Source organism: Rhipicephalus sanguineus, unplaced genomic scaffold, assembly GCF_013339695.2.
Source record: "Rhipicephalus sanguineus isolate Rsan-2018 unplaced genomic scaffold, BIME_Rsan_1.4 Seq1071, whole genome shotgun sequence".
In the NCBI taxonomy this organism is placed as follows: Eukaryota; Metazoa; Arthropoda; class Arachnida; order Ixodida; family Ixodidae; genus Rhipicephalus; species Rhipicephalus sanguineus.
In genome coordinates this window covers 5,487-140,001 of record NW_023614272.1, presented here as the reverse complement: position 1 = coordinate 140,001, position 134,515 = coordinate 5,487, and the positions used below count along the sequence as shown (strand labels likewise).

The following is a 134,515-nucleotide window of genomic DNA, read 5'->3' as shown; positions in this document are numbered from 1 at the left end:
GGCTGAAGCCGATCGCCAGAAGACTGCGTTTATTACACCTGATGGCCTATACGAGTTTAACGTCATGCCCTTTGGACTTTGTAACGCGCCTGCTACGTTTGAACGACTTATGGATAATACACTACGTGGTCTAAAGTGGTCTATGTGCCTGTGTTACCTCGACGATGTCGTGGTTTTCTCCCATGATTTCCCTACACACCTCCGTCGCCTCAGGCACGTTTTGACTTGTCTGACCAACGCTGGCCTTCAGCTTAACCTCAAGAAATGCCGCTTCGCTGCCCGGGAGCTCGTCATCTTAGGCCACATCGTGTCCAAACAGGGCGTATTACCTGACCCTGCAAAACTTCGTGCAGTCGCGGAATTCCCTAAGCCCACGACCATGAAGGAACTTCGAAGTTTTGTAGGTCTATGCTCCTATTTCCGGCGCTTTGTTCGCAATTTTGCATCCATCATGTCACCGTTAACCCAGCTTCTTCGCGGCGACGTGAACCTCTCCTCCTGGTCCTCTGCATGTGACGTAGCCTTCGCTACACTGCGCCGCCTGCTCACTTCCCCACCTATTCTTCGTCACTTCGATCCGACGGCTCCTACCGAAGTACACACAGACGCCAGCGGGGTCGGGCTTGGCGCTGTCCTCGCTCAACGAAAGCCCGGCTATTCCGAATACGTCGTCGCCTACGCTAGTCGCACGCTGACGAAAGCCGAAACGAATTACAGCGTGACTGAAAAAGAGTGTTTGGCTCTGGTGTGGGCGCTTGGAAAGTTCCGGCCGTACTTATACGGCCGCCCGTTCGATCTAGTAACCGATCACCACGCGCTTTGCTGGCTCGCCACGTTGAAGGACCCTTCTGGCCGCCTAGCGCGATGGGCACTTCGCATCCAGGAGTACGACATTCGCGTCGTATACCGCTGCGGACGCAAACACTCTGACGCTGACGCCCTCTCCCGCTCACCTTTACCGCCAGATCCAGCGTGCGCAACCACATGCGTCCACCCCTTGTCATCTCTCGATCTCGACTCCATTGCCACCGAACAACGTCGTGACCCGTGGATCGCTTCTCTTCTTGATTATCTATGTGGAACATCCACCATTCCTGTATCTCGATCCCTCCGTCGTCAAGCTTCCCATTTCACCATCCGCGATCAACTGCTTCATCGCCGCAACTACGCTGCCGATGGCCGCCGATGGCTACTGGTCATTCCACGCAGCTTGCGATCACAAGTATGCGCCTCTCTTCACGACGATCCGCAATGTGGCCATGCCGGGGTGTTCAAGACATACGAGCGCCTTCGCCATCGCTATTACTGGCGCGGCATGTACAATTTTGTGCGGAAATTCGTGCAGTGCTGTCCTGACTGCCAACGACGCAAATCGACACCTTTACGTGCGACCGGCGCATTGCAGCCGCTTCCATGCCCTGCCAAGCCATTTGATCGCGTCGGCGTTGACCTCTACGGTCCCCTTCCAATGACCGCAGATGGCAACCGGTGGATTATCGTGGCTGTCGACCACCTGACACGCTACGCCGAAACTGCCGCTTTGCCTAGCGCTACCGCTCGGGATGTCGCCTCTTTCATTTTACGTCACTTTATCCTTCGACATGGCGCCCCTCGAGAGCTCCTTAGTGACAGAGGCCGCGCTTTTCTCTCCGAGGTCGTCGAAGCTCTGCTCTCGGAATGCCACGTCATTCATCGGACAACCACAGCATACCACCCGCAGACTAACGGGCTCACGGAACGGTTTAACCGCACCCTGGGTGATATGCTCTCGATGTACGTCGCATCTGACCATACCAACTGGGACCGTGTTCTCCCTTATGTAACATTCGCATACAACACCGCGATACAAACAACTACCGGATTTTCGCCTTTCTTTCTCCTTTACGGACGCGAGCCTTCACATACTATTGACACCCTACTTCCCTACCGTCCTGATGCTTCCGAGTGTCCACCTGTCTCCGAAGCTGCTCGACAAGCCGAAGAGTGCCGCCAGCTCGCCCGCACGTTTACCTCGCAAGAGCAGCAGCGACAGAAAGAAAACCGCAGCACTTCACTTCCAGACCCTAGCTATGCCCCAGGGTCTCTCGTATGGCTCTCTGTCCCATACCAGACTCCGGGACTCTCCTCGAAGCTCGTTCCAAGGTACGAGGGCCCTTACACCATCTTGGAGAAAACCTCTCCAGTTAATTTTCTTATCGAGCCAGTTTCTCGATCGGATGACATGCGCCGGCGTGGACGTGACATCGTCCATGTTTCCCGCCTCAAGCCGTACCATGAGCCTCTACCTGAAACTTCTTAGGTCGCCAGGATGGCTCCTTTTTCAGCGGGGGCGATTGTGAAGAAGAAGATGCGCCTCCATCCAGCAGCATCGCCAACGCTCGGCTCGCTCGGCTCGTGTTTCGGATCGCCGCTGTGCCTCTGGACGCTTCTTCTCGCTTGCTTGCCGCTGACGACCATTACGTCTTTCAACGACCAATAAACCTCTTCACATTATATATAAATGTGTGTGTGTGTGTGTGTGTGTGTGTGTGTGTGTGTGTGTGTGTGTGTGTGTGTGTGTGTGTGTGTGTGTGCGCGCGCGCGCGTTAGTATTCAGTGTACAGGACATTTATTTCTACGCAATAATGCTGCGCTGACAGAAGCAATTACACAAATAAAACGCAAATTACACAATAAAACACTACTGCCACTAGTAGCTTCCCAGTGATCGTAAATGAATAAAAAACACGAACTGCGTAATGATTTTAGAGAGGAAGAAAATGTTGCAACCTTGAAATACAGAAAGAGGGAAGCATAAACACATTTAACTGCACACATGCATAGATAGGCATCAGACCAGTACAGAAGGTGTACTTGAAACGAAACACGGAAAGGAATATAGAAAACAAGAACCCGCCGTGGTTTTAGTTATAGTGCTCGACTGGTGACCGGAAGGTTGCGGGATCGAATCCCGGCCGCAGCGGCCCCATTTCGGTGGAGGTGAAATGACAGACGTCCGTGTACTCAGATTCAGGTGTACGTTAAAGAATAACAGATGGTCAAAATTTCCGGAGCCTTCCAGTATATACGGCGCCTGTCATAATCATATCGTGGTTTTTGGGACGTAAATTCTCACAAAATTATTATAGGAAAAAAGAAGGATCTCGCCTGCAGACAAACACGCATAATATATTCCATGATACATTTTACATCACAGAAATAGCGAAAGCAAAAATATAATAATAATATCTGGGGTTTAACGTCCCAAAACCACGGTATGATTAGGAGAGACGCCGTAGTGGAGGGCTCCGGAAATTTCGACCACCTGGGGTTCTTTAACGTGCACCTAGATCTAAGTACACGGGCCTCAAACATTTTCGCCTCCATCGAAAATGCAGCCACCGCGGGCCGGGATTCGATCCCGCGACCTTCGGGTCAGCAGTCGAGCGCCATAACCACTAGACCACCGTGGCGGGGCAAAGAAAAATCAAAGGCAGATAAAGGACCAACCAAGTGCAGTAGAGAATGTTTGCAAAATAAAATGCAGGATGCACACGTACACCAAACTATGTTAAGCATGTAGCTGATATGAGTGGGTTCATTTATTACACAAGGTTGACACCGGCAAAAGTTATGCTTGCATGTCCATTCAAAATACCAGCCGGAAACTTACGCTGCAAGTGCAGAACATGTTCTTCGGATGCCGCTTGTCACGTTGCATTTTCCCTGTCCAAAGAAACCTCGTATCATTGAAAACGATACCGCTCTCAGCGTTCCTGGAATGATTGGTGCACTGCGGCACGCAACACCCGGCTATGGTGACGGTAGCGAGCGCATAAAACTTGAGGGAAACGAGCACCGACCTAACAACAGCACGCGCGCCACGCACAAGTGACCGGGCGGGGGATTCAATACGACGGCCACGCTGCCACCAAGGCCGAGGAGGCGGCACCTGCCCTTTCAAAAGCTGACACCACTGTAAGCGGGGGCGCACGCATCGAGGCACTCTAATTCACACTAGAATCACTAGAAAAATTTCCAGTGACTCTAATTCCAGTGACTCTAATTCACACAGACGCGTAGCGCCATCTGTCGGCGTCGTATGAAACACTGGTTTGGCGGCGTTTTCAAATTTAGGATTGTAAAAAGGCCTGCATTACACTGCGATTTTCGCAGGACGTTAGCTCTTGCTTCTTCATTGCATGACTTGCTCACACTAGCAGCCACGTGAACGCGTCCGCGCCGATAAACGTGCTGCGATTGGCGTAGCCGTCTTTAATAAAAAAGTCGTAGTCTTTCTCGAACACTTCTCGTCAGCCAATCGTTTGGCGTTGTATCGTGACGTAAGAGATCGCGCTAGTGACGAATTGAGTTGCTTTCTGGGCTCTCCATTGATCGAACACCTGTCGTACGTTCCAAACAAGCGCAGTGGCAGTTCGAGGAACCTCTACGCGAACTCAAGCGCGAGTTTGCGCGTCGAGCGAATGCCACGGACGACGATCGGCCAAGTGAAGCGAAGCGCACGCGAGAGGCCTCGCCGTCCGAATGCATCCCCAGCTGGTCTTCCCTCTTCGCAAGTAGTTGCAATGGCTCAAAAGCTTTAGATGCGAAGCATCTCTTGCTCGGGGGTATGCGGCGTCGGCCTGGTAGACCGCATTCACACTACGCATGCGCAACTCTCCTCCTGGCATATATTGGGACAACCATACATATACGTGCCATGCATGTAACAGTATTGCAAACAACACTTTGTTATAAATTACCCACGCTACTTTATGCTTGATGAAAACTTCAGGGGAAACCTGGACGGACGCTTGTCTCAACTATTCTTTGTGGTCCGTCGGGTTTGCGCTGAGATTTTGATCTTAAAAGCTATGTCGAGCGCGATTTGAAGGTTATCGCGTGAGCGTCGACCAAGAACGACAACAGCGCCACGGCCCAGAATCCCCTTTCGAGGAGAGGGAGGTATCAGGCATGCTTCACTCACTCTTTTCGTTGTTCCTTAAGCTGCGGTCACTCCCGTCTGAGAAAGACGCATTTTCATTTCTTTTTTTTTTTATGACGACGCGATATATATTGTTTCACTTAGCAAGCCGTTCAAACAAAACAGTGCCAAGCACTGGCTTTACTAGATCTTTGCCAGCAACTTTGTTATCGCCCACGGAGATAAGAGCCAACGAAGAATGCGCGATTGATCGCAACGATTGAAAAGCTGAAAATAGAGAGAATGGGACCAGTGTTCGCCGTAGGGTTGATTGCTTAGGTACAGAAGACTGAGGCGCGAAATACATTTCTTGAAAAAGGGAGAAGCAGAAGAGAAGACAGAGAAGCGCCAACACTACCAACTGTTTAATGACAGACTACGAAAGGTACAGTAAAAAACGAAACATTTCCGCGCATGCGTGAACAGGGGACATCAGATGGGCAGCGACATGGTCAAGCCAACTTAGTATCTAGGTAGCGCATTTCTGTCGAATACAAAGATATCGAAGTGTCCACTGACACAATCAGAGCCTTTCTTTTTTATATAGAAAGCTTCCAGCAGCTCTCTAGCCGTTTGTTGTCTGCTTCTGACAAGAATCAGTATTTGCGCAAAGCATGGTTCACATCCGCAGGAGTTGCAATGCGTAGGAAGGTGCGCCTGATCTCTCTTACCTAAGCTGTTGGCATGCTCCCTCAATCTGTCATTAATGCAACGTCCCGTTTGTCCAACGTAGGACTTGCCGCAGCTCAGGGGTACACCACCTCTGTGCACAGCGCCTAAAAGGTTTTTTGTGCTGCTTCTGACAGCCCCTCAGCTCCTCGCGTGTGATACGCGGGCACAATTGAGCCAACTTGTTGGGAGCTGAGAAAACGACCGGGATGCCGTAACGGGTAGCCACCTTCTTCAGGTTATGGCTCACACGGTGTATATATGGAACTACCTCTGGCTTAACCCGATCCCTTTCTTCCAAGTGCCTGATTGCACCGGCAGCGCTGGCTTTTACCTTCTGCAGCAGGGATTCAACCACGGAACCAATGACAGATCGAGGGAAACCGGCTTTGGAAAGTCTTTGAAGCTGGTTTCCCAAAACTATCCTGCATAACGTGCTCACATGATCTGCACAAGGCCAACTCCAAGCAAACCTGAGCGATTCCACGCTTCACAGTTTTTTGAGTGTGCCGAGTCATACTGCAGCAACTCTTTCTTGCATCGTGGGAGGTACGTACAGCAAACATGATCGCTGAGTTGAGTGTGCCGAGTCATACTGCAGCAACTCTTTTGCATCGTGGGAGGTACGTACAGCAAACATGATCGCTGAGTTGAGTGTGCCGAGTCATACTGCAGCAACTCTTTCTTGCATCGTGGGAGGTACGTACAGCAAACATGATCGCTGAGTTGAGTGTGCCGAGTCATACTGCAGCAACTCTTTCTTGCATCGTGGGAGGTACGTACAGCAAACATGATCGCTGAGTTGAGTGTGCCGAGTCATACTGCAGCAACTCTTTCTTGCATCGTGGGGGTACGTACAGCAAACATGATCGCTGAGTTGAGTGTGCCGAGTCATACTGCAGCAACTCTTTCTTGCATCGTGGGAGGTACGTACAGCAAACATGATCGCTGAGTTGAGTGTGCCGAGTCATACTGCAGCAACTCTTTCTTGCATCGTGGGAGGTACGTACAGCAAACATGATCGCTGAGTTGAGTGTGCCGAGTCATACTGCAGCAACTCTTTCTTGCATCGTGGGAGGTACGTACAGCAAACATGATCGCTGAGTTGAGTGTGCCGAGTCATACTGCAGCAACTCTTTCTTGCATCGTGGGAGGTACGTACAGCAAACATGATCGCTGAGTTGAGTGTGCCGAGTCATACTGCAGCAACTCTTTCTTGCATCGTGGGAGGTACGTACAGCAAACATGATCGCTGAGTTGAGTGTGCCGAGTCATACTGCAGCAACTCTTTCTTGCATCGTGGGAGGTACGTACAGCAAACATGATCGCTGAGTTGAGTGTGCCGAGTCATACTGCAGCAACTCTTTCTTGCATCGTGGGAGGTACGTACAGCAAACATGATCGCTGAGTTGAGTGTGCCGAGTCATACTGCAGACTCTTTCTTGCATCGTGGGAGGTACGTACAGCAAACATGATCGCTGAGTTGAGTGTGCCGAGTCATACTGCAGCAACTCTTTCTTGCATCGTGGGAGGTACGTACAGCAAACATGATCGCTGAGTTGAGTGTGCCGAGTCATACTGCAGCAACTCTTTCTTGCATCGTGGGAGGTACGTACAGCAAACATGATCGCTGAGTTGAGTGTGCCGAGTCATACTGCAGCAACTCTTTCTTGCATCGTGGGAGGTACGTACAGCAAACATGATCGCTGAGTTGAGTGTGCCGAGTCATACTGCAGCAACTCTTTCTTGCATCGTGGGAGGTACGTACAGCAAACATGATCGCTGAGTTGAGTGTGCCGAGTCATACTGCAGCAACTCTTTCTTGCATCGTGGGAGGTACGTACAGCAAACATGATCGCTGAGTTGAGTGTGCCGAGTCATACTGCAGCAACTCTTTCTTGCATCGTGGGAGGTACGTACAGCAAACATGATCGCTGAGTTGAGTGTGCCGAGTCACTGCAGCAACTCTTTCTTGCATCGTGGAGGTACGTACAGCAAACATGATCGCTGAGTTGAGTGTGCCGAGTCATACTGCAGCAACTCTTTCTTGCATCGTGGGAGGTACGTACAGCAAACATGATCGCTGAGTTGAGTGTGCCGAGTCATACTGCAGCAACTCTTTCTTGCGTCGTGGGAGGTACGTACAGCAAACATGATCGCTGAGTTGAGTGTGCCGAGTCATACTGCAGCAACTCTTTCTTGCATCGTGGGAGGTACGTACAGCAAACATGATCGCTGAGTTGAGTGTGCCGAGTCATACTGCAGCAACTCTTTCTTGCATCGTGGGAGGTACGTACAGCAACATGATCGCTGAGTTGAGTGTGCCGAGTCATACTGCAGCAACTCTTTCTTGCATCGTGGGAGGTACGTACAGCAAACATGATCGCTGAGTTGAGTGTGCCGAGTCATACTGCAGCAACTCTTTCTTGCATCGTGGAGGTACGTACAGCAAACATGATCGCTGAGTTGAGTGTGCCGAGTCATACTGCAGCAACTCTTTCTTGCATCGTGGGAGGTACGTACAGCAAACATGATCGCTGAGTTGAGTGTGCCGAGTCATACTGCAGCAACTCTTTCTTGCATCGTGGAGGTACGTACAGCAAACATGATCGCTGAGTTGAGTGTGCCGAGTCATACTGCAGCAACTCTTTCTTGCATCGTGGGAGGTACGTACAGCAAACATGATCGCTGAGTTGAGTGTGCCGAGTCATACTGCAGCAACTCTTTCTTGCATCGTGGGAGGTACGTACAGCAAACATGATCGCTGAGTTGAGTGTGCCGAGTCATACTGCAGCAACTCTTTCTTGCATCGTGGGAGGTACGTACAGCAAACATGATCGCTGAGTTGAGTGTGCCGAGTCATACTGCAGCAACTCTTTCTTGCATCGTGGGAGGTACGTACAGCAAACATGATCGCTGAGTTGAGTGTGCCGAGTCATACTGCAGCAACTCTTTCTTGCATCGTGGGAGGTACGTACAGCAAACATGATCGCTGAGTTGAGTGTGCCGAGTCATACTGCAGCAACTCTTTCTTGCATCGTGGGAGGTACGTACAGCAAACATGATCGCTGAGTTGAGTGTGCCGAGTCATACTGCAGCAACTCTTTCTTGCATCGTGGGAGGTACGTACAGCAAACTGATCGCTGAGTTGAGTGTGCCGAGTCATACTGCAGCAACTCTTTCTTGCATCGTGGGAGGTACGTACAGCAAACATGATCGCTGAGTTGAGTGTGCTGAGTCATACTGCAGCAACTCTTTCTTGCATCGTGGGAGGTACGTACAGCAAACATGATCGCTGAGTTGAGTGTGCCGAGTCATACTGCAGCAACTCTTTCTTGCATCGTGGGAGGTACGTACAGCAAACATGAGCAGAGTTTGCTCTAAAAGAGCAAACTCTGCTGGTCTCACGTTTACTAATGGCTTCCCAAAGACAACTCACTGCAGTTTTTAGACCTCAAACTAACGATTTTGAGCGATCATGTTTGCTGTACGTACCTCCCACGATGCAGAAAGAGTTGCTGCAGTATGACTCGGCACACTCAAAAACTGTGAAGCGTGGAATCGCTCAGGTTTGCTTGGAGTTGGCCTTGCGCAGATCATGTGAGCACGTTATGCAGGATAGTTTTGCGAACCAGCTTCAAAGACTTTCCAAAGCCGGTTTCCCTCGATCTGTCATTGGTTCCGTGGTTGAATCCCTGCTGCAGAAGGTAAAAGCCAGCGCTGCCGGTGCAATCAGGCACTTGGAAGAAAGGGATCGGGTTAAGCCAGAGGTAGTTCCATATATACACCGTGTGAGCCATAACCTGAAGAAGGTGGCTACCCGTTACGGCATCCCGGTCGTTTTCTCAGCTCCCAACAAGTTGGCTCAATTGTGCCCGCGTATCACACGCGAGGAGCTGAGGGGCTGTCAGAAGCAGCACAAAAAACCTTTTAGGCGCTGTGCACAAGAGGTGGTGTATGAAATACCCCTGAGCTGCGGCAAGTCCTACGTTGGACAAACGGACGTTGCATTAATGACAGATTGAGGGAGCATGCCAACAGCTTAGGTAAGAGAGATCAGGCGCACCTTCCTGCGCATTGCAACCCTGCGGATGAACCATGCTTTGCGCCAAAGACTTCTTGTCAGAAGACAGACAACAAACGGCTAGAGAGCTGCTGGAAGCTTTCTATATAAAAAAGAAGGCTCTGATTGTGTCAGTGACACTCGTATCTTTGTATTCGACAGAAATGCGCTACCTAGATACTATGTTGGCTTGACCATGTCGCTGCATGTCTGATGTCCCCTGTTCACGCATGCGCGGAAATGTTTCCTTTTTTACTGTACCTTTCGTAGTCTGTCATTAAACAGATGGTAGTGTTGGCGCTTCTCTGTCTTCTCTTCTGCTTCTCCCTTTTTCAAGAAATGTATTTCGCGCCTCAGTCTTCTGTACCTAAGCAATACATGCACCAACTAGCCCAGAAGCATGTCCTTTTGGAGTAGGGTTGATTGTTTTGGCATTGAACAGCCAACGAAGGCGAGAATAATGCGTAATCTTGAGTTTCATTGTTCCGAAACGTGCCGCTAGGCCCCTGGGACGCTAGGCCGGTCGAGGCTCATGCGATAACCTTCATATCGCACTCGACTGTACCAACCCGGTCCAAAAGAAGTTTTATTGACATTATGAATAAATACAATTATGCTAGTGGCGGCCTCCCCTGTAGCATAGATTTGTATCATTAAATCAAATTTCGTTAACGTTCGTGTAGGTGCTGCTCACTAATATTTGCGTTTTTTTTAATGTAGGCAACAGTCACTGTACATTTCCTTTTCCGTAATTAGTACTACACTTTCTTGCAGATAGTTAGGTTTGCATATCTTATACTTAGCCTTGGTTGCTCCCAGTCTAAATAGTGTTTCTGGCCAACTGTTATGATTATTACTATTGTTATATTACTATTCATGTCAACATGTGAACCACAAGTTCTTCTTAAGTAACAATTTGTGGTAATGGGCGAAGTACATTCTTAATGCTCATCGTATTTCTATTTGCAACATTGCTTGCAGTGTGCGAACTTCGTAGTACAAAACAGCGCAATAATAGAATACAACGAAGACCAAACAGGACTAGCGCTGAACAGCGCTAGTTCTGTTCGGTAATAGTCTTCTTTGTATTGCGCTGTTTTCTACTTTGCTTGGAAGGCCTTCCGGCCCCTCCAAGTAATGAATCCTATGCAAACGGTGTAAGCACAAATTTTCTTTGAAAACAACACGGGTGATTATAACGTAAAAATACCCCCTCCCCCATTTCTTCCTTCCGCATTGGTCGTTAGCGGTTTCTGATCGGTCGAAATTTTCTGGGTCATACACACGGCACCTGCTCATAACGCGACGCAACAAATTACCCCAAAATTTTCCACTGCGTGAGGACCACTTGTGCACAGACATACAGACAATGAACTATAATGTGGTCCTGAGGGGCGACTCGGAAAGCCCCCTCGGGGGAGGAGCCGCCACGGGCAGCTCCCACGTCGGGACGGGCAGGCCATGCCTGACCGCCACGTCGCGGGCCCTCTGGACGGCCCGTAGCTGAACAGCGAGGTCGGAGCTCTTCAGTCAGTCCTTCCACTCTTCTTCCGTGGTGAGACGATCGTGCTGCCGTAACGAGCGACACCGCCAGAGCATGTGGTCAAAGTGCAGAAAGGGTCTCCGCAATCCGGACAATCGGGCTCGAACGAGTCCGCGTACCTGCTGACCCTAGCTAGGCTGGGATATGACCCTGTCTGCAGCATGCGAAAGGTGGTGGAAGGCTGAGGCCTGGATAGCTTGGTGTGCGGCGGGGGATATACCCTCCTGCCGAGCTTACAGTGCTTCGTGACCTCGTTGAACGTGTGGAGCGAGTCCTTGTGTAGCCCCGCGTCCGCACCCGCGAGCAGCGTTCCCCCGGCGAGGTGGGTGAGTTCGCGTGCATGGGCGTGGGTCAGCTCGTTGGAGTTGGGAACGACGTGGGAGACCTGAGGCCCCATGTGGGCCGGGAAACAAGTGATGGCGTGGGGGACAACGCTCCGGCCGCAAAGCAGGGAGGCCGCCTCTCTCGAGACCGAACCCGACGCGAAGGCCCTGACCGCCGCCCGGGAATCCGTGTAAACCTGCGGCCTGCTCCCGTCCCGGAGGGCGAGACCTGCCGCCACGTGTTCTGCCAGTGTCCGGGACGAGCCCCACACCGATGCGGCGTTAAGGAGGTTGCCCCTGTAATCTACCACGGCCATCACGAACCGGTCGGACGAATCGTACTGAGCGGCGTCGACGAACGCGACCGATCGCGGATCGCCGGCGACGGATTTGAGAAGCGCGGCCGCCCTGGCCCTTCGCCTGCCTACATTGTGTTGTGGGTGCACGTTGCGTGGGAACGGCGAGACCGTGATGGCCTCCCGCGTTTGCGCGTCGAGCGCGCACCCCCTCGCTGATGGAAGTGGTATTGCAGCCGAGCGCTTCCAGGACCTGCCTCCCCGCAGGCGAGGAAGAGAGCCTGGCGACCTGGGCTGTCTGCTGTGCCTCGACAACCTCGTCGAGGGTGTTGTGGACTCCCAGCTCCATAAGCTTCTCCGTGCTGGCTCCCACGGGGATGCCGAGCACCTTTTTGATGCTCTTACGCATTAGCGCCCCGAGCTTTGCCCTCTCGTATCTCTGACAGCGATGCGCGGCGGCCACGTAAGTGATATGACTCATTAGGAAGGCGTGCTACAACCTGAGGAGGTTTTCTTCCTCCAGCCCTCCGCGGCTGTTAGAGACCCTAAGCCTGACCATGTTGTCTGTTTTGGTGGCGATACGAGCAAACGTTTGTGCGTTAGAACCATTTGCCTCGATCAGCATACCGAGTACGCGGATGACCTCAACTCTTGGAATCACCTATCCGATGGCTGTGTGAAGGTCTCGGGACCTGTCCCTTGGGGTTGCCCTCCCTCCTCGTCGGGTGATACAAAAGACGTTAGGACTTGGACAGGGAGAGCCGGAGCCCCGTGCCCTTCAAAAATTCCTCCGTGCAGCTCAGGGCCGCCTGTAGGGATTCCTCGACTCTACCTTCACTGCCACCTTCGCACCACACCGTGATGTCATTGGTGTAAAGAGCGTGATTAACGCCGTCCACTTTAGAGTGGTGGGCGGAGAGGTCGCGCATGCCGACGTTGAAGAGGCGAGGTTACCGACCCCTGAGGAGTGCCCCCGCTCCCAGCTCGAAGGGATCAGACGCTACCTCGCGCCCCTTGAGGGTGGCGCGCCTGCCCCGAAAGAACGAAGTGACCAACCCGTGAAACTTCACCCAAGTCCAATGTCCGAAATGGAATCCAGGACGTGCCTATGCGAAATGTTATCGAAGGCCTTTTCGAGATCCAGCAGCCAGGATGCCCCTGACGTCTCTGGTATCCCTATGAATGATGTGGTGCTTAATGAGCTTCATACCATCCTGTGTGGACAGGGACAGGCGAAATCCTATGATGTTGTAAGGGAAGAGTTCGTGTTCCTTGATATACCTAGATATCCGGTTGTGAATGACGTGTTCCGCGACGTTTCCCACGAACGAAGTCGGTCGCAGGTTGTTTAGGCCATGGGTTCGACCTGGCTTTGGAATAAGAATTACTGACCCTAGCTCCCAATCGTCCGGGACGTCACCCGTGTCCCACACGCGATTGATCTCGTCTGTTAAGGTGACAACGGCCTTTTCGGCAGATTGCGAAGCAGCCTGTTCGAAATACCGTCCGGCCCCGGGCCCGATTGGCCATTAAGGTTGAAAAGCGCTTCACAGACCTCGTTTTTAGAGAAGGGAGCGTCGAGGTCCTCCCTCTGGAGGCCCCGGTAGTGGGGGTAGTCCGCGTCGCCCGAGGGACTTCTCGGTGCGTGGTTGATGTCTGGGTTGTGGGTGTGTGGGTGTGTGAATGTGTCGTGTGGTTGCGCTCTAATTAACTTTTGAAAATGATCTACCAACTAGCCCAACAACAAGTTCTTTTAGACTTATCGGTAGGTATTTATGGGCCAATGACCGGAGAATGTCGTCCGCCGTGGAGCCCTCCTGTTTGGCTTCGTGTAAGCCCTATCCAAAGCTAGTCTCTGGTTTGACTTGGAGGCCTACACCTATAGGAGCTGCTTCAGGAGGTTCCACTTGCCTCCCGTGCGCATTTGCCCGTCGACCGAGTTGCAAAGCTCGTCCCACTGCTGCTTAGCAAGCGCGCCACAGTGTTTCTCAATGGTGCGATTGAGTTCAGCTATTCTCTTACAGAGTCTACGATTGAGCCGTTGGCCCTTCCATCTTGCTAGGAGAGCGGCCTTTGCCTCGTTGAGGTAGGCGAGACGACTGTCCACCTTGAGGTCCGTGCGGACTGTCTTGGTGGCGGACTCGAGGTTCCTTCTCAATTGCGACAACCAGTCTTTAATGTCTGAATCTTCCGCTGTCGTTCCTTCCGCGATTTTGCGAAAGAGGTCCCAATCTGTGACCCTAAATTCGCGCGGGGGCCTGCTCGACACCTCGAAGGAGGTGGCCAAGACGAAGTGATGACTACCCAAGTTCTCGTGCAGGTTACGCCACGAGGTTGGCCCCACCCCCTTAACGAAGGTAAGGTCCGGCGTGGAGTCCCTAGTGATCGAAGTGCCCGTTCTTGTGGGGAAAGACGGATGCGTCAAGAGTACGAGCGCGTGATCAGCAGCCGTTTGCCAAAGGTCACTCCCATTCGCGGTCGAGGACGGGTAGCCCCACTCGCGGTGTCGAGCGTTGCAGTCGCCCGCGACCACCAGCGGGTCCCCGCTGCCGCCCGTGAGGCGGAAGATGACCCTAAAGTGCTCCCTCGGCAGGCGGGTGAACCTTAAGGCCGCGGTGAAGCGTTTCTTGACGACGCCGGCGGCGGGCGTGCGGAACCCGCCGCGTTCGCTCACGCGTTGTGTACACTTTTCCCGGCCGTTGACGTAGGGCTCGCTTTGCGACTTGCGCTTGGAAATGGCCGTGGTCCTTCCGGACTCCAGGCACTCCTTGGGGGTGATGTCCTCCCCCTCGACCGTCACCTGCGTGGACATTCTTGGGAGTAGCGAGTGCACGGCGGCGTGCGAGAGCTAGGCCTCGCCGCGCCTAACAACCGTGGGTCGGGATCGGAGTGAAAAAATCGCGAAAATGGCACCACCCACAGGCAAAAACTTGATATCGGCGTGGTCCCCTAGACGAACTGCGTCGAATGGTGTGAAAACTGTCTAAAGATGAGACGTTTTTCCGCCCGAAAACATTTACACAAGCGGGAGGCGATGTTCGCGCGTCCGCACTAGTCGACGCCCCCTGCGTTCCTCCACCCGCTGGTGCACAACTACATAAAAAATAAGAAAGTACGCTATTTTTGATACGACATATTTTTGATTATTGGTTCTTCGCAGTTCATCAAAATTTTCGGTGTGCCCTAAAATCCGTGCTTGTTACACAACATCACAAATTTGTGAAATCTCGTGGCGTTAAAATGACGTGAGCGCACTAAACAGTGCCTTACTATCATGAACAATACCTAAGCATTTTTTGGATACGTTACCTATGTTTTTTCTGCAAATTCAATGGGAATAATCAAAAGCGTTTGGTAGCAGATATTGTAGCAAGAAAAGTGATTGGCAGCATGAGTTCAGTTTTACCAGAGGTCACTATAAGAATAGAGAAGAAAGAGAGCAGAACGCCCTCTTCGCTTTGTGTTTATAGCGCTCTATTGAAATATAAAGCATGCTCTACCAACACACCGAATCGTGAACCCTTCTGGATATGTAGCACCTGTCTTCAGCATAGCGGCACCTTGCCACGGCAAGAGAAATACAGGAAAAAAGCCAAAGTTATTACCTTTGTCATAAATACGCTAACCTATATAAAAATTATAACGAACTCCATGCACCACGTCTACTTTTCGCAATACGTATTAACAGCCGAAAAGAAAAAGCAACTATTTGTCATGGCAGTCTTTCCATATGTCACACCGCTGCTAGTATATACAGGATATATATGTTTTTGTGGCACAGTTTACAGGTAATTTCTTCACATGTAATTGTACGAAAATTCAAACTATCAAGAGGTTTCTGTAAGCACACCATGCCTTGTTTTCTGAGGCAGCCTGCCGCGCTAATGTTCCTTGAACTGTTCGCGGTAGCCGTAGGCTCGCAAAATATCTGCTTTCCCAATTGTCAAGGCAGTGGTATAGTCGGTCTCAAACTTCCACCGCTGGAGCAAATTTCGGACGTCTTTGCCGACCCGGACAAAATGAAAATAGCTGTCCAGCTCATCCCTTCATTTCTCCTGTTCCCGAACGTCGTGCCACTCTTCAATATTGCCGCAGAGACTACCGACAATAAGTTTTCCCTACCAAGAAGCCAGCGGGCCGCTGGGTTAGCGTCCGCAACGTCTCGCGCCTGCTCGTGCTTCATGTGGCCGCGCAACGCATGCCTCTCGCGCACGGTCACGAGACTGTGAGTTGACCAGCGGGCGAGAAGAAGAAGTGCGTTCGTCGAACGGACACTTTTTATGTGTGGCACGCTATAGCGGACTCCTTGATTTTGCACCTAGTTATCTGGGCACAAGTTCGCCTACAATAAACGAGTGTTTGTGTTTCCCCTCTTCAATACGCTACATTCTGGTGGAGGTGCGGGGTATGATTGGAAGTCCCCTGGGTGCAAGAGAGCGGAGCCCTGACCCTCAGCGATTGGAGCCTGGTGAACTGACTCCAGTACACCAGCGTGCAAGCCGCCGCCTCCGAGGAGACCCGCCTGAATTTGGACCGCTCCCTACTGCTCCGGCAACACAGGCATCGTCCACTGCCAACGAAAGAACGATGACCAGCCCGGTGACATCCGAACTCATCGTGTCTCCACCGTGCATGCCTGAGCCCTTCCACGGTGATACGTACGAAGATGTGGAGGACTGGTTGGAACACTTCGAGCGGGTGGCGAACATCAACGGCTGGGACGAGGCAAGAAAACTGAGCCGCGTGTACTTCGCGTTGGAGGATGCAGCGAGACATGGTATGAAAACCACGAAGCGGTGATACCGACCTGGCAAGAGTTTCGACGACATCTGGTCGCTACGTATGCCAGCACCGATCGTCGAGAGAAGGCAGAGAATTCTCTCCAGTCCAGAAACCAGCGCACGAACGAGAGCGTTGGCATGTATATCGAGGATATGTCCCGCCTTTTCAGACGCGCCGATCCGAACATGACCGAAGAGAAAAAACTGCGTCACCTGATGCGAGGAGTCAAACAGGACTTATTCGCAGGGTTGGTTCGCAACCCACCACGCACCGTTGCCGAGTTCCGCAGCGAAGCCACGACCATAGAGCGCGCATTGCAGCAGCGCTCTCGTCACTACAACCGTGATGCCAGTAGTGTACCTGCAGAGGTCCTTTCGACAAGCATGGGCAGCAACAGCGAAGCGCTGAGGGAAATGGTACGATCCATTGTAAAGGAAGAGCTTCGAAAGCTTCTGCACCCACAAGTTACGCCGACAGTCTCAACTCTTGCCACTGTTATTCGGGATGAAGTTCGTCACGCCATTCTGCAAGCGGAACCCGAGGCGCAACCTGTTCGACTCGAACAGCCATTGCAGGAACGTCGAGTACCAACGTACGCCGACGCTTTGCGCCAACCCGTCGTGCACAGTGCTTCGTTTGCAGCCCCCGGTGGCCGTCCATCGGCTTCGAGCGGCTCACCTTTTCAAGGAGATCTGAGGCCACGAAAAAGCGACGTGTGGCGCACACCCGACAGGACGCCGCTTTGTTTTCATTGCGGAGAAGCTGGACACCTTTACAGAATGTGCCCATATCGAAGAGTCGGTCTCCGCGGGTTTTCCGTAAATGCGCCATGCCCCCGAAATGGTGAAAGACCCGTCGAAATCGAGGACTACTTGTCAAGGCATCAATTTCCAGCTGCTAGTTTCCGCACGAGCCAGGCACCACGCCTGATCGTTACGATCGCCAGCCCTCGGCGTCAAGTTCACCAACTTCAACTCAACAAGGCGCCGTCATGAGTCCCCGTCAGGAAACTGAAGCCAGCGACCTGGGGAGGCAAGGCCGCTGATGTCCGACAAGCGAAGATCCTCCGTCAAGGCCCCAGCGCAGCAGCGACGAGCACAATACGAGGACTAAGATAAGTAAAGAAAAAATTTCTTCGGACTTGCGCGTTACCGTAGACGGGTGTGAATTGAACGTTTTAGTCGACACAGGTGCCGATTATTCAGTCGTAAGCTATGCTATCGCAAAGGACTTAAAGAAAGTTTTGACGCCTTGGAGTGGACCACAAATACGTACCGCTGGGGCCATCTCATTACACCTCTGGGAATGTACCGCAAGAATCGGAATTCAAGGTTCTATTTACGTCGCTGATTTCGTCGTACTTCCAGAATGCTCGAGGGACGTAATACTTGGGATGGATTTTCTGTTGGCGAACGGGGCTATAATCAACCTGCAGAATTCTAGCGTTTCTTTCTCGACTAAGCTGGCCATAGACACGAAGGAGCCGGAGTGTCCTGCATTGCGTGTTATCGACGATGACGTAACGTTGCCACCACGATGCAGCGTGCTGGTTGGCGTAAGGAATGACGCATTCGTCGACTATGAAGGCATAGCGGATCCCAACGTCGAGTTGCTGCTTAAGAAAGGCATTTGCATAGCTCGGGGCATTATTCAGTTACGTGGTGGGTGTGCCAATGTATTGCTCACGAATTTCGGAAATGAAATTCAGCATGTTGCAAGAAACACTGCCATTGCCTTTCTACACAGTTTTGCAGCTGTGACAGATTTAAGTAGCCTGGCGTCAGGACCACCTGCCTCAGAAAATGTGCATGATACTCGGAGGGACAGTTGCAATCAGCCAAAATCTGTCGCCAGCCGAGAAGAAACATACAAGACCTGATAAGAGATTTTGCAGGATGTTTCCCCTCGTCAAAAGTTCGGCGCACCCAGATTGTTAAACACAGAATAATAACAGACGAAACAACAATGCCAGTATACCAACATCCGTATCGAGTATCGCCGAAAGAACGAGAGATCATAAAGGGTCAAGTGCAAGAAATGTTGGAGGACGATGTCATTCAGCCGTCCAAAAGCCCATGGGCATCGCCGGTAGTTCTTGTGAGGAAGAAGGACAATACGTTGAGATTCTGTGTCGACTACCGCAAACTGAACAGCGTGACCAAGCGGGATGTATACCCCTTGCCTCGAATCGATGATACATTGGATCGGCTCCGGAACGCAAGATATTTTTCTTCATTGGATTTAAAAAGCGGGTATTGGCAAATTGAAGTGGATGAAAGAGACCGTGAAAAGACTGCTTTCGTAACTCCGGACGGCCTGTATGAATTTAAAGCACTCCCATTCGGCCTCTGTTGTGCGCCAGCGACATTCCAGCGCATGATGGACAGTGTCCTCTCGGGCCTCAAATGGCAGTCTTGTTTAGTCTACCTGGACGACGTAGTGGTTTTTTTCGGCAACGTTTGACCAGCACATAGAGAACTACGTTTAGTACTTCAGGCTATTGAGTCCGCTGGCTTGACGATTAAACCGGAAAAGTGCCAGTTTGGATTTGAGAAGCTTCGATTCCTGGGTCATGTGATCAGCGCTGAAGGTGTTGGCCCGGACCCCGACAAGACTGCGGCCGTCGCACGATTTCCAAAGCCAAGAGACAAGAAAGAGGTGCGTCGATTTTTGGGTTTATGCGCTTACTATAGGCGATTTGTGGAAAATTTCTCAAAAATTGCCGAACCTCTAACAAGACTCACGAAGGAGGAGATACCGTTCGTTTGGCATGCTGAGCAAGAGATGGCTTTTAGTGAATTAAAGCAACGTTTGCAAGCCCCGCCTATCCTCGCCCACTTCGACGAGACCGCTGACACGGAAGTCCATACAGATGCAAGCAATCTCGGCCTCGGCGCGGTCCTCGTTCAGTGGCAAAATGGAGCAGAGAAAGTGATAGCGTATGCGAGCCGCACCCTTTCAAAACCTGAAAGAAATTACTCCGCGACAGAAAAGAATGCTTGGCAGTCATATGGGCTATCAGCAAATTCAGGCCATACCTGTACGGCAGGCCGTTCCGTGCCGTCAGCGACCACCACTCACTTTGTTGGCTGGCAAGCTTAAAAGACCCATCGGGACGACTTGCGAGATGGAGCCTCAGGCTCCAAGAATACGACATTACCGTTGTATATAGGTCTGGCAGAAAACACAACGATGCTGATTGCTTGTCACGCTCGCCACTCGACTCTACTCCTTCAGAAGAAGAGGACTTCCCATTCTTTTGTGTAATGGAAACCTCAGAAATTGCCGAGCATCAACGGGCTGACACAGAACTGCTCCAATTGATAAAGCATCTCGAAGGGTTTGACGTCCAAGTTCCACGCGCATTTAAGAGAGGATTATCCTCATTCTGTCTCCGAGCTAATGCACTCTACAAGAGGAACTTTGAGCGCAACAAGGAGAAGTTCCTACTCGTTGTACCGTCAGCCATGAGGCCTGAAATCTTAGAAGCTTGTCACGATGAACCGTCGGCGGGCCACTTGGGCGTCAGTCGAACATTCGCCAGAATTCACCAAAAATATTACTGGCCCAAGTTGTTTGCGTCTGTGCGGCATTACGTGAAGACATGTCGCGAATGCCAAAGGCGCAAAGCACCACCCCTCAAGATGGCCGGCCTTCTCCAGCCCATAGACCCTCCTAAGACTCCATTTCAACAAGTGGGAATGGACCTTCTCGGACCGTTTCCAATGTCGTCATCAGGGAAAAGGTGGATCGTCGTCGCGACGGACTATTTGACACGGTACGCTGAAACCGGCTGCCTTGAGCGGCAACTGAAGTTGCCAAGTTTTTCGTTCAAAACATAGTTCTTCGACATGGTGCCCCAATGGTCGTCATTACCGATCGAGGAGCAGCCTTCACATCTGCGTTGATGCAGTCCTTGATGACGATGACTAATACCAGTCATAGAAAAAGCACTGCATACCACCCACAAACGAACGGGTTGACGGAACGCCTAAACCGAACCATTGCTGACATGCTATCGATGTATGTGGACATTGAGCATAAGACGTGGGACGAAATCCTGCCATACGCAACTTTCGCCTACAATACGGCCCTACAGGAAACTACCCGCGTCCCCCCATTTCAGCTGGTCTACGGCCGCACTGTCACCACGACACTCGACGCGATGTTACCAGTAGACAACGACAATTACGAGCCATCTGAAGTTGACGACTTTCTACAAAGAGCTGAAGAAGCGCGCCAGCTGGCACGACACCGAATAATTCAACAACAACGCAAGGACGCAAGCCACTACAACCTGCGCCGCCGAGAAGTTCAGTACCATCCAGGCGATAAAGTGTGGATATGGACCCAATAAGACGCCGCGGGCTCTCAGAAAAGCTCCTCCGTCGGTACTTTGGTCCATATAGGTTCTCCGACGACTTAGTGACCTAAACTACCAAGTCATCCCCGATGGACACGAGCGCTCAAAACGGCAAAACACTGCGGAGGTCGTACAGTGCGCATGAAGCCCTATTACGAGAGACAGTGAAAACGCTCCCTTCTTGTCTACTTCCCCCCATCGCGCATCGGGACGATGCGTATTCCGGAGGGGGCTAATGCCGCAGAGACTACCGACAATAAGTTTTCCCTACCAAGAAGCCAGCGGGCCGCTGGGTTAGCGTCCGCAACGTCTCGCGCCTGCTCGTGCTTCATGTGGCCGCGCAACGCATGCCTCTCGCGCACGGTCACGAGACTGTGAGTTGACCAGCGGGCGAGAAGAAGAAGTGCGTTCGTCGAACGGACACTTTTTATGTGTGGCACGCTATAGCGGACTCCTTGATTTTGCACCTAGTTATCTGGGCACAAGTTCGCCTACAATACGCTACAATACGCTACAATATAATCTTCAATACGCTACAATATAATCTATAAAACAACCCTTTGAGGGCTTCTCCTTGGAGGTTTCAGCAGTGTATGTGGATGGATGGATGGATGGATGGATAGATGCTATGAGCGTCCCCTTTATAACGGGGCGGGGACAAGTGTGCCACCAGGCTCGACAAAAAAATCTTTCTCCTTTTTTTATGTTGGCCTAATGCCTCTACTTCGATAAAATCTATCTTACTACAAATATAAACGTAAATTTTAGCCCAGTTCTCTGCCCTTTACGGCAGCTCATTTTTTTAATATTTATTTTTGTCCTTTCTCTCTAATTTTCTGCCACCAATACTCTAGCCGTGTCTTGCTTATTTCAATCGCGGGTGTGTTCAGCTTTCCATTGTTGTCTCTAAAACCGAAGACTTCATGTATGCTCGTGCCCAAACGTACACCTGGGTGGATGTCTCCACATTCAATCAGAACATGCTCCGCCGTTTCCTGATCTTCCCCGCAGCACGTGCATTGTTCTTCTTCTTTACTGAATCTCGCTTTATAACTGCCCGTTCTAAGGCAACCCGATCTCGCTTCAAACAGTAAAGTGCTTCCCCTTGAATTACCGTAAAATGCCTCCCTCATTTCATTTGTGCCGTTTCGGTAGTTACTCAAAGCCGGTTTTTTCTCCATAGCTGCCGTCCGGTAAATCCCTTTCGCCTCTCTGACTTCTCGCTTAGCGCTCTTTGATGACATATTGCCTACACTACCAGCCGTATATTTACTAGTGAGCCTCCTAGTTCTTTTTCTCCACTGTGTGTGGAGAACGGTTACGTTATATTACGCACGGTTTGTACTGCCCTCTTTTTTCCCCGCGTTATAATGGTGTATGCATTGCTAACGATGTTTTACCGGTAGAAGGTGGCGATTGTACTACTCACGTAAGACTGACAAGAGGTAGACTAAGAGATTTTCATCTATTTTTGGGGTTCGTTCCAGTTTGTTAATAAAGGCGCGAATGAGCTTCTCGATGCTTACTCATTGGAAGGATATGGTTCAAGGTAAGGGGATATCACCCGGCACGGAATTTGTAACTGTCTTTTTTCAAGCCAGATATATTTTATGAAGTGAATATACTTTGCCTCACACCTCGTTTAATGAACCCATGCGATTCCTGCACATTCCAACGCTGTTGTGACAGTATCATGTAGCTCTCGCACTAGACGAGTCTGTTAGAAAGGTATCCGACCTTTGAAGTCCACAGGTGTTGAAGACCGGGCGAGTTGGTTCGTCGTACGTGAACTGGTGTAGCGCATTACGGGGAAAGAAGAAACGGCGGAGGAGGCCGACACAAGAGGACAGAGGGCTCTGTCCTCATGTGTCGGTCTGCTCGGTGGGCACCTGCACAATAACGTGGGCGTCGTCACAATAATGTTGTAATCAAAATAAAAGCATAATTTTTCCGATGCGATGCATGCAGCGCAAATCATTATGGATCTTGTGGAGCGCCACATACCGCTAACATGCTCACCGACCGGAAGGATTAAATTGACGAAACGTGCAGCCGCGACTACAGTGTGTTGCCAGATGAACTTCACCTGTACCGTCCAAACGGCGTTGTTCGAGCAATTTTCGCAACGTCGAATTCTTGGAGGTTGCGAAAAGCATGCGTATGCATTCCTTTCAATATTAACGTTTGGAGGTGCTGATCGAACGTGCAACACCCGAGAGAAGTGAACTGCGCACGGCTATAAAGTCCGAGCACGACTGTGACCCATGTTGAATGCTTGTGTTTCGTTGAAGAAGGAACTCCGCCTTCCTGACCGCGCAAGTAATGATGACTGTGCAACAGATTTAGAAACCGTCTTGATAAATATGCTCAGTCCCGTGCAGAAACAATGGCTTACTTGCTAATGGCCTACTGCTGCGGAGAATCCGTCAGACAGGTTCGATGCCTTTCTCGGAGTCCCGTTCATTTCATGCGTCAAATCTAGTTCACGCTGTTTTCTTTCAGTGCACACAGGATTTCGCAACGCATCGTTTATGCACGGTGGCGGGGCTGAACTGTAACCTTTCGTACCGCGGCAAAAAATGCGGCATTGAGTATGGGGCACTGCTCACAACTTGGGCAAGTATTTTGATCTCATACACATTTCAGAGCAGCTCATCACGTGTGCTCCGGTGAAAGCGACACGTGGCGTACGTCATGTCTTTGCCTATGAGGGCTTGTCATTCCTCCGACAGCCATCTTGAATCGCACAGCGCGCCAAATGTAGTTAGTGGGCATTGCGAACACACGCTGGCCCCTGTCTGACGTCAGGCAGCGAGCGCTGACAGCTCCGAAGCAGGTGAGGACGGGCCTCTGTATGAACAGATGGCGCAAGAGGCAACTTCGCGCCCCGCTTGTAAGCTCCCCCTGCCGCGCACGACTGCAAGGTTTAACTGCGACGTTCATAGCAGTGCGTGCTATCGCAGGATGTGTTGTCTCACCAAGCCCGAGACATTGTTCATGTCCCCTCTAGTGCATTGCGACCGAAAGACACATTATTTCCCGAGCAGGTTCTAGAACGTTGAAAGAAAGCTTACACGTACATATCACCACGCGTTCACAGCACAGCAATTCAAGCCTACATTTTGCCAGTGAAATGATATGCACTGAGTCGCTGCCGTCCAGCTGATCAGCACCTGCGCACGTCCTCTCGCAGAGCAGCATCCAGGCTGTCAACAAACTGCGGACTGCGGCAAGCCGTTGCTGGAGTGCGTCGACAGACAGTGCCGCTGCGTGCCACCCAACGTACCACAGACCGATGGCGACTGCGGGCCCCCACAGAGGGATGTTCATGCAGGTGCGTACATTCAAGGTCCACTAATGTCACCCAGTGATGCAAATGCTCGGTTTGTGTTACAGTCATTCTGCAAGCGCTTAGAGATATAAGCATAACATGTACACTATAGTCGGTGACAGCCTAAGAATAAATATAAGCTCCACCTACGAGGCCGCATTGCTCATATTTGCATGCCTCCGCGCTACAAAGGAAGTAGTTCCTAAACAATAGCAATAATTTTCACGCATACAAACATCTTGCAATACTGCATTGATATTGATATAAAGAAAGCAACGCCAGATAAAAAAATTGTGACGGCACGGAGTTCAGCGCCAGCATAACGTTATATCTGTTGTTTAAACCGCACCTCCCGCCGCGGTCATCTCGGAGTCTACGAAGATGTAATGTGCACCTCAAAGTTGATGTTTCTGCGCAGTACCTATTTAGGTATTAAAACAAAGAATGCCAGATTTTACGTGAAATTTAAAAGAAATGAATCGTCTTTTACCATTTCATAAAACAAAACAGCGACATTAATCACATATAATAAGGTCGTTTGTATTTCTTTACCAAACCTTCGCCGCCAGTTTCCTTTCTGTCTGCTGTAACTATGGCAACTCCGACTCAAAGCGAAGCATTCCGAAGTGGTCTGAGATTGCCTTCGTGAATTTCGACTCTTGTGTTGCCGTAAATACCGTATTTGCTGACTCTAGTCGCCGTGCTTGTTATCGTGTTTGAGGAAAGCGCCAAGGCTTCATTTGACGTCTTCTCTCAACGAAATAAAAGCGTGTAGCGCACATGGTGTTTAACTGTCGGAGTCATTGCATGTCTTGTCGTTACGTTCACGCCAATGAGATGTACCCGTGTAAAGTGGCGTTGACTGAAGTCTTTACGTGGGATTGTTTCTCGCTTCGACGACTTGCACTGGCGCTGCCACGACCCCTGCAGCCCTTGAATATTACACATTTTTATTTATTTATTTATTTATTTATTTATTTATTTATTTATTTATTTATTTATTTATTTATTTATTTATTTATTTATTTATTTATTTGTTTATTTATTTATTTATTACATACCTGCATCGCCCCAGTAGGCACTACAGCAGGGAGGCCCCTACCTTCTATGTATGTGTGCGTCTGTGCGAATATATATACATATATAGATTGTGAAGAGATTGGCTTCGGTTGTCGTAAGACAAATAGGAAAGATATATCCGCTTCTTAGAAAACAGTTTATTTGTCAACGTTTCGATCGGAGACCGATCTTTATCAAGGCGAAATTTACGAGGCTTCGATGCGCATTTATAGGATCGTGCTCCGAGGAGGTAGACAGAGTGAGAAAAAATATTACCAAAAATTTTAAGTGTAAAAATGAAAAAGAAAGAATGAGTAGCCAAAACACCACGCGTATACACTCGGGAATACAAAGAACACGTACATACTCGAGGAAATAAAAGAAAAACACATAAATGTATACACTCATAATCCTAGTGGACACAATCAGTAAGTGAATTCCTTTCGTCCATTGTCAGGCCCCACCTCTCCGTCTCCCCCCTCCTCATTTGTTCGTGAAGCATAGTGAGCGGGGTGAGGCTTCAAAGAAGGGATAAGCTTTTAAAAAAAGGGCCTACGAACTATAAGCTTCCCGAGAGTCTACAGTAGTTTGATATAAACAATTATCACTCCGTAATACATGCACACAATACACGCGAAGGAAAAAAAACGCACGTTAGACAAAAGCAAGAATTCCAAATGATATCGTGAGGTATGATACAACGCCATTAACAACAAAGGCTTTTTTTTCACTCAATAGCTTTAGCGGCGTCACTTCAGTTACGATTATGATCCATGCAATCGAAAGTTCCTGCGTCATAAAGCGCATCCTTTCGCGGTTTGTAGACAACGATTACCTCGCACGGTGTTTATTATTGCAAGGCGTTCGTGGCATCGAGCGTGAGACTTACGCGACGGGCACTTCAAGCCAGCACATCATTCTGGGCTGGTGGAACTGAATTCCGTTAAGACGACGCAACTGCGCCAATAGCCACACGTTGCATAATCGCAGACGCACCAAATGACCACAATTATCTTCTTATAATGCACAGACCACTGCATATCATCCACACCTGCTTTGTTTACTTTCGCATTGTGTTGCGCTGATGGGTTATGTTGGTCGCTTTCTTTCTTTCACGCTTCGTCCGTACATACGTCACTTATACAGGCGAACAGCACGGCGCATATCACAATAGATCACCAAGCTACCCACGTTACGAGCTCCAAGTAACACACACACACACACGCACAGGTGACAACGCTAATGTCATGGTTTTTGCTGGCCGTAAATCGTACACATACGCGCACATTCCATCTTCACTTTCACCTCACTGCACACGAATGAACGCGACGACAATCGCCGATTTGGTGACCCTCTGGCGATATGCTTGGTGTATCCGAGCGATGGAGGGAACACACGCCGTGTTGGAAATTCACGCAGCCGAAACGACGGAACGCGCGACAGCGTTGTAAAACAAGGTCATTCTACGCCAACTGTCCCAGTCTGGGCGCTCGAGAAAAATCAATTCCTCTCAAAAAGTCCGAGAAAATTTTACATGTACAGTCATTAGTTCTACAGTATTTTCCCGCAATGATTTGAGCGGCAAAATTTTTTCGGCACGTGAGCGCCATTTGAACTTCACAAGATGTTGGAAAACCAGGTACGAAATAAAAATTCGCCATAAATCGACCGTTCCAGACATTCTTTCAACACTTGCTTTTTTGCGTTTTTCGAGCATTGTTATTTCATTATAGAACAGTTCCTTGTGGCAGCTTTATATTTTTTACTCCCTAGAGCGTAGGTAAAGTTGAGTAAATTCTTGTGTTTTCGGGAATTTTGTTACAAAAGACAATTTTCGATCAAATGCAGAAATTATTTTTATAAAGCTCTCTATAAAACGTACTATCTCCTCAAGTTTTCGTTTTGCCTGTGTACGGTTCATAGGCTCTGAAATAAAATCCTGAACTTGGCAAAAACGTTACATTGGCCTATGTTGAGACGTCTGTACCACCCTAAGGTGGTCCAAGAAAAAATAAGCAGAAAAGCACTCACGTGCCCAAAAACTTTTTGCCGCTCCTATTATTTTGGGAAAATACTGTAGAACCAATGTCTATATGTGTGTAATTTTCTCAGACTTTTTGAGAGAAATTTATTTTTCTCGAGCGCCCCGATGGGACAGTTGGCGTGGAATGACCCAACACTCCGAGCTGCTGCCGCTTCGGTGCTCTTGAAACGCGGCACAGTCACAAGCTTCTGCTGCATCGAATGACGACGGGCGAGGATGATGTTGGGTACGTACGGATAACAGCATGGAAGAGCTTCTTCTGGAAGAAACAAACACCGAAGGAAATACGAATTGACCGATCTCGGTCTCGATGCAGCGGTACCTCGCCTCTCGTCGCGAACGGCACCATGTTGCAATTTTTCATTGGTTCGTCTTAACCATTACGTCATGGTAAAGGGCGGCCTTAGTTGGACGCACATAATACAAAGCGACAGTGGTGCAGTTTGCTTTTTATTCTTAGCTTGTCACCCACTTTTTTTTATAGTTGCAAACAAGCGACAGGATGTGCTGCTTTTCGTTTCCGTCTTTGTGTACTGCTTTGCTCCTTAACTGCCATTTTATTAGGTCATTGTAGGGTCATGAGGAGTAACCATGTCCAGCGACTTGCGCAACTGCACTGTATGTAGAAGGATTGATAGGCGGGCTAGTTGGTATAGAATAATTATGAAATATTTGGCAGTGCAAAGAAGGGGGGCACAGAAGGGGTAGGACACAAAGAAGTGCTTGTTTGTGCCCTGTTCCTTCTGTGTCCTCTTGGTCCGCGCTGCCATAATTTTTCCTAATGCAATTTTTGATAACGCATTGTTTGCGTAATTGTGCTAGATGTTGAGTAGCTTAATTTTTTAATTGTTGCCGACTTTAACTTTCTTACTGAAACGATCGGGAAGGACGTATCTGAAAAAATCTTGGAATAAAAGTTAACGATACAGACATCAGGTCGAAGAAGGGACAGAGAACGCCCTGTTTTTATTAAACTGCTCGATTATCGAGACAAAATGGAAGTGCTGCAGATTTCTTCCAAGCTGAAAGATACGGAAATGTCAATACGGAGCTAACGTCCCGAGCCATAATTCTTCCTTCTGCAAATTGGCGAAGTACTCATTGCGCTTCCGTAATGTGACACGCGCACCTGCGCACATTGTAACGGTTGGACAGCGTTAAACCACTCACTCGTGTAATTCACATGTGTTGACGCCTGGTGCGATTCAACGATTCTGCCACGCAAAAATACGTGCGTTAAGGGGACTCCTCCCACTGCATGATATTCTTGTAGCGTTTTTTCACCAAGGTGTTTCAAGCATTGGCGCGGCTCTGTGGTAGACCACCTCCTTGCGATGCAGAAGGCCTGCGTTCGATTCTAATTCGTAGCGAAGATTTTTATGGTTTGTCTATTCGCATCTATCTCGAATTTTCGCTCCCGGACAACGCCGATCTTTGGCTCACAACAAACGGCCCCACTGCGACGCCGACACCGGAATTTCTGCGCCACGAGCTCTTTAACGCTCTCGCGTTAAAATTGCTAGAATTAAGCCGCTACGCAAATCTAGTGACGAAACAAAAACTCAAAATTATAGATCCGTGTCACAAACCTCGACAGCTCGTAGATTGTTAGAACACATAATTCACAAACACATTGTTAGTTTCCTTGAATAAACACTGTACCAACGAGGACACAGCATGGCTTTCCACGAGGATACTCAGCTGCAGCGCAGAATTATTTGAAAACGTCCACGACTTTGGTATCTCATTAAATTAAGAACCACAAGTAGATGTGATTTATTTGGATTTTCAGAAGGCATTTGATCAAGTTTCACGTAAAAAATTATTTTATAAAGTACACCACAATTCAGAAAATTCGAAATTGCTCTCAGCTATACCAGCCTTTTTTGAAAATCGACAGCAGTGTGGTTGGCTAAATAAAGCCGGTTTTTCCGAATTCCCCGTTTCGTGTGGTGTACCTTAAGGCTTGGGCCTCTTTTGTTCTTATTTTTCAGTAATGACATTGTCACTAACCTTTCTGTTAATGGGAGGTTGTATGCAGATGATTGCATGTTATACACAAAAGTATTTTCAATGGGGGCCAGATTTACTATCATAATCAATCTGGCAAGGTTGTTGATTGGTGCAAATTATAGAAAATTAAAAGAAATTATCACGAAACAGCTTATCTGAAAATACCATAAACGAGTACGGTACTAATGATGTGTCTTCAACAGGAGTTCTGGAAAACAAGTACTTTGGACTATGGATAAGAAATGGTCTAACCTGGGTTGACGCAGGAAAATGTCTCCATAAAATACTTTTTTAAACGTTCGCTAAGGTATTCTACCCCTCCTGTACACTTGATAGTACACAAAGCATTTATACAATTGTTAATGCAGTATGCTAATAGTATGCGATCCTTTTACCGAGCGTAATACATGTATTAACCAAGTACAAAAAAATTGCAAAGGAAAGCATTACGTCTTATCTATTACTCATATCATATGCTGGAGTAATCTTTCTAATGATGTCGTATCACAGAGTACGCTATCATTATTTGAAAATAGCCCCACACAAGCCTCAATATGTTATATTTTTTTGTTTATGATTCTATTTATGTTTTCATGCTTTGTATATATAGCTTTGGTATTCCTGTGGTACTCTACCTTGTGTGTTCATTCAAGCCTGTCTCTCTTGCCATTTGTACCCACCTTGCTATGATCTCTAAAAAACAAGACCGCAGTATTCAGAAATATATAAAAATAAACAAATTAACTGATGCCTGTTCATTGGCTATGGTGACCGCCCACCAAGTACACTCTAAGCATCGCGTCAAAGTGCCCAGCCTTCTCCTCTTAATTAGCTTGCTCAAGACTGTGTTCAGTAGGCGCTCTTTCCTTCGCCGTATTTCGTTACAGCTAACGTCTCGAGCGCAGCAAATGTTTCTGTGACAATAGCTTTCTTTCGCTAATCCCTGCTGAAACGTACCGTGTGTCATTCGAAACGTTTCCGTAAGATTCTTAGGGAAATCCGTGGAAACTACCTGGAGTCCATAACGAAACGTATCCAATTATTCGAATGGCATAATGACGTTTCACTAGGGCTATAGCCGCGTGGTAAAACCTCTGCGGAGGCTTTGCGATCAAAAAGAAGATTTCATCACTGTCAGCGCTGTGCAGGCATGTGTTCTCGCTCACGCAACTAAATGTCTTAAGATTGCTATATCCTGGCTTCTAAAAACTGCTCTTTCCGCGCTTGGTGCTTGTAGAGGTACGCACATCTGCCAGGCCATAGGCGCCTATTCCTGATGCTGCGACTTCGTTGGCTGCGGCTGTGTTCATGGCGGCTGTAAAGAACACAGATAAACACGTCGTTACTGGGTCAACCTCTTTCTCACACTCAAAAACAATTGGCACCCTCATATTTCAATGATTGTTTCTTGGGGTAATTAATGGTGCTATGATGAAGGTCGGTAGTAATGTGAGATCCAAGGTATATGAAGGAAAAGTAAATTCGTAATTGCACGTATTAGTATATCCACTAGTGATGCAGAACTATCGATAGCTGAGTCACTATCGAACGATCGATGGTGAACAATACTATCGACAGCGCTATCGATAGTAAAAAATTTCACCATCTCCCACTAAAGGGAACCATGTGGGGATGCGAAGGAGCGCATGGGTCGACTTAAAGTTCCGTTCATCACGGGCACCTTGCCCGATGTTAACGCCTCCTTGCATGGGGATGACACCATGAATTGACTGTAGTTGATGTTGCTGTTACTCGTCCCGAACTCTTGTTGGAGCACGCCACGCGGGTTCATCGCTATAATCGCGCGTCTGCGAATCTCGTTCCCCGAAGCCATCACATGAATGCTGAGAGAGTGTAAGAGGGAGAGGCCACAGCATCTTACCCAGCCCCTTAAAAAGGCCCGAACGCGCTAGCGCGTGCCAGCACACGTGGTTTTGTCTGCCTTACGCCAAGCTAGGACAGCATACGGCAGCCCGGGCCTCTAAACTGCTCTGCACGTGTCATCATCAAGGCGGTCGAAGAACAAGACGAATAAGACTTCTCCTTCGCGCAAGCGTGCGCTCTGCACGTATCATCATCAAGGCAGTCGAAGAACAAGACGAAGAAGACTTCTTGGCGCGAGCGCGCGCTCAGTATGTTACAGATGGCTACGGTAGGTTTTAGAAAGCGGACGGTCGCCAATGGAACTACGGACAAAGCCCAGCGCAAAAGCTGCTTCGCATCTAAAAATTCGATGGTACTATCGATAGTATAATATCAACAGCGCGGACTCACTACAGAATAAACTTGGTTCCCCGCGCGCGCGGTACATAGTGGAGCCGGAGGAGCAGGCTGGAGGGCAAGACAGTTGACATGATTGTGTTCTTCACCAGAGTACTTTTCTGACACATGATCATAAAGTCAAACTGTTCAGCTGTCACTGAAAGGAAGCCCTCACGTGTGGTGGGACTGCGCGGCTTGAAATGAATATTGCATTTCGTGATTTCAAGAAACAATCAAGTTAATTGTAAGGTGTAACTAGTTGCTTTTGGATACGAATTTATTGATGGATATATTCCGCCATTTTCACTGCGGAAATAATTAATTTCTCTGCCGAAAATTGCTCATAAATTAAGGGAACCTGGTAGTAAGCTATCGCTAATATTCTGGCAATATGGCCGGCCAGCAGCCGCATCATTATTCACACCACTATCGATAGTATTGTCACGTGGTTGTGATGGTGAAGAATGCTGCAGCAAGACTGGGAAATACGGAGCTCTTTATTTGGGCGAACATTTACCCAGAAAATCAAAAGTCAAAATACAAACGATACATGCTGCGCACTGATAGCGGCGAGAGCAGTCGTCAGCCGTTGAGTAATCTGACCATAGGTGGAAAGCGTCGTCTTTTATACATCAGTCGTCGAATTTTCCAGCGTTATCGCTGGTGCTAGCGTAAGCTCTCGAATAAACCTAACTATTCGCGTCCGGCGCGTAATGTTAACAGAATGATCTCAAACAATTGTGAAGCTTTTCAAACATTATGGCGCGGTCGGCGTCAAGCGTTGCTAACAGTCTTTGTGGGTGAAACTCTAATACGTCAAAACAAAGCAATAAACTCGCATGGCAGTAGTATCGCTATAGTAATATTAACGATTGTACTACCGATAGCGCTATTGATAGTTTGTCGATAGTAGCACTATCGATGGTTTCAAAAAAGTCACCGTTTCGCCGCAAGGGCGAAGCAATGAATGCGGTAGCAAGAAACTAATGCTATACGGAGTGAGGCTCGCCAATCGATACTCTCAGTTTAAACAGCGCTCCTGTTGCAAAGGCGGCCGAAGCAGCGAAGGAAACTAGCGTGCTTCAAGTGTCGAGCTGTGACATTTGATAGTTCGCGCTCATCTGTTTAGCGGCGTCTAGCGGCGTCCCTTGAGCTCGATTGCTTTCGTACGCTCTGTAACATGAGCGCGACTCACGGTGACAGCTCGAAACATCCCTCTTCCCCACACCACGAGAAAACCGCGCGAGCAGACAGCGTAAGGGCAAGGTTCTCCCTGCGCAAAATATAAAGCGAGCGAGTTCGCCGACGACTTTCAAATGCGCCCGTCGCGCTCCTCGCGCCATCTCGCTGGTATGAAGAAACGCTTATAAGCGCCTGCCGTGTCTGAGTCCGTTCAGCGGTAAAGGGTGTGTATATAGGCTAGCGCCGTTAGCTACGTGGAGGATCTGCGTTTCGTGGCGTAGTGGTTAGCGCCACTCGCTGTGGAGCAAGTGGTGCCTGGTTCGATTCCGCGCTTCGGAAGCATTTTTCTGAATAATTTTTCTTAGGGGCGATTCCATACTTATACATATACGGTGCATGACGCCAACGGCGACGGCAAAATCCAGCCGAGACTGTCCATATAATTGCTATCGCAATAAAAACTATCGACACTATCGATTGTCAATTGACCGATAGTTCTGCATCACTACTATCCACAGACACTTGGATGAGGCCACTGGGAAAGATGTCGGTTGCATTCGTGGAAACGCTCGTCTCAATTCGATGATACTGGGGCACACTGGTAGGCGCAGGAAAAACTCGTATTTTCCCTGCAATTCGCAGGCGCATAATGTAGCCGGTACTGTTTCCGATAATGCCGCAGTGCCTCCAGTAATATGCGCGGTGGTCCTAAAGGTCTCTAGCATGGCCGAATATCTAATGTTTGATTCTTTGCTACCAGTGCATTCTTCCCTAAATGGTCTCAAATAGCGGTCACGATTTCTAGCCAACGGAGCCCGCGTCCTCGACCTTCGCAGTCGACACTGGCCGCCAAGCTACCGCGGCCAGCAATATTTCAGGACTAGAGTAGTAAAGCTTCGAGGACAAATTTCGCACTAAAGAAGCTTGCACTAGTGGTAAAAAGTAATATTGGAACCAGCCTCTCGACCTTGTGCAAGATCATGTCTGATAAAGGGATCCTGAGCCACATTTACGAATAGTTATTGATTGACCTCAGCATCGCAGTCTGTTACCTCACGATTCCATCGCGGTAAATACTTTTGGAATTCTTCAAGTACTAGTGTAGTTGAAGGGCTTTGTCGCGCGCTTTAAGCGCATTCTCTGCTTTTTCGCCTCGACGAACGCCCTGGAACCTACACAGGGAGGGATTACTCGAGGAGAATAAGATACGTCAGGCGCGCGTAGTGACCTTGAGCGCGCGTATTGAAACTCGATCGCTCGACCCTGGTGTGATTACCCTGCGCACTAGTGCTGCTACTTAGTATGCGTAATCTTAGCATACTACAAGAGCATGGCTCCCGGCACGTGGCGGCACCCCGTGGCAAGAAGCGCGTGTTATTCCAACGCTGTTCTTGGTTTACATTAACTAACGGCCAATAGCAGGAATATGTTGTAATATAGCGAAAAACCTGCTGTATGGCATGCCCTCTCGAAGAGCATGAGTGCAGGCCTTTGTATGAAGAGAGGGCACTTCAAAAAGTGGCAACTTCGCACTCCGCTTGTGAACTCTCCTTGGCACGCACGATTGGAAGATTGGACCGAGATGTTCGCGGAAGCGTCTGAGTTCGGGTGTTCTTTCCGCTGTGTTTGCGGTGTGTTTGTTCAGCAAGCACAAGAAGTGGTTCAAGACTCATTCAAGGTAATGACTAGCAGGAGAGGTTTCTCATGAAGAGGAAACTTGCTGAAGAATAATGGTTGTCAGGAGCATATGCTGCCTCCTGCTCCAAATCATGGCCGACAGCTTACCGCTTTCCTGGAAGTGAAAAGGTGGTCATTGCATTTGCCCACACTATACGGGCGCAGCAACTTAAACGTAAAGAATCAAAAGTCACAGCGTCGCCGGAAGGGCGAAACAATCAATGTGACAGCGACAAAATGGAATGATGTGTGAAATAAGGCTAGCAGCTAACTCTTCTGAATCCGATCTCGCGTAAGTCTACATGGCGCTGGAGCAAGGGAATACGGCCGCTTCAGGGAGCGAATCACTTTTTGTGCTGTCTGTCGTCACAACGCGAAGTAAGCGGTGAGATCACAGCACATACTGCTAGGGTATACGGGCAGTCTACTGATGCCTGTCGAGATAGAACACGCGCCAGTGCGCGCCCTTCTGATCGCAGTAACTGCTCGAGCGACGCAACCCAGCCCAACGGTAGCCCTTCATGTTCTTTCGCCCTACCAAAGACGGGCGGAGCTTTTCCTCTCTCTTTGAAGAGCCATTGACGGCAGGCCTCGCACGAGGAGGAATTTTATCGCCTGCGCCCTCCGTGCGATGGAGATGGCCGGCTTGTTTCATGTCTGCATCAGCCGCGTTCGTCCCCAGCGCTCGTGCGCTTTCACTCGAGCGTAGAACACAGAATGTGCGTGCCGATGTTATTGATTTAGACTTTATAAGGAACATGGCGGTGATGGCGCCGGCAATAACCCGCAGAGAGTGCCGTTATATAGCTATCGCTATAAAAAAGAACTCCAGAAGTTTATATCGAGGCAGTGCGATGTAGTAAAAAGTGATAGGCGTAGTACTCAAAGAAAAGAAAGGCACACAGTGCAACATGTCGAAAATATGGATAGCCGATGTTCTAATTAGCACTAAGAAAAAAAATGGATCTGCGCACGCCACGCATAGCGCAGGACTTAACGACACACATAACAGCATGACACAATGTAAACTGTGGCGCTGAAAATAAAAAGAAATGTAGGCCTGAAATGGAATGAACTCGCGCATTACATGCCATGTTCAACATCGTTAGGAGAGACGTTTGTCCAAAATAGACATGAAAAATGGCGAGAGGATGAAGAACTGATCACAAAAATACGAGCACAGAACGTTCGCGCGCTATGTAATGCCCAACAAGAAAGGCTATATTTGGTGACCGTTTTCTGTGACAATTTTGAGGGGAGCTTTACGCGCTAGGTACTGGCTGCAACTGCTAGTGTCCACAGGTTGGGCAGCAATGAGTCGCGTGGACAAAATTGAATCCGAGTTCGAGAGTCGAGACATGGACGAGAGACGAGGCGATAGCAGGCCACGTGGGATGAGCACCGAAGTGGTCACGTATTTTTGGTGTGGCTCCATTCTTGCAGCGAATTACGCGGGCATCATGAGTTGAGGAGCAAGACGAAAGAGGAGAGGTTGTCGGATTCTTTCGCGTGAAAGCCCGCAAATGACCAACTGGTCACGTGTTTGTGGCGTATAAGTGGCCACGTGTTTTTCCGCGAATAACGCGCGCGTTTGCGGGGCTGTTTCTCGTTCCGACGTTGTGATGTCCATTGAACGGCAGTGGTACGCCCGAAGGACAAGGAGCTTACGAGGACAGACGCGCACGAGACGCCGGCGACGATACTGCCGGTGGTTTCGCCGGTGGCAACGCAATGTTTCGGGGGGTAGTCTTCAGCATTGAGGGGTGTGCGTATAATGATGGTGCGAAGCTTTTTGTATGTGTCGGTGCAAAACTCGCAGCTTTGCTGGTCACCCACCTTCACGGAGCGGAAAGGTTCTGGATATTTTAGAGCGCAGCTCTTAGGCGCCCGTTCCTGCGTTGAGCGGCGTCGGCGTCGTCGTAACCGGCAGAGCGTACGAGGACGAGAGAGAGCGAACGCGTAGCGCAGCGGAGGTTGAAAGACGGCGATAGCGAGGAGAGGACGAGGGAACGAGACTGGCGAGAAAGACAGGTTCCGCGGCGGCCACCAGCGGTGGCACAATAGTGCGCGCCGTCGTGCGGTCGCCGATGACGTCATCACTAGGATATGCGGCGAGGGCGTCACCGATACCACATATGGAAATAAAGCGCTGCATAAACGGAGGCCTGTCTGCGGCGGCTGTTGTGGAATGCGCCCACGTCCTGCCTTCGCGGTCTCCCGGATAGCAAGCCAGTCTGCGGTGCTTGATGAGAAATAGGCTTCCTTCATTAAAATCAAAGACTGACAGAAGAGCGTTTCTTAAAGAAAGAGTTGCGGAAAATAAATAGTGGTATGCAACTGTACATACACACATCTCTCTCAAATCGTTTGCCTCAACATCTCGCAAAATCAAAACACCTTAATAGCAGCGCTCAGAATTCGTATTAGGCAGTATCGTCATCGTCCGTGAATTTTTTTATCAGCTCATTCAAGTGCCTCTGTGATGATAATATTTATTCACATCCTTGGTGAAATATCAACATATACTAGCCTACTACGAACAGCAAACGCTTCTGTGCACAGTTCAGCCAAATTTGCATTCGTGCGCGGCAGTTAGCGGAGCGTGAAATAGCTACTTTCTCAAGTGTCATCACTTCATGCAAAGGTGCCGTCCTCAGTCACTTCGGTTGGCGCAGCACCAGCTGTGTGTAATAAACAACAGGTTGCTGCTATTGGCATAAACTGACATAAATCAGGAGCGGCTTTTCGTGTCGCCACGTGCCGGCAAAGCTCTCTATAGTCGGCTAAAATTACACAGTAGCAACATTAGCACGCACAGGAATCGCAACGGAAGAGCGATTGCGTTTCGTGACGCGCGCTGACGTAGCTTGGCTTCCCCATCTCACCCCTCTTGTGTAACTTCCAGCGCGCTTTCAGTTGATTGTTTCGGAAAGTGGTTCCCAAGCTCATTAAAGCCTTACATCAATCGTGAAATGCTAAAAGTGACCGTTGGCGTCGGCGTCAACGCGAACTGTCCAAAAAGTATCGCGTTATTACAGATGGTGTCATATAGCGCCGATATTTGTGACGTTATCATGAGGGCGTTATGACGTCGCGCCCGATGTCACCACATTACTTCCTCGCTTGTCCAAAGCTGGGCCGGAACTGGAAATCGCGCAACACCATGTCAGGTGCACAAAGCTTCACGGGGAGGGACTAAAATTGCAATCGACGGAGCAAGTCAACCTTATCGACTGAGAACGCCAATCGTATCGGAAGATCCTAAAAAAATAGAGATGGTTCCCACTTCCCAGATATTCCGACGTGCTTTACCCAAAGCAACGGTTGCACGTTCGACGGGCCGTAAGGAAAAAGAAGAGCGTGTGGCAATATACAGGGTGTCCCAGCTATTACGCAGCACTATTTAAAAAAATAGGAACGGCGTTACGCGAAGCAAACGTACAGCATATTGCTCCTATAGTACAGTGGAGTAGCCACTGCTATTTTTTTCGTTAATGAGGTTTAATTAATTAGTCATAACTGTATTTGTAACTCCACAAGTACTCACCTAATTGTCACAATGTAATGAGGCGTATGTAGGCATGTTCAAATGGCATCTAACTGCGGAATTTTTAACAATCTACTAACTACGTGCTCATTTTTTCCGGCTGATAAAGAAAGCCCGCGAAATGTGAAAAATAACACGTGACTACGCTCCCACCCGCATAGGAAACCAGCGACCTCAAATAAGCTTACTGCAAACAACAGCTTTACCTGTTGTCTGTTGCGAGAGACAGCGTTCCGCATTTTGGCAAGGGTACAGGTCGGGTGCCAACGACATGTGCGCAATTTCGCTGGGATTCATTCCGTTCGATAGTACGCCGCCATCATCCATATCTCACGGCCGACTGTTCTCATTGATAACGCGGCAGATGTTCTGATTACGGCCTGACTCTGTAAACCAAGCGGTGCGTTTCTTAGGCCGGGGAGTGGCAGATAGGGCGATGCGTTTGTTTTTTTCTTTCTGCATTTGTTTCCTTGATACTGTCTACCTCATAGGGAGCCTGTTTGAGGGCGCTGGTTCCCGACGCGCGCAACAGTCTAGTCACGTGTCGCATTTCATATTTCGCGGGCTTTCTTAATCAAGCGGGAAAAATGAGCGCGCAATTAGCACGTTGTTGAAAGTAGCGCAGTTAGATGGCATGACTGGGCGTCATTTTTTTCTTGTTAGAACTGATGTACTCGCAGCACGCAAGCAATGTACACTTCAAGGCACATGTGTTAGCATACAAACAACGTTGCATAGTATGTTGCTGCTTACATCCGCAAGATGTAACGAACGCGGAATAAAAGTTCCAAGGATAACATTTACTTGTATCCTAGTCAGACAAAGAAAACAATTTCCCTTCTTTCGTACCAGTAAAACCAAGGCGAATCAAACAACTGTGTGCTTGAACAGCATTCTTTAGTTATGAGCCTATATTAGTACAGCTGGCGGTGACTTGCAGCGCGCTCGACAAGGACTCGGCGACTCTGCTTGGATGGCAATGACGCAAGTCCTTAGCGATCAGGGGTCTACAAAAACTACATTTATGTCAAATTTAGCAAATGCCGTAACTTTTTTTGCCTGGTATTGCGTCTCGTCTCGTTTAAATGTGGTTTCGCCGGAAGCGTTGCCTCCTCGTGCAGATGGCGCTAGACCCCATGAGTAGCTGATGAGCCGCCATTTTCGCAACGTAGTGGCTTCTATGGAAGCTTCGCTGCCGGTTACATTTACCATGGATGTCGGAGAAAGCAGCTAACGAAGTGGAGAGGCATCGCGAATACAGCAGCAGCAGTGCAAACAGAGACAGCCAAAGTGGGGCAGTGCAAAAGCGGAGAAAACGGCGAATGAATGCGAGTCCGAGCAGGAACGCCACAGTAACCCGACACGGCAGTTATGGTGCTTGGCTGTTGACCCGAAGGTCATGGGATCGAATCCCGGCCGCGGCAGCCACATTTCGATAGAGACGAAACGCTACAGACCCGTGTACTTAGGTTTAGGTGCAGGGTAAAGAACCGCAGGTGGTCGGAATTTCCGGAGCCGTCCACTACTGCATTCCTCCTCCTCATATCCTGGTTGTGGGACGTAAAACCCCAGCAAAGAAAAAAAAACATGGCTGATCCCTCCGTCATAGGAATCCGTATAACACGAAAGTGAAACGTGTCTTCACCGAAATAGTGCTTATTGTGCAGTGATATGTGAGAACTTGTACAATGTCTGTTCGTGTTTGGCAGCTATAGCACCGTTTGACGTGGATGCACCCACGTTGACGCCTAGTGGCATGTATTCGTCGCGATGACTAACGCCCATGATCATCATTAAACTGCTGTGGTAACTGAAGTTGTGAACATATATTTGGACAAAGCGAATCGTGAATCCCGCGTAAAGATATTATCAACAAGCTCATAATCAAGACTGATACCCGGTAGGCACTTCAAAACGTCGTCATTTACGGAAAGAAACGCCACGGTGTGCGCTAACAGACGTTTGTGCTCATGCATACACTACCACACTGCGCTTCAGCGACACGGGAGGCAGAGGTTCGTAGCTTGAGCCGCAAACGCGTGCGTCCCGCTGGCCTCTATCTCGCTCCACCAAGGCACGAAATTCGCCCCTCGAAATCGTGCCCTTCCTGCAACGCGTATTGCAGCAGTTTTGTTAGTCGATTCTCTCGCAATCGAAGCAGTCGGCGGCGGAGAAATCCCGTTGGTGGATGTGGGAGCTGCGCTAATCCGATGGGCCGGCGCACGCTCTAAACACGAAGCGAAAGGCAAAGAACGTAACTGCGCCTAGGGTGCCTCGGCGACGCCAGCGCGGCCAGTGTCCGTCGCTGGTATCGAGACGCTTTAACCATGACCTCCGATATCACGCGCAATTTCGGAGTAAGCGCCAGTAAGTGTCGATCGTGGCGCATTACGTCTTTTCACCTCTCACAGACGGCGGCACCGCCCCGCCTACCTACACCGCCGACAGAGAGCACCGTTCGAGAGAGAATGTGTGAAAGATATAAGGCGCGATCGTGAAGTGTCCAGCATCTGCCGGGGCAGCTTATTCGGTTGAACGTCGGGCGCGTGTCGTCGCGGCCGCAATATCATGGGTTCGATTCCCAGCCGGTGACCTTTTTCCTGGTTTTTAGATGCGAAGCATCTTATAGCGGAGTTGAAACCGGTGGTGGTAGTGGTGCGCGACGTGACCACCCTTACTGCGCATGCGCATACCCTCTCCCCTCCGCCTCTCCACTTGCCCCTCTCCACTCTTCCTCTGAAACGCGGGCTAGACATGCCGAAATTCTCACCTGCGCAACACCGTGATGAGCGCCAGCGCATGCGCGTCCCCTCCCTCTCTCCTCTCCTATATTGCCCCCTCTCGCGCGCCTGTCGACCGCGTTCCCCGCTCGCCCTGTGAGAATTAACGGCAAGGATACAGGGAAGACATGACGCGCGTAGCGTTCCTCTTCGCGTTCCACGACGCGAGGTCGGTAACACGTCCGAGGTCGTTAGCATGCCCAACCAGCGCCTCCTCTATTTTTCTGTGCCTGGGCGAAGGAGCGGAGAGCAATGGGAAGCGGCCGTCGGTGGTAGTGCGCCTTTTAGCCGCCACGCGCCGCCACCGAAGTAGAGCTGCGGTCGCACCGTCGCTCACAGAAACGCATGTTCGCAGCTGTTACATTGTTGAGTTTTCGGCTGTATTCGCGTTGTTTCAAGTGTAATCAAAACGTTTGTAAACAGAAATGGTGAAGCACTTGTCGCTCTTGGCAACAAGAATTTTTTTGAAGGCATGTGTCTTTTGCGGCTGTTGCTGATAGAGCCGCTCGCGCGTCGTCTGCTGAGCCGACATGAGCGCGGGCAAGTGACGCGCGGAAAATTGTTCTTTCACCACTATGTTCGCTTGTCTGCAAGTCGGTTTTTCAGTGTCTGAGAGTCGAGTTTTGAAAGCAGTGTTTGCCAGTAGCTAATACTGAAAGCTTCGGCGCTTCAAGAGCCCCGATGCATGCTAACGTCTACTGGTGTAGCAGACTACACGCAAGCCTTAAGTGCATGCGCTAACTAGCACGAAATGTCGCTAGACTGCTTCCATGAAGGTCCGTGATCTCACGTTCCCTTCGTAAATCTTTTGACAAGTACATTTGTTGCCACTGAGAGGAAGCAACAGCTGGTGCCAAAAAATTAGGAAGTATGTCGAGTGATTCCATCATTTCAGATCTTGAAGCAGTTTTAGCGTGATAGTACGAAAAACAAACAAAAACAGCTCCTTCATCCACGCGCTTCTTGCAACACTGCCCGATGTTTGTGAACAGACGGTGTTCAAGTGTAAAGTCGTAGTGTTGGCATTTAACTTGAGCTGTGACAATGTACAGAGTAATTGTCCGTTGTTTCACCGGCAGCACTTGCAGTGTCCATTGGCTCCGATTCCTTAGCTTCAGGACCTAATGTCAGCGTTGCACATGGCGGCTATCACGAGGCAGCGTTGCTACTGGTGCATGTTGACTGTTCGGTCACAACGCGGTCACGTTTAGTGATACTTGCTATGCTTCGTCCAGTCATTACCTTGGCTGCGAATGTGAGGGGTAGTCTGCAAAGACTGATGGTACTGCATCTTTCTTGAGCCGCCATCTTTTCCTTCTATGAAGTCCTCTGGTTGAAAATGGTGGCTACATACTGTTGTGTAGTTGGAAGTTGTACTAAGCGACCAATTATCCCGCCTAATCGCTGCAAGCCACCGCTCCCGTACACCAGCGGCAGCTGGTATTTCATCGAACGAAAGCGCACCAGTGTTTTTCTTTCCGCTCGATTTGCACAATGGTACGCAACAATACGACATACCGAGGCATGCGGAGCACGTGGTTGCAAAGTCCTGAAATATAAAATAAAACACGAATACAATCAAATTCGAATCCAATTTTCGCACCGGCATCACGGCCACACCGATTGCATGCGGCATACGTGCCTGGGAAAGCCTGTGAGAAGTGCGAATTCAATTAAATTCGAATGTAAACACGCATTCTGGAGCTTCGTAATACACGCGGCCGTTCAGCGCCAGCTTCCCGTAGTCTACTTGCACAGCGCCGCCACGCGGCAGCGGCGAGCGGCGGCGGAGCGCGCGCTCGACGGCCTGAGGAGAGCGTTCGCCAAGGCACTGAAAAATACAGGAGGCGCTGGCCCAACCAACGCCAACGGAACGCGATCATGCAAGTGCTCCGGCTTCGCATCGCCTCATGGTCCCCTTTAGCTGGAAATCGTGTAATGTTTTGTTTCTCCCCCGTTGGTGTCCATTTTATCAACGTCATATCCGTAACGGATCTACTTGGTGGACCCCGGCATAAAACACTTTCCTGTTAAAAAATAGTAGAAACAGTCTGCAGCCGCTCACGCTAGAGCAGTGTTGGTGGTAACGCGTTATAAGTAACGGCATTACCGGTAACGCGTCACTTTTTTCGGTAACTTAGTAACGTACTCGTTACAATTTAGAAACTGTAACGGGTAGCGTGCTTACGTTAACATTTTTCGGTATCGTGTGGTGTCACGTTACTCGTTACTTTTTTATCCTGTGGGTGCCATTTTCTCAGAGCTCGCCCCGACAAATTCTTTTGTCGCAGCGTCCGACTGCTGTCGGCCTGCCAGGCATTCACCAAGAAAGCGTGGGAGGAATCGCTTTTTTCTGTGGAAATTGTGGGAACCAATTTCTTAAGACGCGCCGACTCCTTGTGTGGAGGTTTGGGTCATCGCCACACAAAGCTTGATAAAAGCCGCATATTTCGCCATGAGGAACTGTACGGACATGCTTCTCGTGGAAGTGGATGTAGCAGATGGATTGCTGGCACGTGCGCCTTTTTGTGCCCAAAAGACAGGCCGTCCGAAAAGAAAGCGCAAGGCCTGGTTTACTCCATACCACGTGCTGATCGTAAAATTTTTTTTTACGTTGGGGAAACGAAGAACTCCCCCGAGAGGCTGCGACAACATAAAAACGATGTCCGCAAGTTCGCGTGACAAAGGAGTACTCTCACTGAGCATAGCCTGGTAAACGATGTCCGCAAGTTCGCGTGACAAAGGAGTACACTCGCTGAGCATAGCATGGTAAATGACCACCGCATCGAATTCGACAACTCCCACATCGTCGACTTAAGCGGTTTGTGTGGACTTCTGGCCCATCCAAGCGACAGCCGGTAACGTCAACCGGTCTACAGGTGCGCTGCCGATCGAGAGTCTGCCTTATTGTGGAGAATAGGCGTGACCCCCGGCTGGAAGAAACCCTGAAAAAGAATGCGAGCGGGACGCGAAATGTAGAATTTTTTCTTGTAAAGCAAAAAAAATTTTTTTTACTCACTACCTCAATACCGCTGTCACAAGAACAGCCTTAACCGCAGTTAAGCTAATAATAATATCTCGGGTTTAACGTCCCAAAACCAAGATATGATTATGAGAGACGCCGTAGTGGAGGGCTCCGCAAATTTCGACCACCTGGGGTTCTTTAACGTGCACCTAAATCTAAGTACACGGGCCTCAAACATTTTCGCCTCCATCGAAAATGCAGCCGCCGCGGCCGGGATTCGATCCCGCGACCCTCGGGTCAGCAGTCGAGCGCCATAACCACTAGACCACCGTGGCGGGGCAACCGCGGTTAAGCTAACTACGGTTACGGCTAACCAGGGATACAGGTAGCTACACGGCAGCCATTACCTCAGTTAGTCTACTAATCGTGGTTATTGCAAACGGGTGATTCCACGAGAGATCGACACGGATCCGAAAATAGATATTTTATATTTTATTGAGTATTTTATATTTTATGCATGTCCCATGCCAGTAGCCCAAAAAGGAACTTAATTTCCTTATTAACTGCATAATTTACGAGGGAAAAAATATCAAACATATTCAATCCGGAGGGACCAAATTCATTACCTCTCGTTCTCGAAAGTTCAAGACGCTGTAAAACACAAATGTTATCGTTACAAAGAAGATATTTTGTGTATGAAATGTATGCGCAACAAAGAGTAAAGTAACAATTTTGAAACTTGTAGAGCCAAGGAAACTGTTTTTGAAAAATGTCTAAATATGCGACATTTTATAGTAGCTACAAAGTTGATAAGCCTTATCAACTTTGTTTTAAAAATAAATTTTGCTTTTTCTATCTGCAACCGCCCCGAAGTTTCTCGTTATCGAACTCCTGAGCGAGTGAGGCTGATCTTGAACACCCTCACATAAACGCTCGCAATTTTTGCGGTAATTATACAGACTAAAGTGAACAAAAAGTGTTTATGCACAGATATTTTTTTACGTGACTAGCCCATTTAAGCGTTTCTTTACTTCTAAAATTCGCGCATCCATTTTGCTAGCAGAAGCACACCATCAGAATTATTGTAAATTTCTTGAGATTTCATTGATGCTTTCTTTGCGAATAGCGTTGATGATTTAATCTCATATTCTGTATAATGTGACATTGAGAAATACGAATTCACCATGTGTCAGTCAGAAGCAATCACACGTAACTCTAAAGGCAACCTTAAGCCACTGTACCATTGCTAACGTCCGGTACATTTGTGCAAGTAATACTCGTTAGATCGGCATCTTGGGTGTATTCGTTGTTTAGGTTAGATGTGTTATGCGAAACGTAAATTTCAGATTTAAATTATTGTTGTTGTGGGTTCCTGCAGCAAAGACACATCGAATGAAATTTATGATTGCGGAGTAACAGCAGAGGTAACGTCCGTTACTTTTTTTCGGTAACGGTAAGGGTAACGCGTTACATTTTTTTGTAGGTAACGTAGAGCGGTAACGCGTTCCTTTTTTTATAGTGTAACGAGTAGCGTATTAAGTTACTTTTTTTTCAGTAACTCCTAGAACACTGCGCTATAGAAACAATCGGACAGGCATGCACAGCAGAAATGCGAATACAACTTTGCCGGTAATGCGTCCCCATGTGAATGCTGCGGCTCCACAAATTTTTTTCTCTAACTTTTTAGAATGCGCAGCTAACTTTAAAGTAATACCATTTGTCTATGCCACACATTTTAAAGTGAACTACGCTTTAAGCACGTACTTGTGTATTCGTAGCTTGTGGATGCAAGATTTTGAGCAAAAAAGCGGGGATGCTAAACTAATAATGTAACGTGGTTGCAACGGTGAAGTAGGCAAAACACAAGCCGGTATGGATTGACCTCTTTATTGTTGATTCCCAACAAAAGAGGTAGCACTCACAGTGCATCGATAGCGGCAAAGGCAATCGTCGGTCGTCGATTAATAATCGTCTCTAAAGATCGTCGGCTTTTCTACATGGCTGATATAACCTTCCAGCGTTATCGATGGTGCCCGCGATAGATCTAATTCGACTACTAGCGTCCTGAACAATCCTGGTGTTCCTCAGATATCGCGGCGAGGCCCTTGCGCCGCGGTACGAACAGTTTCTTGGTGGGTAAAGCTTGATCACAAAGAACAAAGAAATAAGCGCGTGTGGTAATATTGTGGTTTCTTATATGGGATAATGCTGTAAGATACGGTCGCAGTAAATTAATTCAGAGGCAAAAAAAGGTCACTGTAGTTGGGCGCCTTTTCTTGATACCTAATATTCCTCCTTGATAGCGAATACTCCTTGGTGAACCGTTTTTGTACTAACGAACGCAATTATTTGTTTACTTGATTGCCTGCCCACCCATTCGCTTACATGCCTAATGCTTGTGCTCCTGATGATACAGAGCCACCACCATCTAAGTCCACGTGGCTATCGCCCCTGGCCTTTCTTTTCTCCATCCTGCTTCTTATGACATGCACAGTCTTCGTTACCAGGTAAGCCAACCACTGCTCCAACACTTGACACTATAAACGGCTGCCACTACATTTAAGAAATCAGTTTTCTCTGAGGTGCATCGCACCTACCTATATGCATGGCATACCATTGCGGAAATCTTGGAAGCTGAACCATGGTTCATCGAGTCGACACGATTCGCTGCCTAATCTCGCATACCCAAGGTTGCATGCCAGCTCGTGGTGTGTCAAATCGACAGGTAGCGCGATGCGCTTTCTGTCTTGTGCTTGCTATCGCGCGTGCGTACGCCGCTCTTCTTTGTAGGTTCTCGAATCGGAAGCCTTTCGAATCGTTGGTATTGCCGGCGTTCGCAGTACTTCGCGTGTGTCCGGTTCCCATCAGAGTGCGTGCGTGACGCCAGTAGCAATGTAGTTTGTGAAGCCGCAAGCGCCAGTCCTGGAATGCCGATCCATTGCTTGTTTAAGTCTGGTTTCTCCGGCATACGACTAGGCTTGAGGTTTGCCTTTGCGATACACTTGTGTTTGTACAAAAAAACGAGTTTGCTTTATAATGAGTTTCACAAGAGCTGTGGCGTTGCACTATACACCATCTATACAACGTGACAACATAGCGCCGATGAATCTAGAACCATACTTTGTATAAATCTGTAGTGTATTGAGAAAAGGGAGATAGACACTAGTAGTGTATTGCTATTGTCATTATGCGGTCGAAGCTGCCTTTAGTCGTGTGTAATATATGAGCGCAACTTAACACGAATTCCGTTTTGGCACTGTTAAGGTCCTTACAAGACGATGGTGATCGCGTGTTAAGACACCTTTCGTATGCTTTAAACGCCATTCATTAACACACTCTAGGTGTGCTCAGCAATGTTGCTCGTGTTTTTTGCCTGCGTGAGCTGCGTCTCTGTTGCGGATCGAGTGGCGCAGGTACCGCAAGGACGAAGATGCTCTGGACGAGGACGAGATGTCCGAGGCAGGCGCAGGTGGCGCCAGAGTCGCGTCCTGGTCTGCCGCCAAGGCCGCCGCCTCGTCATCGGTCGCCAGAGTGCAACAGAGGGCTTCGCCGCCGGGTAGCGCAGCGAGCCAACAAGGTTCGTTCGAGCCGAAGTCGCCTGAACCAGACACTGGTACGTCATGGATTGTAACGCAGTTCATAATCACGCTACAGCGCAACACGACAGGGACCGAGAATAAGACACATACATTGCGCTAACTTTCAACTAACCGTTTGCTTGCGATCGCACGTATCATTTATGCAGTGTCTGTGGACCGATAATAAGACGAACGAGACAGCATGTAATGATACAGTTCTCACTGTAAACAAAGCGCACCTGGCCATGTCGGGGCGATTACTCTAGAAATCTCTGTATCCTAACTTATCTCTTTCAGTTTCTTTATTTCATTTTCTTCAATACTTCTCGCGACACTCTGCATGGGGCCCATTTCGAATGTTCGTGTTTTGTGTCACACCTATGACACAACCGCGCCTATCGCAGTGGATGCTTAAATGGCCTGACGTGGTTAACCGTGCTTAAATCTATATCATAAAAATGTTTATCGGGTGTCATATAGGCAGTTTTTTGTCAAAGGCATGTTTTTTAATAAAGCAGTTTGTGCCTATTTTAGCGTCCTCCGATACAGAAACCGTACGGTGAAAATTGTTCGGGCTCTGTCAGCAAACAACCCCGTCCCAATACAAAAAATCGTTCCTAAAGCGATTCAAGGTTCCCAACATTGTAAACAATTCACCGATAGTTACGATAATACCTATTGCAAAATTTTACAGCAGCCATTTTGGTGTTGAAGTGACCATATGTGTCACCTCGGCGACTACGCTTGCTTGGCTTGTTTCGGTGGCACGCACCTTTGTATTAGCCGTTAGAAAGAATTTCTTACAAAGGACACGAGTTATCATGGAAGGAGATGCTCCAACAGTTCCATAATATTGTGTACCGCGATTCCTACATTATTTCTCCTCACCTTGCTTTCCCGCAAAATCGAAACACGCTCCTTCTTTTTTTTAGCCTACACATCTTTATAAAGTGCATGCAGCAGCGTCGGGTCTTATGAACGCGAATCGTTGGTTATTGAACCTGGTGACATACAAATGGCACCGGTATAATTAGTGCTAACTGAAATCGCCGAGCTACTTGTACTCATCACGAATTTGAGCATTTCAAGCCGTGTTCTTCCTGGAAAAATGAAGAGTGTAAAAGTAAGAGCGTTGCGCAAGAAAGGCAACAAGCAGCACATAATTATTGGCCCATATCTGTCCTTCCAAGGCTCTATTGACAATAACACTCAAAGGGTCCCACGCTGCAGTGGAAAGCCACAGGCAAGTTAGGATTATTGCTCTTTAAGGACGCACAGTGTTCTCTTAACCTCGTGTTGAAACGCATCTTTACGTTCGTCCGGTGTACATGTTCTCACACGAAAAAGCATGGCTGATCCCTCCGTCATGGGAATCAGTATAATACGAAAGTGAAACTTGTCTTCACAGCAGTAGTTGATTCACAATGTCTATTGATGTTTGGCAGCTATAGCACCGTTTGCCATGGATGCACCCACGTTGACGCCTAGTGGCACATCTCCATCCCGACTACCAACGTTCATTGATCATGATTTACCCATTGTGCTAACTGAAGCTGCTAACATATACCTGGACACAGTATGTGGTAAATCCCGGGCGAATAGGGCATTAAACAAGCACATAATAAACAATGGTGCTCGATTTGCCCTGCTTCAAAACGTCGTCGATCAAGGAGAGAAATGGAAAGGTGTGCGTTCCCCCGAACGAGGGCAACCTGTGCCTGTACTCATGCATACGCTACCACACTACGCTTCATCAACACGGGAGGCAGAGGTTGGTAGCTTAAGCTGTGAACGCGCGAAGGCGTTCCTCTGGCGTGTGTCTCGCTCCACCAAGGCGTGATATTCGCCCGTGGTTGTCGTTGCCTTGCTACGGCGCTTATTACAGCAGCTCTATTAGCCGGTGCTATCACACTCGAAGCATTAGGCGGTAGAGAAACTCTGTTGGTGTATGTGCAAGCTGCACTACTCTGACAACGAGCCGTCAAACGCAAACACGACGCGAAAGGCAAAGCACGTAACTCAACGTCTAGGGCGCATTCTCAATGCCAGCGCGGCCAGGGTTCTTCCGCTGGCGTTGAGGTGCCCGAACCCTGGTCTCCGCGATTAGCTACGCCGGTGCCAATCGCGGTGGCCACGCCCGAACTGCGTTGTCACCGAATCGTTCCCTGTCTGCGCTCTTTAGCGTCATGACGCGGTACTTCACTTCACCGCACAAAGACGGTGACACCGCCTCGTAAACCAAGAGCACAGTGCGAGAGAAAACGTGTCAAGAGATATAAGGCGCGTTTTGGGGACGTCATACATGTGCGTGCATGGCGCAGTGGGTAGAGCGCCCAGTGCCTATCATCGCGGGCCGAGGGGTCGTGGCTTCGATTCCCAGGTGAATCGGGTCAATGAAATTTTTTCTTATAAATTTCCTTTGTCATCCGTTTGTGTACATTTACCAACGTAATATCCGTGACCGAAATACGGCAGGGAAGCCTTGGTGAACTCAGGCACCAAACACTTTCGTGTTCAAAGAAATCCAGTAAACTACCCACACAACACATGGAACAAACTGTTTCGCATGAACAACATGTAGGGCACCTCTTTTACCAACCGAATTCGAACTACAAGTGTTAACTAACGAACGTCAGCATCTTGAGCGGTCCCGTCCAGATCGCATGGCAAAATGCATGCTTGGCGTCACATTTTCCCAAAGCCAGAGTATCCCTGATCTGTGCAATTTCTGTAGCGGCTTTAAATGTTTCGCTGCAAAGGGCTTTTGCTCCACCACCGGTGCACAACAACGGGCAGCAACCGCGACAGCTGCACTGTCGCAGCGGCTAGACGGCAACCGGTCTTTTTCGTCTACGCGCTCGGTCTCCGCACCGCTGAAAATTAGCGTATAACAGCGCTGGCCTCTGTGTAAAAAAGAGGGCACCTGAGAAAATGGCGACTTCGCGCTCCGATTCTCCTTGCCGCGCACGTATGCGACGTTTGAGCTAAGCAGCGCCTACTTTCTGCGGAATTCTAAACAAGCCCGAGGTGTGGTGCATGACTGAGTGAGCAGATAACACTCTCCCGACTACTGGCGAGGAAATGGTCGAGAGCTGTGCCTGTCTTCTTGCAGGGCCGGAAAGAGAGGCTTCGAGTAGGGGCCAACTTCACGACGTCGAGGAGAGCGAGAGACGTACCATGTCTGCGTCATCCGTGCCTGAGAGCGAAGAAGCCAAGGCGCGTAGTCGCGAAGAGTGCGCGCTGCAGCAAAGAGGGAGACTCGTGACGGGCCCCGAGGACGCCACGTCCAATGACGCCCGGAAGTATGACGCAGCTCCCATGTCATGCGAGTCAACAAACTTGCAAAGGCGGCCTTCAAGCACGCCTAACCCTATCAAGCAGCTGAGCAGGTATAAAGCAGTGTGATTCAGAAAGCGGATATACGAGTATAAGTATACAGATACACTTTTGTTTCAGTTATGTGCCAAACGCCTCAGCAGGTATTTATTAGATAGATAGATAGATAGATAGATAGATAGATAGATAGATAGATAGATAGATAGATAGATAGATAGATAGATAGATAGATAGATAGATAGATAGATAGATAGATAGATAGATAGATAGATAGATAGATAGATAGATAGATAGATAGATAGATAGATAGATAGATAGATAGATAGATAGATAGATAGATAGATTGTCGTGCGTAGTGATAACACAGTTTTCATAAAGAATAATTGAGCTACCATGATCTCCATCAATGTGTGGAAGGCGTATTTTCTAAACATTAGCGATATTTTGCTCTACCGCGGAGGCAACTTCAACGATCAGAAAACCATTAATGGCAATTCCGCTTGAATAGAATGCATACGAGCAGTTAGTATACCAATCTGCTCGTACGGAAACTTATTTTTGCCATTTTTAAGCCACGACATACCGAATCAGTACCGCTATGATGTTAATACCTCGCGCTGTCCGCTTGGTTCATATAGTGGACTTTATTGAAGGACCGGTGTAGTGCTAGAAGCCCGCTATTCTCTTTTGTTTTTCCTCATTTTTTCTTCGAGCTTTGTTGAGGCCGAAAAAAAGCATTTTAAAGCTCGGTTAAAGGGCCCCTCACCAGGTTTGGCAATTTTGAGCTAACGAGCGCAATGCATACACTATGCGTTCACGATCACGTCTGCCAAAATTTGCAACGCTACGCGCCGCGGAAATGGGTCAAATTTCAAGGTGAACGCTGCTTGCCCTTCCTCTCGCGGGCGCGCGCTTTAGAGAATGAGGGGATGACGTACATGAGAAAATGGCCCTACGTAGATGGTAGTGCTGTGACGTCGCTCCTCTACGTAGATGGCTGTGCTCTGACGTCGCCAACAGTAGCACGTGACACTGCGATAATTATTTGACACGACATGTGTAGTTTGTGTAATTTGTTGTTTGAATAGATTAATAAAACTTGAGAGAAATAATGAGACAAACAAAGGGAATGTGTGCGCCTTTTTCATTTTTTTTTCGTGAATTGCAGCGAGATGCGGGGCTAATGTGCCTCCCTTTCCCACGAGTTCAAGTCCCCGCTGTTAGCGCATCGAGCAGACGCCAGGCCTGGAAACGAAAGTAATGTTCTGGCGCGTTCGAGCACTCATTGTGCACATTTATTCTACCGCGTTCAAGTAAACGTTAATGCGGCACTGGCTCATCATACTGCCACGCTCGTGCCCGTACAAATGTCTCAACTTTCATGCCCGTCCCGCGGAAACAGGCAGTACACCACAGAGAACGCCAACAAAACGCCCACGGCCGCTACATAAAAAAGAGGTAGCGGCCGTGCAACGCCGCTCGCGTGCTCGGGCTGGCTCGAGCACATCATGCGCACGTGACCATGCATGCGCATGACGAGTTCCTGCGTATGTGTCAAGTGAAGAGGGCAGGGAAGGGATTTGGCTTGCTAAGGCTACACGGGGCGAGTGGCAAGGGTTTGAAATTCGCCTCCTCGCATCATGGTTTCGCGCCGCTACAAATTATTGTTTTTCTCAGCTCGTAATGAACCGATTTGAAAAATTCTTGCGCATACTGCTTCATTCGGCACACAACAACTTCCAGCGTCTAACTAAAATTTGCTATGTGGCCTGATGAGGGGCCCTTTAACATGAAAAGCTACACCAGAACCATCTATTTTATTCACCGATAGCCTGCTTAACCGAACTTCGTGTGCGGAGCAGCCTTTGATAATTTCAACCTACATTTGAGGGCAGTAAAAGTACCGCGCGTTAGGCGGCAGTCACGTGATATCTTTGTTTAATTCGCGCGCTTTCAAGAAAGGCTGGAAAAAAATTAAACAGATTGGTTATCTTAGTATTGATTAAAAAATTCGTTGTTTCTGAACAAGAGCTACGACTTTTGTAATCAAGATTTTTCTCTAGAGTTACTATGTGAAAAGTAATTAGGTAATCCTTGTTAACTCCGAGCTTTGCGCGCTGGAAAAAATTTGCTTGCGTGCTCTATCTGGCTCAGAACAATACTGCGCCAATTGGAGACGCGTAGCGCCTATACTTAATTTTTTAATGCTTGGTGCTCTTTATGTGAAACAATCTGTATGTACTTAGATCGCAATACATTGAAGTCATCGCTATATGTAGGGCCCCATATCTTCGGATAAATCCGAAAAAATCCGATAAACACTCGCCGGCAAAATTTTAGACAATTCGGATTTATCCGGCAAACTGCGATTTTAGCTGTCAATATGATCTTGTTCCGTTCTTTATCGAAAGGGCATATTATAAGCGGGCATTGATACATCGGTCGGTTTGGCCGATGTAAACTTTACTTCACGTCAACATGAACCGCACCCATCCCAAATTTTAAAAATGGGCTTGTCGCGCACGAAGCGAGAGTCCTCAACGTATGTGGGACCCCGGGAACTCGCGACAACATCTTGATATACGGTCCCCTGGAGGGGCGCGCCAGAGGACATCGAATATTAAGACCTCGTATAGTATGCTTGCGTCAATTACAACAAACTTTAAGGTCGTAATACGCACAACCGTAGGGGTGTCGTATTAAAGTATTTGCGCTTGTGTGTAAAGTGTTTGTGCCCTCAAACACTTTACACACGAGCACAGATACAAGCACAGATAACACAGCACAGATAACCTAAACACCATTCGTGTGTTGTTATGTTTTCGTTTTCTGGTATCGTCTCATCTAAAATATTGGAGTATTGAGAATTATGCGAAATTAAACGCCGGATTTTGGGGATTGGGGACGTACGAAAAAATGAACTCCGACAAACGCCGTATTTACGCCAAAAAACTGAACTGCGAATTTCAAGAGAAATAAACCCCGAAAACACGGAGCCCTGATTATGTCGAAAAGTTGCACCATTGCGTTGGAAAACTGTCCCACTGTTCTAGAGAGATAAAAGGACTTGGATTCACCGCCACGTTCGATGCACGGTATGTTGCACTGTGCTACACTCCTGCAAGTGCGTTTCGCCCAGCGACAAGGCATAAACCATACCAGGAGGTATGGTTTAGAAGAACTCAGTGCTTGGCGAGTTGGTAACAGTCTTAGGCAGTAACTAGTTACTAGTGACGCGTTACCGGAAGCGAATTACTTTTTTCAGTAAATTGTAACTGTAACAAGTTACTTTTAAGTTAGAGGAACTTGTAAGTGTAACACTGTTATTTTTTACACAGTAACTGTAACGAGAAATATCGTTACTGTTACTTCTGTTTTTATAAAAAAATATCCAACAGCAACGCTCGTTACAGGCCGACGTTAAAGGATTTCCACTTTTTCGAACTTTCTAATTTACCATATCCTCTCCATCTTTCAACTTGCCTTAATAGGGCTCACCTCGCAGTTTAGAAGAGGAGGTCGCTAAGAGGATTATATTTCCTGCAGAAGACCATGGTTGGAGGTCGGAAGAGACAAGTAAACTTCAAGTGTACTTCAAGTGTATAAACTACATGTCATAAATCAATCATGTTGAAACTGAACAGCTTGCTAAGGTCACGTTCGCTTTCTTTTACCAGCATATATATCGATTTTGTCAATTGAGCTTCTAGCCCTGTTCTTGGTGTACCGGTGGAGCATTAGGACATCAGGTTTAGAGTCTCCTTTGTCTGAGGCTCCGAGCTAGTGGTGTTTGACAGATCGCTAGAAAGCAACAGAACGCGAAATGGCTGAGAGCCAGAAATCCCGTGAACTAGCGAAATGATTTTTGAAAACTTCTTCGGAACTGATCGTAAAAGGTTTACTGCAACTTAAGTCAACATTTATTTAAAAAATGAGACAAGTTTCGCCTCCTATGCAGATGGCATCCTCAGTATACACTGGCCAAAAAAAGAGCCGAGGTCGACCAGTCCACTAATCACACATGTCCTTGCAAATGTCTGGTAGGGGGCCGCGGCTGTTGTTGCAAGCCGATGCGTCGCGGCGAATAAACCATGATTGCAGGACTTTTCGCCCAGCTTTGTTCATGAGCCAGCGCCGTCGCATTGTTGAAGCCGAAGTTATGCCCAGTTGTCCAGCAGAGTTCAACGAGCTCAGTCTTAGAACGCGTTGCATGGCTGGCTTTAGAAGCATCCCGTTTGTGTTCACAGATCCTATCCTGCCCGTGTCGCCGATGTATGTGGCGTCGAAATCCCCGCATCGTACTTGTAGATGACCCCGCTCTGATCGTCCGCAGGTGTGAGGTCTTTGGGTTTCGCGAACACATGTCCCAAGGTATAACAACTAGGCTTAAAAACAGTTTGTATGCCCAGCGGACGCGAAGCTCCCCGAGCAGAGTCTGACACACCTTGAACCTAGGGAACGGACACTATGGACGTCGTCTTCACTCGTGACGCACTCCCCGTTTCTCAGCGCTCGTTTCTCTCTGTGTGTTCGTCCGTCGTCTTTTGCGCTGTTATTTTACAATCATGAGCAACCAACTAGCCCGATTTACCGCCATTGTGAAGTTTCTCTTCGCATGAGCTTTTGGGTATCGTTAATAAGTGTCCTAGGACTGTCGTTCTAGTTCATCAACCACGTTTTCCTCTTCTAGTGTGAGGCGTACACAAAGATTGCTTGTGCTGGGCCCTCTTTTAGGTTTTGACCACATGCTATTTTGACTACCCGCTTGCATTTTATTAAATACATTCTGTCATTTAATTTGTGACCTATTACATATTTTATACAGTAACGGAAACGTAATGACGCTACTTTTTCACCGCAACTGTAACAAGTTACTTTTGGAAACTCTGTAACTGTAACAGTGTTACTTTTTTTGCTCAGGTAACTGTAACACTGTTACTTTTACTGGTAATGTGCCCATGACTAGCTGGTAATACCCTCGTACGTATGCCTATGTTTGTTACTTTCTTATTTTTTTTTCATTTCCTTATTTAAATAAATTTTGCGACGAAGCTGATAAACACCACAATAATGGAAACAACTTTGGTTGCGTCTAGTTTGTGCATGCCTCATATAACTCCATAGGCTGTGGTTGTGTGGATCTGTGTATTTGCCGTACTTTGTGTCGCATGTCACGACCAGCTGTGCATCCGGTTCCTTTTTTCTGAAATGAGTAGAGAGGACAGGGGGCGCTTTGATACGCTACTTGGCTATCCTGGTGATTGCACTCATGCGTGCTATGAATATTACCGACTCTATCTACGCCCCTGTGATCGTTAAACACGCAGTACATTTCCGATTGAAGAAAAAGCACTCACGTGCAAGCATATCGCCATATTTCTATGCTAATTTATTTATTTATGAAGTCTTTTGTGCTAAAACCACGACATCAACCCGCAACTTCGACCTTAGCAGCGCGACACCTCAGTCTGCTTGGGTACCAGAGCGGGCGCATTTCTGCGCAAGCAGAGCCGCACAGAGAGGGACAGCTGCTCTGTTGTCTGCATAGAAAGGAAACAGTTTGTGGGAAACATGAATATTTGCTTCTTGTTTTCCGATGGGGAAGACCCGTACTAAATACAGTCAACGGCAAACAAGATCAAAAACAAATGAAGCACATGAGGGCCGACATTCGACGCTGAGTAGGCTTTGTTTAAAAGCAAACACAACCTACTTGCAGGCAACTATACGTATAACATTGCGTTAACCCTGGCACCGATAGAGCGGATGTCCCAAAGCATTACCCTCAGAAGCATTTTTACACGCACATAATTAGGACAGTGATTACGGGAATAAGGCCATGATAAAAAAGTCACAGGGTCCCTGATGCACTCACTTAAGACCACTGGAAGGGGAAAGCGATCTTCTTTTAGTGGCGAATCACCTAAGGGTCTCGGCTTGACGGCGTGTCATGTCGTCGTCACGGTAAATCAAGTTGTCAAAACGATGATTGAAAACAAATGTGTAATTAGTCAAACCCGGTTCAGAATAAACTTACATGACCTAAACTAATTTAACATAAAGGAATAATCAGGATTTATTTGCACTAATTAACAGAAAAAAGGTAAATTCCGTCTCAAAATTGATTCCAAATACCAAAGTTTCTTTTGTAAAGCATACTTCGTGGCATGTTCCGGTTTGCAACACGAAGATAACTTCTGGCAAGCCTGCCTCTCATTTACATGAATAAAACCGGTTCAACACAACATAGGGCGCCACCGCCTCAGCAAGGGCATGATTTCTCCTCCCACCGGCGCTTCTCCGGCACACAATCAGCGCACCGTGTGGCGAGAGAGAGCGAACGGGGCGCGTTGGTTCCAGAAACGCTCTTTCTACGATGGACACTGAACTGTAAGCTCGAGAGGAGCGAGCACGCGCGCTCGCCCGCGAAAGAAAACGCCAACGCAGGGTCGATGAAGCTGAAACACCGGTGGACACTTCATGCTTCTCGCCTCCCCACGTTTCACGTTAGTGGAGCTGACACATTTGCCAAGCTTCGTTGCTTCAAAAGTTTTTTTTTCTGCTGAGTCGATTGTACTCATCCTGCCCAGCCACCTCGCGAAAGCTTTCTGCACTGAACGCAGTTTACCGCTGCCTCTAGGATTCGAGGCACCTCACCTGGTTTTGCACTGCATTCGTGATCGGCCCACCTGTGACCATGCTACGATGTCATGCGATGACGTCATCATTTCACCTTACGTTATGCGACGTCACTGTGACGTCACGATGACATCATATTGACGTCACACATTTTGGCGATCCGGGACGTCATGATGGCATCGTCACGTGATGATTTCTTGCATCACTCGTGTCGACGCCGCCGACGGGAAGTGCCAACGCGGGACGCTGGTCAATTTTCGAGTTCGATGAGCCATCCAAGGCTTTCGCCAAGTAATAACAGCACAGCACCAAAAAAAAGAGGACATACAAAAAATTACACCATCTCCCGCTAAAGGGGACCATGAGGCGATGCGAAGCCGGAGCACTTGCACGATCGCGTTTCGTTGGCGTTCGTTGGGCATGCTACCGACCTCGCGTCGTGGAACGCGAAGAGGGACGCTACGCGCGTCGTATCTTCCATCTAGCCGGCCGTTAATTCTCACAAGGCGAGCGGGGAACGCGTTCGACCAGCGTTCGACAGGCGGGCGAAGGGGGCAGCGTAGGAGAGGAGGGAGAAGGGAGGGGACGCGCATGCGCTCGAGCTCATCGCGGCATTGCGCAGGAGAGAATTTCGGCATGTCTAGCCCGCGTTTCAGTGGAAGAGTGGAAAGGGGGAGGGGAGAGGAGTATGGGAGAGGGGAGGGGAGAGGTAAAGTGGAGAGGGGTGGGAGGGGAGAGAGGAAGGGGAGAGGGAAAGTGGAGAGGGGTGGGAGGGAGAGAGGAAGGGGAGATGGAAAGTGGAGAGGGGAGGGAGGGGAGAGGGTAAGTGGAGAGGGAAAGTGGAGAGGGACAGTGGAGGGAGAGGGAAAGTGGAGAGGGGAAGGGGAGAGGGTGAGTGGAGAGGAAGTGTGTGGAGAGGGTATGCGCATGCGCAGTAAGGGTGGTCACGCCGCACACCACCACCACCACCACCACCGCCACCACCACCACCGGATTGAGCTCCGCCTTAAGATACTTCGCATCTAAAAACGAACATTTGACGAGCCCTCGCTTCAAATTGAACCCGCCACGGTGGTCAAGTGGTTATGGTGCTCGACTGCTGAACCGCAGGTCGCGGGATCGAATCCCGGCGCGGCGGCCGCATTTTCGATGAAGGCGAAAATGCTTAAGGCCCGTGTGCTTAGATTTAGGTGCACGTTAAAGATCCCCAGGTGCTCAAAATTTCCGGAGCCCTCCACTACGGCGTCTCTCATAATCATATCGTGCTTTTGGGAGGTCAAAACTCCAACAATTATTATTATCCACAAGTGTTGAAGATTGGGCGAGTTGGTTCGTCGTACTTGAAATGGTATAGCGCATTACGGGGAAGAAGAAACGGCCTAGCAGACCGACACAAGAGGACAGAGCGCTATGTTAGCTATGTGAGCGCTATGTAGCGCTATGTGAGCGCTATTATTCGCTTCAAATTGAATTTATTAAGTTGGATGTTCGGCTGCGTAGCATGCGCAGGAAACTATCATCATCATGATTGGCCTCTATCTTATATGATATCTCGCGTCGCCTAGCGAGACCTTGGAGTAAGGAAAATAGGAGAATAAGAGAGGAGGAGGAGAATATATAAAACAAAGTGAACTTTTTTTTTGGCGAGGCATGATTCGAACCCGGGTACGCACGATCCGAAGGCGAACGCCTTAACCACTCGGCTATCCAGCCACGCTAGCAGAACAAGCATTTCCGGGAACCGTATGATTGCGTTGGTATGGGCGGGGGAAGGAAAAAGAGATAAAGAGAAAAAGAAGGAAAGAGAAACAGACAGAGGAAAAGAAAGCAGAAAGAGAGACAATGAAAGGAAGAGAAAGAAATAGAGAGAGAGATGGAAAGAAACAAAAGAGAGAGAGCGTAGCCTTCTAATTATAGCACAGTAAGGTGGTGGGAAAGGGAAGTGAGGGTGACGAAGAGGGAAATGAGAAGAACAGAGGGTGAAGCATAGCATAGCTATATACTCTAAGAAAAAAAAAGAACTAAAAGGGGTAGGGAGGTTAATCCTTTTGGGAATCAACTGATTTGACACAACCAATAGTTCTTTGGGGATGAAGTGCTAGGGGACTAACGGTTGCTCTTGCAAGGACTAACGGTTGCTTTTCGGAAAAGGTCGCTCAAGGAGCAAATGTTACTCCTGTAAGGACTAATGGTCCTCCAGTAAGGACTAACAGTTAATTTTCGGAAATGGCCCCTGAAGAAGAAATGTTACTCCTGTGAGGAGTAATGGTTGATCTTCAGAAATGATCCCTGGAAGAGCAAATGTTACTTCTTCAGGATTAACTGTTGATCTTGAAAAATCATCCCTGAGATAGTGAATGTTACTCGTCCGGAATAAACGGTTGATTCAATTGAACAATTTTTGAAGGGACTAACCATTAATCCACTAATTACTCGCCTGTGGATGACCTGGCTGTCCTCACCAGACTGTCATGCTAGCGGAGGTCAGCTGTGCTTTACTCAACACTGCATGCGTGAATGCGTGCAGGAATAACGAGAAATGAGAGAGTTCGGTTCAGGGCTGAAAAGATTTATTTTCCTATAACAGCCGGTGCCATGCGCACAAGCGGTGTTGGCTGTAGGCCGCGGTCCACCTGGATGAGGCGGCACAGCAGTTCAAATGACCAGCGAGCCTTGCTCGTAAATACACCGAAGGTCCAGTAGAGGGCCTCATGACTCCAAGTGCACCAGAATCTATTAGGAACACTTCCATCACCTTCATTGATACGAAGAAAGATGTCAAGAAAAAATTGCGGGCCAATACTGCTTTAGACGCGGTACCCGATTTATGTGTTAACTTCAGCAAGGAAAAACTTGGCAAGAAGTGGCAAATTAGGACACGGGAACATAGGTCACATGAATCACACCGCACACACACACATGCACAGTGATTCAGATTGCGAACGGTTTTGATTTATTCATGGTGTAAGTTGCAGATGACCTGCGGTGTTCTATCAAGTGTTCAAGGGAAAAAGAAAACACGATTCTATTAACATTTATCTTTATTTTTACGAAAACGCCAAGGGAAACGAATACCATCATTTAGTTGTTGTAGGGCCTGTTTCCGAATAACTAATGGAGTCCTACCTGGAAGAAATACAAAAAAGAAAAATTTGTCATAAAATAAAGTAGCTAAAAGAGAACGGCTTAATCACCTAAGCCCCAATAATTGCGCAGTAGCATGCTCAAAAAACATGCGAAGCACAATGCTATTTAGTCTTCATATTCTTTAAAATGAAGCGTACCAAGGCAATGAAAATGATTAACTTACCTTGATAATTAGCAGAGGCACGTGGTTTGCAGAGCCGGCAAATCCAGAAAATGTTGATCACACCTCGCGGCGACGACGCCCATCTCAAGCTTTGCAGAAAGGAAGCTGCGATGGAGTCTTGCCTGTAAGCTGAGGTGTCCATATTTCCGCAGGAGGGTTACGATGCTGGGCCCAATGAACAGCCAATACACAGAAACAAACACGCATGCGCGTCCACAATTGCAGTACATGCAGCAAAGTATGTCCTTCACAGCTGCGTTGATAGCCTGTGTAAATAGCGGCACTCGCTGACCCCGAAATAAGAACAAGAGAGATCACGAGTGACGAACACGACCCGCACTCAACACTCCAGTGAGCGTTACTGAATAAGAAAGGGCGGCGCGGAAGGATACCCAAATAAGCGCTGAAACGTCCGTCAGATTTACACAATTGTCATCGACAGTAAATATTGTGAAGAATATTGGTGAACTAATTTTCATGTCCTCATAATTGATGACACAATATTAACACCCTACCAATTATTCTTTTATCGCGTTATTTTCTTTATCGCAGCAGTAAGCGGGCCGACGCACTGCCGCCTTGTTGTCATCGGTGCAGTGGACATTTGCAACATGCGTTCGCCGAATTCCTCACCCCTCACGTCCCTGCCGCCTGCAACCAGCATCGCGACGGAGTAGAAAGGAGAGTTTCGGAACTGTAGGGCGCACCTGGCCGAGAGCTAAGCTCATGACCTTTGTCCGCCGCGGTGGTATAGCGGTTACGGTGCTCGGCTGCTGACCCGAAGGTCGCGGGTTCGATCCCGGCCGCGGCGGTCGCATTTCGATGAAGGCGAAATGGTAGAGGCCCGTGTACTTAGATTTAGGTGCACGTTAAAGAACACCAGATGGTCGAAATTTCCGGAGCCCTCCACTACGGCGTCTCTCATAATCATATCGTGGTTTTGGGACGTAAAACCCCAGATATTATTATTGAAGCTCATGACCTTTCAAAGAGGCATTCCTGTGGTGCACGATCACTGCTTCGCGTGCGCTGCCGAACAGTGCTCCAAACAAGGGCCGCAGAAAAAACATCTTTTCTTCCCTTCCACCTCTACGCGAGGGAGCAAATGAGCCGTTCGTCCTCCCATTAGTATTTTCCGAGGTAGGGCTACTCCTCCAAATTTGCACGCGACACGCAGTTCGCCGCAGTTGGTCCTCTCGCGGAGTAACGACTTTTGAGGACTAAGGCTCACGTTACCGCTCTCTTGGGCCGGTTTTTTTCTTAGAGTGTGTACAGTAAATTAAAGCAAGGGGTGCAATAGGGACGTGAGGGTTGTAGTGGCGGCGTGTGCCGCCACTGAAGGAGTGGTTGAGTTATCAACACAAAACGAAATTTCTTTACTGAAACGTACGCATGCTTATATACCTAGGCGACACTTTCGCCACTAGCGGTTGTGGTCGTGAAGCCAAAACCAAATATACAACATATTGCCCTCCTTACAGTAACAGCTACATGGATTCGTAATGTAGTAAGTTAGTGTAACCACATAGAATTCTATATACATGCATTATCAACAACGTGTTTTGTGTTATACACTTAGTTATACGCAAATATGAAAAAAAAAATGAAAAACATCATTAGAATTTTCAGACATATCAAACACTCACAAGAACTATTCCAGGCACAGTGTCTCCAGTACAGCAGTCTCTAGAAGGGAAGAGTGTCTCACAGCCGAGTGTTACGGAAGCGAAGTCTCACAACAGCACCACATCGCAGCTTACACTTGGCATCCATAGCGTTCAGGGGGACGTCTACTTCTTGGGGACTGTACCCTCTCTGGCGGCTCAGCTGCTTTAGGAGAACCGCTGGTGACTAGACTCTGTCAGGGTGCACTGCAAGTGACATGAACTAAGCGACTGCTCTGTCGCAGCAGTAAACCGGTGGTTTGCAGCAGCCGCAGCAGAAGGAGGGCTGGTAGTCGCTTCCGGTATAAGTTCTTCACTTACAGGCGGAGTCCTGCTTTTGCCAGCTAGGCCGTTTCTTTCGCCCCACGTATGAAGTGCGGCAAAGGCTCGTGGTACCTTTGACGACTCTGAAGCATTCTACGTTTTGCCGTCGTCACGGCGGAAACAAGACGGTCTCTTCTCGCTGATCACCTTTCTTGGGCCACGGAATTTCAGGTGGCCTTTAAAGGCAATTGTGGGTTTTTTTCACTCTCACGAGGTCGCCAACAAATACTGTGGTTTCTCTTGCGGCCCTCCGAGCGTCCGTGTATCGTTTGCTGTAGTTTTCCTTTTGCTTCACCCGCTCACGTAGGCGGCGGAGCTCCGAACCAGGGTCAGCAAAGAATGTGGTTGGCGGGTACCCAACCACATCCAGCCGACTTCTTGGTAACCGCCCGTGCAGGAGAAGGGCTGGGGCACTTTCAGTGGTGGTGTGCGGCGAGCAACGGTAAACGCCTAAATATTCTGTAACCGCCTGGTGTAAGGGACGCTGCTCGAGTGTAGCCTTTTGAACGAAGCTCTTAAAGAACCCGTTAAAGCGTTGTGCTTGACCATTTTCTTGCGTATAGTGTACGGACGAATGCCTCAAGCGGATACCGCGATCTTCCAGGAAAGCTGTAGCCGGGTAGCCTTCACGTCCGGGTAGTCTTCACGTGCGAGCACCGACACCAAGAAGCTTGTTACTGTGCGGGTTGTGCTATCCCTGCAAAAGTGCACTTCGGGCCACTTCGAACAATAATCGACAAGTGTGACAGCATGTCTGCAATCGTGTGGCGCTCTTTTGAATGGGCCGACAATGTCAATAGCCGGCTTCAGCCACGGCTGGTCTAGAAAGGGTACTGGTTTCAATGTTGCAGCCGTCACTTTGGTGGTTTTGTCCGCTGTCTGGCATATGCCGCACATCTGCATCCATAGCTCCACTTGCGGGTCCATCGCTGGCCACCAATATTTTTTCTCGCAGCCGCGCTTTCGTTCGCACTACTCCAGGATGAACATCGTGAGCAACGGCAATTACCTCAGGCGTAAGTGACGTTGGAACGACAAGCCGTTCGCCATGCAAGATCAAGTTGTCCGCAACCGAAAGTTCGTCGCGTACTTTGAAGAAAGGCTGTACTTCATCCGGCAAGAATTTGTGGGCTGGCCATGACGGCGGTACACAGGCCCCGGTTTGTTGCAGCGTTCTATCGTTTAACTTGGCCTGTTCAAGCTGATCTCTGGTGGCAATCTCTCCCCACCTCTCTCCAAGCAGGAATTGGGACAGCCGATACCACTTCGTGCAACAAGGTTTCTTCTTCTTGCGAAGATAGCACAGGGAGAATTGAAAGTGCATCTCTTACTTGATTTTTCGACCCCTTGCGGTACTTGACCGTATACTTCTAACGCAATAGGCACTCTGCCCATCGTGCTACCCGCAAAAGACGCCTCCCTGGCCCTTGAGTTGAAAGCAATGTCACCAAGGCCTGGTGAACAGTCATCAGAGTGAAATGGCGTCCCCACAGGTGCACGTGCCGCCTCTCGCACGCCCACACACACGCAAGTGCTTCACGTTCTTCTACCGAATACTTCTTCTCTGCGGGTGACAGAACTCTAGACGCTCAGGCGACAGTGTGCAGCTCATGTCCATCCACCTGTTTTAGAACTGCTCCAAGCCCGCAGTGGGATGCGTCAGTGGAAACGACAACTGTAAGGAATGCATCGCACATTCGAAGTATGGTGCTTGACGCAACTGCATCTTTGACTTAGACTGTTCCTTTCTCAGAACACGCATTGTTTCAGCAATGTCAGCGAAGTCTGGAATGAACCTAGCGTAGTAGTCTACCAGTCCCAGAAACGATCGCAGGCCGGCTGCGTCAGTAGCATCAGTGGGCGCCGGCGTGTCATGTATGGATGCTACCTTTTAGCTGCGAAGCATCTCATAGCGGAGTTCAAACCGGTGGTGGTGGTGTGCGGCGTGACCACCCTTACTGCGCATGCGCATACCCTCTCCACACACCTCCTCTCCGCTCCTCTCCACTCGCCTTTTCTTCTTTCCCCTCTCAACTTCCTCTCTTCCCTTTCCCCATCTCCACTCCTCCTCCCCTCCCCCTCACCACTTCCCCTCTCCCCTACCTCTCTCCAATCTTCCTCTGAAACGCAAGCTAGACGTGCCGAAATGTCTCCAGCGCAACGCCGCGATGAGCACCAGCGCACGCGCGTCCCCTCCCCCTCTGCACTTCCTCTCTCCCGTTTCCCCTCTTCACTTCCCCTCTCCACTACCTCTCTCCAATCTTCTTCTGAAACGCAGGGTAGACATGCCGAAATTCTCTCCTGCGCAACGCCGCGATGAGCACCAGCGCATGCGCGTCCCCTCCCCCTCTCTCTCCTCTCCTATTCTGCCGCCCTCTCGCGCGCCTGTCGGCCACGTTTCCCGCTCAGTCTGTGAGAATTAAGTGCCAGGCTAGAGGGAAGATAAGACGCGCTTAGCGTTCCTCTTCGCGTTCCACGACGCGAGGTCGGTAGCATGCTCAACGAACGCCAACGGAACGTGATCGTGCAAGTGCTCCGACTTCGCAACGCCTCATGGTCCCCTTCCTTCAGGGGAACAATATCGTGGTAGAAACATATAAAACAGCGATTTCTTAAACATAAGACGAAGGAAGAAGAGACACACACACGGCGCTGAACTTGCAACTGGTTTAAAGGGACACTAAAGAGCAAAACGATTTTTCTCGCATTAGTAAAGTAGACTTCCACGATACCAAAAACACCACGCTTGCTGCGATAATACACTTAATAAGCGAGAAAACGCGCAAAAAGCAAATACAGGTGCGGACGCCACCTTGGAATTCCCGCACCATTTGCCGTGACGTCACATATTTTTGACGGCGCCTGCTTGGGCCTACGTAGTTCCTAATCGGTTAAACCGAAGTACATTGTCCTCTGAAGGGGCCAGACACTTGACATAACGAGTTTGTGGAAATTTCGTCGAGCCAGTGGCGGCAAAATACGTTAAATGCTATTTGAAATCTTTTACGTCACGAATTACAAATTTCGGCGCGAAACCTGAAAATGAAACTTTCAACTTGGTTTTCTCCTCTACCTATGGTGGTGAAATAAACTACACAAGAGTTCTCCGAGCGCACTTTATCAATCTAAACTAATTCACTGTTTCTCTTTAGTGTCCCTTTAATGAAAAAACGACACGTACTTTTTCAAGGCGAGCGCGCATGCTCATTGTCAAAGATGATTCACGTGTCAAGCAAGACTTTGATTTGGGCGAGTTGGTACATGCGCTATTTTTCCCCAGCTAATCACGTATAAAACCACAAGGCAAAGCCTCGTGAATGAAAAATTCTGAGCTATCGGTACTTGAGCTCTTCTTTGCGGCCAAAACTCACAAACCTGGTGTTCCCTTCAGGGCAAGTGTGTCCGAGCGTAACACGTGGCAACTGGTTGTTTCCGCGTACCTTCACAAGCATTTGTCTGCACTAAATGTGACAGCTACGTATATTGTTCCAAAATCAGATCAAATTACTAGGTACCTATTGAATGATAACCCAGGAACATGTTCCGGGTTCAGCGCTGATGTTGAAGATTTGTTTTTTCCCTTGCGTACGGTGTACTCATGCAGTATGTTAAGGACTGCATCGAAAACGAGAATGACGAGCGCCTTCTCCAAGATGTTTCCGGTATCTCGACAGGGTCATTTCTGGAATTCCTGTCTTTCTACCTAAACAATACGTACAGTACTCATGGATTGAAACAGGACAATTTAGAGCTAAGCGACGCACATGCTTTCCTTTCCACCGTCTTCACTTTGGGTCATATCGGCGTAATTTAGACTCGAACGTGTAGACCAGAACCAACATTATCTTTAAAAACCAAATTCGTTGGTACAGGACGTGATTACCTCGAGAAATTGCGCATATCAGTCGTGACACTAAAAAAATGGTGTCTTGTTTGAATCCGTGAGTACTGTACATTGTCTCAGAAGGACAAACATTTATGCAAAACAAAGGCGTTTGTATAGGTGCAAAGATGGCTCCCGTGCTGAGTAACATTTTTCTTAGCAAGGTTGACAAGAGAGTAGATGATGAATTAGGTGGTAATTGTATTCGCATATTTAGGTATGTTGGTGATTTCCTCGTCGAAAGCACGCCGCTTCATCCCTAAGTTTGACATCATGCTCTGAAATGCAGAGGGCGCGGAAGCCATCCCAAAACACAGTCGTTTAAAACGACAGAGGCCCTCGTGGGTTACAAATGAAGTTAAATTGCGGCTCTCAGGATAAAGCAAGACCTGATGGTAAGCGGATACGAGATCTAAATTAGAGAAATGTGTCCCCCCCCACGTAGACTATGCAATACCTCTTCTGTATGAGGAAGGGGAAAACTGTCTGCTACGACGGCCTTGTTTGTCTGTCGAAGGTCTGCACACACACGCATACCTCCTTCTTTCTTTTTAACTACCACAATGGGGGACACCCATTCTGATGCTTCCACGCATTCTGATGCTTCCACATTCATTTCTTCCAGCCGGCGTAGTACTTCTGAGACGACTGGTCGCAGTGCGAGCGGAAGGTGCCTAAGCTTTGGTGCAGCTGGTTGCACTGCGAATCGCGTTTTCACACAGTGAACGAACCCTTTCGCGAGGCCGAGCGCTGGATCAAAGATAGTTCTAAACTCCTGAACTAATTCTGTTGGGAGCTTAATGGGGTGCTGTGCCTCTCTCCGCTCAGAGGACTGCTCCTCTCCAATGTTAGTAGGCAGCGCTGTCGTTTCGAGGCACCGCAGCGTCGAGGCATCGCTCTAGGGACCGAGCGCCTTGATGGCGTCAACACCCAAGAGTGAAGTGCCTTGCTTCACTCCATAGAAAAGAAGCCATTTCGTGCAACGCTTATGTGTGACGTCTGTGAAGAAACAACCAAGAACAGGAATTGGCCTGTTTGAATAGTCTAGTGTTCTAACTCTAGGGGCAGAAAGGACTTGTCCTTCAAGATGCTGCGTAAAAAGGTCATGTGTTATAGTGGAGGCGGATGATCTTGAATCTACAAGGAAAGATATATCCGTACGACCAATCAACACGGCAACGTGAATCGCTAGGCGAGCCGACGTCGCTGCAGCCAGAATGCTCAAAAATTCCTCGTTGGATGGATTGTCGCTCTCTATCTCACGAACAGCCGCGACGTCTCATTTGTAGCAGAAAGAGCGGAAGTGACCCGTGATACCGCAGTGATGCCAACGCTTGTTTTTGCAGGCCAGCAGTTACGGCGGAATTGTGCTGGGATGAACCGCAACAGTAGTAACGTGACCGGTGGGTACGTGAAAGCTTCGAGCTGCCGTCTGAACGTAGCGAACGCGTTGGCCTATTTCCACGAGCAGTTATGCGTTCCACATTTGCAGGCGTAAATTCCTGCAGATCGTTCGTTGCCTGCTCAAACATCGTTGCCATGACTACTGCTCGAGCAAACGAGTGAGAGGACTCTTCCAGAAGAAGCCGTTCACGCAAGCACAGAGATGATACAACCGCAACGAACTGGTCACGCAGCGAATCTTTCACAGAAGGAAAAGGGCACCTAGCAGAAAGCTCACGCAGTGCAGTAGCGTAATCATTCATCATTTCACTAGCTTGCTGAACGCGCCTACCGAAACGATGCCGTTCGGCTACAACATTGCTTGCTGTAGTGAAATGAGCGTACAGAGCTGCGACTGCGATGTCGTAGGACGACGCTTCCGTCCGTGTGTCCGGAATGCCCTTGCTAACTCCTCATAACTTATCAATAGCACTTTGTTTACCGGGCTTAGCGTTGTCCTGCGATGGAAGCGGCACTGTGTAAAATAAACGCTGGCCTTCTACGCCGAGTCTGTGAAGGCCTTGCGGCGATCTGGCGTGCAGTCTGAGGCCTCCGAAGCGAGCAGAAATTTCTCGAAGATGCGAAGACATTGCGACAGCGCAACAGCAGGACGGCCAGGCGTGGGCAGGAACGGGGGCAGTGCGGGGAGTCCCGAAATCATAATGCTGCAAAGCTGCTGGCGAAAATTACGCCCCCGTACCCGATCTCTCATCGCCAATGTAGCGGCGGCGTGTGCCGCCACTGAAGGAGAGGTGGAGCAGTCAACGCAATAACAAAATCCCTTTATTCAAACGTACACATACTTATATACATAGGCGACACTGATCGTGAAACCAAATACAACAAGGGTGGGCGGCAGAGATGTGAGGGTAAAGCGAGCATAGCCTTCTACGGCACAGTACAGCAAGGGGTGGGAAAGGAGGGTGAGGACGAGCGGAACGCCTCCAGCTCCGGCGTTTCATCAGTTTTCGCGCCACTAGTGCGTAGCTAGCACGAACCTGTTTACAAAAACAAGCGGAAAAGAAAAATTGCTGTTAGTTTGACGTACACTTGCGCCGACGCTTAAAAATAAATGGAGTATGACACCAGATTTTCGCAAAGTAAAAACAAACAAAAGAACGACTCGGTCGAAAACAGGCCGGTTCTTGTTGTTCCTTATTACCGGGTGTTTCACGTTACTAGAGCCAAGGACTTGAGCAAAGTTGTCGCAAATGAATGAAACCAGCGACATATGATTTACGGTCATTTGATGCACGTCAGGACATGTTTTATTGCGTCTAAGTGGTTAATTAACCAATTTAAATTGTGCAAAATTCTGAATCCTGAGGGCAAATTGCATGTTGCTACGTTGTAGAGGACATTCTATAACGACCGATCCAACTTTTAGTGGCAATGTACATTAAGGTCCACTCTTAGAGGGAATAAGTGAGCACGCTGCCAGCGGTCCGCGGAGCGCTAACAGCTGGCGAGATTTAGAAACGCGGCGCATGCGCGAAGAATCACAAGGGCGGTTCTTGTCGCGCGCCGTCTGCTCCGTCCCGGCGCTCGCCAAGCGCAAGCGCGTGTGCCGCGTATCTCACCGCCATTTCGCGCCACGCGGGCTGCCGACCACGCGTTTGTGTGTACCCTCTAAGAGCGGACCGTGCTGTACATGCTGTCTGGTGACTTTTTTCAGCGTTTAAAGGAAGCACGCGCAGTATTAAATAAAAGCACGTAACAGCGCTCATACGCTACCATATTGCAGCGTTATCAACCGCGGTTCGAGTGAAATAACCATGCGCACGGGCCTACAACGTATCATTCATCAGGGGCGATGACGCTTCCTTGCCGCATGCTACTGTAAAAATTGCTTCTGCGCAGTGAAATCGATGCTCATAGCAGCGGCTGCTCATTTAACCAAGGTCCGTGCGCTGTGTTCCTTTGCTTAGTTTATAGCGCTTCATTAGGTTACCGCATGATCGGTGCCATGTGTTTTACTTCATATACCACGGGCTTCCTTTAAACGCCCGAAAAAATCACCACGGGCATGTTCGGGGTCGTCTACATATGAGAACACGTAAATAGTATTCAGGACCTCATAGAAGCTGTTTCAGTACATAATTGAGAAACTTATTAAATTGTTTATGGACGCAATAATTTTACGTACATTTCTGTCGTTAAGTAGAGCGAACGTTTCATTTTGAACGGCTTAAATACTAACCAGGTGTCCACCTTATATAGCTGTTATCGACCCTGCTCGTTGTCACAAAAAATTCGATAGGTCGTTTGGGAATGTCTTCTACAACGAAAGGAAACGTACTTTGCCCTAAAGATTAAAAAGTTTTGCCTATTTTACTTTAGTAATTATGTAATTCAGTGAAATATAAAAATGCACTCTGACGAGCGCCACATGACGACAAAGTAGCATTGGTGTCATTCACTTGCGGCTAACCACTTTTTTTAAATCTTTAGTTTTATTCACGTGAAAGAACCGGACTTCACAGAATATGAGATAGCCAAAAAAAGTTACTGGCCGACACTAAGGCGATGCGACTTTCTCGACCAAGAACAAGCTCAGTAAGATTTGTGCTGCTTTACGGAAACGCCTCAAGGATAAGTGACGCGCAAGGGACGCGCCCTCGATGTACAACAAAACATGGGTTCGTATCCTGTAAACAGGGGGCTGTGTGGAAAATGCGTTACATCTGCGGAAGGTGTCGTATCGGGCAGACGGGGTGGTGTTTTGTCGTCCGGCTTAGAGAGCACCATAGCTCGCTTGAGACTACGACACCATAAGGTGAAAGCCTTAGATGCTTCATCAAACGTGGAAATTGAGCGTCGGCGCCGGCGTCAACAGGAGTGACGAAAAACAAAAAGAATCTCGCGATCACGTTACCGTATCACGTCAACACGACGTCACGATCGCCAAAATTTGTAGCGTCATGTCACGTAACGCGGCGTCTCATGATGACGTCATTACATGGCGTTGTCGCTTGGTGAAAGGTGGGCCGGTTTCGGAGCCAGTGCAAAATCAGGTGAGGTGCAGAACGAGTGCAATTCCTTCCATCCTAGAGGCAGAGCAAAACCATGTGTGATGATTGAAGTCAAAGAGGCTGAACTGGGTTGTGTGTAGCGGGCTTACGCGGCACAGAACTAAATAGAACAGCCGGCCCAGCGAACGGGTGCTGTGTCTGTCTCTTCCTTTACAATGGCGCAGTCGCGAAACGCAGTGTCATCGAATTACGTCAGTCTACGTACGCCCATGCCACTTCGAAGCGAAAGAGTGCTACCGGAGTCCGAGGACGGCGTGCAGACCTCCACGGCGGCTCCATGGCAGTACTGCGGCCCCGACATTGCCCGATCCTCGGGCATGCTGACGCAACAGCTCATCAATATGGCAAGCTGCTCTCCTTCCGGCATTTGCAGCGCTGCACTTACACTACTCTCTGAGACTGCAATTCCAGAGTTCCATGGTTATAAGGACGACCCTGTCACCTGGGTCGGCACCGTCGACTTTGTTGCGCTGAAATGTTCTTGCCCAGAGTGAACCAAGGAATCCGTCTCGGAAGGGCGTCTTCGAGGAGCTGCCCAAGCCTGGCATCGCTTTCAGGAAAGCACGTATGCCTCGTGGTCTACTTGGAGCCCTGCCCTGACATCCACATTTGCACCGCTTCCGGGCACCTTTCACACTCGCTTCATGGAGATGCGGTCGCGCCGGCAAGGACCAACAGAAGACATTGCCATCTACCTCTACGACAAATTACGCCTCCTGCAAGCATGTGACATAGCGTGGCCCTCTCCAGCAGCCCAACGCGGCCGCTCCCAACAGTTCGCGCCCGCGTCGACGGCATCTGGGAGCTGACAGCTCTGGTGGATACTGGAGCGGAACGCACGGCGCTGCTTCGACGTCACGCCCCCGTTACCCTCCAGCCTTGGACCGAGCCACCCCATTGCGGCCTCAGCGGCAGCGTATTGCCTGTCGGTGCACTGGACATGCAGCTCTAAACTGAAGCCTGGAGTAAATTCCTTGCAACTGTTCCCGTCTTCGAGCACTTGCCCGCCGATATAGTCCTGGGAGCAGATTATCTCCTGTTTGGTGACGTACAGCTTGTCATCGAGGGTGGTGGAGTTTTTCTACGTCCGTTAGTGTCGGGTTCCAGAACGACTGCAGTCGCTACAGGTGAGCCTGGCGCACCTACTACCCTTTCCTCGGTGTTCGAACGACATAGACCCATCTTCGCGGAAAGTACATGGCAGCTCCCAGGGACAAGCTTACTTGAACATTCTATACCCACAGATGGCCATGCGCCCATCTCTATACCACTACGACGTTACGCCGAACGCAATAGAGCCGTCATTTCCGAACAAGTGCAGGAAATGCTGGCCGCTAACGTAATTAGACCATCATCTAGTCCCTGGGCAGCACCCGTCGTCCTTGTCCGGAAGAAGAATGGGAGCCTCAAAGTTTGTTACGATTATCGGGAGATAAACAAGCACACCATCCCCGATTCATACCGACTTCCCCGCATCGACGACGCCATTGACTCTATACGGCAATCTATTTCTTTTCATCACTTGATCTTCGTGCAGGATATTGGCAGACGAACGTTGCTGAACAAGACAAGTGCAAAACAGCGTTCCGGACATCTTCCGCTCTCTACGAGTTTAACTGCATGCCTTTTGGGCTGCGAACAGCGACAAGTACATTTCAGCGCGCTATGAATACTGCCGTCGGCACACTGAAAGATTATGCTTGTGCCGTGTATCTGGACGACATATGGGTCGTGGGCACCACAGGGGAAGAACACCTTCGGAACTTGGATGAAGTTCTCCAAAGGCTATTCGATGCCCGATTCCGACTGAACCGAGAAAAATGCCAATTTCTCTCGGCCACGTTCCCGTACATGGGACACACCATTTCTGCAGACGGTATTCAACCTTTGCCTGAAGGAGTAGCGGCGGTCGCCAACTTCCCTACTCCAACGTCTTTGAAACAGCTGGAGGCATTTTTAGGTCTCGCGTCGTACTTGCGCAAGTTTGTTCCCCAACTTCGCATCGACAGCAGCTCGACTCACCAATATGCTTAAGAAAGTGTCGACTTTTGCGTGGGGCCCTTCACAAGATGCCGCCTTTCAAACCCTCAAGCACCATCTGACACAGTGCCCCGTTTTGAGTCATTTCCATGACAAATGGTACACTGAGGTTCACACTGAGGCAAGCCAGGTTGATCTAGGAGCGGTCCTCGTTCAGCGCGACCCAGACGGAGTTGAGCATGTTGTAGCTTACGCCAGCCGGACGTTATCACACACGGAACGCCATTACCACTCGAATGAGTTGGAGTGTCTGGCTGTTGTCTGGAGCGTGGACGAGAAGTTTCGTCACTACTTGTTCGGCCGCAAGTTCACGGTGGCGACGGACAACGCTGCGATTGCGTGGATGTTTGCTAAGCAAAACCTGAAGCACAAGTTCGCCCACTGGATCATCCGACTGCAAGACTGCACTTACGACGTGAAGCATCGAGCAGGAGCGCTAAACCACGTTGTCGATGTGCTGTCACGGAACCCTTACGAGGAAAGCTTACCACAAGCCAAAAAGGCTGGATTTGGTTCTTGCAGCAGGATGTTTCGAACTCTCAACGGTGCGATTCAGATTTGGTAGCAATAATAATGTCCCTCGAAGACACGCAGAGAAATTCAAAGTTTGTCCTTCGTCGAAGAACATTGTATCGACGCCATTGGACCAGCAACCAAGAAGAACGCCACCTCTTAGTGATTTCATCGACCATGCGTTCTCAAATCCTGAACGCCATCCGTGATGCCCCGGAAGGTGGACACATATGCCGGCGAGCTACTCTTCGGAAGATCCAGGAACGTTTCTAGTGACCAAGGATGGAGAGAAGCGTTCAATTGTACGTCCCAAGCTGCGAGGTCTGCCAAAAGCATAAGCATCGCCCGGGATGTCAACATGGACTACTGACACCTATTCCACTCCCTGACACTATTTTCAACGTCATCGTGATTGGCCACGTCGGTCGATTACCAACTACAGCCGCAGGGAACCGGTACATTATAGTCGCAGTGGACCACTTGTCGAAGTTTGTGGAAGTTGCTGCGGTTCCCTCTCTCGCAGCTGACTTTGTAATCAAATTTCTACAGGACCATTTTGAATGGAAGCACAGCCTACCTAAGAAGATCATTTCAGACACAGCAACTACTTACCCCAGTCGGGAACTCCTATCGTACCTCCACAATGCTGGTGTCGAACATCATTTCACTTTCAGCATACCATCCACAAGCGAATGGCCTAACGGAGAGGTACAACCAGACCCTACTGGCTCGACTCATTCCTTACTGCAACAACAAGAAACCAAATGAAGCAGACTGGGATGATCACCTGCAGGCAGCCGCGTACGCGATTAACACGGCTTTCCTGGTTTCCATTGGAACTTCACCTTATGAAGTTGTCTACGGGCAGATTCCGAAGCTGACTGCCGTCAAGAATTTGAGCACCCTTTTAAACGACGGACGTACCGCTTCGCGACAGGCCGCAAGGTAGGAGACGAGGTGTGGGTACAACGATGCATGCAATCGCCGGGCAAAAAGCTTTACCCAAAGTACGAAGGACCTTTCGTCATCACTGAATGGGTGGGTGAGAACACGTGGCGTGTAGGTTATCCGGCAGGTGAAACGAGTGCGGACAAACGCAGGAAAAATAATTTTTCGGTGCACGTCTTTCGTCCCAAGAAAAGAGAGCTTCGGCAGAACTGACAAGTCGCGTTTCGTGTGTGTGTGTTTTTTAATGAAACCCACCGACGCAGTGTGGCCGAGTGTGATGACTGTGGTCGAAGAGGCTGAACTGGGTTGTGGGTAGCGGTCTTACGCGGCACAGAACAGACACACGTTAGGTGCAGAAAGTATTCAGTAGGGCAGCGTGGGATGATTAGTGCACTACTAAGAACGCAAAGGAAAATATGGTTTTCCCGTTCGAATCGTATTAGGCAAGTGCATAAAAAGATTCTGTGAGTTTTTCTCACCCTGCACTACACCGCCGTGCATGCCGGTTTGGATATGTTCCTTTGGACCCCTCTGTTATTTTCAGATATGATTGCAAGTTAGCACGGGCTATTGCAGAAGCCTTCCCAATTACGAAGGCAGGCGAGGCGTCAGTCACTTAACCTTCGCTGAATCTGCTGGAGAGTGAATGCAGTGTGTTGCAAAAATCTTTTGTCAAACCCCAGTGATATTGAAGTGTCTGCGCAAGTGTGCGCCCCTTGCGCCAATCTAACCACGGTTCTTCTTTTGATAGTAGGTTCAGTTTGAAGTAGGCGCTTGTCCTGCCTGCTCTTTTCGTATTGTCCTCGTTGTCGTGTGCGGTGCAATTATTTCACCATGTCTCACTTTTTTTTCAACATGCCCAAGCAAACGCTCTTTCAAGTTATATTTCACCATATCTAGCGAACTCGCTCAAGCGCTGAAGGAATAAAGGCGCCAAGGTTAACTAAAGTGCTGAAGAGCTTACTGTCATAGCCATTACCTTGAACAATACATAAGCATTCTCTCGACGTTAATCCCCTTTTAATTTATTGGTCAATTACAGCAAGCATTATATATTTTTTCGTGCGAATAAGTTTTCACTTGTTGCCTAACCGATGTCTTGAATCTACATTTGGCGCGACTTGTCCGAGTTAGCGCGGCTGCAACTCCCGCCATGTCGAAAAATTTTAACGGGGTGTTCAGGGTAACCGAGTAGTTTTCCATATCTGCATATGAAAAGCTATTTATTAGCTTATCATCTTTTCCATATTCACGCACTTTTATGTAAAAATGTCTATATTAAAAGTTGATTTCAGTACAAGATCGCGAATGAATGGGTGAAGAATGCGTCCAGTCATCTTGAGAAAAAGAAATATGGGTGTGCGAGCCGTCTTTCAGATACCGTATCGAACATATTCCCGTCGACGCTGTTGATATTTATGTCGCGTCTGGGTCAGCGCCTATTTATGGCCACAAGAGCTGTCAGAGACAAGGGACCGCATTCGGAGACGACCGCTTTTGTGGATATCGCCATATAATCGCTTTCAGTGCGCGCTGATTAGCTGGTTGAAGAAAGGACTGAGCTACTTAGATGCTCATGCTGACTCTAAAGATGGGAACGAAAAGCGGACACACTGGACAGGCGCCTGAGCAGTGTGCATGCTTTTCGTCCCCGAGTTTTTTCGCCCTCTTTAGTATCGGGTTCAGTACAGCTGGGCAAGTAGTCGCTTCACTGATTGGACCCCAGGCTATGCCTCGCGCAACGCGACCCTGTCAGACGATGTCATCTTCTCTGAATACAACCCCAGGCTTGGAATCACAGGCGAAGTGCAGTCGGTTGATGAGAACCTGCTGGGGCACACTTGTGACTACCAAAATAAACAAAAAAGCTCACACTTAAAATAAATTCCACGCAGCATCTCTTTTGGGAGTTGTCCATGTGATACGTAAGCGTAGAATTTTCTTGTACGCTGCATCCTTCTCCAGAACGTTGTTTTTCGGTGGCATCGCCATGCCGTCTTTGATGATCTTTTCAACGTTCGTCAGCGTCTCAAACGGCCCCACGGTGCGCTGTTCTTGCCACCACGTGTTTAACATCACATCTTCGCAAGGTTAAATTTTACTTATTAATACAAGCGTCCATATCAGCTTTAAATCCCGTCCGGTAGAGGGCTTTTATCATCTACGACGAAATTCAGCGTAGCATTCATAGAAAGTGTTCTACATCTAGATTTGTTTTGCCCCGCGGGTGTAACACATTCATATGGTTCAGATGTATTCATATTTTGCTGGCGTGGGTATGTTCCGGGTTCAAATCCAGGCATGCCAAAATTATTTTTTGTTTTATGCATTGAATTCTTGATGGCCATGATTGTCTTGCTTCTAAGAGGGACAGACTTTTCTCGCCGAGTCGGGAAAGAAATGCGTACTCATTGAAAAACGTTTTACCGATCCTTGGTCACAGATGCTCGAGTGACGGTATCCAGTTGCCGGAGTTTGTGCGTAGCCCGACGCAGCAAGGTGGCGACGTGGGCTGGCCCGACATGGTTCCCGTACAGCGTATTCGCCGCGGTCTGCAGTTGCTGGGAAGCGCACCGCGCAGGGACCAGCTGCAACATTTACTGGACGGCCGAGACCTGTTCGAGCGAGAGGATGACAGCGCCGATGTAGGAGTTCAATTAACACGTACTACCATAGTCGCTTCGCTTCAAAGCAGTGTTACCAAGAGAAGAACGAAATAGTAGCCGCGATAGACTTCATAACTGGATAAAATATTCACCTACTCATATACAAGCGTTCACAACCTACCTTATATGCGCACGGATGTGTGGCTTTCGCACAAGAGAACGAAGACCGAGCGGCATCTGTGAAGCACACTCGTAGCCACGTGCTGCGAAGACGCCGAGCTCACTGCGACGCACAGTGAGGCGAGCAACGTCTGTATTGGCATCGCACCCTACAGTAGTGTTAAAGTGGTGCAAAACAAGTCACGGCACGAATGTTTCGCGGTTTGCCAATAGCCGAGGCTGAATATTCGTCGATATCGCGAAGGCGTCGACAAGAAACGGCATGTCCGTCGATATTGTGCGCTCAAGCAGACAGCCATAGGGTCAGAGTCGCCTGTGAAACAAATATGCGGGAAGTTTGCATTAGGTCACACAAAGCTTGTCACAGCGAAGCACGGGCCCGTCGCCGCTCGCTGGGCAACCTGTTTCGGTATTTCTTTATATTTCTCTATAGAGCTGGGCGACTTTCTCTGTCTCTCTTTAGTTTTTTTTCTCCCTGTCTTTCTTTCTCTCTTCTCTCTGTTTTGTCTGCCTTTTTATGTCTCGAATTATTTCCATTTCTTTCTCCCTCTCCCTCTTCTTTCTTTTCATTCTCTTACTTTCCTATCTTTGTCTCTCTCTCTCTTTCTCGCTTGCTGCCTCTTTCTTTCTATCTTTTTTCCCTGTCTTGATTGCTTTCCTCTTCCTTTGATTTTCTCGCTTTCTTTCACTTTCTACATTTCCTTCTATTTCTCCCTTTACCATTCTTTATAGGCTACGCTGTACTCTCTGCCATCCTCCTTTCTCTCCTCCTCACCCTCTCTTCCCTTTCCCAACCCCTTGCTACGCGATACTGTACAAGGCTATGCTATGCTGTGGCAGCGTGCCTGGATAGCCGGGTGGCTGAGACGCTCGCCTTCGGAACGCGGATTTGAATCCCGCCGCTTCATAAAGATTTTATTTCACCAAGATTTTCTCTTTCTCTATGTGTTTCTTTCTTTCTCCGTCTCTCTCTCTTTACTTCTTCACCCTCCTCCTCACAGCTTTCCTTCGCTTCGTGCTTTCCCCTTGCCATACGCCGGACAAATTGGCGCACGTGTTCTGGGAGCAGAGCAGAAGAGGACGAAGACGATGAAGAGAAAAAAGGGACGATGAAAGCCCGTGCCGCGTCATGATGATGATTTTGGGTCACGAAATTTTACGCCGAGCTAGAACACGCTGTTAAAAAGAGGTATTTATTGACTGATAGTGACGGACTAAATAATACGAAAAATGACAAAAAGAAACTAACAGTCATGTCCTTAATATTCATCGGCGATGGCGGCAAAACGCTCAGTCAACAATGGATACACATCTAGTGCATAATCGTGTACTATATATTGTAATGTATAGTACTCATTGAGCGGGAAAACGACACCACAAGAAAGAAGACAGGACAAAGCGCTTTGTCCTGTCTTCTTTCTTGTGCTGTCATTTTTGCGCCAAATAAGCACTATGGATTCACACCAACCCACCAACGCATTGTGCTGAACTATATTGCAATGTGAGTTTATAAATTTAAGTTACTCGTAAATTATAGCTTAAAGGGGCCCTGCAACACTTTTCGAGCATGCTCAAAAAGCGCTGCCGATCGGTAGTCGAGGCTCCCGAGAACACGCGAGCCAAATATTATAGTGATGCGCACGGCCTGGAATTTACAATAAATTCTCAGTCAGCTGAAAATCGCATCCCTCTTCTCTCGACAAATGATGTATTAGTCCGCAAGATATGACGCGATTGTCGGCAGTTCCACCATTGGCTGGTGTTATATTCACGATAACACCCTCATTATTACTTTCGTTGTTAATTTTGAGTTCAATAAGTAAATAATATGTATGTTTATATTCTGTTATCGCGTTAAAAACACCGAACAAACATTAATATTAGCACTTCCGGTCTCACCGACAGCTCGTCTGCTCGTAGTTGCGTGGTTCCGTTTTCTTCGCCATGCGCAGTGCCGAAAACGTGAATATTTCTGTGCTTTTGACCATCGCCGGTTGCCGTTGAGAGTGGCAGCCGTTCGAGTGTTGCCTCGTAGGCTTGGAACTGCATCGTCGGCACGTTCTCACGACCGACCGAGGCAGGGACGCAGCATGTCTCCGATAACAATGCTGGCGTCCGGTAATGGCGGCGCTTCGGGGTCATCTGCCAGTGCCGTCTTACGAGGCGGTGTATCGGAGTATGGGCCGAAACCGATCTCAGCTGTCATTCGTTCCAAACGAGCGCGCAGGTTTGCTTCCATGGTTGGCAGAGCGATGAGTTTTCAAGCACGCGCGATACACAGTGCGATCGGCTCCGCTCGACGAGAACGACGCAAGACGACCGCAAGTGGCGGCACAGACCACGTGGTTGCGCCCAGACGTCAGAGAGAAAAAAATGAAGAAAAAAATTCCGCCGGCGCTCTTGGGCGGAGCCCCGCTCCTCTGCGCTCCCTCCTTCGACTCGCTGCCTAGCCTTCCGCGCGCTCGCGGCGTAGAGTGGAGGGCGAAAGCTGCGGAACGTGATTTCTCTAATTTGGTAACACCACTTAGACTTGACGGGTTCGAAAAATTTTTGCGGCATATGACTCGTGAAGAGTCATACGTCAATAATGAGACTATTCCAATACAACTCAGAAAGGTGTTGCAGGGCCCCTTTAAGGTGCTCCTCATTTTTCAGGTCACTGGTGCACACAGCCACACCATAACCACTGTGCCGACGACGTTTTGAGCGAAAATTCCCTTTGATTATTTTCTAGGTCGACCAACAGCAGCTGCTGGAGCCGCCAAGGGAAGACGTAATGTGTAAGACAGTGCAGACCGATATCACGCTTGCACCAGCCATAGTGCCATTCGCGGCGTTGGACAGTGCGCTCTGGCCGCTGTCCCCTTCACGTTGTGATACGTGGCCGCTTCCTCCATCACGGTGCGAAACCGCCACTTCCAAGGTTTTGCCGCTGCTCACCGTGGATTGCGGAGACTACAAGACAGGCAGGAGCGCTGGCCTTGAACCTGGATCCTCAGATCTCTTCCTACCTGAGCGACACCAAAAGCCACTGGCCACCATGGACGCACCACTGGTGCATCAGTCCCCAAACAAGGGTGCGTGGTATATCAGCTCCAAGGGAATCCGTCGCAGCAGTAGCTTTTGACAACTATAGTTCTGATCGGCTTCGCGTTCACGTCTTCACGATTTCAGAGCCACTTAGGGCAGCTTGCGCACGGGCTGCCGATACTTTGTTTTTTTTTTCTTCGTGCTACTGGTCGCTGATGTGGTTCTACGTGGCGCATTGCGCTGCTTCGCCATCGCGGCCAGTAGCGTCCTTGTCGGATTGCACCTATTCCTAAAACGTGGTGGAGGCTACTAGCGTTTCCTGGTGAATTCCGCTCGTCAAATCCCAGAACGCAGAAACCCACCGCTGATTTCGCCCCAGTCTGTTATATTCACCAGCTTGTCTTGATAACGTTCCTAAATTATTGCGTGGCGTTGCTGTCATCGACGTCGAAGATAGGCTTACCCCTTACGAGCGGCTGGGCTCACCCAAACGGTACGATGTTGTCAAGTTCACCGACGTCATATTTGTGCTCACTCGCGCTGCTCACCTTTGTTCACGAAGCAACAATTCTTGAGGCGCCGGAACAGCACTCCCTCGGGCGTCCCAATAAACTCGCGGAGTCGGGCACGCAGCTGACGCGCCCTCTGTAATGAGAGTCCGCTAGCGGAAAAGCAAAAGCACGCGCGTGGCACTCTCCGATGAAGCTCGCTGGTTCAAGGCCATTCGTTACTGACTGACCGCTACCGCTTTACGCGCCAATGGGTGTGTTTCTTGCATTTTCTCTCCGGCTTCATATATTTCAGTAAATAACGAGAAAAAAGGCGTCCCGCACTGGGAAACTACATCAGGGAATTATTTTTGGAACACAAGAACTATAAATTTAACACGAAAGCGTTTCATGTCAGGGTCCACGAAGACTTCAATGACATCAATTCCGTCACGGAAGTGACGTCAGTAAAATACGCACCAAAAGAAGCCACCAAAATAATGCTCTCGGTTGGCGCTTACTTCCAACATCCTGTTGGAAGTAAGCGCATCGTCCAGTCGTCACTTTCTTTGCCCGTGTCTTTTTCTGAGCGCCACAAGTTTCCCCATGAATGAACCATGTTTTTTATACAACGTGAACTCGATAGTTTTGGTATCATTCGGTATCAATTAAATTATGAGTTGTTCTAACGAATGGTGGAACTTACCTCTATATCCCATAAGTTCGTACTTAGCTTGTTTTTAATGGCCACTGCTGGAAACCACGTGTTCCTGCAATAGTATCGCTTCAGGTGTTTTTTTATCTGTAGGACGCTGCTGAAAACAAAGTGCATGGAGTGCACTTTGCCTGTTTCTGCTTCTGTGTGCCAATCCTCAAGCATGACGATTCGTTTTCTTTACGGTTGCTGCCTAATTATACCTACTGCGAGAACACAGCCAGCCTTGTGCGAAGCTTCCCGATTCTTCACTGATCCCCCTGTATGTCAAAGTGTGTAGCACTTTGGCATACAGCACAAACGTGTTGCCAGTCCTATTGGAACGGCTTACTGCTCCCAGTCCAATGTACTTATTTCCATGCTAGGAATACTTTAGGCAGAAACCTAAATTATAATGAAAAAGCGGAGCCGAAAGAGACGGATGCATCAACGTCGCCATGATGCCGCAGCCTGTCTATGTCAGTATCCGAGAAGTGTTCCTCGGAACCATCATCACGAGTATTGTAAGTTCCATTTTTTTCTTGGTTTTGCGTGAGCCCACACTTGGAACCTCATTGTCACTTGGAAATCTGAAGGTAATCACCTTCTTGCCTGATACGTAGCCACAGTTGCAGTGCCACACCACGCATTTACGCCCCATCATAAAGAAGCACTGATGGAAATTCTGGAAAGCGCTCGCCTTTGTTGCGGCTTGAAAAGCGCGCGCGGAGAGCGAGAAACCCGCGTCGCGGGCGCAACGCGGAAGCCCGTGAGAGCGCCCGAGAGGGACAGAAAGCCTCTAGATCGCGGAAGTTCTCGCTCCCAAACCAATCTACGAAAGCCTACTCACAACATGCGAGAAGGGACCTATCAATACGGTGACTTGTGAACAAATTTACAACGAGTAACCAGATTACTCAACCAGAAATAGGGAGCTTACACTTTATCATTCATATTATCAATCACATATACCAAATATATACTCAACTACAAACCTTCAACGAGTCGCTTGATTTTTCAATGGATTATTTCTACATATTATGGTGATAAAGGGAATAAATTGGTATTGGTATATGCCCTTTCCTAAACGTATAGGAAGACGAAGGCAGTGTATTCGACGTTGACCAGTTCCAAGCAAAGCTGAGTGCACAGTTAATTTTTATCGCTTATTTCAGGCTTCAGTGGCGGCGCGGGTGCTGCGTCGGCGCAAGAAGCCAAGGGCCTGCCAATTCCGTGTTCAGTAACTTTGCGAGTGAGGGCATCCGGAGAAGGCCCCTCCACAAGCTCACAGCAGCCGCAGTCTGAAAAATCACGGTGAGTCAGGCATGTTCGGTTTGCTCAGCACAGAAGTCATACACTCTTGCATAAAAGTTAACCATGCGACATACACAATGGGGAATTTATATTAAACATTTTTAGGTGTTTTGCCTGGCTATGAATGGAGATTGCATATTACAGAAGCAGCTATGAGGTAATCGCTGCTCCGTGGACGAACTGTTCTAATGCTCTAAGCTGGTAATATCTTTTTAACTGCGGCGACTGCATCAGCACTTTATGCTTTTCTGCTGCGCTTGACGCGAAAGAAGACACAAGCCGGACAGCAGAGATGAGGTAGGAAGCTGGTCTGCAACTGTTCATCACTAGCTTCATACCGATTCTCTTGTGTTTTCTGTTTCTATAGGCTTTTCTTGTTTCCTTCAAGCGCGCTGGGTTAAATCTCAAATTCCAAGGAGCGCACCTGTCCCTTAAGAATGCTATGCATAAGCTCCAATGTTTATTATTGTAAAGTCGTCTTTATTTGTTCACTCTCCGTGTTCTTTGCAAAGATGCATAGCATTCGGAAGGTACGTTCAGGCGCGTCCATTTTTTACAGAGAACAGGTTGATGAAGGGACATTTTAGTCCGTTTTATGTACGCGGTCTTATCGTCTGTGGTAACCGGGATCCAATACTTTTGACACGTGCTGTGCCAATTCGCACGATCTGTCTCGGGCAGTCAGCCTTCTCCATCTTTTTCGTGAAGTATCTTTTTTTTTCTTCTTCTGAACACCTGAAGTCACTAAATATGGGATTCAAACATTCGAATACTATGTCACAGCAGTCTGCGTTCTTGTCAATCCCCTTGTCATCGTTTATGTCGTCTCAAGCTCGCTGCTGGCTTGAAGCATAGCACACAAAGCACAAAGCATTATAAATAATTCTTTGTGCTCCGGTAACTCTAGGCGTGTCCACCATCTTTTTTTTGTGTGTGTCGCACTTGGGAAACTAATGACCGGCAATTAGCCGCTGTTTTTAAGGCGAAAATTGTACACTCACTACATACTGCCAGTGCTAAAGTATGGGGCCGAAACATGTAGAATAAAGACGAAACTAGGGAAAACATTAAGGACCACACCGCGTGCAATACAGCGGGAAATGGTCGGCGTAGCATCGAGTGGTCGGAGGACGGCCGAATATCCGGATGAGGGGAAGCGGACATTCCGGTTGGCGTCAAGAGAAAGAAATAGAGCTGGGCCGGCCACGTGATGCGCAGGAGAGACAACCGGTGGTGACTTAAAGCAACAGAATGATATTCGAAAGATGAGAAACGCAGTCGAGCACGGCAGTGAGTTAGATGGAGTGACGTAGTAAGTAGGTTAGCGGGAAAAAAATGCAACCAGTTCGCGCAAGATATAGTGAACTTCGGAGAGGCATTCAATCTGAAATTGACTTAAAGCGGCCCTCCAACACTCTTTAGCGCCCCAATTTTTACTCGTGGGTTGCGTAGAGTAAAGTACGGACGGGTTAATGCAGCAAGAACGGTAGCGATAGCGGCACGCAGTCCGAAGTTATTCCATCTAGAAAATTCAAAATACAAGAAGAAAATGCCTATCCTCAACTAAATTTGTGCGGGGTCACATGACCGCATTTCACTCGCCCTGTGACGTTTCAGAGAGCCCCAAAGAAATGAGCTGAAAGCCCCTACGTAGGGGAGCTTGCACACCATTCTTTCTTGTCCTTTCCAATGTATTGTTGACGTCGTTGTCATAGTAACAAAAGTGGTGCCTGACGCCTGACTTGCCAGAGCTTGAGCGGGCGCTACTGCTTCGAAGAGAGGCTTTGTCTGCTGTTCCTTACAACGCCATTCCATGTCATTCCCTCCTCTCATTATGAGAAGGGAATTTGTGGAGCGGCAAGGGCAGTGAAACACGTCGCCCCCACGCGGGCTGTTCGGTGAGCAGCCCGATGAATTACAAGGTCCTTCAACGAAGAGGATTACTTGCACTTGCTTCAGCAAAAATCAAGAGCCTACCGCACGTGCGGAAAGAGGCAGCTCGCAAACGTACAGACGGAAGAAGAGGAAAGGGGGAGAAGCGTTTCCTGTGGGCATCCGACCGGCGCAAGCAAAAATAAAAGAGGAGTGAAATGGCAGCCAGTGCCTCTTTCGTGATTTGGGGTTGTAGTGATCTTTTTTTTAGTTGCAACGGCGTCTATTTGGAGTTCATTGGAAATGCACAGAAAAGAAAAACGAAACCCAATAATCTCAACTTTGATGCCAGGCCACGATCACTTCTAACGTTCCATTTATGCAATCACAGGCTGGCGCGCATTGGCGTCATTTCCGCCCGCAATATTTCTGGCGAGCGCCACTACGCGCTGATACGGTCAGCAGCGATGTAGCGCCTTTTCTGCGTGATTAAAATACTATATCATTTGACATCGATGCTTAGACCTACGCTAAAATTATCCCCAGCCATTACTCTACGCCTACCGCAAGTTAAAAAATGAGGGATTGAATAGTGCTGGAGGGCCCCTTTTCCCTTACAAAAATATTTGGTAACATTAAGTTGACGGTCTAAAGACAATTGTTACTAGAACCTACCAACAATCAAAACAGTGTCTACCAACTGTCTTTAGACGTCTGTACCAACAATCAATCAACGCTCTGGCTGCAATTGGCCACCAACTTTGAACAGACTCATGTTCATAGGTTGTCTGGTGACCTCGTAGTAACGCCCTATCAACAATGTTCAACAGACACCCTATCACTGTGAGCAAAAAAAAAAGCCGAGATGGGAGTAAATGGACTCGTCCTCTAGCGCACGCCAGTATGGTGGTTTTATATACTCCGTCCAGGGGAGTAAAAAATTAACCTCCTTTAAGGACGGAGGTTTTGGATGGACTGAGCGGAGTATTTGTTTACATCCATAGGGGAACTTTTCGCTGTCGCACCATACGCCAGAGAATCTTTAATTAAATTAGCATCGAAACATGCAAACTCGATCACACGTACACAAACATGCACACAACATTCGCAATGTAATACAACACTCACACTGACAGCCGCTCGCCACCCGCTCTTCACAACCAAACTTTGGTCACCGAGTATATATAGGCACCACATCTTGACCTCCAATGTAGCTCAGATGGGACACTTCTTTTCCGTGTAATTAAGCAACAAACATTCATGGCGTACGTGTAAATTTGCGGTGGGCTTATAGATACCACTGAGGCACACCTATCTTTTACTAAAAATCCGCCTAACATTCAACGACTTTTTTTAATTAGCGAATTTTGAGGTCAGTAAGAAGGAGGCCTTCAGACGGTCTACATAAAATAGTCTTTATACAAAAGTAAGAAGGAGGTCTTTAGACGGTCTACATAAAATAGTCTTTATACAAAAGTAAGAAGCAGGCCTTCAGACGGTCTACATAAAATAGTCTTTATACAAAAGTAAGAAGGAGGTCTTTAGACGGTCTACATAAAATAGTATTTATACAAAAGTAAGAAGCAGGCCTTCAGACGGTCTACATAAAATAGTCTTTATACAAAAGTAAGAAGGAGGTATTTAGACGGTCTACATAAAATAGTCTTTATACAAAAGTAAGAAGCAGGTCTTTAGACGGTCTACATAAAATAGTCTTTATACAAAAGTAAAAAGGAGGTCTTTAGACGGTCTATTGACAAATGTTACTAGATCGCAAATGTTACTAGACGGTCACCAATGTCAGTAGATGGTTACTAGGTGGTCTACTCAATATTACTAGCCATTTTTGTAAGGGTAGGCTCGAAATGATTCTTGGGAAGTGCTCGCGAAGTCGTCTGTTTGTAAATCCGTTCATGGAGGGAAAGGCTGAGCGGCATTTGTTGCTTGAACTCTCAGTTCAAGAAAATGCGGCCGCTTCGTGTGAAATTCAGCGGCGAGTGATGAGGAGACCTTGTTGTGCTGCCGCGAATTGACGACAGCACAATGTTGCAGTTTCGCGCCCTCAAGAACTCAAGATACGTAAAATGAAGAACACATCCGGCCGGCGGTTACAAAGGGCGTGCCGCCACGCAACCTAAATTGCCGTCGAACTGAGTTCTGCTACGACGTGCACTTCGAATTTTTTCAGGAAAGCGTTCGAGGAAAATATTTTTTGCCAAGATGCGCATTATACATCTAAAATAGGCTTGCATTGCACTACAATGCTATATGTTATTTACCATTGCTTAAATAAACACGTGCCGGATAACAAAGCAAGCTTTTTTTCGGCGTGATCTGTGCAATGCGTTGTTGCTTTCCATTGCTCAAATTTTAGCGCGGAAACCCTTGTACTCGACCTATCGACCTATCGGGATTTCGCGGATGCAACGCAAAAATATAAACCTTCAACTAGCCTCAGTGAGGGAATGAAAACGCACGGCAACGCAACAAGCAGGGAAGAATTTGGTAATTATCCGGCTGTATATTGCCACGCCCGCTTCTTGTTTTATTTTGATGTATGCGGGTTTGACCCCCAAGGACGGTTAGCAACGCTCGACGCTGACCGTGCCGCAGTGTTCGAGAAGCTTCGCGATTGTAGTAGATCAGTTTGTTAAGATTGCGCGCAGGACGCGAATAGTCTAAATTATTCCAGAGCTCACGCCATCACCAGTGATAAGCCTGGAAAGTTCGATGCGTGATGTATAAAAGACGGCACGTCCCAGCCATGAGCAGTTTATCGACGGCCAATGCTCTCTTCGCCGCTGTCAGTGTACAGTGTGTATTGCTGTAGTTTGACTTTCCATTTCCCGGCCACAAGTTCTGCCAAATAAAAGAGTTTCATCTTCGACACGCCGACTGTTGCCTTCATCGACGTCACGACCCCGTGACAATGCGAGTGCTACATGAGACTGGCGAGCAGGACACGCACATGTTTTGAAATATTAACAACATTAGACTGCATTATTCAGCTTAAGTGTGACGTTGACGGTGCCTTTCTATTCGTCCATGTCCGGTTGGTTAGTGTCATGTAGCATAGCTACAGCCAAAACAAATTGGCCCAGATGTCTAACGAATTGTAGATATGAATGGCAATGCATACTTTCGTATACTGGGCATATATATCACATATCGTGACCGTCACGAAAATTTACCTTCGGATGACCTTGGCCTAAATTGATCGCTGGTTGGTCTAGTCTTGGGTGAGAAATGTCTTGGGCCATGTCCAAATTCGGGTTAGGACGTTCTCGACAGAGCGTGTGAAAAGATGCTGGTGGAAATGACAGAAAAAAACGTGAATTAAAGTGTCAGATTCAAGCACCATTTTCACGATCCGAGTGGGAGGTATTTTTTTTTAAGTCGCGTTCAAAAGTCGCGAGAATCTGGTATGTCACGCAGCCTAGCGGAAAAGCCTTGAAACAGGAATATGGAATCGCTCACTTTGCTAACTTTGCTGTACTTAGGTTTTCACATCACCCCATTTAATGCTGAAAAGTAGAGTACGTATATAACGCGATAGCAGTGATGTTACCGAGGACTTCTGATTTGGGGCAATTTTTGGAGCCGCGAAATTTTCATATTGGAGCACTTTGGAGCAGCTAATTTGGCAACTGGGAGCACCGCCCGTCTTTCGTAAGGAGCTCGAAGGTACGCCAGGAAAGGGGAGGGGGGGCTGCGTCGCTAGAAGGGCGCAGTCGCTGGCGCGCGCACTTTCTCGACCGGCATTAGGAGACGGCTCGTAAACTTGCTGTGCCCTCTACGGTTACTTCGCGTTTAGAGAACTGACAGCACGAAAACCGCTTCTCTCCCTGGAGCGGCCTTATTCCCTAAATCAGTTACTGAGCCTGGAAAGCAAGGGCGGACGTGTAACATGGTGTACCCGCTTCACAGTCGGCCTTCCGACGTCATGGCCGTCAGAGACGGCCTCGCTACTGACAGCTGCGCATATATTAAACCCGAATTGTGGCTGCTCCTACCAGGAGGCATGCTTTTATTAATGTGATGACATTTAAAAAAATACAAGCAAAAAAACCGAATTGGAACTCTAGAGCTATCACGAGCTTGAGAGGGCAAGGCCTTTTAAGGGGTATTGACCGTATGAGCAATTACAAACCCGCATGTGCTAGTTGAAGGAATTACGAAAAAACTCTTGTGGGTAAAGATTTTTAAAGTATACTTGCGGAAAAGTGTCAGCGCGTTCCCGCTGTCCACGCGCTCTCCCATGAACGCAAAGCCTGAAAAATTCGATGTTGCTCCATATATCTACTGCTAGCATTCCCAGACCTCAATTCGCGATGTCCAGAAGCAGAAGTGACAGACATTTTACCGGCACGCGTGTAGTTATTAGTGCGCATTGTTTTAATTGCGTGCCGTGTGACGCCTGAAACGATTTACCAGCACTGTTTTTGGAACAGACGACGTTCGCCGATGAATCACCGCCACGAGCCTCTGCAGAGAGCGCGTTTTGCCGTCGAGCCGACTTGCACAACAGAAGCTGCGCCGGCACCGTGGATTACTCGGGACGCACTCGCGAGCGCTGTTTATTCAGCGGAATGTTTCTTGGTCCGTGGTTGTGACTTTGGCGGACCTGCACGTGTTTTTACGCGCCGGCGGTGCGATTGCCGGTGATAGACGCCACCAAACCCGAGACGCTGGCGCAGTTTGGCGCAATTTCTATCGATATGATCAGGTTGTCGCAGTAAACCCAATTTGGCGCACTTTGGCGCAGTTGGTGCAGGTGTGCTATCACTGCGATAGTGTTAAAGAGCTCGTTTCGCAGAACTTTTCAGTGTTGGCGTCGGTGTTGGCGTCGTTGGTTGTGAGTGAAAAATCAGCGTTTTCTGTGACCGAAATATCGAGAAAGATGCACATAAAATAAGTAATAAAATCCTTGGTTTGAGTGAGAACCGAACCCAGGTCTTCTGCGTGGCAAGCAGGTGCTCTACGCCACAGCAACGCCATTGCTTTAAAGGGCTTCGGAAGAAACACGATATGACTGTCTTTTAATTGGAGGAGTATGCATAACGCATGTAATATTGCGTGACAAGCGTAAAATCGCGCCAGGCGTCAAGGCATGTGAATTGCTAAACGAGTGGGTGTTTTAAAGGCCCACCCATTAGAAAGCGTTCAGGTATATTTAATCATCATTATCATCAAAAGCATCAACAAAGTGAGCAGCTGCGTAGGTTCGCGTGTTGCCTTACGGGCGCGTAGTGAGCCCTTCGCTGATTCGCAAAAGGAAGAAATATCGCGTAGTGAGCACTGCGCAACTGTACTTGCAGTAGGCATTCTAGGATACTTTGAAATGACCAACGTTACGCGCACAGATGTTCGTTTCCTAGCGGCACGGTTCAGGCATGCACCGAGAACCGAAGTCAAGCTATCAGCTGGGAAGACGATGCGTACGGGTCCCGATTACGCTATCGCGTGGTACTCTTGAAGGCGAAACTCTAGCGTCCTCCAAGATTTTCTTCTTTTATTTTTGCGTCAGCGACTGAGCTGTCGTGTTGTCTTGAGCTTTCATAATGGCTAATCTGCATTCTTTATATTATCCAGCCCCGCTCTATTCAGTGCTGCTTATAAGGTAAAAAAAATGTTGCACGCTGAGAAGCGGCGCTGCATTCGCGGCAATTAGTGGAACATTTCGAGTGCGGCGCATGCACACGGAGTGCACGCATGCGCAGCGAACCACCGCGCAGAAACACCAACCGCTCTCGCGCTCACCTGCCACTGTTTGCAGCATATGTTCTGTGTATACGACTTCGTAATCCCCGCAGATCGGGAATTTTGATTATAAATGTTTCAAGGTGTTTTCTGCGTGACCATTCCGTGATTAGACAGTATGACCGGTAAGCTTTCCGTTGCGCTAAAGAAAACGGGTACTATAAAAATTGGTTGCCAGTCTATTTAACTCTTTCGGACCGCGTAATAAAGAAGGAATGGGAAGGGTGTCAGAAGATTTCTTTTATTAAATCACGTCCTAAAGCAATATTTTTGTAATGTACATCAAAATGAAGCTAATGAAATGGTATTTTTTACAGATAGAAATATTACACATATAAATTACATAGTAGTAATAAAAAAAACATGGCTGATCCCTCCGTCATAGGAATCGGTGTAACACGAAAGTGAAACGTATCTATGAGAAGTAGTGCTTATTCTGTAATGATATATGAGAGCTTGTACAATGTCTATTCGTGTTTGGCAGCTATAGCACCATTTGGCGTGGACGCACCCATGTTGACGCCTAGTCCGTAGAGGTTCTTAGCTTCAGCCGCAAACCCGTGCGTCCCGCTAGCCTCTCTATCGCTCCACCAAGGCTCAACGTTCCCCCGTCGAAATCGTGTCCTTTCTGCAACACGTATTGCAGCAGTTTTGTTAGTCGGTGCTCTCGCAATCGAAGTATTCGGCGGCGGAGAAATCCCGTTGGTGCATGTGGAAGCTGCACTACTCCGATGAGCCGGCGCACGCTCACACGAAGCGAAGGGCAAAGAACGTAACTGCGTCTAGGGTGCCTCGGCGACGCCAACACGCCCAGTGTCCCTCGGTGGTATCGAGAAGCTTTAACCATGACCTCCGATATCGCACGCAATCTCGGAGTAAGCGCTAGTAAGTGTCGATCGTTACGCATTACTTCTTTTCGCCTCACACAGACGGCGGCACCACCCCCGGTCCGCCCCGCCTATCTACACCGCTAACAGAGAGCACCGTGCGAGAGAGAATGTATGAAAGATATAAGGCGCGTTCGTGAGTTGTCCAGCATCTGTCTAGCTATCTTTAAAGTCGGGCGCTTGCAATCGCGGCCACAGCGTCGTGGGTTCGATTCCCAGCGGCGGATGTTTTTCTTGGTCTTTTCTTTCTAACCCGTTGGCGTCCATTTTATGAACGTCATATACTTAGTGGACCCCGGCATAAAATAAAACAATTTCGTGTTAAAATGTCCTATTGAACACTTTCTGCAAGGACAACATCCAAATAGTGGGGATAAACATAGATACTTGAGCAAAAATACCCCAGTAAAAAAATCTAAGATATACAAAACGTCGCTCACTGCCTCTTTTCTGACTGAAAAATTCGGTAGGCATATTTACAACACTTTTTTTTTGTGTACTTCAAAACAAGTGCAGCACTCATGCATTATGGCGCTTGTGCCACTGAACGAAACAGCTCCGCGCAGTAGTAAAACGCAGATTTACTTTACAGGTACTACAAAAAGCATTTGTTTTCAGGTTGGGTTTCTTCTGCTCATAACTGAGCTTGCTATTCTTGCGCCTGTCGACTTTTTATAGCTTGTGGAGCGCGTCCCTCGCGGATGGGGGTGAAGGAGGTGGAGCAGTGCGGGCTGGCCTGGCGTCGTCAAGATTGAGAAGCTCATGATTACTAGTGATTATGTGCTTGTTGGTGCCACTTTTGCGCGGGATTCACCAGAAACTGTGTCCGGGTTTATTTTCACTACTTCAGCTGCAACATAAGTTTAATCATGATCATTGACGCTAGTCGTCAGGATGGAGATATACCACTAGGATCAACGTAGGTGCATTCACATCATAGGGTACCATAGCCGCCAAACACCAACAGGCATTGTGCAAACTCTCGTTTCTCAATGTACAGTGAACATTGAACTACTTCTGTAGATGAAGACGAATTTCACTTTCGTGTTATCGTCATCATCATCATCAGCCTGACTACGCCCACTGCAGGGCAAAGGCCCCTGCCATGTTCCGCTAATCAAGCCGCTCTTGTGCTTTCTGCTGCCACGTTATACCCGCAAACTTCTTAATCTCATCTGCCCACCTAACTTTCTGTCTGCCCCTCGCGCAAACTCGCGATGGGGGAGACAGAACCGTGTTATATGGAGTCTTATAACAGAGGGATCAAAATTATTTTTTTTTACCATGGCCTTGCGTTACGTGATAAGTACATGGCCTTAGTTATAAGTACATGGCCGGTGCATTCAGTGGAAGAATTGCGCGGCAGCCACTTTGTTTTTTTTTTCTTGGCTGAGTGCTGCATTCGTGCGCGCTCTCAGTCAGGCCCAGCATGTGATACATTAATAGTGGTTCTTCTGTTAGGGTTTCCATCAATAAAATTACGGACTAGGTGTTTATACGATGATTTCAACTCGACGCCGGCTAAGCATCAACGATACATTAGAGCGACAATTGCAATGAGACGAGCTTCCGTGTTGTACATTTCAGCTCAGAAGTTCGGGAGTCGTCAGCAGGGCACTCATCTCCCGCTTGTGTAGAAAAGAACAAGTCACGCTACTCCATCCGGCACGCATCGAGTAGTGAACTGGACAGGTGAGGAAAGCCTCGACTACCTTACAACCTTACAGCGCCTGTCGTCGTCTGTGTTCCTTTGTTTTTGTCCAAAGTTCAGCGCTCTTTTCCCTTCTTTACACGATGAACCAACTTGCCGAAACCTTAACCCTAGCATACCTTACTCACTTGCCAACAGACCACACCAACTTGTGCATCCCTTGAGAAGTCATTGCACTAAAAGGCAAGGTTGAAGTAATGGCACAGGCAGTAAAAGCATAATTTGGCAAATAGTTCGAGCAATTACTTACTGCACGTGAATAGATTCTACAAGGTAGCCTAATTTAAAAATACTTTGTGAATTATGATGCTATTTGGCGTGCATGATTGGTTCTTTCACGCACGATAACGCTTTCCTCACCACAGCCAAAAAAATGCCAGTTCTCGTTTAATTCTGAACAGTAGGGCAAAGAAGCACACGGACGGCTCAGATCAAGACGGGACACAGCGCTGTGTCCCGTCTTGATCTGTCGCCGTCAGTGTGCTTCTTTGCTCTACTGTTCAGAATTATGCACTACCAACAAGCCATCAGTCTGTCATTTTGTGCAGTACTCCTTTGCCTAGGGTATCTGTCATTTTAGCTTCAAGTGCTACTCTATTAGCCTACTGCTTATCTCCGGTACTATTCAGGCAGTTCTCGGATGCTCGATCACGGCCATTGGTGCAGCAGTGCAAACGAGTGCATGCACTCAAGCTAGTGTGTACGCACACGGGAACTGTTGGCTGCGCAATGCTCGCTTTCTGTCAACTCAACAAATTCTCTGAAATATGGTACCTCACAAGATAACATCTTTTCGCTACCTCAAAAGTAGCAGTCTACTCCTCACGCTCTTTAGATAAAACTGAAAACAGAGTCCCATCGAGTTTCTGTCGTCCGGATAGGCGTGCGCCGTGTTCTCCATTTAGGGGGGGGGGGGGGGGGGAATGTCCAAGCATGCTTGACTTATATAAGCGCAAGAGAATCGACAACTGCGCTAGTTGGTTGAAATGCACGGTTTGATTTATCTAAGCGCACGCAGACGAATACAAAAAGGGAAGACAACACGACAAGCGCTTACTCACAAATAAAAGATTGATTGTCCAAGTGTGTGTCCAAGTTTGAGCGCAGCGCTCCCCCCTTCCCCTCCGTTGGTCGAGTCCTAAAGAAAACTAACTCCACTATGGATGTAAAAATGGCAATAATGCGATGACGTGCTTCTCACAAAGGCCTGCCATTGGTCTCCGGCCTTCAGGGGTAAAGGTGGGAAGGTTCCTTGAATGCAACACCACCGCTTCTTGCTCACCATTATCGTCAAAAAACATAGGTAGAGCATTAAAAATGACGTGAAAGGTCTTACTGAGTATAGGGCAGAATTGGCGCCGACCTTTAGATGGTTAGCCACCCTCGCGCGCACGCCTATCATCATCAGTCTACGGAAGCAAGCACTGAGCATTCTTTCCATTTTGTTACAGGAAGCGGTGCTGTGTTGTTCACTCATAGCGTAATATACTGAAGCAGCTGAGCGCTGCAAGTGCGCAAGAGTTGTGCCACTGTAACCACCTTCACGTTGACTTGTATCAAATCAACGCTGTGGGGAGAAAGTTGACCAGAAGTGCGGGATCCATGGACAAGAAATGAAGGCGACAGCCACAGTCAACGAGCAACCATAGTTGCTTGCTGATTGCGGACAACGAGCGTATTCATGGGACGCTTTTATTGCTACCTCACGGCCAACTAATAACTCAACGATGCCTCTCAAGTGCGATAATGTAAAAATGCGCATCTATCCTCTAAGATGCGTAGCCCCTCAAATGGATAATGTGAAAGTGCATGCCTATCCTATAAGAAGCGTAGCCTCTCAAGTGCAATAATGTAAATGTGCATGCCTATCCTCTAAGAAGCGTAGCCTCTCAAGTGCGATAATGTAAATGTGCATGACTATCCTCTAAGAAGCGTAGCCTCTCAAGTGCGATAATGTAAAAGTGCATGGCTATCCTCTAAGAAGCGTAGCACAACTTCTGTCCTCGAAGTACCGGCACGAAGGAGCGGCAATTTCCGTTTCGCTAGCTTATTCGGAGGCAGAATGTGTGCGCTCTTCTCAAATGGCGACCCTGAGGAAGCAAACTATTGTTCAAATGAGAGGATATACAGCGTTGAATAGCCTTGGAGCACGGGTTGTCGCTGGAGTCAACGTTTCGACAAGTGTATTGTTGCGTTCAAGGCAGCAGCTTCGAAAAAGGCAAGACCACTTGTCGACACGTTGGCTCCAGCGACAACCCGTGCTCCAATAATTTTTCATCTCTTCAAGCATCGATCGCCTCCTGAACTTCTGCCATATACAGGGTGAATTTTATACAAAATGCTCATTTTTACTTAATACAAATGGTATGGCAGTGAGGCACCTGTCGTCGTCCGACACGAACTGTATACTACGAGGCACAAATACTTTGGTGCACCTAAACTTACTCTGAAATGAATAATCAACAAGACCTTGTTAACACTTCAATTATTGACAACAGGGCAGTTGTTCGGTTCTTTGCGGGAGCGTTGTAGGGAGACACAATCCACGGCATATGCATTTTAGTAATGACAAAAATTTGCACCTGATTTAAGGTATTCATAGTCGAAATGAATGACCACATTTAAACCGAGTGCGCCGGGCGCGCAGGAAACGTGGCCGCTCTGTTACGTCATACCGAAACATCGCGTGACGAAGAAGTGACGAACGTTCAGTGGAGGTGCGCCGAAGCAATATCATATGTCGTGGAAAGCGGAAACTTGCCTCGGTTATACCAGCAGACCGCGTTGTCTTTGCGCTTGGCGTTTGGTGCTTACCTGTTTCTTTCGCGCAGGGATTAAAAACTCAAGATCCGCCTTTTCGTTCTCTGTACAGCCTAAAACTCAGGGGCAGCCACTGCGGCGTTTGTCTTTAAAACCAGCGAAAGAGTGCTTCGCGCCTCTTTGAGGCAAAAAGAAATGAGTACCACGCAAGTAATGAGTGTTTCGCTTCTGTTTTTTCAAGTGACTTGCTGTTTTTGCTAACCAAATCCTGTTTCAACAAACTTCGATTCGAATTTTGTAATTTTCTCGTCACGGGTAGTTCAGGTCTTACGTAACAGAGCGGGTGCATTGCCTGTGCGCTGGGCGCGTTTGATTTGATATCGCATATTAAAACTCGAATATGAATATCTCAAACTGCATGTAATTTTTTTGTGATTACTAAAACAGTATAAATGGTGACGGTCAACAACCTTTAATATGTAGAAGTCCGCTCCCAGCTTTATCGTAAAAGTTAATTATGAAGCTTTTATTAATTATACACTTCAGGGTAACTTCAGCTTTAGCATTGTGTTTCCTCCTCGACGAAGACGACAAAAACCTGACTGCGATGATGTTTCTATTTAGAAATCTTTATTGTGCAGTCATAATACCCTGTAGATAGTCAATGTTTCCCTTGGCTTATATTGGTTGGGAAGTACGCCCAACACATCACCTTGTGTTTTTTCTTACTTAGAACTTCTCATTTCTCAGAAACACACAATAGATGTCAAGTCGCCATTTATGTTTGGCCTACGGCCTCGAGTAGAGCTTCTTGCTGTCTTCCAGTGTCTGTATGTGACTACGAGAACTCCCCTCTAGTGTTTATATCAGACGTAGAATACTCCCTCAAGTCTTTGTATGGCACTAAGGATACTCCCTCTAGTGTCCGTATGGAACTAACAATGAATACAACACATTGAACAACAATACATCAATAATGAATACCAATACATGAATAACAATGAATAACATGAATAACAATGCAGACACATGAGACGTGGATAATGTTCGTTTCGTGGAGATGGCGAGCGCTGTGGATCCGTTACGGACCGCGAGTGTGATAATTGCCACAGCCAAACGATCCCAGCGGCAACGATCGTTCCATACCGGTGAAGGCGTGATGCTGAACTGCGTGAAATCACATTATGCTGAAAGTAGATGAGATAATCACAGAACTGCAATGCCAATAGACAGGCCTGTCAAATGCACATTGGTTCACGTTTTTACTAGGAACACCTCAGTGCAAATATAATAATAATAATAATAATAATAATAATAATAATAATATATAATAATAATATAATAATAATAATAATAATAATAATAATCAATCATTTATTTAACGTGCCCAGGAACAACCGTAAGGTCTTTGTGCTGGCGCACGCAAAAAAACAATAAAAATAAACAATACAATACAACAGTTTTCAGAAATAAAAAGAGCAAAAACACGTAGACAAAGAGAAATGAACACAAAAGGGGAGGAGTAATATAAGACAACACGATAAATATTGATGGGGAATAAAAAATTAGATTGCATATATACAACTATGTGGAAAGACTGAGAAAGGAAGACTTTGTACATTGTGCCACACTATGTCAAAACAGTGCAAAGCTCGGATAAAAACAATGATTGTGGGCTATGAAAAACGTCAAGATCAAGAAAATTAACATTATAGAGACTTTGTATTCTGTGACCGGTAGAGTGTGGGAAGAAGCAGGCGGGTACATGAAACGGTCTGTTCTCTCTGGTTAACTTACGCGGAATTCGAAAATTTACAGAATTGAGAAGTACAGGGCAGGATATGATACCGTGGACTAGCTTGTTAAGAAATAACAGATCAGAACGATTTCGTCGGCAGTGAAGTGATGGCAGTGATAATAATTCAGCAGTATTTGAACGAGATGCAGTCTTTTTTAGCAAAGCGATGGTTATATATGCTGAGGAATTTTTTCTGGACTCGTTCAATGGTGTTACCGCTGGATTGAGCAATGCCATTCCATATCACGGACGCATATTCAAGTTGTGGAAGACATATTGCCGTGTACAATTAGTGGAGGGCCATGGGAGACCTGAATTCTCGAGATATTCTGCAAACACATCCGAGAGAACGAAGGCCCCGCATAGCAGCACGCTTAACGTGAGCAGAAAAGTTTAACGCGCTGTCAACAACAACACCAAGATCACTGATCTCATAAACCTTGCATAAGGACACAGAATTGACAGAGTATTGAAATGACACGCTAGATGTTTTGCGAGTGATAGACATGAATTTTGTCTTCGAGGTATTCAGAGAAAGGTTATTACCGTTGCACCATTCGGAAAAAGAGCGCAAGTCTGACTGCAGCAAGCGACAGTCGTTAACTGAATGAATTTCCTTAAAAATCTTGATGTCATCGGCATACAAGGGGAAAGAAGAATTACGAATGGCAAAAGAAACATCATTAACGTAAATTAAATATAGTAGTGGGCCTAACACCGAACCTTGAGGGACCCCACTAGTCACTTTATACAAAGAAGACGTTTGGCCATTTACGGCTACATAATATTTATTGAGCAGATAGCTCTGAAGGAGATTCACAACTGACAGGTCAACCCTGCGCAAGTTTAACCATAATCAGTGTGGCTGACTACGTCAAAAGCCTTGCTCAGGACACAGTAAATTACGTCAACCTGTCCTCTCTGAGAAATAGGTGTGGAGATCTGCGTCATGAAACTAGCAAGATTTGTGGTAGTTGAGCGGCCAGCGAGAAAACCATGTTGATTAGGAATCAATTAGTTTTTCACACTAAAAGACAATATGTTGTGAAGAGCCAGCTCGAAGATCTTTGATGTAGCACATAGTAGAGAAATCGAGCGATAATTAGAAGCATCTGTTTTAGAGCCCGACTTAAATACTTGAAAAACACGAGCAGTTTTCCACATGCTAGGAAATGTGGAAGTGTCCAGGCAGTTATTAAATATCGTAGTCAGTACTGGGACAAATATACTACCATAAGCTTTTAGTATGGCGGAGGGGATGTCCACATGATAAGGATGGTTTTAAGCGCTTAATGCATTCGCAGATAAGATTTCATCCAGCGACAAAGCACTGGATGACCTAACCGCCTTGGGCTGTTGTCTGATATCAGTGCTATAATAATAATAATATAATAATATAATAATAATAATAAAATAATAATATAATAATAATATAATAATAATAATAATAATAATAATAATAATAATATAACAACGTTTATTTCTCATCAATACATTTTATGAAGGAGCCATAACATGTCGCGAGTGAAATCGAAAGAAAAGAAACATTGCCGTGTCTTGCTTTTCCTGGTGGTTGTTTTTTCTCAATAAATCGGTGTGGTGTACTCGCACCATATTTCCAATCTATAATACAAATTTGTGATAGCGCAAAGTATTAAAAGCAGTAAATATTACTGCAATGTCTTTCTCGGTACGAAACTGTCATCTCTTGGATAATTTGTAAACATTGAAACCATGTAAGAAGTACGTCAGCCATAGAATTTCCTACAAAGCGTACTGTCCAGTTATCGAATGCTCTATGGCAGGGGTCGGCAACCTGCGGCCCGCGGGGTAGTATTATGCGGACCCCGGTGCGACGTCAGAATACCCCCCCCCCCTCGCTTTGTCACTTTGTATCCAAGGCCGACATGGCAGTTTTGACCTCAAATGGCGTTTTTACTTGTAACTTATGTTTGTAAATTGGAACTTTGTGACATGCGCATGCTGAAAATAAACATCTTTCTGTATTTCTATTCCACTTTTCTACATTTTTGTCAATTTGCCGAAGTTTTCTCTTTGACCGCAAAGCTCCATCCCCCCCCCCTTCGCCGTGCGGCCCCCGCCGTGTCGGCTTTATGCAACTCGGCCCACCGCCTCAAAAGGTTGCCGACTCCTGCTCTATAGGATAAGTGTAGGTTTACTCCGAAAATATACATCTTACGGGAATTTCTTGGAGAATAATGTCTCAGTGGAGTCAATCAACTTTGAGATTCATCTTCGCTAGCACAAAAAAGAGAGCGAAGATTGAAGTGGACAAAAGCTATCAAACTTCGAAAAGTTCTACAAGCTAGCATTAAAAACGCCATGAGCACTGTAAACATTGAGAGTGTTGAGAATTTTCTTAGCGAGAATACTTTAGTAAAGCACTTGGCGCAAGACAGTAATAGAAGAACTGAGCGTTGGCCGAGTTGGTAATCCAGTACGACGAAAACTGCACGAAATACAAGCACGCGCACAAGTGTGCTCGCACAAGTGTGCTTTCCTTGTACCCGGTTTTTCGCGCAGTTTTCGTCGTAACAGTAACAGCCTTAATTTTTTGTTCATATTATGTCATGTTCCCCGAGACATGTTCGGCAGTACACACATATCATGACGCTAATTTTTTCACGTTTTGCGTACTTTGTCAGGGGCTCAGAGGAACGCATCACGCACGTAATCTAAGTTTGTTGCTTAGATGAGACTATGATCACAACCACTGCAGAGAATTGAGCAGAAGGCCTTTCAATAATGTCCTAACTTAGCTCCTCGTGTCAAGTTCATTCCTTCATTTCTACCACCACCTATATGCACCTCTTGCCGTTACTGCGTATAAGCAACCTTTTTTAGGCCTGGACCGCTATTTCAAACGATCAGATGATTACACTATCTACATCATTCAGAAGTGAGCGAGGTAGTTGTGTTTCAAGCTGCGTTCACGTTCTCTGAAAGCTAACCTCATTATTACGAACTCTCGGTTTCAAGATACGGCAGTGAAGCAGCCGCAGATAACAAGATGGCGTCAGCGGCGGAAACCACTGCGCGTGGAGTGATGCGAGGCATCGAGGAGGCGTCTGCATCCGTTGACCCAACATCGGAGCCGCCTTCCGAGCTGATGGGATGCTGCAGAGGTCGTGCCACGAATCGTCCGTCGGAGAAGGCTCGTCGCAAGGCGGTTGGGTGCGCAGGCTTCGGCCAAATGCGGCTGACGAGGACACCTCGGTCTCCCCAGAGCTTCGATGTGGAGGCCCAGTTGCCGCCGCTGAACAACAGAGTGCCGGCAGCGGATAGCCGCCGTCTCGTCCCTTGCACGAACACAGCACGGTGTAACACGGCAGCGTTAAGTTGCCGTTGGTTTGTGTTGGCGTAACGCCTTGAACAAAGGCGATGTTGCACAGCCGACGGTTAATTACCCTTCATAAACGTTGGGTTAAGCGACGCTGTTTAACACCCTAATAAAAACTCACGTAGTTCGGACAATAGTAAATCTTTGTTCCTGGCTCTTCCGCACGCATCCATGTAGGTGTTAGTGCACCAGATCGTAAAAGGCGTGCGTTTTATAATGCATTAGTTTTAGAATATTATGGTTTTTGACTGTTTTATATAAAAACATTCCTTTAATATTGGTATCACCTGACTCAATGACTGGGTTATTTTTGTGTGTGTACGTGGAACGCCACGTCACTAACGGAATTTTTCTTCCTACTGCTTTCAGGAATGCTGTTTCTTAGGATGAGCACGTCATATTAAGGCCAACAGTACCTCGCATCAAGCCTCCTGTCAGGCGCGCTATATCTTTTCGTGTGCTGCAACATTCTTTTTTCGTACAGCAACAGAATGGAACGGCCTTTCTAACGACATCACAGCCATACTTCTACCTTCGCATTTTTTACCACCATAACAGATTACTTTGCACAGTAATAAAATATGGCTTTAATTTTTTCCACTTATATACCAACCACTTACGTAATACCTCTTCAACGGGGTCTTTAAGGCGGAAAAACGAGACGAAACCTGTGATCCTGGGGTGTCGATGACAGCAAAGCTTTTAACAAGCGTGTCTGGGTGCCCGTGCGTCAAACAGCTTTCGTGTTTATACAAGATCCGGTGATGCTACCGAGGACTTCAGATTTAGAGCAATTTTCGGAGCAGCAAAATTCTCATTTTAGAGCACTTTGGAATAGCAAAACTTTTCATCTCGGAGCACTTTGGAGCAGGCAGTGTTGCATCTCGGAGCACTCGGGAGCAGCTAATTTTACATCCTGGAGTACACTATACTCGGGGACAACTTTTCTTGGCAATGAAGGGAAAGCTACGGGGGCGGAGCGTGTGCACATGTACTGCTGCGCGAGGGAGTCCGGTTTGGCGCGCGTCTCGTAACGCCGTGGAAAGTGATGGCTAGCGTTGCATTTCGACGCAAACGCTGCTTAGCGTCTAAGGTACGGGTAAAAGGCGCGAATTTTTCACGCACGAAAAAACGCAAAGTGACACCATATAAAGTAAAAGAAATACAAATATCTCGCTTATGTGCGCTGCGTTCCGTCTCAAAAAGCTACATGTAGAAAATGAAGGAGTATTTTATAAAGCTCACGCAGAAAATACAGACGCAATTGTAGGACTACATTCATTAGCGGTAGGATACGTGCATTGTAGCTCTGTAGCTTTCCCTTCATTGCCACAGAAAGTTGTCCCCGAGTATAGAGAAGCAAGTTGCAATTACATCGAAGCACCTGATGTAATAAAGCGATAGAACGCCGAAGCCAGACGGGCAGACTAATAACAAGCAACAAAAGGCCGTCTTTCCAAGAACCTGCGACTGCGAACATGGAACCGTTCACAGACGAGAGCCAAACGCACCGTGGAGTCACAGCGAAAGCTGGAAGAGTGCCATTCCTAGAGCTCGTTATAAGCTCTCTTGTGGCTACTAATACAAGTACACTAGCAGTATACGCACAACGTCGTAAATCATAATTTTTATGAAGTTGGGATGCACCCACCACGAGATTATTCGTCATTCTGCGGAGAAGCGAGGTACCATCTGTATGGCATCATGTGCACTTTGTTGATGCGACGGTGACGATGAAGAATTATGGCTGAGCCCTTTGTAATGGGTTGGAAGCTTTAAACAACCCACTAGTTACGTAATTCTCATTGTGTGGGACCCGGTGGTTATTGAACTTTCCCACCACGCTTTATAACATACGTTAACATGAGAAAAGGAGAGAGGGAATTAACTTTATTGAGGCCCTGAGGAAATGGATCATCGAGCCATATGGGCTTCCTTGGCAACCAATAGAAGTTCACTTGCGAGGAACCCACTACGCTATAAATCATCATAATTTTTGTGAAGTAGAGCACCAGCCACTATGCAATTTTTCGTCATTTTGTGGAGAACCGTTGGTAGCCGGTAAACACCTGTCACATATAAGATGTGACTGGAGAAAAGTGATCAAAGAGAAAGATGCCAAGTGCAGCATGACGTATAACCGCACGAATAGAAGAAGAGGAAAACGAAGTGGGACATATAAAAACGAAGGTGACGTGGCCAGAGGGGGCCTGGGGTGTTCGAACGGCAGCGCGTGAGCTTGGACAGCTGGGGACGAGCGTCGCCGGCCTGTGTTCCGGGCGCTCCGGCTCTTCCTCGTGCTACGGCATCGCACCGTAGCCACTGCCGGTTCGAAGACACGTCCACGGACCTGGGACTACCAGCAACGCCCAGGACGCGCCATCGGCTTGTGCACCGAGCGCACCGACCTACGGCACCGCTCCGTAGGCTTCGACCGAGCCAGATTCTCCTCCCGGGAGACGCTGGCCATCTCCAGGACCTGCGACGCCCAGGTCACTGAACCCGGAGCTGCCCACCCTCGTCTACAACGCCAGTCCGCATCCGGCCACGGTTAAAGCCTGGGACATCGACTGGGACGCCGACTTCCACGCCTGTGCCTCCGCAACGCCTCGCCTCTGGGACAGAACACCGCGAATGGTGTAAGCGATGAACGCTCCGTACTTTTAACTCTTTATTTCCGTTCCTCAATTGATAACTGTGTTTAGCGCTATTTTTTTGTGTTCCTTTTTAATTTTGCAGTGGTTTGGGATAACAATGTGTGTTTTTTTTCTTTTTTTTGTAATTAAATAGTTGTGTGTAATGCTCTCGCCTCGTCCGTTCTTTCTGGCCAGCTGTGGTCCGGAGATCCGTGACAAAAATAAGTGGCGAGCCTGCCAGGATCCTTTTTCTTATTTTTGTTGTGGATCTCACGGATTTCTATTCGGCAGGGAGGATGGACTTGACGAAGATTTTAGAGTTAGCAGTAAAGCTTGGGCTGTCGGGTGAAGAAGCAATACGCCTCTATGATCGCGAGGAAAGAGGCTGAGAGATGAACGAGCGCAGGCACGCGAGGAGAGGCGCGAGAAAAGGCGCGAAGAGGAGGAACGCGAAATCAGGAGGATTGAGCTCGAGAAGGAGTTCATTCTGCGGAAACAGCAGACTTTAGAGCGAGGTTGCGAGAGGAGCACAGATGATAGGGGCTCCATAGCAGACAGAACCTCCAAGATCGACGCGAGTCTGTCCCAGAAAAGTGATTGCTCCTTTGGACGACAGACGAGAAGACCTGGTTGTTAACTTGCATTGGTGTGAGCGGACAGCCTTAGGTCAATGGGGAGCACAAAATGAGGTTGGCAAAGGCCACAGATGATAACATAGGAATTCCAAAGGTGGATTTACTGCGGGAATGCGGAAAGCCTGATGTTCACAGCTGTGATTCGTAGAAGAAATGACTAGCGAGCATGGGAGCTGTATGAAAGGAATGGACTAGTAATTAGCAAAACCAGAGAAGTGGACTCAGATGTGGCTTGTAGATCGAGTAATGAAGTGGGTAGTGAACGGCACGCCGAAGATAATGATCAGGACCTCAAGAAACGGTCGCTGCTTTGACTGGGGTCGCAGAAATCGAGAGCAGCAGTTCGCTGAAAGATACGCGTCTTGAAGAAAAAAGCACAGGGCATACGCAAGACATAGCAGTACTGGAGAGTGAGAGTTTCATTGGCTTGGCTGACACTTGCGGTGTTGCTCAGTCAAAGCATTGTAGAAAGAACGCCCCGAAAATTAATCAGAGATACCTGTATGCTAAGAGAGTTGTGCAGAAGCTCGGCCGTAGTTACGTAGTGAGGACGCACCCTAGAAAAGTCGTGTGGATGAGGCTTTCCATGATCGTTAAGAGCAGGAATAAAGGCAGCGTTTGTACTAAGCGTTCGCAACGACGGACAGTACAAAGACGCGGAAGAAAGTCGCGAAAGACGCGCAGCGTGAGGAGGAGAAAACGAATTTGGAATTTGATACTTGTCATGCGCTAGAAAAGGAATTGTGATGATGTAATTAGCTTGTGCATAGAGCAAACCTAGTTTGGTGTTGACTTAACCATCGTGTGCTTACAAAGCTATTTTGAACAATGCAGACTGTGAGTGATCCTAGTGTATTGGTGAAGTGTCCCAGAAACTGCTCAGTGATAAGATTATTAGGAGTGTGGTGGTGTTCTAGTGTTAGCACAAGACAGATCGTGGAAAAGATCGGATTGTTACTCGTGTCAAGGTACCGGAGGTTTGAAGCAGTTTTCTTCCGGAGAAAACTCTTGAAGGAGGGGCCATTGTCACATATAAGATGTGACTGGAGAAAAGTGATCAAAGAAGAGGAAGATGCCAAGTGCAGCATGACGTATAACCGCACGAATAGAAGAAGAGGAAAACGAAGTGGGGCATATAAAAACGAAGGTGACGTGGCCAGAGGGGGCCTGGGGTGTTCGAACGGCAGCGCGTGAGCTTGGACAGCTGGGGACGAGCGTCGCCGGCCTGTGTTCCGGGCGCTCCGGCTCTTCCTCGTGCTACGGCATCGCACCGTAGCCACTGCCGGTTCGAAGACACGTCCACGGACCTGGGACTACCAGCAACGCCCAGGACGCGCCATCGGCTTGTGCACCGAGCGCACCGACCTACGGCACCGCTCCGTAGGCTTCGACCGAGCCAGATTCTCCTCCCGGGAGACGCTGGCCATCTCCAGGACCTGCGACGCCCAGGTCACTGAACCCGGAGCTGCCCACCCTCGTCTACAACGCCAGTCCGCATCCGGCCACGGTTAAAGCCTGGGACATCGACTGGGACGCCGACTTCCACGCCTGTGCCTCCGCAACGCCTCGCCTCTGGGACAGAACACCGCGAATGGTGTAAGCGATGAACGCTCCGTACTTTTAACTCTTTATTTCCGTTCCTCAATTGATAACTGTGTTTAGCGCTATTTCTTTGTGTTCCTTTTTAATTTTTGCAGTGGTTTGGGATAACAATGTGTGTTTTTTTTCTTTTTTTTGTAATTAAATAGTTGTGTGTAATGCTCTCGCCTCGTCCGTTCTTTCTGGCCAGCTGTGGTCCGGAGATCCGTGACAAAAATAAGTGGCGAGCCTGCCAGGATCCTTTTTCTTATTTTTTGTTGTGGATCTCACGGATTTCTATTCGGCAGGGAGGATGGACTTGACGAAGATTTTAGAGTTAGCAGTAAAGCTTGGGCTGTCGGGTGAAGAAGCAATACGCCTCTATGATCGCGAGGAAAAGAGGCTGAGAGATGAACGAGCGCAGGCACGCGAGGAGAGGCGCGAGAAAAGGCGCGAAGAGGAGGAACGCGAAATCAGGAGGATTGAGCTCGAGAAGGAGTTCATTCTGCGGAAACAGCAGACTTTAGAGCGAGGTTGCGAGAGGAGCACAGATGATAGGGGCTCCATAGCAGAGACAGAACCTCCAAGATCGACGCGAGTCTGTCCCAGAAAAGTGATTGCTCCTTTGGACGACAGACGAGAAGACCTGGTTGTTAACTTGCATTGGTGTGAGCGGACAGCCTTAGGTCAAGATGGGGAGCACAAAATGAGGTTGGCAAAGGCCACAGATGATAACATAGGAATTCCAAAGGTGGATTTACTGCGGGAATGCGGAAAGCCTGATGTTCACAGCTGTGATTCGGTAGAAGAAATGACTAGCGAGCATGGGAGCTGTATGAAAGGAAATGGACTAGTAATTAGCAAAACCAGAGAAGTGGACTCAGATGTGGCTTGTAGATCGAGTAATGAAGTGGGTAGTGAACGGCACGCCGAAGATAATGATCAGGGACCTCAAGAAACGGTCGCTGCTTTGACTGGGGTCGCAGAAATCGAGAGCAGCAGTTCGCTGAAAGATACGCGTCTTGAAGAAAAAAGCACAGGGCATACGCAAGACATAGCAGTACTGGAGAGTGAGAGTTTCATTGGCTTGGCTGACACTTGCGGTGTTGCTCAGTCAAAGCATTGTAGAAAGAACGCCCCGAAAATTAATCAGAGATACCTGTATGCTAAGAGAGTTGTGCAGAAGCTCGGCCGTAGTTACGTAGTGAGGACGCACCCTAGAAAAGTCGTGTGGATGAGGCGTTCCATGATCGTTAAGAGCAGGAATAAAGGCAGCGTTTGTACTAAGCGTTCGCAACGACGGACAGTACAAAGACGCGGAAGAAAGTCGCGAAAGACGCGCAGCGTGAGGAGGAGAAAACGAATTTGGAATTGATACTTGTCATGCGCTAGAAAAGGAATTGTGATGATGTAATTAGCTTGTGCATAGAGCAAACCTAGTTTGGTGTTGACTTAACCATCGTGTGCTTACAAAGCTATTTTGAACATGCACTGACTGTGAGTGATCCTAGTGTATTGGTGAAGTGTCCCAGAAACTGCTCAGTGATAAGATTATTAGGAGTGTGGTGGTGTTCTAGTGTTAGCACAAGACAGATCGTGGAAAAGATCGGATTGTTACTCGTGTCAAGGTACCGGAGGTTTGAAGCAGTTTTCTTCCGGAGAAAACTCTTGAAGGAGGGGGCCATTGTCACATATAAGATGTGACTGGAGAAAAGTGATCAAAGAAGAGGAAGATGCCAAGTGCAGCATGACGTATAACCGCACGAATAGAAGAAGAGGAAAACGAAGTGGGGCATATAAAAACGAAGGTGACGTGGCCAGAGGGGGCCTGGGGTGTTCGAACGGCAGCGCGTGAGCTTGGACAGCTGGGGACGAGCGTCGCCGGCCTGTGTTCCGGGCGCTCCGGCTCTTCCTCGTGCTACGGCATCGCACCGTAGCCACTGCCGGTTCGAAGACACGTCCACGGACCTGGGACTACCAGCAACGCCCAGGACGCGCCATCGGCTTGTGCACCGAGCGCACCGACCTACGGCACCGCTCCGTAGGCTTCGACCGAGCCAGATTCTCCTCCCGGGAGACGCTGGCCATCTCCAGGACCTGCGACGCCCAGGTCACTGAACCCGGTGCTGCCCACCCTCGTCTACAACGCCAGTCCGCATCCGGCCACGGTTAAAGCCTGGGACATCGACTGGGACGCCGACTTCCACGCCTGTGCCTCCGCAACGCCTCGCCTCTGGGACAGAACACCGCGAATGGTGTAAGCGATGAACGCTCCGTACTTTTAACTCTTTATTTCCGTTCCTCAATTGATAACTGTGTTTAGCGCTATTTTTTTGTGTTCCTTTTTAATTTTTGCAGTGGTTTGGGATAACAATGTGTGTTTTTTTTCTTTTTTTTGTAATTAAATAGTTGTGTGTAACGCTCTCGCCTCGTCCGTTCTTTCTGGCCAGCTGTGGTCCGGAGATCCGTGACAGACATTATGTGCACTTTGTTGATGCTGTGGCTGATGACGATGAATAATTGTGTCAGAGCGTTTTGTAATGGGTTGGAAGCATTCAACAACCCACTCGTTGCGCAGTTAGCATTGTTTGACGCCAGGTTACAGAATTTGCGTTGTGTGACGCCTGGTTGTCATTTTACTCTTCTACCAGGCTACATTACATACGTTAATGCGGTTCCTGCCCGACATGAAGCCTGCATAGGGTCTTTTTGCGAAGCAGTTTCATGCACCGGCGTGGCTCTGAGGTAGAATACTGGGCTCCCACGCAGAGGGCCCAGGTTCGAACCTCGTTCCATCCGGGTTATATAGTTGTTTTTTTTTTTCATTTCGCGCGACAGCGGTTACGGACACTGGCGGCGGCGGTGGCGGCGGACAACTACGGCGCCAAAAACGGCCCTTGTTGTGATCTCATAACAGCTTTCGCTCTAAAAAGCTGTAAAAAACCTTAAAGGCTACAGCGCACAAAGACGGGGACAACAGAATAAAACACAGGATGGCGCTTCGTCCTGTGTTTTCTTCTGTTGTCCCCGTCTTTGTGCGCTGTAGCCTTTAAGATGCAATACCAACTAGCCCACCAAGCCATACTTGTGAACTGTAAAAAACATTCGAATTGGTGAACACATAGTGTAGGGTTGCGCGAGAGAACACGGACGAAGGGAAGTGGACAGGACGGGCGCAAATCCTGCGCCCGTCCTGTCCACTTCCCTTCGTCCTTGTTTTTCGCGCAACCCTACACTATGTGTTCGTCTGTGCACAACTAGCCCAAATGAGAGCTTTACTGCTTCGAATTGGGGCCGTAACGCTCAGGAGCTCCAGAGCGCGGGGCCTTTTAGCTGATATTTACCGCAAGAGCGATTACAACCGGATGTGCTGGTGGAAGAAAATTATAAAAATGCTCTTCTGGATGAAGATCCATGGATAAAGTACATTTGAGGACAAGTGTCAAAGCGTTCCTACCGTTCACGGACGCTAAGCTCGTAAAATTCGATATTGTTCCATATATATGTGTCTAGTTTTCCCAGATTTCATTCCGCGATGTCTAAAACAGAAGAGACAGACATTTTAGCGGCACGCGTGTAGTTATTACTGAACATTGCTTTAAATACGTGCAGCGCGACGCCTGAAACGAGCTGTCAGCAGCGCTTTTGGAACAAACGACGTCCGCCGATAAATCACCGAAACACTGTCTCGCTCCCGATTGGCCAACGCCTGCTCTAGAGGAGGCGTTGCGTCGGCGTCCTCTGCGGAGGGCACGTTGTGTCGTCGAGCCAACTTGCACAGCCGAAGCTGCGTCGGCACCGAGCATGGCACCATGGCTTATTTGGGACGCACGCGCGAGCGCTGTTTATTTAGCGCAATAATCTTAGCTCCTGGTTCTGACTGGAGACACCAATATTAAGCGGCATTTTTTGACAGGGCGATTGACGACGGTAACGGCCCCAAACCCGAGTCTTTGGCGCAGTTTGGCGAAATTTACGTCGATATTATCAGGATGGCGAAGTAAATCTAATTTGGCGCACTTTGGCGCAGTTGGCGCAAGAGTGGAATCACTGAAGATCAAATAAATCTAGTTAAGACACCGGTTATATTCTGCCGTTTTTCGATTTCCTTATGGGTGGGCTGCGAAATATTAAATCTCTTCATTATCAAATTTCTTTAGTTTGTTTAATGTCGGTCGAATGCTGAACTGATTCTATTAAAAAATAGCCTTATATATTTTGCATATTGCGAGAACGAAGCAATAGCCCTGTGGTTTTATCGGCTTTTAAATATCCGTTTTTATGATTACAATGTTGACATTCTTTTCCAAGATCAACTTGAAACGCTTCGCATGAACGGATCAAGCACATATTCCCTAACTGCCTATTGCCATAATAAATGTTACTTCATCTGCTTGTCGTTCTTATATATAAATATATATATATATATATTATAGAAAGCCTCACGACTCCTGGCATCTTGTTCTACACGAAACCTCTCAGTAAAAAGAATATGTGGCTCCACTTGGTACTGTGAAATTTAGTAGTATAGAAGTTCTGCGCTGCGTTTAAAATGTCGTCGACACTACTGATAGCTATTATGATTATGTTTCACTCGATAATCTTATTCTTTCAAATATAAATACTCTGAGCTCACGAAGGCATGTGTTAAAGGACTTTTTCCCAAATTTTTACTAGCGTTTTTGTGTATTTATGTCCGTCTGTGACAGCTATCACCAATGAGACCACATTTTCGAATGCCTGGCCCGATCCATCTGGCCTTTTCAATCTTCACCTTTATTCTTCTAGTAACAGACTTGAAACGTCCTCCGGGGCTAAAAGCTGCCGTAAGCAGCTTGACTGGACCCAGGAGGCGTTGTAACATGACTGCGCCATAACAGTAAAGGTTTCGGTACAAAACTGGAATGTAAATTCGACTCTCAGATACAACTTTACGACAGGATGTTTAACATTCAGCAAGAGACATTGTTGTGCAATATCGAGGCAGTAAAACAAAATGGTGCTAAGAGGTTTATTGGCAGAGAATGCGTGTGAACAAGCAGCGGACAGCAGCGTTCGGCCAAGCGCAGCAACCACGAGCTCACGCGATGGCGATGCCGCTGAGGCCGCAGAGCAATGTCGCTGAGGCCACTCTTCTTCTCTAGATCGCCCTCCGCAGAAAAAGGCGCCATCCTGGTGGCTAGGGTGAGGACACAACGATTGGATCGTAATACGGCTTGATGCGAGAGACGTGGACAAGTTCGCGGCCACGATAGCGTAGATCTGTCGATGGCGTGATGGGCTCCACGAGGTAATTGACGGAGGACGTTTGCTCTACAACGCGGTATGGTCCGAGTATTTGGCAACGAGTTTTGCGGAGCGGCCGGGTGCGGTAGCGGTTACCCGAAGCCATACCAAAGAGCCAGGGGAAACGTTGGTGCCGAACGGTCGCCAGGTTGACCGATTGCTGCTGCCACTGGTCCTCGGTAGAAAAGGAGCGGGCAAGCTGGCGGCATTCTTCAGCATGTCGGGCAGCTTCGGACAGAGGGGTACTTTCGGACTGGTCAGGCTTATATGGTAGAATGGTGTCAATCGTATTAGAAGGTTCTCGTCCGTATAGAAGAAAGTACGGGGAAAATGTAATAGTAGCTTGTACCGCAGTATTGTAAGCGTAGGTGGCGAAAGGGAGAACTTGGTCCCAATTTGAATGATCGGAGGCGACGTACATTGATAGCATATCGCCAAGAGTATGGTTGAAGCGCTCTGTCATGCCGTTCGTTTGCGGATGGTACGCTGTACTTGTGCGGTGCACGATTCGGCATTCGTCAAGTAGTGCGTTCAAAGCGTCGGCAAGGAAGGCACGACCTCTATCGCTTAAGAGCTCGCGAGGGCACCATGGCGCAGAACGAAATGTCGCAACAGAAATGTTGCAAAGTCACGGGCTGTGGCAGTCGGCAGTGCGGCTGTTTTGGCATATCGTGTCAGCTGGTCTATCGCAACGATAATCCAGCGGTTACCTCCTAGAGTTGATGGCAGCGGTCCGTATATGTCAATGCCGACACGGTCAAAGGGTCGACTAGGAAAGGGAAGAGGTTGCGACGGATAGACTTGTGCGGCAGTAACTTTCGTAGTTGGCACTGAGCACACGAGCGAATGAACTTCCGCACGTAGTTATACATGCCGCGCCAATAAAAGCGCAGTCGAAGCCTAGCGTATGTCTTGAAGAGGCCTGCATGCGCGCACTGTGGGTCCGCGTGGAAAGCATCGCATATAACAGCTCGGAGATGGCGGGGTATCACAAGAAGCCATTTGCGCCCGTCGGAAAGGTGGTTGCGTCGATAAAGAAGGTCATTCCGGATGCAAAAGTTGGTAGCCTGGCGCGGAAAGCACGAGACGGGGAAGAGGTGGCAGGGTCAGAAAGGATGCCGAGGAGGGCACTGATCCAGGGATCCTTCCGTTGCTCCGCCGTTATGTTGCGTAGGGCGGGTGATGCAAGTGCAGGCTCAAGGGCAGATAGGCGAGCACCGTCATCCGATACCCGTGAGCGAGAAAGGGCGTCAGCGTCCGTGTGCTTGCGACCGGATCTGTAAATAACGCGGATGTCTTACTCCTGAAGTTTGAGGGCCCAGCGAACAAGACGTCCAGACGGGTCTTTAAGAGTGGATAGCCAACAAAGGGCGTGGTGGTCAGTGACTACGTCAAATGCGTGACCATACACACTGTAAAAAATTCACCGTAGTTTTACGGTGAAAGTACTGGGAGCTGATGCTGCCAAGCTTTTACCGTAAAAAAATTGTGACCCGTATTTCAAGTTTACGGTATGCATGCCGTCTATATAATGATATCGTGTAGAAAAAATCTAGCCACTGTTTTTTCACTCCACAGTACTTAACAAGTAAAAATAGACCACAACCAGTAAAATCTACGTTGCGCCAATTTTGTGTTTTTTAGTGTTTAAGCCGTTAAATATACGCTGGTTACACGGTATATTCATCGTTATTCGTCCTTACACAGTGGTGTGTATATTCATCGTTACACAATGGTGTGTAAAACCTCAGCAGCAACGTTTTCTCGTGTTGTAGCCGACCGTAAAGATGGAGTGCACTATGAAACATGCATACCAACATTTTCTGACTTTCTAACCTTTAAGCCGTAATATTGGCAGGCCCTGTGAAATGAGCATGACATTTTGCTGGTTTTCTAGATTAGCAGTGCAAAATGAAGACTAACATCTCTTTTGCGTATAGGCAACTGTCTACCCTTATTATTGGAACGGAACTCATGCAGATTTGTCAAATTAGGTGATTTGTAATGTACACAAAAGTATTCTCGTTATTAAATGCCCAAGCGACCTCATGGTGTGAAATTCGTTCGACCTGATTTACACAGTTGCAGCTCTGCTGTTTTTCTGCCATGCAGGTACCTATGGCACTCAGACAAAGCCTAAAAACTGCATGCTTGGATTGGGGCACCGCTTTAAAATGTGAAGTGTAAATATGCTGACAGGAAGACATGCTGTGGAAAGGGGCAATACTGCTATTTATTAAAGTTCTCCACACACCTGGATTCTGCATTTGGCATATATCCATTCCAGGCAAAAGAATAAGATTATCATAATTTCTTTGTAACAGTTTGATCCATCTTGTACTTATTTAAGTCTTCACAAATCTGCAAAAAAAAAACAAAAGAGCGTAAGACAATACAATATTGTGCTCTTCGTGGAGAGACTATATAACACTACTTACGATGGGACGTTTAGGCAATGGAGGTTTAACCTACAGTACTCAGGCTGTTAGTATGTAATGAGCGGCCACAGCAGAATATAGAATTGAAAGAGTAGAGTGATTTCAGACAATGATCTTCTCACGGCACCTTTATATGAAAGAATAAATCGGTTATAAAGAGACAGTTGTCTGAGTACCTCCGTCTGTGCTTTACTTCTATCATCAGCCTTAACATGTCCGCTCTGAAACAAGGCATCTCCAACTTTCCTTCTATAAACCGTTACCAAGTAGCTGCACCAGCCTCAGCGCTCTATATTTCATAATTTCAGCTTCCCGTGTCCTTCGTGTCTCCCTACAACACTTGCTACTGCTTCGAATCCACACCTTCATCCAAAGTGACGATCTGTTTATATTTACACTTAATGCACTTCCCATTCATATATTTTTCTTGCTTTCAGCGACTATATCATTACCAGCATTTTTCTCATAATTTATTCGGTTCTCTTCCGGCCCTTTCATGTTAATTTTCATTTAATCTCGAATGCATGTATTATCCTGTCCTATATAGTTGAGTACTGGCAAGACATAGCTTGTGCAAGCCTTCGTCCTGACAGATACTGGAAAGCCGCGACTATGAGTACCAGCGAAGTGTATTTCACGGGTTCTTAGCTTCTTTATTATTTCACTCTTATTGGCTTAGTTAATGGAACTCCATGGCCAAAGCAAATGAATTTATTTATCAGTTCTATTCTTTCATGTCTTAGCGTTAACAGATGTTCTATTACTTACCATTTGAACATTACGTTTTCTTCCAACTCCTTGTTAGGACCACCCTAGTGTTTCACTTTTTTTGTTTCACCATCAACCTCTGAAGCTGTCTCGTGATTCAAAAAATAAAACGTTATCATCACAAAATTTCAAATCGCTCATAGCTTCACTATAAATTTTTATTTAAAAACTCTCCAATGCCATTTCTCTGATGCCTCCTGTAAGTATGCAGTGAATACCATTGCATAAGTAGTCGCTCTATACCTGACACTTTTGCTAATTGCAATTTTCCCACTTTTTCGAGGGGAACTAAGCTTGGGGCACAGTCACAATAGATATTTGACATATGCCTCATCTGCAGTCTAGTTGCTAAACGATAACCGCCTATTTACATTGCATGAAGTCCACAAAACATTTTGCCTTCTAAACAGGCAACGCAGCTGTTCTCAGCCACTGCACATCAACTACTGTCAACTTCTGATGAGTGTAATGAAAACGAAGTAGGTAGACGACGCTAACAATACTGTGTGAACGTAAATTTAACAATAAGAGGTAGAAAACTAATGCGGCTAGGAAAGATATCCAGATGACAAAGTAATCAATGCACCCCTCAGTAATCTAACAGTAGAAAAGTTATAAGGAGAATGTCCGAGAACAAAATGGCACAGGCCTAATTAGTTTATCCCTCGTGGTTTCTATGTTGCTCTAAACCAACATTTCCCTCTCGAAGTGTCTTCATAGCAACATTGGCCAGCAAAATAACTTTAGGCTACGTTGTATTTGCAACATTGTGCATCCATACAGAACTCCTGGAAAATGCACAATTGGCATCTCCAGCATTAGCTACTCGGGCATAGAGCGAACCAAGCTGCCCAAAAAATGTTTAGAATGTTGGCTTTATTTTGGTTCACTTATAAGGCTAGACTTTAGCCAGAAGTTTTAACATGTGAAGTTCGTTTGTTGTAGTAGTAGGATGGACAACTGCTATGGTCCGTTGTATTAATACTTCTACCTCAAGGAAATGCAGCCAGGAAATGCTACTCACCTAAACATTCCATTCAGAATCCATGAATGTTTTGTCAAACTGAAGACTTTTGGGTTGTCCTTCCTTGCCTTTTGTCAGCCTTGCTTCCATGATCTACGTTAATACCAGAGGTGCCCTGTACTTAAAGTAGGAAGAAACAATGCTAAATATTGCAGTAATGAAGCTGCTCATGAGCTTGTACCCAGATTCGTAGTAATTTCCAAAATACATTCCAAAAGTTATGCAGGTTCTAAATGTTGAAATTTTGTGTCTAAACGCTATCCATAAATTTTGTTTATACAGATATTGCTCCTTCTTATAAATCACCGAATCTAGCATAAATCTTAACCACTAATCTGCAGCAACGTTTCACTGTACTAGTACTGATTTTATGCTGCAGCAGTGGCTTAGTGATTAAAGCATCTCCCTGACATGCGCATGATTTTCATGTTATGACTTCTCATTTATGTTCGTCATACAGTCATGTTACGCCATACCAATTTTGGTGCACATTCGATTAACCAAGCGACCAGGAGAGCACAAAGTCGTAGGCGGCTAGATAGATAGATAGATAGATAGATAGATAGATAGATAGATAGATGATAGATAGAAGTATAGATAGATAGATAGATAGATAGATAGATAGATAGATAGATAGATAGATAGATAGATAGATAGATAGATAGATAGATAGATAGATAGATAGATAGATAGATAGATATAGATAGATAGATACGCTCAAAGTCGCAGAAGTTCGCTAAGAAATGCTTCGCATTTAAAAATTACACCATTTCCTGCTAAAGGGGACCATGAGGCGATGCGAAGCCGGAGCACTTGCACGATCGTGTTCCGTTGGCGTTCTTCGGGCATGCTACCGACCTCGCGTCGTGGAACGCGAAGAGGAACGCTACGCGCGTCTTGTCTTCCCTCTAGCCTGGCCGTTAATTCTCACAGGGCGAGCGGGGAACGTAGTCGGCAAGCGTGCGAGAGGGGGGCAGCGTAGGAGAGGAGAGGAGGGGGAGGGGACGCGCATGCGCTGGTGCTAATCGCGGCGTTGCGCAGAATTTCGGCATGTCTAGCCCGCGTTTCAGAGGAAGAGTGGAGAGGGGGAAAGGGGAGAGGGAAAGTGGAGAGGAGACAGGGGAGATGGGAGGGGAGAGCGGAAGGGGAGAGAGTGAGTAGAGAGGGTATGCGCATGCGCAGTAAGGTGGTCACGCCGCACACCACCACCACCACCACCACCGGATTGAACTCCGCCATAAGATACTTCGCATCTAATATCTAAGAGCGTCTGATTCTCCATTGTCGACACTTTCAGCGCATTTCTCAAGCACAAAGACGCAACAACTGTGACAGTTGTTAGTTCACGCTTGCCCTGTGCATATGCCTGTGCGTCTTTTCGGGCGTCCTTCGTTGTGCTTCAGCAGCGCGCTGCAAGTATCGATCTGCTTGTCGTTCTTCGTGTGGCATTCCAATTTTTGCTAACACATTCATTGCTTCGCCTTTGCGGCGAAACTGTGACTTTTGGTCCCTAATCGTCTTAAGATGACTGCCACTACAAAAAAATAATTATGAAGGCAGCGAGAAAACATTCCGTGTCCCGCATTTTTTAACATTTTCGACACATTTCACGAAACAGCCTGTATACGAAAATAATGAAACGATCACTATACCATCATGATGACTGTTGTCATTTTTCTATGACCCGCCAGTCATGCTCGTCCTACAGTAATCTCCTCCCACGCCGATTTCGGCATATACAGGTTAATGGCACAGATAAAAGAGCCACAGTATGGCCGAGAGAGCGAAGCAACGATTGCGATAGCAACCAACTGAAATCTTATATGAAGTAAGGGTAGCAGCTAACTCCCTTAGGATGCGATCTCGCCTAACTCTACAAGATGCTGCTGCAAAGTAGTATCGCCGCTCTAGGGAGCGAAGCGGCTGTCGTGTCGCCTCACCACAAAGTTAGCGGTGAGAGCGCAGCACGTCAGACATCAGCCGCATAATGATGTCTGTCGAAGTTGGCAGTTGCTGCCCAAGCGATGCAGCCTCTACACTCGTGCTCCTTCGCCCCACAGGCCGGCCAGTGCACTTCATCTCTGCATGAGCCACGCCCGCTGCAGCTTCGCAAGCTTTCGCTCGACACAAAACAGACAAGCACGGGAGGACGTATCAATTTGAATTTTTACAGAACATGACGGAACATGAAAAGGAAGGACCAGCTGTCCTTTATCTGCTAAAAGTAATTTATACTTGACGGACTAATTATACCAGCCAGGAACTACCTGTCGCAAGCGAAAATATCTATATGGCGATACGAATGAAGGAAAGAAGTGTTAATTTTAAGGGCTCGTTTTCTTTCTTATACACAATATTAATGAGAACTAACAGACAATAATGCCAAGGAAAGTATAGGGGATGTTTTTAGTAGTAAATGTAAGGTAACTGTGCAGAAAGAAAAGTGGACGAAAAGATAGCTTGCTGCGGGCAGGGACCGAACCTGCGACCTTCGAATAACGCGTCCGATGCTCTACCAACTGAGCTACCGCGTCGCCCCCCCCCCGTCCACTTTATAGTGTGTATATGTGCATTTTTAACGTGGGAGCGTCAGTCAGCGCTGCCAGTAGCCATGACGGCGAGTGTGGAACACTCTTTTTCTGCCTGTTGGCATCACGTAGCACGTGAACTTACTACGAGCTGGCAGCTAACCAATAATCCCTCGCATACCACCTGAAAGCATCAAGTCTGCCAGAACGAGACCCTCGCTATGAGTGAAGGAAAGAAGTGTTAATTTTAAGGGCTTGTTTTCTTTGTTATACACAATATTAATGAGAACTAACAGACAATAATGCCGAGGAAAGTATAGGGGATGTTTTTGTAGTAAATGTAAGGTAATTGTGAATAAAGAAAAGTGGACGAAAAGATAGCTTGCCGCGGGCAGGGACCGAACCTGCGACCTTCGAATAACGTCTCCGATGCTCTACCAACTGAGCTACCGCGGCGGCCATCCCCCCCGTCCACTTTATAGTGCATATATGTGCATTTTTAACGTGGGAGCGTCAGTCAGCGCCGCCAGTGGCTATGACGGCGAGTGTGGAACACTCTTTTTCTGCCTGTTGGCGTCACGTAGCACGTGAACTTATTACGAGCTGGCAGCTGACCAATAATCCCTCGCATACCACCTGAAAGCATCAAGTCTGCCAGAACGAGACCCTGAACGAGTATCACACAGTATAAAAAAAGGTAGCTGGAAATTACAAAGTTAAGGTGTGTTTTTGGCCAAGAACAAAATCGGAGGTGTGTGTGCTTTGGTTGACCAGAAATGTGAGAAACTGAAAAGTGTACAGGAAGGCTACTGTGGTGTTAAACACAAGCACCAGTTTGTTAAATGTGCAAACAATGTAGTGTACAATATTCCTTTGACGTGTGCTCATGTGTACGTAGGGCAGACTGGCAGATGTATAAACACCAGGCTAAGAGAACATATGTCGAGTCTGAAAGGTCGCCCTAACACACGTTTAGCGTTGCATTGCAATGAGTGCTCATGCACGCCTTGTTTAGTAGCACCACCATTGAATACAAGCAACGCAATCAAACTTCGGGGAAGATAGTGGAGGCCTTTTAGATTGACAAGCAAAAATCACAGCATATCCACGGAGTGAATGATGATGAGTGGGCGAAGCTGCGGAGGTTCATCGGTAAACCGTGAATCTTCCGTGAATTCTGCCCAGTACACCATCACCGACGTGAGATCGGGCGCGTTTATACTAAAGGTTCGATGAGTTATGACGACTTGCAGCTCACTTTAATTTTACATGTACGCTGTGAATTTTCATTGTTTAGAAAACCATTGCTTTAGAAAACACCTTGCGTCTTTCGTTAAGCAGCTGGCGTCTTTTTCGTTTTGCTTTAGAAACATCTGGCGTTCTTTCGTTTTGTTTTACAAAACATGGCGTCTTTCGTTTATTTCATCAATCAACGGCGTTTGAACAAAATTTTTATTGTTAATCACGCACAGGAGAAATCTCACCAGGCACTACCTTGGAGGTAAACAATGGCTGCTAATGGAATGAGAGACAGAAGAAGTCGGCTTTTAGCTAACACTACACTTCTACAGAGACAGAAGAATTCGGCTTTTAGTTAACGCGCACGCTGCGAATTTTTTATTGTTCAACAACGCACAGGAGAAATCTCCCACCGGCACACCTTGGAGGTCAAAGGGTAAGACTTTTACTCACTACTACGAGCACGACGAGGGACGAAGGGTGCCGCCTTAAGGAGCTTCGCCCTAAAAGAAAAATGTGTTAGCCACCTTTCCGTTGCTTTGCTTGAGAAAGAAATCTTGCTGTTGTGATCTGTATGATAAGGCATGTGATCACGAGATGTGCCATGTGCGCTTCTGACAAGGTTTTTAGGCCAAATCGCACAGAGCGAAGGGGTGTCAGGTGAAGGTTTTCGAAAAAATAAAGCAGTTGTTAGATTGCGCTCGTATCTCTTCCTTGTCTCCGTGTGCTTGTGCGAATCCGTGAAGGTTGTCTGCTTGCTTTTGCAAGTATCTGCACATTAAAATAATTTGATATAGTTGAAATCTTGATGGCATCAGTTGCATGTTCCGGAGTTTTTTGAGGAAGGAAAACCTTAACTGTGGTAACTGTGGGGTAGACACAGTTAAGGAAAACCTTAACTGTGTCTCGCAAATGTCGTACCGTATTTATTCAAATCTAAGCCGAGTGAGTGAGTGAGTGAATAAACTTTATTACGAGATCCGGCATGTTTGTGGTCCGGGCTAGACCGCACAGGTAGACACCAGGAGACCTTGTCTCCTATAGCCCCTGGCCTGCTGGATGGCCCATCTTTGGTCTTCGACCTCCGAGCTGAGCAGCACTAGCCGCCACCGCTCCCGGAGGGCCTCAGGAGAACTTGTTGATAGGTTGGGGCATTCCCACACAGGGCTGGGCAGTATCGCGATACAAGAGTATCGCGATAGTATTTCAGAGATACTTTTGAGTATCTGTATTTCTGTATCGAGATACATTTGAAAATGTATTTGTATCTCAGTAGTGAAATACATTTACGATGTATCGCCTGTATCGCGATACTATGCAGGACACGGGTATCTCGTTACATTGTTTTTTTTGTGTCGGAAATGAGTTGAGGCGTGTTTCCAATGGGGGAATGATGTTCTTTTTTTCTTTTTCGTGCCAAGACAAGCAAAGGCGCGCCGCCGGTCGCCGACAGATAGGGCGGCGATCGTTTCCCCTCAAGCACAGAATGGTCCATGTGGTAAGCGCGCGACGCCGCGGACAGCTGAATCGCGGGGGCAGTGTTGTCGGCCTCTGCCGACGAAAGTCGCTGTCTCTCAAGGTCAGTACAGCACACCTAATTTTTTCGGGTGGCAAGCCATTACTTCGCGACCCCCCCCCCCGCGCGGATACCGCCTTGGAACAGGCTTTGCAATGCTTCGCGTCCGTTCAGTTTCCAAAGCGGCGGCACTTCCAAAAGCAGTTCCCGTAGTCGCGGCGGAAGTGTCTAGAAGATGGCTATCTTTGACGCGCTTTCAGCCACCTCTCCAATGTCAGGGTGCGTTCTTAATTGAACATGCGTGAAACGGTCTTTTGTGGTAGCAGGCTCCCCCACCGCCGGAGCCGAGTTCGCCTGTTGCGGCTTTTTGAAATGGGGTGGTAGCGTCGGTGGCGGTGAAAGCTTCATTGAAGCCGACAGGGTCAGACGGCTGAGGATTCCGAAGATGGGAACCGACTTCCGATTCTGAACAGTCAGAACAACCCAAGTGAGGGCGGAAGTGTTTCGGTATCTAGATGACCCGGGAAGAGATATCACCACGCTGCAGGGCAATCCGGCGTTGAAGGCGGTATTTATTCACTATAACACGAATTTGTGCTCGCTTTCAGCGGTAGACAAACTTTCTTTCTTTCGTGAGTCTATTGCTGAGGCTGAACCGACGATGTTAGAAGACAGCCCATTTGAGAAGCCTACACAGCAACCTTCTCAGCAAAGGAGATCTTCAAAATAAATGTGTGCTTTTTCTCAATTCACTGGTGTTCATTAGTGACTCGAGTGATTTGCTTAAAGTGTGCTATTTCTAGCATAGCTTAGTTTGTTCGCCAAGTATGTCGATTTCGGTGTCCAATCCTTGTTACTGTTGCTGTGAAATAGTGTATTTTTATTGGAATTGATACTTGTAATTATGTCATTATTACTAATTATGTACTTTGTCCCCCCCTCCCCTGCAATGTCTTAATGGCGCTGAGGGTACTGTAATAAATAAATAAATGAACTAAACGTTTCGATGCGCTGTAACTTTAATTACAACATTATGCTGCACTAATAGGTGTCTTTGCGTAGTATGAGCATCCTTGAAATAAAAAAAAGTATTCCAGTATCTGTATCGCTGTAACTGTATTCCGGAATACTTTTTTCGTCTCATTGCAAAAGTATCTCCGAAATATCCCGTTACGTTAAAGGCAAATGTATCTCAGTATCTGTATTTTAGGCTTCCAATTCATGTAATTCGATATCTGTATTCCGGAATACTTTTCTGAGTATCTCTGCCCAGCCCTGTTCCCACAGTATTGTTTATACGAAGCCCTTTCTGTTGTGCATAGTTTGCATTTGTTGTCCGGGTATAGGTGTGGATAGCTCCTGTGGAGGTGCACAGGGTTTGGGTAGGAGTTTGTTTGTAGCTGTCGGAATTCAGATGCAAAACTGCTAGCCGGCCTAGTTGGAACGATTCATTGTAGTACTTGCGCGAGAACAAACGTGGACGAAGAAAGGAGACACACGGACAAGCGCAATCCTGCGCTTGTCCGTGTGTCTCCTTTCTTCGTCCCCGTTTGTTCTCGCGCAAGTACTACAATGAATCAGATGCTTGCTTCCTGTCTAGACTCGGGTGAGGTGCGGGGAAGACGCGCCTCTCTCTCTGTAGTGTTGTGTGTATTCTGTGTAGCTTGTAAATCTGTCTTTGTGTGGTACGTCGGCGCCGCCGGGGATGTTCACCGAGGGGTCCGTTCGGGTTGCGCGGCGGGTTAATTCTCGCGACAACTCATGGGCCATCTCGTTCGGATTGGAGGTATCAGTCTCTGTGTGCGCCGGGAACCATATTAGGTATTTGGGTTCATCTACTTTCTTTAGTTCTTGGCTATTAACGAGGATTCTGAGGGCTTGTTGCGAAATCCGTCCTTGCGTAAAATTTCGGATAGCTACTTGCGAGTCACTCAGTATGAATTTGTGTTTGTTAGAGGTGATAGCCATGGCTATGGCTACCTCCTCAGCCTCCTCTATCTTGTTGGTTCTGACAGTGCACGCGTTAATACACATGCCCGACGTGTCAATCGCGACAGCAGTGTGGGCCTTGTGTTCAGGGTATGGGCTAGCATCTACGAAAAGAGATTGACTGTTTGTGCCGTGGGCTTTGAGCAGTACATTGGCTCTGTGTCTTCTGCGGGCCGCGTTCGCGATAGGGGTCATGTTTTTCGGTATCGGGTTCGCGACGATCTTAGCTCTGAGTGTATTGGGGATGTCATGTTTGATACCATGTTGTGCATGGTACATGATTCCTAATTTTGTCATTATGTTTCTTCCCGTTTTGGTTGCTGTGAGCCGTTCAAGCTGGGATATGCGCTGAGCTTCCGCTATCTCTTCAAGTGTATTATGTATTCCTAGCTGAAGAAGTAGGTCTGTGCTCGCATACTCTGGTATTCCTATCGCTTGTTTGTAGGCCTTCCGGATGAGCGCATTTATTTTGTTGGTTTCTGCTTTTTGCCAGTTGTGATATGCTGCTACATAATTATGTGGCTTATTACGAAGGCCTGTATTAGGCGGATTACGTGAGCTTCTTTCATGCCTTGGTGTTTATTTGTGACCCTGCGAATGAGCCTCATCGCATTCGTGACTTTGGCATTTAGCCTGCGTATGGTCTCGCCGTTGGTGCCGTTAGCCTCGATGACTAATCCGAGTACACGTATTTTTTGGGACTATCGGTATGGTTGTGCCTTCCCGTGTATGAATCCTAATTTCCTCGTATTGCCGCTTGTTTTCCTGTGATTTGGGTGGTCTGCCTCTCATTATCGGCCTGTAGAGAAGAAGTTCAGATTTCTCTGGTGAGCATCTGAGTCCTATACCTTCCAGGTATCGCTCAACTGTTCCTATTGCCTCCTGGAGTCTCTGTTCTATGTAGCCGTCGCTGCCATCACTGACCCATATTGTGATATCATCCGCGTATATAGAGTGACTTATTCCTGGGATTTTATCTAACTCCTTCGGTAGCCCAATCATGATTAGATTAAAGAGCATTGGTGATATTACGGAGCCCTGTGGTGTGCCTATGCAGCCCAGTTCTTGGAGATCAGATGTAAGGCCTCCTAAGCTGATTCTTGTTTTCCTGTTGGTTCATCAGCTTAAACCCATGTTTAAGCTCATTATGCGACTGAGAATTGCTGCATGTGCCGCATTGTCAAATGCTTTCTTGAGATCCAGGCCGAGTATGGCTCGTGTGGATCTTGTGGGGTTGTCTATTATTTGGTGTTTAATCTGTATCATGGCGTCTTGGGTGGATAGGTGACGACGGAAGCCTATCATCGTGTCTGGGTAGTGTTCACCGTCCTCAAGATAGTTGTTGGCTCGATTTAGGAATGCGTGCTCCATTAGTTTGGCTACGCATGACGTTAACGAAATGGGTCGTAGATTAATTTTGTCAATTGGTTTGCCTGGTTTCGGTATAAGGATTGTCCTAGCCTCTTTCCACGCGTCGGGTATTGCCCCTTCTGTCCAGCATTTGTTGATATATCCAGTTAGAAATTCTATGGATTCATCACCCAGGTTACGCAATGTTCGGTTGGTGACTCCATCGGGTCCCGGTGCTGATTTTACATTTAATTTGTGGAGCACCGCCCTAATCTCCGCTGCCTCAAAGTTTTGGTCCATTTTGGGGTTTGCTTCGCCTGTATAGTCCTTATGTTACAGTGGCGGCGATTGGGGGATGTAGATGTTCTGTAGATCTGCCATAAGTTGTTCCTCTTTTCCTTCGTGTTCTCGTGTGAGACGACGGATAGTATGTCTCTGTTCAGTTTTGGTACTGGTGGGGTCTAAGAGAAACCTTATCAGCTTCCACGTTTGTGAAGTTCCAATATAGTTGCCCAAGTCCTTACAGATCTCCTCCCATTGTTGCTCACATAGCTGCCTGCAGTGACTTTCAATGTCTTTGTTGAGCTGTGCTATCTTTTTCCGGATTGTTCTGTTGTGTCTTTGCCTACGCCATTTGTGCTGTAACGCTTCTTTCCTCCGCCACAGGTGTATTAATCTGTTATCAATGCGCTCCGCTGGAATATCTGTTTCTATTTCTTGTGTGGCTTTCCTGACGCTGTCTATTATACTCTCGCACCATTTCTGAATATCGTTAGGGGGTTCGATGATCGCTTTTCTGATCTCCCGGAATTTATCCCAATCAACTAGGCGTCTTGTGTTACGCATGGCCGTTACGCTTTCGCTATTTGTGAATGGTAGGTGCGTTTCGAGTATTCTATGGTCGCTGCCTAGATCATCGAATGTATTGTGCCATGTCCCCCGGGGCATTCTTGGTTATTGTAAGATCCGGTGTTGTGTCTCTCTGGGTGCTTGTGCCTATGCGTGTGTACGCATGCGGGTCTGTTATCAGAGTAAGCTGTTCGTGTTGTATGCTCTGCCATAGACGTTCCCCTTTGGGGGTGGTGAATCCATATCCCCATGCTTCGTTTGGGGCGTTGAAGTCCCCTGCTATGATGAGCGGGGCGCTGCCAGCTAATATCGCGGCCTTCCTAAATAGACAGTGAAATTGTTGTCGGCGATTTGACGGACTGCTATATACGTTAAGAATGAATGTGCTACTCCCTTTTGCTTTCCTAGATAGAAGTTCTGTCATTATATGGTTGTATCCAATTTCGAGATTATGGGTTCTGACCGTAATTTCCCTTCGCACTAGTGTAGTGAGTGTTTTGTGTTCTTCCTCTCGCTCGGAGCTTACGGATTGGTATCCCGGTAGTGTGGCGAGTCCGTACGTTTCTTGAAGTAGAATAACATCTGGATTGTTACCCTGTGTGATGTATTGTTGGATGACGGATTTCTTAGCCCTGAATCCTCTACAGTTCCATTGCCATATACGGAGTTGACCTTTACCGCGCCTGCCCATTGCCGTTTGTTATTTGTGTATGGGGAGTGAATATAGCTGGGTGGATGATGGGGGTTGGAGGTTTTGTGGCGGTTGCCTGTTGGGCATATGGTGCCTGCGGTTCTGGTGAACATTCCCGGCTGCGCCCTCAAACTCTGGTGCTGTTGTTTGAGCTTTGTCCTCGTAGAGATCTCTACCCTGGCTGCAAGTGCCGTCAGATCGACAGAAGCTTGGCGGTGGTTTCCAGGATCGATTGGAACGCTCCTGTTAATAATTGGTATACTTTTTTTCTCAATGTTATCTAGTCGTGTTGTTGCGATATGCTTCTGTTTAGTGCTGGGGAGCTCTGTAGTTTTCTGCGTTTGGCCTTGCGTTTTAATGGAGGGTGGTTACCTCCATGCGATCGTCGGCTATGGGTGTTTCTCTGCATTACAGCAGTAGTTATATTAGGACTTGTGGGTTTTTGCGCATGCGCGTTCCTTAGTGAGTTAGTTCTATTTGCGCTGCATCTGTGCCATTATTTTCTTTCATGGTTTCATCTTTAAGCCGTTCTAGCTCTTATGCCTGTGTATGCTGGCGTGTTATTTTGACCTACGGAGTTCCTCCGTTCGCGAGCCGCGTGCTTTATATGCCCAGCTCACCTTGTTAGTGGTCCCATTAGACGCGATGTCGACCTGGAGCTGGGCCGGGGCTTTCAGGGCTGGGGTTCCTTGAACCGGACCGGGATCTTGTTTGTCGGCGTCCTCTAGGTCTAGATGTCGAGCGCTGGCGTGGACGTCCTCTTGGTTGAGGTGAGCTTTGCGTCGGGCGCGACGAGGTCCGCTACGCGACGCCGGCTACGCCAGCTTGCTCCGTTATTTTGCACTCTACAGTCGCGCGCGCACGCCGCCACACTTCGCGCGAAGTCAGCGCCATCTGCTTGAAAACTGGCTCACTTTGACAGCTGCGGCAATCAGCTGATTCAGTGGCGCATGTGCAGGTTTCACCTGACTCCACGCCCGCGGCCCCGCCGGCCCGCTCTTTTTGGTTTTTGCGCGCGCCTTTTGGTTGACACACGTCGTGTGTTTTAAATGCGAATGCATTTCTTAGTCGGGCTCTGTAAGCCATCCGGCGTTGTCTGCACGCCGGCAGGTGTTATCGCTCCGCTCTCACTCCCTCTCCCATAGCAACAGCTGCGGGCGCGCACGCGCTTATCCTCCCTAGCAACCGGAGCATGTGGTGCGAGAGGGTATAGGAGGGTAGGTGCAGTGCTTCGCCGCTCCTTCTCTCGCCGTTCGCTCTCTCTCCTCCCTGCTCCCACTCTCCGTCGCTCGCGCCTCACTCTCGACCGTTCGCTGGCTGGGCGCTCTCAAGAACATCCGGAAATGTGTGCTCGACACGCCGCTGTGAAACGCCAACGGCGACCACAAGGCTGAGATTATGGCAGTCAGGTACAATGACAACACAAACAGGTGCTGATGAATGTGTAAATATATGGTTACGGTAGAAATCCTCGTCTCGTCATTAATTTACCCCATTAAAATTACTACGCCGTGTACTCTCGGCGCAAGAAATGCATTCGCATTTCGTCACGATTCCCTTCGGGGAGGTGGGGACATTTTTTCTCGCTATGTGCACTGTTTGACTTTGCATCGGAAACGACTTTCCTCACAAGCATTGCATTCAACGCTCTAGGAGCCATAAAATAGCTACATTGCTTGCATCACAAACGGAAGCGGATCATGTATGTACGCACAGTCGCGATCATAAGTTTGGAGACCACGCGATCGCATGGCAGCGTGCATGCGCGCGCCTTCTAACGGCTCGTTGCCTGCAGCCGAGAATCTCTCAGTGCGCATGCGCGGCCATTCTATCTCGCTAGCCTGCTTGCTCGCTTGCTGCACGCCGGCGCGCGGGCCGATTATCGGAATTTGCGGCTTCCGCCACCAGTAGTGCTTATCTCGAAGGAGCGGCGCGGCAGCATGCAACTCCTTGTTCCGATCTCGACGTTGCTTCCGAACGCCATAACGTTGAAACGCTTCGGGCGCAGATGGCTATCGCTGGCAGAATGCCAAGATCGCCAGAATACCAAAAATGCCAAGTCATGTCTATGCTCTTATAGTTACTGCGTCATCGCGTCTCGCTATTGGCGGATAAACACGCTCTTTGAAAAATTTTACACAGCGAAAGGTACATAGTGCATTTCGCGTATTGCTGGTTAGTCTTCCGCAAGCATGCCTCCACGAGTGCCGGTCGAGGAAAGAAAACGAATAATTGAGTTATTTCTCGAGGGCCTACCACAACGCCAGATCTGTAATCTGTTAAACAGATCTCGGAGAGCAGTCAACAGAGCCATCCAGGCCTATCGAAGAGATAATGGACGTCTGTTCGATGCGGAAAGGTGTGGAAGCTCAAGGATTACACAGGAAGAAACTGATCGATTACTTGTAGCAGCAGTAGTAGCGGATCCATTTATAAGTGCGAAAGAGATCCGCGAGCAACTGAGTCTATCCATTTCTTGTTGCACCATCAGGCGACGGCTTAATGAAGCTGGACTACGAAATTGCGTGGCGGCACAGAAACCACGTCTTACGGACCGCCAAAGTGTGTGCGCCTCAAATTTGCCCGAGCCGGCCGTCAAAGATTGGGGAGCTGAAGAATGGGAAAAAGTAGTGTTCAGCGACGAGTGCACTTTTCCCACCAGGTGGGACCAGCAGCGACGTGTCTGGAGGCCGCTTCATCCCAGGTATATGGAATACCCCTTTTTCATTAACAGGAGTATGTGGTCTAACGAAGTGACTTGACTGTTTAATCTAACCGGCTGGTTTTAAGCAGTTACGCGTGTTAACGTCATACTGAAGCATTTAATTTAGTGAGGAAACAATGGAAATTATATGTCGCAGTTCTCTGTCTCACCTTGAGCTTACAGGCTTGCTTGTTCCTAAATGTTTTGCAGATAGGAAATTTACTTCATTTTACTCACGATTTCTATTATGCTTCTCTGCCTTGTACGGCTAAGCGCACATGAAGCAGTGTTGTGGACTGTCCCTATATCAGCTCCAACCCCTTCAGTGCATCATATTTAGTTTCTAAACAGCCGTTCCGCCCATACTTTTTCTGCTGTTGTTAAACACTGTTTTTAAATGCGAATGCATTTCTTAGTCGAGCTATGTCAGGCGCCGTGCGGCGTCCGCGATCTCTCCGCTCCCGCCCCCCTCTCCCATAGCAACAGCTGCGAGCGTGCGCGCTCTTCCTTGCCCCTAGCAACCGGAGCAGGTGATGCGGGCGGATCAGCGGAGAGTGAGTGGAGAGGAGGAGCGCGCTCGGACGCGTGAGGGCGCTCGCATCGCGGAGCTCGGCGGAGCTCTCACGTGTGTGGGAGAGTGTGGGCGTGGGTAGGCCCGTGCTTCGGCGCTTCTCCTCTTGGCGGGCGTTGACGTGCGAAAGACGAGTGGTCAGTGGCTTGTCGAGTACAAGCGCACCAAGCACTCTATGCAGTGTGCCTCTACCGCATCCGAACTCTGCCCCACAACCATTCACAGTTTTTGCGTTGATCTAGTCTTTACCCGAAACTGTGACGCCCGCATGCTTCTCAAAGACCCTCTGACCGTGCACTTCACCGACCACAAGGCAGTGATCATGGCCGTCAAGTGCAACGATAACACAAACAAGTGTAAAATAAATGGTTACCCTACAAATCACCGTCTCGTCATTCATTATATTGTTAGGGGGATTATTTATTCGGCAAGAACTGGCCGAGCTAACACTGCACACAGTGCACAGGAACGCAGGTCGTAAGGCAGCCCCAGACCCTGTCCCACAGCAACAACGTCGTCGTCTTCATCCATCCGGTATCAATGCGGCGCCCGTGCCAGAGTGACCTTTCCATACCCGTGACATTACCCCGGCCGGCAAAGCACGGTCCCGGTGCCTCTTATGGTTAGAAGGGCGTGTACCGTTGTAGGGCTTCAGGCGAGAAACATGCACGATGTCAGTTCTGGGCGTAGCAGTCGATGAGTTTGTGGTCGAGGAAATCTCATACGTGACAGGTGTCACCTCGCGCAAGACTCGGTAGGGCCCAACGTATCGCGACAGAAGCTTCTCGCAAAGGCCAACACGACGAGATGGGAGCCAGAGTAGAACGAGAGAGCCCGGAGGAAAATTGGCATCCCTATGTCGACTATCATAGAGGGACTTTTGTGCAGTCTGGGATGACGAGAACCGAGCGCGGGCTACTGTACGTGCGATGAGAGCACGGGTGATGGCATCTTGAGCGTATGAAGTGGTAGATGGTGGGTCAGGCGGAAGCAGGGTGTCGAAAGGTAGTAAGGGATCACGGCCAAAGAGAAGATAAAAGGGTGAGTAGCCGGCAGTTTCATGACGCGACGAGTTGTAGGCGAAGGTGACGAACGGGAGGGCAATGTCCCAATCGCTGTGGTCGTCAGAAACGTACATGGAAAGCATGTCCGTCAGTGTCCGGTTGAGGCGTTCGGTAAGCCCGTTAGTCTGAGGGTGGTAAGAAGTCGTAAAGTTGTGTCGAGTAGCACAAGATCGAAGTAAGTCGTCAACCACACGAGACAGGAAGCAGCGACCACGATCTGTAAGTAAGTGACGAGGAGCGCCATGCTGGAGAATGATGTCGTAAAGAAGGAAATCTGCAACGTCCGTCGCGCAGCTGGTCGGTAGCGCTCGAGTGATTGTACCGAGTAGCATAATCCGTAGCTACTGCGATCCACTTATTACCTGTTGTCGAAGTTGGGAAGGGACCTAGCAAGTCCAACCCCACTCGATAAAACGGCTCGGCTGGGACTTCAATAGGTTGAAGGCGTCCGGCGGGGAGAGTTGTAGGCTTTTTTCGGCGCTGGCACAGGTCACACGCTGCAACGTAGCGGCGAACTGAACGATAAAGGCCCTTCCAAAATACCCGTCGTCGACACGGTCATAGGTTCTGGATACGCCTAAATGTCCAGAAGTTGGGGCGTCGTGAAGTTCTTGCAGGACGTCCTTGCGCAGATGACGTGGGACGACGAGTAAAAGTTCCGCGCCATCGGGATGTAAGTTGCGGCGGTACAAAACGTTGTCTTGAAGCAAGAACGAGCTCAGTGAAGGGTCGGTATCGCCGGATTGAAGGCGGTCGATGATGGAGAGCAGCGATGGGTCGCGGCGTTGTTCATCCGCCACCTGCAGAAAGTCAGTGATAGCTAAGATGCAGTCATCAGCTTCCACCTCGGTGGAGTTGGGTGGATCAACAGGGTGTCGTGATAAGCAGTCGGCATCGCTGTGCAACTTGCCAGATTTGTACACTACCGAGAACGTGTACTCCTGCAATCGTAATGCCCATCGGCCTAGTCTTCCTGTGGGATCCTTAAGTGTTGACAGCCAGCAGAGCGCATGATGGTCCGTGATGACTTGGAACGGGCGTCCGTATAGGTACGGACGGAACTTCGCGATAGCCCAGACGAGAGCTAGGCACTCCCGCTCGGTAATGGAATAATTCCGTTCCGACGGTGACAGAAGGCGGCTAGCGTACGCTATCACACGGTTTGTGCCATTCTGTATCTGAGCGAGTATAGCACCAATGCCATGGCCACTTGCGTCGGTGCGAAGCTCTGTTCGAGCGGCTGGGTCGAAATGAGCCAACACAGGTGGTGATGTGAGTGCGGAAATCAGCGACGCAAAGGAATGTTCTTGGTCGTCACCCCAAAGTAAGCCCGTTCTTTCTGAGGAGATCCGTGAGTGGCCGAGCAATTTCCGCGAAGTTGATGACAAAACGGCGGAAGTACGAGCAGAGCCCCAGAAAGCTGCGGACTTCTTGTGTTGAACGTGGAACCGGGAATTCGCGGACAGCGCGGACTTTGTCGGGGTCGGGTTGGACACCAGCAGCGTCAACAAGATGGCCAAGTAGTTTAATCTGACGGCGTCCAAAGGTGCACTTCGATGCATTAAGCTGGAGGCCAGCACAGCGAAAAACGCCAAGAATGGCCGACAGACGTGGAAGGTGGCTTTCAAAGGTGGGCGAGAAAACAATGACATCGTCGAGATAGCAAGGCAGGTCGACCATTTAAAACCGCTAGGAGAGAGTCCATGCGTTCAAAAGTTGCAGGAGCATTGCACAACCCAAAAGGCATGACCTTAAATTGGTAAAGGCCGTCGGGTGTGATGAATGCTGTCTTCTCGCGGTCGCGGTCATCGACAGAAATTTGCCAGTATCCAGAGCGAAGGTCAATTGATGAAAATACTTGGCACCATGGAGGCAGTCGAGCGCATCATCAATTCGAGTAGAGGATAGCGTCCTTCTTGTGATTCGATTGATAGTGTGATAGTCGACGCAAACGCCAGCTGTTGTCCTTCTTTTAACAAGCCCACGGGTGATGCCCAGGACTCGATGAAGGGCTCTATGACGTCTTTTGTCGAGCATTTTCTCTACCTCCTTCTGTTAATTTGGCGCTCCGATTGGACACACCGGTTGGGCGTTTGTGAAGGGACTGGCGTCGCCGTATCGATACGGTGGGTCGCGACGCGTGTGCGGCCCAGGGGACGGTCGTCGATGTCAAAAATGTCGAGTAAGAAAAGAGAACATGCGCGAGCGTTCTCTGCAACTTGAGAAGGTAACAGGTCACTGGCTATCATTTTGTCCAAGAATGCCCTATTGTGCGCGGTTTATGACAGGCTCGGCTACGGTCTTGGTGTCAGGGGTGAAAGCTGAAACCGTACATTGCCTCCAGCGTTGAGAATTCTGCTAAGCAATTGCCTTCAGGAAGGACTTGGGTCGACGTAGAGAGTTTAGAATAGGGAGAAGCGTCCTGTTGTTGGCAACACCCACTACAGTATGCGGAAGTGCGATGTTGCGCGAAGGGTCAGGTCAATGAGGGGAGCTACCAGATAGTCGCATCAGGAACTGGTGGGAACGGCGACATATGGACGTACATAGCAGCCTGAGGCGGTAGCCGTAGACACTCCACGGACCGTAGCCGTGTGCGATTTCCAGAAGCGACATCAGAACACAAGGGCAACTCGAGCCGTAAAGTGCCGGCGGAACAATCGATGAGGGCCGAGTGTGTGGTCAAGAAATCAATGCCAAGAATGACATCGTGTGGGCAAGCGTCGAGAACTGCGAAGAGAACTGAAGTATGGTGGCCGGCAACGGTGACGCGGGCGGTGCACATACCAAGGACTGATGTTCGGCTGCCGTCGGCCACTCGCACTGTAGGAGACAGAGCGGGTGTGAGAACTTTTTTCAGGCGGGATCGAAGATGAGAACTCATAACGGATATGTGGGCGCCAGTGTCGATTAGAGCGGTAACGGTCAGGCCATCGATGAGAACAGTAAGTAAATTTCCTCTGGAATTAGCGGTCTGTAGAGGTTTTTCGGTCCGATTTGTCAATGCAGCGCCACCTCCAGGAGCTGCATGCGCTAGTTTCCCGAGACCTGTGCAGAATAAGCCGGCGATGGAGAGCGGCGGCGTTGAGGGAAGCGTGCCTGGCGACCCTGAGGCGACGGCGAGCGGCTGGACCAGTGTCTCTGAGCGACGACGTCAGCGTAGGATGGTTCGGAGCGTAGAGATGAACGGCGAGGTGAAGGGTCCTGAAGGTGGTCATCGGCAAAACGTGGTGGTGAATACTGGCCGCGATCTTGAGGACGGTCGTTCGGAAAACTTGGTCGGGAATACCATTTGTTGCGGCAGTGGCGGGAAATGTGACCAACACGAGAACAAGAAAAGCAGATTGGCCGATCATCTGGTGTGCGCCACTCTGATGTATTTCGGTAGCGTGGTGGGAAGCGTGGAACCGAAGTGGCAGCAGCAACAAGTGGGGCGGCGCGTTGCTCAGCGTTGTGGGCGGGAGTGCACAGGGGCTGGGGGTGTGGCTGGTGGTTGGGGAACTAGGACACCCATGTTGGCAAACTCTTGTCGCACGACGGCTTGAATAAGCGATATGGTTGCCAAGTTGTCTTGCGCAGGAGGCTGATAAGTTGCGGGGGCCATGGCTTCCAGCTCCTGGCGACCAATCCTTGTGATGTTGGTAGGATTCGCGAATGGACGCGGCGTCACAGGATCTTCACAGGAATAAGTCGCAGCGGTGTTAGGGAGTCGGTTGAAGCGTTGAGTATCCTCCTGCTTTTAGCTTGCTCAAACCGGCGACATTCAGTGATGATTGAGTCAACGGTGGAACAGTTCTTACAAATTAGTATGTTGAAGGAACATCGTCAGCTATGCCCTTCAACACGTTGCTGACCTTGTCAACCTCTGTCATGTCTTTGTCAGTCTTACGGCACAGGGCTAGGACGTCTTGTATGTACCGCGTAAGACTCCGTGGATGATTAAACTCGTGACGCGAGTTCCTGCCTGGCTGCCATCTTTCGAGCAACTGAGCGGCCGAAAAGTCACGGAGCTTCTGCTTACACACGTCCCAACTTGTGAGGTCTTCCTCATGCGTCTCGTACCATGCACGCGCTGTGCCTCTTAGGAAAAAAATGATGTTGGCCAGCATAAGCGTTTCATCCCACCTGTAGTGCTTGCTGACGCGCTCGTATAAGACGAGCCACTCGTCGACGTCAGTTGTGTCCGTGCCGCAAAATGTGCCAGGGTCAAGGAGGTGGGAAGGGATCACGGGTGCCGGAGCTGGCGTGGACGGCGAGGACTGCGCGCCGTCTTGAGGCATCGTGGCTGGATTAAGGTGGCGTCCGCTACGGAGATCCAGAGTCGGGGTGTTGTAAGACCCGCAACCTCCACCAAAAAGACGTTACGGGGATTATTTATTCGGCAAGAACTGGCCGAGCTAACACTGCACACAGTGCACAGGAACGCAGGTCGAAAGGCAGCCCCAGACCCTGTCCCACAGCAACAACGTCGTCGTCTTCATCCATCCGGTATCAATGCGGCGCCCGTGCCAGAGTGACCTTTCCATACCCGTGACAATATAATTACTTCGCCGCACATTCGCGCCCAAAGAAATGCATTCGCATTTCCTCACGATTCCCTTCGGGGAGGTGGGGTG

At 48.2% G+C, this 134,515-nt stretch overlaps 1 protein-coding gene and 1 long non-coding RNA gene across 2 annotated transcripts; one reads left to right on the top strand and one right to left on the bottom strand.

Moving 5' to 3' along the window:
- Nucleotides 1–16,824: 16,824 nt before the first annotated feature.
- LOC119376027 (uncharacterized) lies at nucleotides 16,825–108,143 on the top strand. Its single transcript, XM_037646020.1, has 13 exons — nucleotides 16,825–17,287; nucleotides 24,196–24,336; nucleotides 46,279–46,369; nucleotides 47,276–47,475; nucleotides 50,553–50,829; nucleotides 77,016–77,217; nucleotides 80,093–80,435; nucleotides 82,746–82,884; nucleotides 92,991–93,095; nucleotides 100,673–100,867; nucleotides 103,526–103,672; nucleotides 105,754–105,900; nucleotides 107,993–108,143. The coding sequence occupies exons 1-13, from the start codon at nucleotides 16,825–16,827 to the stop codon at nucleotides 108,141–108,143; spliced, it is 2,601 nt and encodes an 866-aa protein (XP_037501948.1).
- A 5,331-nt stretch (nucleotides 108,144–113,474) lies between these two features.
- On the bottom strand, nucleotides 113,475–115,470 carry LOC119376028 (uncharacterized). The gene is made up of 4 exons (XR_005180485.2): nucleotides 115,399–115,470; nucleotides 114,375–114,459; nucleotides 113,607–113,733; nucleotides 113,475–113,529 (listed from the first exon to the last, which is right to left on the bottom strand). It is a non-coding gene; the product is annotated as an uncharacterized LOC119376028 (long non-coding RNA).
- Between the last annotated feature and the right edge of the window lie 19,045 nt (nucleotides 115,471–134,515).

Excerpts from the sequence above, each read along its gene's own strand:
- LOC119376027 (XM_037646020.1), top strand. The coding sequence starts at position 16,825 with ATGACCGAAGAGAAAAAACTGCGTCACCTGATGCGAGGAGTCAAACAG. Across the intron at positions 77,218-80,092 it reads GAGAGGATGACAGCGCCGAT|GTCGACCAACAGCAGCTGCT; the intron begins GTAGGAGTTCAA and ends ATTATTTTCTAG. Across the intron at positions 103,673-105,753 it reads GACAGAACACCGCGAATGGT|GTCACTGAACCCGGAGCTGC; the intron begins GTAAGCGATGAA and ends TGCGACGCCCAG.